We start from the raw sequence: 111521 nt of genomic DNA on the forward strand, positions 1-111521 counted from the left end.
TATTTGAGGTAAGGAGACTGTGAGCCAGGTCATGAAGTTGATAAACTGATTTGACTAGAGAAGGTGTAGGAGACAATTCTAGGTTGTGCAAAGTCTTAAGAGCTAAGTAGGAGGAAATATCACCTTTAAAGCTGGGCCTTCAAAAATACTATTTTCCAATCTGTTGAAGTTCTTTGCTTTAGTTTCTCTGGTGACTGTTCCAAGATTTTCATTCCGGGTCCCCAAATTGTCCTACTCACTCTAAGCAGATGACCTTGCCTTCTACCTTACTAAAAATCATTCTACATTAGCTTCTATTCACTTCAAATTATCTCTCATTGTCCATTCCTGACTCCGAGAAGATGTTTTTCTTCTTTTCTTATCTAGTTTTTCAGTGTCTCCCCTCTGCAATGTTCCCTCAATCTTGCCAAAATCTTGAGCCCCACTTTTTCCCTTTAGGGAGATGCCATACTTCTCATAAGAGTAGCCTATGCTCCCTGCCTACTCGCTCTTATTAATCACTGCCCCCTTGTTGACTTCTAATCTGTTTCCTATCCACCCTTCTACCTACACACCTCTCTGAGGCATGACCTTATCTCCAAATCCAAAATTTCTTTAACTCATTTCCTATGGTTTCTCTGCAGCCTTTGACACTATCAATTACTTTCTTTCTGAAACTCTCTTTTTCTTTGGCTTCCATTACTCTAAACTTTCCTGATTCCCCTGTCTTACTAATTGTTCTTTCTCAGTTGTTGTCATCTCCTCTTCTTCTATCTCATTCCTAAATATACATACTTCCCATGGCCCTCTTTTTTATTTTTCATTTTTCTCTTCTAAACTGCAGTTACCTTACCTACTCTCTTGACTCTAGTAATTCTCTATAAGAGGATTATCCCGTAACCACAGCTTTTGCTCTGATTACTCTCTTACACTCAAGATTTAATTTCTTTGTCACACATTGAACATCTCACAAGTATCTGCCAGTTGGCATATTCAAAAGGAATTTCTCATTTCCTGCCCAGAAGTTTCACCTTCTGATCCCAATACTAATCCAGATTCCCAGGAAAATAATTTCAGATTCACCTTTGAATCCCTCCTCTCCCTCACCCTCTAATGTTCAATCAGTTGGCAAGTTGTTTTGATTTTAGTTTTGCAATTCTTCTCATGTCTGCTGCTTCTTTTCCATGTCCCCTGTTATCACAAGAGTACAGTTCATCATTCTCTTTTGTGTGGACTATGGCAGTAGCCCTTTCATTGGTTTCTCTGTCTCAATTCTTCCCTACTTCAGCCTATACTATATACTACGTGAGAGAAATCTTCCTCTATGTTTTTTCCTTATTATTTCCTTGTTAGAGAGGCTTCCATATCTGCTCACGGCCTACAAAATGAAGTTAAAATTCTTTACCATGCCATTCAAAACCCTCCATAAACTGACTTTAATTTGTCTTTTCAATCTTTCCTCCTACCACTCCCCATACTTCCTCCAGACTATGTGCTATTCCCTAAACATGCCTCTGTGCAGATCTTTTTAATTTATTATTAAAAATTCATTTAAAAACATTGAAGAACTTTAAAAGAATAAACAACTATAATTTCACCATTCAAAGACAACTGTTTTCATTGTGGCTACATTGCTCAGTTGTTTTCCACGAGAAGAAAGGTTTTACATAAATGCAATTATAAGTACTTGGTATTCTGTGATCCATTTTCACTTAAGGTTATATATTTAAGACTTTTTTCCTTCTTCATAGTTATCACTGTGCCAGGCTGAATTATATCTTATATATTATAATCTATTTTAAATTTTCCTGATTGGATACTTCAAATGCTCACAAGATCATACTAGTTTATATAATACAGCCAATAATATAATGAGTAGCCTCAAATTAAAATCATTTTGCTCCAGTTAGATTAATCCTGAGAATAGATTTACTTGGTTAAAAAGCTTATGATTGTCATACTCCATTTCTTAAACATCTCCTTCTCCTACAAAGTTCTCCTCCCTAACCTTTGTCTATGATCCTCCTCTCATGTGAACTCCCCTGCACACTGTTCTCTGGTTATTTCATTCTAACCATCCTGAAATAATGTTATATGCAGACATGTCTTGTGACTATTCTCTTGAAAGCACAGTCCATTTCTTATTCTCCTTTGTAACTTCACCTAGAGATCTTCTGTTCAAGCTATTTATGTACTTTGGTTATATTCTATCCAGAATTCTGTGTGTTTCATATGAGGGTCAGGGTGAGAGATGGGGGAAGTTTTCCATGTCAGCTCAGTATGCCTTCTTGATAGAAATCTTTAGAATTCTTCACTTATAGAAGGAGGAGAAAAAACATATTCACAATGTGTTGTGCCATCTCACGTCTACCATTTCAGGGCTGGGTTTCAGCTAGAAGGTAATAAGCAACATTATCACTGACGATTTGGAAATTTGATTTCAAAAACAGGATGTGGGGGAGACCCAGGAGAGAGTTTGGGTCCTAATTCTACTTTTGTCTTCATCAGTCATTTTAAGGATATAACTGATATGATCCTACTTTCTCAGAATGAGAGGTAAATTTTTGCCTCAGAAGTTCTGCCTAATTTTTTGCCTCATAATTTGTGCCTCATATTAATACGAGACACAGTCTTAGCTGAATCCAAGCTTCCTCATTCTCTTTACAAACAGGAAATAAACCCTCCTCTACCATTAGTGCGTGGCAGATTCTGGTCTTAACCAGACAGCCATATTTAATCTTTCCACATTCTGAATGCAACCACACCCGTGAGCATGCGCACACACACAGTGCGTCATTCAACTGCAGCTGTTTCTGTGACGCTACATTTCAGCACAATGAGAGATAAATCTGAAACCAATTTCAGAACCAAGAGGAAAGTTCATTCACAGGTTATTTCTGTCACCAGACCTGCTCAACTAAAATGTTGGGCAACATTTTTGCCTTCAATCCAGCTTTCTTCATCTCCAGAGAATATTTTAACACCTCCATTGTTAGTACACTTTCCTTTAATCTTGGCATAATGTTCCCTGTGGCTTTGCAAAGGTTTTTACTCTCCTGAAAGAAAAAATTTTAAAAGTTATGAATTAAGAACCGAAAACCAGCTATATACTCTGAAGCCAGGGAGTAGCAATTCGGTCCCTGAATGGGGGCCCAGAACCAGGGCAGATTAAATAGGGATTTGAATCTTCAACATGATGAATCATTTAAATTTTCAGTCTTAAATGTACTTATTAACATTACCTCAGCAATAAATATAAACCAAAAATCTCAATGGAAAATGACCTGTTCAGTGTCCTGTGGGGTGTAGAAGAATTTCAGACTTTTCACAAGAGTTCTTCCAGGTCTCAGGCATTGAGTGTATGTACTGCTCTCTGTAGAGCACATAAGGAAAAACCCAGATGCTACAATAGGAGCTTGCAAGGCAATCATGATGATGGTGAGTGGGCAAGTCCATCTATAAAAACGTGAGTTAATGTAATAGTCTATGAGCCCCATTCTGTAGTCAGATCAAGGCCAACTTATTCCAAAACGTTATTCCAAATTGAACTGATATTTACTGAGCATGAGCCAGGAATGATACCAGGCCCTGGAGCTACAGCTGGGAATAAGACACAAACCCACGACTTACAAGTGCCTCCTCAAGCTCAGTTTATGGAGCTGGTTTGGGAACTTCCCTGATCTCCTCACAAACCGAAAGCGCACTGCTCCATTCCCCATCAATGCACTGCTGTGCTGGGTGTTCACTGAGTGATATCTGAATGGAAATTAGAATGGCCACAACACTTAACCTTCCTGCCTGATGAACTGGGCAACTGAGGCTGGTTTTGTTTAATTGAACTTTACACTGTGATAGAAACCACCCACCCGTCTCTGAGCCTTAATATGTGTGTTAAGTTATCTCAGTATTACAAAACCATTATAAAGTAAAAAATCACTTGGGGGTGGGGAGTAGGGGACGGTATACAAGTGATGAGTCAACCTCTAAAACACAGAGAAGACAAAAATTTTGAATCTGTGGGTTAAAGTTTTTTGAGTGGGAAGGGTAAGAGAAGAAGCATGTGTCATCTATGCTCTAAAAAGGAACTGAAAGTTAGATACATCCCTCAAATCTTAGTGTACAGGCTAAAAGAAAGCTATAGCTTTTAATCAGAAAAACATGAGCATATACTGCAAAGTCAATTCGAGGTAGATAATGAAATTGACATGCCAGTAAAGCCACATGCCTCTGAGTTAGCAAGGGAAGGAAAATCCTAGGTTATCCATAAGCTGGATGACCTGGCATCTAAATTAAGGCTAGATTTTAATTATGATGCTTTAAAAATCCGTACTCTAAATCTTTGTTTCTGCACTGCCATGTGTTCTGTTTTTGCTGAGATTTTTGTACTGTGGTTCTTTAGAAAAATACACATTTTTAAATACTTTATCTTGTCTAAATTAAGAGAAAAAAGTGATATTTTAATTTGTATAAATAGAGGAATACGTATGTGTCCTAGGGAATGGAGAGAGTTAGCAGTGGGCTAAAGCATCTGAAACTCAAAATGAGCTCAGAATTCTGAAATAGTCAGAAATCAGGGAACTAGGTTGAGAAGGACTGCGTTATTTCACAAAAACAATGCTACTAGCCAATGGGAAAGATCTCATATTTGAATGTCTACATGCACTTACCCCTGTTCACAGTAATAAGTAATACAGATCCTGAGTTTAAAACTTTTCCTGCAAAATAGTCTTGAGCTGGGTTCCCAGGAGGACCACCATCACCTGAGAAATAAGAGTACAGAAAGTGACTAAATTGTGAAGGCCAGTTAAATGTAATCAACAGCTCCCCCTATGTCCAGCTGTGGACACATGGAACCTGGGGACGTGTTCTCCATTCATTTCCTTCTGGTCACAATCATATTTGTCCACGTGAAAGATGACTTCCTCACTCATCCCCTGAATTTTTAGGGATTTGGGAGTACTTTCTGACAAGCAGGAGCTCAAGTAAAGGTATTGCTAATTGTTAACATGCCAGAAAAGAGAAAAAAAAAAGACATTGGTGGAAGTGGAAAAAGTAACTCTGAGGCAAGAGATCAACAGGCTGAGGTCAGGAAGGAAGTTGACATCCCCTGTGAGATAGAGTTGTGAAATATGAAACCTCCCAAAGAAAGGGAGAACAGAGCTGCAAGGCAAAAGGATGGTCTGTAGAAATGTGGAAAAGAAAGTTGGTTGAGTGCCAGGAGCTGTGAGTTTTGATTCTAGCTCTTCCACTAACTGTGGCATTAAAGAAGCCATTTCATCCCTCTGGGCTTCCTTCCTAAACTATAAAACGAGCAAATTAAATTGTGTAGTCTCTAAGATCCCTTTTGGCTCTTAGACTATAGGAGCCTAACATGTTGAACAAGATTAAAGGTTAAATTGAGAACAGTTATGATTTATTGAAACATAAAGCTCTACAAAATAAGTAGCTGAGTAAACACAGCAAATCATAAAACAGCTTGTATAAGATAACACTATTTTTGTAAAGCGCATGCACACTCAAACATATATGCACAGAAAAAAAAAAAAAAAGCCTGGAAAGTTCTGCATCCAAGTACTCATAACTAATCCTTCGCTGGTAAATTTGTGGGTAATTAAATGTTTTCTTATTCTATTTTCTGTATTTTTCTGCAGAAGATGTATTACTTGAGAATTCATCTGTAATTTTTAAAAGATCAAAGAATTAGTTCAAAAGATAAAAAGGGGAAAGGAAGAATAATTTTTATGAGTTGATTAATTTTGAACTGAAGGAGTGGATTAGGATCTCGGGTCTATATGGAAAAGAATCTGCTCTTTTCAGGGATCCAGGAAGCTCCCCTAGATTTGGATGATGAAAAGACAGGAATCCTATGTTTGGGCGCTAGAATAGGAACTGCTGGATTAAAGAAGAGTGAAACAGAAAAGGCCCAGAAAAAATGAACAAGCTAGTGTTGTAAACATATGCTTGCAATTTAACTGTATGGATTATGTATGCATGTGTTAAGTAACTCCACATTGCCTCATATGAGCATATACAGTTTATTTTAACAGTATATTAATTTTAGTACTTACAATTTGTCATTTTAATACTGTTTTGCTTCTAGTAGCTTTATGGTATATTTTACTATCTGATGAGGCAAGTGTTTCCTCACCTTTGATTATCATTTTCCATAAATAAATTGTAATGTTCAGATACGTATCCTTCCAACTGATATTTAAAATTAATTTGTTGTTTCACATTTTTTAAAAATCTAAGATTCTGACAGGGATTTCATTGACATTTTTGGATTAGTAAGTATGCCAAGCCAGGATCATGATATGTCTTTTTTTACTTAAGTTTTGTTTTATGTCTTTCAGTAAAGTTTCATATAAATCTTTTGAAGGGGATTATTGTTACATTTCAATAATAAACTAATAATTATTAATAGAGAGTAAAAGTATTGCTTTCCAATATTTATTTTGTAGCCAATTATGTATTAAAGTTTTAGTAGAATTTCTTGGATCTTCTAAGTATATTCTGCAAATGAAGATATGCTATGACCCAGCAATCAATCCTTTGGAAACTATCCTGTAGAAAGAGTATAGATATTATATAGAAATAGTATATGATGGCAATCATTTCAGCATTGATTGTAACAGCAAAAAATATGGAAAGAAAATAAACGACCATCAGTATGAGAGATGTAGAACAAACTATGGCATATCCGTATTCATTCATTAAAAAGCAGGAGATAGAGCTATATGTACTCCTCTGGAAAAGATACTCATGTATGTTGTTATAAGAAAAAAAGCAATTTAAAAAATACGTATAGCAAGTTCCTATCTTTGCAGGTATGTATGTGTGTAGATGTATGTGTTGTGTGTATACATGCATGCTAATTTAAAAGGTCTACATAAACAAAATAAAAAGTCATGAAAAAAAAATCAAACCGATTACTTCTGAAAGGTGTGAATTACAGTGAAACAAAGGAATTTTCACCTCTTATTTTATATAATTTTGTGATGGGTGAGTTATTGGTCCTTTTTTTCTGTTCTTGTACATTTGTCAAATGAAATTTTCAACTCGATACCTTGAAATTTAAACAAAACAAAACAAACAAACATGGTCTGATGTTCCAAACTGCCCTGCATTGGATTTAGTGGGACAGGCATACTAACTGAGAAAAGAAAGAGGTACTGTTTGGATGCTGTTCATTGCATTGGACTTTAACACTGGAATTGAGGTTTGGCTCTGTGAACTTTATTTGTTTCTTGACTACCTGCTAGATCTTAAATCCTTCCCAGATACAAAAGAGGAGAAACATCTCGGATACGGTGAATGCCTAGGATCTCATTGATACTAATCGGTATCTTTGGGATTCACAGTTGTTTCTCTGTACCACTTTGCAGATGGGAAAGGGAGGTGCCCAGATGTGGTCCTCTAGGCACTGAGTCCAACTGCCTCCCATGAGCATTGATTGCACTTAAATGTGATTTTGTCACTCACATTCACAGGCCCCAAGGAACTGAACTCACTGTCAGAACAGGGTCAGGACAGGCCCACTAAAGAAGAAAACAGGTAGTGATCTGAAAGTGCTAGGTTAAAGCCTCCCAAAGCAAAGGCCAGACTTCCTCGAGATTGAATAAGAAAACAGGAAAATAGAGCTGAAACTGCATTTTTAAAATAGGGAGCAAACCATATCAATGCAGTATGAGAAAAGACTAGGTTGGCATAAGTATGGCAGAAAAGTCTTAGCCACGCACAAGAATGGCATGAATTGGCAATTGAATTTATTAAAAGTAATTAAGCATATAACTGGAAATTACCAATAGCATGCTCACTATTCTACTATGTTAAAAAGTGCTCAAAATTCTTGAGTCCTATGTTCTGTTTTATTTTATTCTGTTTTTCCATGTGCCGGAAATACAGGTGAGAAGGCTGAGGGATATGAATTTGGTCATATGAAAAAAGGATAAAAATATTGTGCCTCAATCTAGGAAAGAGAAGGAATAAAGGAGAACTAATCCAGTCATTCTTAAAAACAGTAATAATAAAGAGGATACTGATAGTTATTCTCCATCTCTACAGCTTATACCACAAACGTGTTTTGTGACCTTGAGCAAGTCACTTGGGTCTCATTTATCACATTTGTAAATTGAGAATATAAACGTTCACAGCTCAAAAGTTATATGATGGGTGAAATCAGATGATATGATATATTTACTTCAAAATAAGAAATGATGGTATGGATGAAACATGATTAGTCATGTGCTGATAATTGTTGAAACTGAGTGATTAATACATAAGTTAATTTTACTCTTCTATTTTTGTATAGGTTTGAAGTTTTCCACAATATAAAAACATTTAAAGCTATACGAAATTAAACAATATTGAATTAAGTTTAAATTACAGCCAAAGAAAATAGTTGAAATTTGTAGATAAATTATTTCCTTCCCATAAGGGTTGTTGATTCTAATTTAATTCAACTAAATTAATACTGATCGACAGCTGATCATGCACCTCCTAAGAGAAGTTCTACCACCAGAGTGAGTGCTTTAAATATGGAATTCCAGAAATTGAGAATGAAGTTTTCATATAAAGTTTTAACATGGCCTACTGAAGGTAGGACATGAAAGAATATAGTGGCATGACAAATGGATAAAGCAGTGGGAAGATCAAACTTACAGTGCTGCTTAGAAGTATTGCAAAAAAGAGTTTCCTTTCCTACCAAATGGTAGTCCTCAACTCAAAAGTAAGCCCCCACAATCTGTTCTTCTACCACTTTGCTATTGTTCACTGGGGGAAGTTCTGGGCAGCTCTCTCTTTGAAGGAGTAAAAAAACAGATTCACTTGGCATATCAGTGCTGAGAGGAAGCACTTGTTTGTTAGATTCCCCCATCCAAGTGTCTTTTTTTTATTATTATTTGCCGGATAATTGATTCTGATTCCTTCTTTTACTCTTCCATTTCCATGTATATACACATACCTCCCTTTCCAAGGATTTCCAAAGTTTTATATCCAAAAGGATTATAGGAATCTCGCTCAAATTCAGCCACAAGTTATCCTTTCCAAAACAAATGATCCCCTTCCCAAATAGCAGTAATAGAGTTTATAACAGGTAAGACCTCTCAGGATTTTGAAATCGGTACTTTTTTTTGCTCCCAGAACTCAAGGAGAAAGCATAGACCATCATTAAATATTTATGAAGCCCCTATCGAGTACAGAGCATTAGGCCAAGTAATCTGAGATTTTTCAATAAATATGATTAAATAATTTTATTAAAAACCTTAGCCAAAATGCCTCATAATCCACAAATTGCTATCAAACGCCTTGCAAGCTGAGCTTAAAAACCGTATACATACTATCTGAGGCAGAAATCAGCCAAACAACCACAAAACAGCACGGAAATTAAAAAAAACATCAGGTCATCAATGACTTCACCCAGACTGGAATTAACCCAGCATAGATACCTCCTTTGAATCAAAATAGATCTGACACCACTTCAAGCCAAACCAACCACCTTCCTCCTAGAGTAGGGGTTGTATTGATTTCCCTTCCCTAGAGAGTGGAAAAAAAAAAAAACCTCCCAAAAAAGCCATCAGTAGGAAATAAGAACAGCAATAAGGAAGTTGGTACAGGGGGAATTGGCAAAAATACAAAGGATTGGTAAAAGAGCCACAAGTTTTAAAACTCAGTTTCAGAAATTGCTCAGTTTGGGGAAATGCATATCCAGTTGATAAGCCCCTTTAAACTACAGGCTTATCCTTCCACAACAGAGCAGAACCAAATGATCTTGCCATGACATTGACTTCTGTCAATGTTTGCCAGTGTTTACAGTCCACCTTCTGCAACTCTCTCCAGTAATGGGGATGGAGGAAGGGGTGCCAGCCAGTCCCTGGTGCTTTCCCAGATGAAACTGAAATCTGAGCGCTATCTTCTCCCCCTTTATCAAATACCAGATAACCTAGGTTGTAAACAGCACTGAAAATCAAAAGCTCAAGGAAGTAACTAACTTTAACCTATTAAACTAAATTAAACTGTCCCTCCAGATCTATGGCTTCCCAGCAAGGAGCTGATCCTGTTTGATTACAAACTTGAAAAGAACTCCAAAGTCCTGCAGTGACACATTGTCGTCATTTGCCAGACCCGGGCCAGGCTTGCAAATCTGTGGCTCTTTGTGGGGCAGAATTTGGCTTGAGTCGGGATTCAAAGCTTTGGGATCAAGAATTAAAGCATGTAAAATTGCCTTGGGGTATCATAGCATCTTGTTCGTGACTATTATAGCAATTAGTTGATTCATTATTTGATTGTAAAATTGGGGTGACAATTCCTACAAAATTCTAGGTTTCAGGAGATTGAATTCCAGCATGATAGCGTGAATTGCTCTGCTAACCTGGTGAAAATTATTAAAAGAAAAAAAAAATTCAAAGCCTCCAGAAATAGTCCTAAGGGTAAACACTGTAAGAAAGGAATAAGTTTCGTTTTCACATAGAGACAGCATGGAATAAGGGAAATGGAGGCAAAACCAGTTTAAACAAGCCCCAGACAAAGAGAAGAGAGAATCTGCCTGATGTAAAGAGACATGAGGTAGTATCAGAGGCGGGAACTCACAGCAAAAAATTAAAAATTTGGGGGGGGATTGGCTAATCAGTTCAAAATCTTAATAATGAGCTAGTTGGCTCTCTGGGATTGGCTGTACAAATTAAAATCTCAAAAGATGAATTAGTTAGTGTTCTCGGATAGGCTGTAACCTCTGTAGTACCCAGTCAATGGGGAAACAGGGGAGGGACTTGCGAATTAGGAGTAGGAGATTTAAACATCGCCATTCTCTTCCTCGGGCGCGCCAGCCTTCCTTCCATGTGTTTGGCTGGACGCCCTATCTTGCAAGATAGTAAATAAATTCTTTTCTCCTCCAGAACCGAGAGAGCGTTTATTCCCTTACAGGTACCACTTTATTTCCGACAAACACCAAATGAAGAAATACCTATTCAAGAAAATCTACAAAAATTTGGTAAGAAAGGTGAGAGTCTGTAATAGATGAACCAAGACTACTCCCTCCCCAGTTCAGTGAGGTGGAGACTCCGCTCCAGACTCTAGACCCCTGCAGCAAAGTATACAGGGCTCCCTCTCCCTTCAGCTTCCAGTCAGAGGACTTTCTTCCCAGGAGTTTCTCATCCTGCTCCCAGCTATCTGTTGCTGAGACTAAGTCCCACTCAAGTGTGGTAGGGGCTCCCTTCTTCCATCCAACCCACATTCATGGAATGGAGGATCTACCTTGAGTGTGGCACACTGAGAATACCGGGACTCTAATAGCCTTGCCCTGGCTCCTAAGGTGGTGGTTCTATGCACGGCTGTCAAGACAACCTCAGGCTGCTGCCCCTCCCCCTCCTCTGAGTGCTCAGCTCCTAGAGCAGGGGTATCACTCAGAGAGAAGCTTGCCAATGTCCCTCTCCCCAGCTCCAGAGCCCTGGCTCAGAGAATAAAAATATTCTTCTAGCATATTTTCTTCTCCTTTTTCTCTCTCCTCTCCTTCTGGTACACCCTTTATTTTGGTGGTATCCTTAATTGCATCCCACATTTCTCTGAGACCCTCTTCATTTTTTTTCATTCTGTTTTCTATCTGTTCTTTGGCTTGCATATTGTCTATAGATCTATGTCCAAGATCATTAATTCTTACTTCTGACAGTTTAAATCTACTATTGAGACCTCCAAGTGAATTTTTAATTTCAGTTATACTTTTCAACTCCAGAATTTCCATTTTGTTCTTTAATTTCTATCTCCTTTTTTTTTTTTAAATGTCATCATATCTTATTTTACTTCTTTGATCATGTTAAAAATGTTCTAAAATTCACTGTGGTGATGGTCACACATATCTGTAGATATGGTAAAAACCACTGAATTTTACACTTTAACAGGTGAATTGTGTGGTATGTGAGTTAAATCTCAGTAAGGCTGTCAAAAAAAATCATAGGCTTCAATAAAATAGTAAACGTAAATTATCCAGGCACATGGTAAGATCTCAAATATTATTCTCATTCTCTCTCATTATCATTGACTTGTAATGACTTATTTTTTCTCCCACACTAGACTAGTAATAACTCTAGAAAAAGATTGTGACTCATTTGTGTTTGAATTACCTTTTTTTGCATCCCATGATGCAAAGCAGAGTTGTCTGCTACATTAATTAAAGCAATGAAAAGAACACAATCAAAATCCTACCACTGTCCTCAAAATCCATGATTAATTTGTCATTTATTGTTTACTATCTGTATTTTTTTTCATATTTTTGCTTAACTAATATTTGAGCTCCTAGAGTGCAAGCACCTTCCAAAGTATAACTTTCAAAGTGTTAAAAACATGACACTCATGATACATTAAAGGGAATACATGTTAAAGATTTAATTCAACTCATCAATTAATGAGGGAACCATTAAGATGTGAAGACTGATTCACAGGAGAATTCAAGGTGCAGACATTTATATAGTCAGTCAGTGACATTCTGAAATGACTTTTCCAATAGATGCAAAACTGGTTAATATTCTACAGAGCAAACTATAGCATTCGGAATTAGTTTTTCTACTGATAGAATTAATTGCATCTCTATTGACAGAGTTACAAAATTCATTTGCTTTGCTATGACCAGGAATCATCTGCATTGTTCTTAATTTGTTTTTGCTGTTTTCCACAAATCAATCTCTTGCTCCTAGTGCTGTAAAATAGCCTAGCTAATGGAAAATCCATCAAAGTTGCACACCCCTATGGAACTGATAATTCCAGAAAGTCTGCTAGCCATGCCCAATAATTTACTGAAAAATTACTCCAGTAATCTCCTTTTGACTAGTTCCAAGTTTTGAATAATTTTTGTTAACACATCACCTGTTCCACTTCTTCAGGAATACATGTTCGTCACAGCACTTTATAGAGAGGTATGTACATAATGTTTGTACAATAAATAATAGATGAATAGAAATTTAGTGATACATATATGTATGTATGTAAGTATGTATAAAGAAAATGTAGTTTAGTCCTATAAAAAATCCAGTTTCGTCCTACTGAAACGGAGCATGGGGAAACAGCACTCTGCAGCTGAGGCGCTTTGTGTAGAGGGGCCGCAGCAGCCCGGGAGCGAGGCGTCTTGGTACCCACACGACCACCTGCTGCTCTCCTGCCACGCTCTGGAGGCGTATCCAGGGGAACTGCCTGGCAGCCAGACAGAAAGATGGGAGTTAGGTCAGCGAAGAGGCCACTGCAACGTTTAAGGAATAAAAGGCGAAAGTGGACTCGCGTCGTCGCGCTGGCATGGAGTCCTCCTCGTATTCCTCCGCGGTAGGTTTGGGCTTCGTGGACCCGCAGTTGCAGCATTTCATCGAGGTGGAGACGCAGAAGCAGCGCTTTTAGAGCTGGCAAACCAGATGACTGAACTTTGTTGGGAGAAGTGCATAGACAAGCCTGGGCCAAAGCTGGACAATCGATGAGGCCTGTTTTGTGGACTGCACTGAGCGTTTCATTGATACAAGCCAATTCATCTTGAATCGACTGGAACAGATACGGAAATCCAAGCCAGTCTTCTCAGAACGCCTTTCTGACTGATCTCAGCATTACTCTTTGGAAAAGGAAGTATTTCAAGAAATGAAGAGCTGGTGATGGGAGGGTTAAAGAAAAGGCTACAGGGAGGTTGGCTCCTGTCTTTTAACACTCTTGGGAAATCCTGTCATCTGAGCATGAACAGAGACCAATTATTTTTGTGTGGGGTTTGAAGATCATAAATGTATTTGATTGTGTTTTTTAAGGTAAATCTTGTGAAAATAATTGACAGATTTATGGAAAACTCTATTAGATGCATATTACTGTATGTGGGACTGTGCTTTTCTCAAAGTCCCATTAACTGCTTCCTGTAATTTGACAGTGGGATTACATAGGTAATGTCTGCCATTTGTGTGGATTCATTTCAGATTCTCAGGAGATTGGCATACATCTTTGTGTGCATCACAAAGGGCAGCAGTGGGGGAGAGTAATTCGGTACTGTAACTAATGGCCTCCTTATCTAGTGTTTGCCTATCAGTGCTGGAAAAAAAAAATCTATGGAGTGTTCAAACTGTATACTTCAGCTTTCTAGATTATCTCCTCTCTTATACTATGATTTACTTAAAAACCTATGTAAAGAATGGTCTCTGGAAGCAGTTCAGGCAGCCTGTGAGTCTAGAGGCCTTTAGTTAATAAGGAATGTAGCCAGTAAACATAATTCTCATTACTAGACTGCCACTGGAAGAAGTTAACTTACTCTCTATTTCAGGGTACAAAAAATTCAAAGATGTGCTTAAATTAGTTGTGAAGATTTAGGCCAGTCAAACTAACAGTGGTTTCAGGTAGAGGTGCATACCTAATGTTAATCACTATAGATTCCATTTACTGCTTTCTTTTCATCCCTGAAATAAAAGCTTCCATAAGAGTCAAAAAAAAAAAAAAAAAAAAGAAAGAAAGAAAGAAAGAAAGAAAAGAAAAAGAAATAAACACTGAGCCTATGTGTGCTTCTATATACATAGAAGGATATACATCAAACACTTAAATAGTGGTATTTCTGGGAAGTATCAGGATGCCTTTGAACTATACATTTTTTTATGTACAATGAAAATGTGTGTGTTTGTAATTTTGTTTTTATGAAACTGTAGTGTACATAGCTGAAGAGTCAAATAGTTATATGAAGCTTATGATGAAAAACTGCAGTCCCTTGTGCTAATCCCTTCCTACTCCAGAACCCTCCTTCTCAAAGGTCTACATTTTTTAAGTTTTTAACCTGTTTCTGTGCTAGTATGTCCCTCCATATTTCTAAATAACAAGCTTATACTGATTCTTGATTTTTCTATTTTAGGTATCTTTTGACTTTCTACTTATGAAGATGAAGCTTTGGCTCTCAAACTACTCCATGCATATTTTTCCTCACTCTTCAACCTTTCAACAGAATTATATAAAAAATTATGCTTTGATCAGTATTCAGGGGCGATTATGATCCTGAAACTATTATTCTTAGCTGAGTCATGTCATATACTGGAATTACATTTCCTTTCTTGTATAGTTTGTTTTTTCCTTTGAATAATAAATTTCCTAGTTTTTTTTTTTCTTTAGTTTTCTTGCATCCATCATTAATCCATCACAAACTCTCCACTAGAAGTTTCACTCTCCTCTTTGGACTGTTATCAGTCTTTTCCATGGAGAGCTTACTTCCTATAACCTGTGTCCTCTGACTCCCACTTGGAATTACTCTCCAAGTCTGCAGCACAGCTTTTTTCTTGGGGTCTCCCTTCACCATCATCTAGGAGATTCTCTTCCTCTCTATGTTGTGTCTGTTGGTTCCTGAAGCCTTTGATTCTTTCTGGTTTATACCTGGTTTTGGTGAAGCACATTCTTCAGTGGATTTCTGAAAAAAAAAATGGGTACATGGGAGATAATTTTTTGAGATATTGTATGTCCAATATTGAGTTTAAAAAAAATGAAAGAAAAGAAAAAGAAAAAACAACCCTCCTAAATAAAATGGGAATGGGGAAAGCCCAAATATACCAACGTTCCTATCTTCAAAGGAATTATACAGAGTAAAACTAATCTTAAATCCTTGAAGAACATGCTCTTTATAATCCAGCAGGTTCCCAATGTTCTCTAATTTAGAACACAAGGAGAAAAGTTAAGCATATGGGTCCCTCTCAGGAGTGTAAGGCAATGTGGGACATGACTCCCAGGGATGAGGCTGGCCCTGGCATCATGGGGTTGAGAATGCCTTCTTGACCAAAAGGGGGAAAAGAAATGAAACAAAGTTTCAGTGGCTGAGAGATATTGTATTAGTTAGGGTTCTCTAGGGAAACAGAATCAATGAGAGTTATCTATGAATATAAGATAAAAGTGACTCATGCAGAGAACCAAAGGTGGCAGCTAGGTGAGACAGGGCAAAAAAACACCTCCATGAAAAATACTAGGTAAAAGCCAGAAAGTGACCCAGAACACCAGTTCCAGCGATGCACCAGCTGGACAAGTTCTGCCAAACCACAGGGACCGTGCATTTGGTGAAACTGGGAGTCTGCATTCTGAAACGAGTGAGTGAGCCAGCTGAAAGTTCACTGGCCATGCTGCGGTGTGGGGAAATGGTGGGTTGGTGTTTGGAGATGGACTAGTTCTTTTTAAAAAAAAAAAAAACAAAAAAGCCAGGGAGCAGCTGTGGATACAGTGACAAGAACCATGCAGTGAAGCACAGCAGGAGTGGGCCTTGCGAACACCTCAGTATCTGGCGTGTAAGATAGCCCTTCCTGCACCCACTGCTAATTGTCTTGGAGCCAAGAAGGCAGAGGGGAGCCAAAAGGAGAAGGAAACCATGCCCCTTGCAGCCATCTTCCTGGTAGGCTGGGGACTCTCCTGCCCAGGGCCAGAGCCACAACCCAGAGCCGCGCCAAGGGTCCCACTGTGACAGAGAGTGCTTCCCGCAACACACGACATGCCATAATATTGGCTGTGGACAGTGGCCTTTAGTGCACCCACAGCTAATTGTCCCAGAGCTGGGAAGGTGGAGCTGTGTGAAATGGGGGAAATTAACATGCCCCAGTCAGCCATCTTTACAGTAGGCTAGGAATGCCCCTGCATGGCCCGGTGGCCCAGGGCTTCCCTGGAGGGCTGGTACGCACTTGTGACATGGCACAGCCTTCCTTCAGCAGAGTCCTGGAAGAGCATGGCTGGGAAGGGGGACCCGCTTGGAAATCTCAGGGACCCTACGCCCATACTAAGGACTTGTGGGTCAGTGGCAGAGACAATCAGTGGTGAGACTGAAATGCAGGTTTAGACTCTTACAGCAGCCTTAAATCTCTGGGAACACCTGGGAGGTTTGATTATTAAAGCTGCCCTGCCTCCCTAACCACTCAGGCAGATATGCCCTACATTCAGGGTGGACATCACCAACAACACACCCAAACTTGGTGCACCAATTGAACCCCACAAGGATCAGACCCCCACACACCACAAAGACAAAGTTGGGGAGAACTGACTTGAGAGGAATAGGTGACTCGCGGACGTCATCTGCTGGTTAGTTAGAGAAAGTGTACACCACCAAGCTGTAGATCTGACAAATCAGAGATTGGTGTTTTTCATATCCTGAACGAACCCTATCAAGTAAAGCAAATGCCAAGAGGCCAAAAACAACAGAAAATTTTAAAGCATATGATAAAACCAGACGATATGGAGAACCCAAACCCAAACACCCAAATCAAAAGATCAGAGGAGACACAGTACTTGGAGCAATTAATCAAAGAACTAAAGATAAACAATGAGACCATGGCACAGGATATAAAGGACATGAAGAAGACCCTGGAAGAGCATAAAGAAGAACTTGCAAGAGTAAATAAAAAATAGATGATCTTACAGAAATAAAAGAAACTGTTGGCCAAATTAAAAATATTCTGGATACTCATAGTACAAGACTAGAGGAAGCTGAACAAAAACTCTGCATCCTTGAGGACCACAGAATGGAAAATGAAAGAACAAAACAAAGAATGGGGAAAAAATTGAAAAAATTGAAATGGATCTCAGGGATATGATAGATAAAATAAAACATCCAAATTTAAGACTCATTGGTGTCCCAGAAGGGGAAGAGAAGGCTAAAAGTCTAGAAAGAGTATTCAAAGAAATTGTTAGGGAAAACTTCCCAAACCTTCTACACAATATAAATACACAAAGCATAAATGCCCAGCAAACTCCAAATAGAATAAATCCAAATAAACCCACTCCAAGACATATTCTGATCAGTGTGTCAAATACTGAAGAGAAGGAGCAAGTTCTGAAAGCAGCAAGAGAAAACCAATTCACCACATACAAAGGAAACAACACAAGACTAAGTAGTGACTATTCAGCAGCCACCGTGGAGGCAAGAAGGCAGTGGCATGACATATTTAAAATTCTGAGAGAGAAAAATTGCCAACCAAGGATGCTTTATCCAGCAAAACTCTCCTTCAAATTTGAGGAAGAGCTTAAATTTTTCACAGACAAACAAATGCTGAGAGATTTTGCTAATAAAAGACTTGCCCTACTTCAGATACTAAAGAGAGACCTACCGACAGAGAAACAAAGGAGAGAAAGGGAGATAGAGAAATTTAACAGACAAATACAGAACATTACATCCCAAATCACCAGGACACGCATTCTTCCCTAGTGTTCATGGATCTTTCTCCAGAATAGATCATAGGCTGGGACATAAAACAAGCCTCAATAAATTTAAAAAAATTGAATTTATTCAAAGCACATTCTCTGACCACAATGGAATATAAATAGAAGTCAATAACCATCAGAGACTTAGAAAATTCACAAATACTGGGAGGTTAAAAATGAGGGGGAGATGAAAACATTCCCGGATAATCAAAAGCTGAGGGACTTCATCACCAGTAGATCAGTCCTATAAGAAATGCTAAAGAGAATTGTGCAGGCTGAAAGGAAGGGACACTGAACAATTGACTGAAACCACATGAAGAAATAAAGATTTCCAGTAAAGGTCACATGGTAAATATAAATACCAATACTACTGTATTTTTGATTTGTAACTCCACTATTTACTTCCTACAGGATCTAAAATACATAAACTGTAATGATAAATCAGTGGTTTTGGACTCAATGTAAAATATGCAATTTTTGACAAGAACTACATAAAGATGGGGGAATGGAAGAGCATAGGAACATAGTTTATGTGTCCTATTGAAGTTAAGTTGGTATCAAAGAAAAACTAGATTGTTATAGATTTAAGATGTTAAATTTAAGTCCCACAGTAAACACAAAGAAAGTATCAGAGAATATGACCATAGAAAATGAAAAGTAGAGTATGGGTTATGAAAAGTGGAGGAAGGGGCAATAGGGATTTAAGAAATGAGTGTAGGGTTTCTGTTTGGGGTGAAGGGAAATTTCTAGTAATGGATGGTGGGAAGGTGATAGCATTACAACATTCTGAATGTGATTAATCCCACTAATGGAATGCTAGGAAGGGGTTAGAATGGGAAGATTTAGCCTGTATATATGTTTCCACATTTGAAAAAAGAAAGACAGTCTAAATAGATAATGACAATTAAATGCCAAGGATGATCCTGGATGGGATCTGAGGATGGAAGAGAGGAGGCTCAAAGGGACACAGTTAGGACATAAGAAAAAAAAGGAAATATAGAATGTAAGCTTTGTATCAGTGTTTAATTTCTTGAACTTCTTAGCTGTGCTTAATGTGATTGCATAAAAGAATGTTCTTGTTCATGGAAAATGTATGTGTGAATTATATTGTTTGCTCAAGGATGTGTGCAACTTGCTCTCATATGTTCAGAAGACAGAGAAATAGATTATGGATGATAGGAAGGGAGGGAGGGAAAGAAAGAAATGGTAGTGTGACAGGATGTTAAAGCTGGTGGATTGGGGTATTGGGGGAGGGGGGGTCGGGGTATGCTAGAGTTCTGTGTATGGGGTTTGTGTTGTTTTTGCAACTGTTCCTAAAAGTTTGAATTTATTTCAAAATAAAATTTTTTAAAAAAAGTGACTCATGCAACTGTGGGTATGCACGAGTCCAAATTCTGTAGGGCAGTCAGCAAACTGTCAACTCCAAGGAAGATGTCTGATGAACTCCTCAGGAAACGAGCCAGCAACGTCAATGAACTCCTCAGGAAAAGCTTCGCTGGGCAGCCGAAGAAGTGAAGGGCCTCTATCTGTCCTGCTTATAAGTCTTCAACTGATAAATTGGATTAAATCTAGCCAATTGCATTCTCTCATTGTGGAAGACACGCCCTTTGGTGAGTCATCAGTCACAGCTGCAGCCAATTGACTGATAATTTAATAAGCCAGCCTGTTGGTTTATTAACCAGCCACAAACACCTTGCAGCAATTGTTAGGCCAGTGCTTGCTTGACCAGACAGCTGAGTACTATCACCTGGCCAAGTTGACACATGAACCTAACCATCACAGATATCAAATAGAGTCAAGAAGTCATTCTGGAGATTATTTTTATGCATTATATAGATATCCCTTTTGGTTTCTAGTGTATTTGAGTAGCTAGAGGAAAATACCTGAAACAGATGAACTGTAATCCAGTAGACTGGAATCTTGATGATTATATGGCTATATAGCATTTATGTGTGATCATGTGACTGTGACAACCTTGTTACTGACACTCCCTTTATCTTGTGTGTGGGCAGATAATTAATAACATAAAGACAAAAAATAAATAAATAATGAGGGGTAGGGAAGATAAGGGGTATGGGATGTTTTGGGTGTTCTTTTTCATTTTTATTTTTAAAAACTAAAACCTAAAACTCAGAGGCAACAGCCTCTTTAAGAACATCTACCAGATGCAGCCCCCTTTCCCATAATGTCAACACCCCTTTTTAATATGAACAAGTTAGGGTGGTCATTGCCTAGACACCTCTGAAGATTGAGAAAGTGATTAAATGAGAGGAAGGGGTAGCAACAGACAAGATAGGATTTAACAAAGAATTACAAATATTGAATCCTATGTAAATATATATAGATATGTATATACATTTTTTTAAATGCTAGGGTATTAGAATAGCTAGAAGGAAATAACTGAAATGGTAGAACTGTAACCCATAACATTCTCTGAAATTACCTGTATAACTACTTGTTAAATCGTCCTTTGAAAGTTATCACCTTTCTGTATATATGTCATACATCACAATAAGGAAATAACTGAAATTGTAGATATGTAACCCATAACATTCTCTGAAATTTGCTCTCTAACTACTTGTTAAATCATACTTTGAAAATTATCACTGTTCTGTATATATGTTAAATATCACAAAAAATGTATATAAAAAAAGCTGGGTAAGGGGATAAAAAATGACAAAAAATATTGGGGGGTATGGGATATTTGGGGTGTTCTTGTTTACTTTTTATTTTTATTTTTTTTCTTGGAGTAATGAAAATATTCTAAAATTGATTATGTTGATGAATGCACAACTATATGATGATACTGTGAGCCACTGATTATATACTTTGGGTGGATTATTTGGTGCATGACTATATCTCAATAAAATTGCATTAAAAAAACAGAACATGTATTACACGAAATAATCACAAAAAAATTCTTTATCTCAATGGATTACTTCAGTTTCAGAATTGTTAGGACACCAGAAAGGTACTAGGTTGCTTTTACAATAGTCTTACTATTTCTCCATGAAATGTATGAATATTCACACTAAGTGAGATATATGGAGAAAGACAATAATTATCCTCACAAATTCAGGCCAGGTTTTGCTGTCAAATGAGTTAGAAAATTTTGTCAGTGTCTTGAACGTAAGGACAATTTGAACTATTCCAGGTTGTTTCCTGGAGAACTAGGGTAATAGGTGGGGTGAAGAAATAAATTGTTCTCAGACTGGTATGACTGTTTTACTGGAATATACAGACAGTAATTAGCAGAAGAAATCAGGATGTGAGAGGGGAGGGGTAGAAATACAAAATTCAGCAATATCTGGGCTGGGGGAAGAATTGTGGGAAGTTACACAAAGGGCAACTGTGAGATTTTAAGAGAATTAAGGGAAGATGATTTTAAGAAGTTCTATGGTGTGTTGTGAATGGATTCCCTTCAGTCTTTTGCAAGAGAATTCAGAAAAGATTTAAATTTCTTTTCCAAATTTTTTAACATTGAGTTGATGTTTCTTGAATGTCCCACCAAGAAAAATTTGGGCCAGAAGAGTAGCCTTTATGTAGCTTACATGAGAATAAAGCTAATATAAAAATTTTAAAGGGCAAACTGCTCATAAAACAGTGCATAATAAATGCTAATTATGAGCCAAGACAGATAGACACTATGGCAAGATCAGAGTTGATGAACGAAAAATACTTGCCCCTTAAATCATGGCAGCATCAGTTACAAATCCTACTACTAGAAATATTTAGTGCCACTATATTTCTTCAAACTTGCTACAAAGTCCCAATTACCTACAGAGGCAGGTTGCTGATCGATCCTGAATATCCACATCATCCTTTTTCTTTGATGATTCAATCCCAATTATAGCTGGCAAATGACCACACAGAATTGATAAATCAAAACCACAAACATTTTCTGGTCTCTCTAGAAGTTGTATGTGGCCATTGATTAAGATTTGGTCAACGTGAGGTAAGCGTGTCATGTACAACATTTAGGAAGAAATCCTTGAAGGAAGTTGGTGTTCTTTCCTGGCTTTCCTCTTTCCTGCTGGCTGGAATACAGGCATGATTCTTGTACCCTGAGTAGCTACTTTGTACTACGAGGTAGAAATCAACATGTTTTGAGGATGATGAGTTAATGTGACAGAACGGACCTATGCCCCTGATGACTGTGGAGCCCCCATATGATTCCTAGCCAGCTTACCTCCAAACTTCCTTGTAGGTGAGAGTAAATTCTGTCTTCTATAAGCCACTGTTACTTTGGGTTTGCTGACACCTTCAGCTGAACCCAGCTGTAATCTGAAACACCAATAAATGTAAGAAAATCAACGTCAAACAGTTTGAATGAAATGACACAGTGGTTTAAATTCAGAAAAGAATGTTTAATAGACAGTTAATCATGCCCTGGTACTCTTCCCCATCCATCCATAAATTCTAAAAAGGCAGTGGATGAAAGAAGAGAGAACTGTTACAGGACCAAGGCAGTGGATTCTTTGCCTGAAGTACCCAAATGACCAATTCGTGAGACACCAGGGTTTCAAAGAGAGAGAGCTTTATTGCTAGGCGTGAAGCAGGAGGGGAGATGGTCTATCAGCCCAAAATCTGTCTCCCCAAATTACAGTAATTCTGACAGTTTCATAGTATCAAAACCTTTTAGGATAATGAGCATAATGGCCCCAGATGATGTAATTAGAGGTGATCTAATTATTGAGCATGTACAGATTGCTTACATGCTTAGAGAATGTATGTAAGAAAATGGTGGCCTTAATATGATGATGTGCATGATTTTTAGTATTATAATGAGGTACAGGTCACTTATAGTTTAAAGTCTAAGCTACTGAGCATGTCAGACGGGCCCATTTTGGTTAGTTCCAGCTTCAATTATCAAGATAACTTTGGACTTGAGGTTAGTTCTGGGCTGACTCAAGACCCTTCATTAATAAACATTAGGAGCTGTCTTTAGTGATCATAAGACTTTAAAGTTGTATAAATGGGTACAAGTGAAGGTTAGTCACAAGGTTTTTACAACCTCAAGGGCACAAGATGAAGGCTATACAATCATTATCAGCGATCAAGGCAGCTGGGTTACAGTTCAGAGATTTCAGATATTTCCCTCTGTCCACTCTAATATACCAGAAAGTAAAAAGGAGTATCTATATAAGATTTGGTAATCAAATCAGCCCTTAAATTCTAACTTCTCAGTTACAGAAAAAAGGAAATAAAAACTGACTGTAAACAATGAGGCAAACTGGTCACTAATGAAGAAGACATAATTGGATTAAAAAGCTATTCTCTGAAAGGTGGTTGAATGCTTGATGAAGGGTATTCAACTTTTTGAGGCTAGGCCCTAGTAGATCTGGAATGCTACTTCCCAAGTGTGTCTATGCCTCTGAAATTATTTCTTTTAATTGCAAGGAGAAACTCACCTATAAAATCTCACTGTTTTTCACAGGTTAGGTGTTGCATATGACCAAAAAGGGTATTCAAATGCCTTTGAGAACTCAGAAGGGAGTAGTTGTTCTGCTGATAAAATGGTTGAAGTAATGCAGCTGACATTGACTTAAGAAAAAAAGAAAAAAGATTTAATGTGTCTTTAAGTTTTTAAGAAAAGGAAGGTATTTACTCTACATGGCTATAGTAATACTATCTCATTGAAATCCATTCAAATTTTTAAACATTTCACAGCATCTAGTAAAAACAAGTGAGCATTTTTAATATCACGTACATTCTCTTCTGCCTAAAGAAGTTAATGTCAAATGTATATCACATTAGTTTTTTCTATTACATGTCAAAGGAGGAGAATAGAGAAGGGGGTAATGGAGACTATTATCTAGCTCCTGGGTTCCTACCATCCCTGGGGTCCAGGGATGGGTTTCAGGAGGTCATGATCCCCTTAAAACTGTATGCAAAATTTACATGTAGGTAACTTTTTTTGGTAGTGGGGGGGTGGGAGGAGAAGGTCCTTGGCTTTTGCCAAATTCTCAAAAGAGTTCAAGATAATGAATGTAGTCTGGATGATGCAGTACACTTGTGGAGACCTCAAAGCATGGTGAGGGTCTATTGTTAGGCTACCACAGGAAGCGCCAGTGGGGTTGTCACATGCAAGGGCCAGCTAGTGGACCTGAAGACTGACCCTCCTTACAGCAGGTCCCAAGTGAAGACCTCAGAGGTTTAAGATAGGATATATAATTAAGGCTAGAGAAGAAAAGCAAACAATGACCATTACCTAACACTGGAGCGTTCTCTCAATAGTCGTTTTCTAATCCTGATAGTTCTGTTAGGTGGCCAGAGGCATTTAAAAATAGTATAGTGTGTGTTTGTTGGGTCCTCATGGTTACAAATCTTAGCATTTACTTTGTTCTGAGGTACTGGATTTGAAAATAACTGTGGCGGTGTTGAGGTATGTCACTTAGAATACTTAATAAGGGTCTTATATCTGTAAAGCCGGTGAGAATAATCCCAGACACGCCCAGCACTCTATAAATGATGCCTTGAGGGCTAAATAACACTGGCAAAAGTGCTCTGAGATCTTTTGAAGGAAATTATATCCTTGACTCTCTCGATATTATCACTCTAGAAATATTGCTAAAGCTCAGTACATTTTTCAGCACTTATACCATTATCTCTCATTTATTTCAAAGTCAGAAAATTCACAAATCATCTTCACCCTATCAGAGCCTTTGAATTTATAGAATTTGGAAATGCTCTATTGCACCATTTACATTTCCTTTTATCCCAATTGGTATGGACCCTAAGGAGAATGCTCCAAGTTTCTTTGTCATACACATTTACACACCTATTATCTAATAATGGCTTTGGTCAAGGTCATTCATGAAGTAGAAGGTAACCACCGTAGGGGGTGAGGAGTTACAGACCTGCTGTTAACCTTCTCCTTTCCAATAATAAACTCTAGAAAGAGGGCAAGGACTCTGTTTTATTCATTGCCTGGCAACCAACAGGTGGCCTTAAATACTTGTTAAATTAATAAAACTCTAGAATGTGGTCAATGCAAGGAAGTAATGCTCCCAGTGATACCATTTTGAAATGCTAATGGAACTTGATAAGGGCAGGATTCACCAGTTAAACCAAAGAATAACTAATTGGAAACACACATTCTAATAATTTGAGCATCATTTTAAAGAAGCTAGTTTCAAACAGGTTTTGGACAATGTTTTAATATTTTGTGTATGCATAATGTACCAAATGTTCTTTTCTTTTGCATGTGATTTAAAAAGTTAATTACAATTTAATTAAAAATAACTTTTATTGTATTTTCTTATTACAAAAGGAATACATATTATTTTCATTTTCGAGCATGACTTTATTATATCCAGGAGATAAACTTTAATCCAGAGAAATGCATTTCTTAGTTTATTCTTAAAGTAAAAATCAATGAGGAAAAAACATATTCAAAAGAAATCTTTTGTAGAAGACAGGTATCTATATTCTAGAAATTTAACTTAAGGTAATACTATTGTAATTAAACATAGAAACTCAAACTATCTAAATTCTACTCCAAAACTGACAACACAAATTACATTACATTGTAATTAAATACATGCAAACACTAATATGGGAACCTTAAAAAAAATGCCTTTCACAGATGGAATAAATAGCTAGACAAAAATATTTTCTGATAATCAAAAGACAGTGTATTTACATGCAGAAAGAAACCCACATCACAAGAAAAAACAAAATCATTACAGTACAGCATGGTACAAGCAGCTAGATGAAAATCACCTGCCACAGAACAAAGTAAGGCGCCTTTTGAAGGCTGCTTTGTGCGTACAAAATAAGCTCATAGTTACCAGTTGCCGAACTGCCTGCAGCCCAGCACATCACATCTCAGATACAGGGCTTACAGAGCCCTATATGATCCACAGCGTAAGAGAACCATTTGGGGAAAGCTGTATTCCATTACTTTTCTTGCTACTCATTCTTTTGCCTGATAAATGGGCATCTAAGTGAGAGAGAAAACAATGATATTTTTTTAAAAACAAAAACTTATTATTCTTAAAAAAAAATTTTGCTTATAAGATATAATATCCTTTGGGGCTTGCACACCCTCCTTCAGGAGTAGTGACATATTAAAATCACATTTACAAAGACGTATTTGAACATCTGACAATCACTGATGTGAGATTAGTTATCTGGCTTCCCTATAAAGGAAATCAAATGTAATGCATTGAGGGCCTGGCTCTCCCCTATTACCCAAAAATTTTACACAAGAGGCCAGCTGACCACAACAGTGACAACTAACTGAGAGGCAGGCATTGCTCTTGAAGTCACAGCCACTGCTTTCTTAGAGACCACATCACAGTGACACACCCTGAAGCCAAAAGAAATCTCTGGTAGAGTTGATTCCCAAGGAACCTTCTTTACTTCTTCATGTGATATAAATGGCACCCTACTTTTCTCTCCAGCCCCCATGCCTAACCACGCAGAACTATGTTAGCCCTCTTGTGCACAACATCAGGTGGAAAATACAGTAGCTACAAATGAGAACTTAGAAAATGGGTACCCATTTGGGGGAGCCTTCTAGTCATATCTTGCCCTCTAGGGGCCTAGAGAAAGAAAAACTTTTCTAAATGAAAAGGCTGCTACTGCTACTGCTCTTCCATTGCATAGAGGAGAAGTTTTAGGGACTGAAACTCTCAGTTATCCACCTTTCACCTGGTGAATCTGTCTCTGGTTTCCAATATGGCAAAAGGTGACTGCTCCTGTAAGTGTTTTTGATTCTAGCCTGTTTGTCTAGAATGAATGCAGAGTAGAGACCAGCTCTTACCCCACAGAAAAGGCTTTCTGGAGTTTGGCCCTCTGACTTGGAAACCAATAAATGAGGTACATTTGTACTTTGCCAGCTGGGATGCAGACTGGTAGTATGGTAAACGTAAAAACCGACTAGATAGACCAACTTGAGCAAAACCCAGCAAAAAGATAATAAAAACTAACTGGTTCAGGCTACTAAAGGTTTTGAGGCACAGGGAGGTAAAGTTTTCTGGTGTCACTGATATTCCCATTAGGCATTTGGGGAAGAAATGTGGTAACTTTTTTCAGGCCCCAAATATCCAATCCCCCACTTAACTTCCCATTCTAGCCCCTGTGGTGCTGATGTCCCAACTTTTCAGTAGGTCCCAGTCCCCCGGAGAGGTCTGGCCTCAGCCTCCACATCATCAGCAATGCGGTGGGAAGGGCACTGAGGCGGAGTGCCTCTGCCTGGCCAGCCCAGCCTCTGCCTAGGAGCCAGAGAGGAAGAGAAACAAAGCCATCACACTACCGCCAAACGATGAATACAGAAAAGCAGAGCAGAATCCCTCCCCCCACCCTGCCACCACTCCCCCAGGGCCCCCACATCCCCATGTCCACACATATGCATGGACACACTTGTGTGCTTGTGCACACACATTTGCTCTGGTGAGTCAAACAAATTCTAATGAAAAACTCATGGGCTTCTTTTCCTGAAAAGCCAACCTGTTTGACCATACCGGACCAAGTACTCCTTTCAGATCCAGACCCCAAGCTACATACCCAGCATGAGGCAGAAACTGTAGGGATTCCTTTGGTAAGACAAGAGTGTGTATAGACTATATCAGCCAAAAGTGACACTGCAGTCAAGTACTACTTGGCTTCTGAGGTGGGTTCTCTATCGTTACAGTTATCCCAGTCCTTTCTGAAAGCAGGCATCATAGCTGAAATCAACTTCTTACCATAAGCTGGGATTTAATGCTTTACCTCATGAGAAATTCTTCTCCCTAAAACAGTGTTTCTCAAATATTAAATATACATAAGATTCACCTGGTGATTGTGTTAAAATAAGATTGTTTCAGAAGGTCTGGGATAGGGCCTGAGATTCTGAATTTTTAACAAGCTCCTGGTCTTGTGATCTTAGGGTAACAAGGAATAAGGAATGAGAATGATGCAACTATTCCACCTGTAATTCCTGTTCAAAAGAAGCAAAATGCCATTTTAGACATTTGGTTATAATCTCTTAAGAAATGAGCAGATAATTTTGTTAGAAGGAACAACGCACTAAATTCTAAGAGGTCTCCAGAGTTTTCCTGTACAATAGATAATTTGAGTTCCATGTTGCTACTGGGAGTTGTAGCACACTGTGGTCAAATGCAGTTTTTTGATACACAAAAACCCCTACAGAAGTTCACATGCCTTCCATCACGTCCTTCCCATCTTTTCCAGAAGGTGGTGGAAGAGAGCCATGCCTACAACAAGGACCTCAATCACACTGGGAAACATGCTTTGGCAGGATCCACCAACCACTGTGCTGCATGAGGCAGTTTTGGAGTAGGGGAGTAGGTGGGAAAAAATACAACCCAAAACAGAAAACAAAAAACCCAGAAGCCTTCTGATAGGTTCAAATTACTTAACAATTTTATTTACCCATTCCATACACACACACACAAAAAAAAAAAACACATTTCAAATACAGTTACAGACACTTTATGTGGATCTGAGTGGCATATTGTGTGAATGTTACCACATTAAATTAGAATGCTGTTAAAGACTCAACTTAGGTCCCTTCTTTCAACAGAGCTGTGCCTAGGAAATCTGCAGAACTCTCTTCCTTGGCTTCCCAACCCAGCTCATTCTCATTCAATCAAGTAGAGCTCAGCCCCACTCCCACTCCCCTCCCAACAGCACAGCTTGTGATCAGTCCTTTGCTTTTGCCACAGCAAAACCATCACTATATCAGAATAACTTGATCTTGTTACTTTGACACAATAAAAAAAAGTACACAAGGAATTCAGAAACAAAAATATTGAAGAGGTAAATATTTGTCACAGATCTCCGGTGAAAGGTATACTTTTGTTGCCTCTTAAAATCAATTTTTAATGCAAAATTGCCTTTGCATTTTTATTTATTAGATTAGGGATAAAAGCCAAATGCATGGCAGACTAAAAACAGCAGAATTATTTAATGGAACATAACATTCTATAACAGGGAAAGTTGAGGACATGGCAAGTTTGAAAACAGATAGTGAATGTGAAGTCCTGCCATGAAGCAGGGGATTGTATGAGAGGATTTCAAGAACAGGGAACAATTCCAGGTTTTGAACAGGCATTGCCTTAGCTGAGTTTACAAACTACCATATAAGCGATGTACAACTTTCTCCTTTTACAAAATGATGAGAATTTGGCCATTACTCTGAAAGAAATGCCTATTTAAAAATCTTAGTGTACATTATTTCCTCCTTTAAAAAAAACGTGGTGTGTTTAGTTTCTGTCTTTGTAGGACACATGCTACAGACAGAATTACAATAATGTGCACATATTACCAATCGGTACAACTGGAAAACAGGCAGACTGTCAGCACACAGATGCTACTAGAACCTGTAATCAATCAGCATATGGACCCTAGCAGAGTCAGTCAGCATGCAGGCACCACTAGAGACAGTCTTCTAGACATGATGAGTCTAAATTAAATTCCTAGACATATTTCTGATGTCTGTGTCACCTCTAAGGGAAGTCAGAGATCTACCCTGCCAATGTTGCAACCTGGCTCAGTTGTTATGTATTTTAAAAATAATATTTAAAAATAAAAACAAGTCAAAATGCATACTGGAAGAGTTGGGTAAAATTTATCAAATTTCCTGACAACACACAACTTGGCTTCTGAGCATGGTAAAGACCATGGAATGTGGATTAAGACATCATAACTCAGATATAGTTCTCTCAATTATTGGACACTTTTCCCCTTGTCCCTTGGCTACAAGGAGCATCGATGTGTTTCTCTGGAACTTAGATCTCCTGTTCACAGGAAAACCACAAGACAGATTTATTTCCAAACACCTATATCATATGATTCTTAAAAATGCCAGTGCTTTTACAGATCACATGTGGGTACAAAGAGGGATACCCAGAACCTCCAATGAAAAACTCAATCGTTCTGACTAGGGATACAACTATATTGAATCTCTAACTCTAACTTCTTGCCAAAAACAGATAAAAAAAAAAAAACAGAAACAGAAAAAAAAATACAATACTACAGTGCAGAACCCTCACAAAATGCATGTTCTTAAAAGACTTTCTTACACTGCTTTCTAACTTATCGTAAAAACAAAACAAAACCAAAGACAGTACAGTAAAATTAGAGATAAATTACAATTTGGGGTTTAGGAGATAGGAACAGAAGTGCATTCTCTAAATCTGCTTTAGATTTCTCTTTCAAGTCTGTCACAAAATTCCTCATTCAGCTTTGAAGCAAGGAAAAAAGGAAAATAATATACCCTTTCTCCATTTTATACCAGTGAATTAAATGCCAGAGTCTTCACCTATTTTTCTCAAAACAAAACTTACAGCTTCAGCAAAGGGTGTTCTGGAGTCCATCCTTTCTTTGTATGGGAAGTGATGTAGACACAATCATAGTAATATGTATATATTACCAATTGGTTCAAGAAGAAAAGGCAAGGAGGACAGTAAAGAAAAGATGGGAGATAAGACTTTTCTGGAATTTCTGGTAAGGGCTCTATTCCATGCTATATCCTCCTGGCTTCTTCCTGCTGAATCTTCTCTAGAGGGATCTCACTCTAAAAACTGAACGGTATTGAAATTCTTGTCAAGTTCCAATTTGTCAAGTCCTCTCCGAGGATAAGACTACTTAAGGCTCCTCTTTGGGGGGACTAGCACTGGGGAAGTGTGGAGAGTGAAGAAATAATCAGCATGCTGAAACAGAATCGACATTCCAGTGGCCTGTCTCTAAAACTGGAGTTTATAGCAGGGCAGCACAATGCTATTTCATACGAGAATTCCTCTCTCGCTGAGAAGATACAGCTCACATCCAAAATCCTTGGAGCAAAGTGCTCCCTCTTCTCTTCAATTAGCTCTTTGAATAATCCTCACCTCATATCAAGAGACAGGACTGAATGCCTATTTGTGACAAAGATGCCACCAGCCAAGCAAAGCTACATGAAGTGACCTTAAATGAAAGTGCCATCTATACCTCCTATACCACTTCTCATTCTCACATGGTCAGGGGCCATTCCCATCTCTCGCTCCTTTAGTCGCACAGCCAAAGGACAAGAGAAAAGTCAGGAGAATAAATCTGTTCTCCAACCCAGAGTCAACACTTACAGCCTCAGTGTGTTACCCTTTTGCAAATATTCATTTGTTATAGATTATAAGCCCTGCCTCTAAAATAACCTCCTTCAAGGCAAGGGTGTTTTCTTCTACTTCTTTGTATCATTTCCCCCACCACAACTCCCACCCCAGCCCAAAACCCTACAAAAAAGATACTAACTACGCATTGTGTAATGGCTAAGCAATAATATCCAGTTTCTTTAAGTCTTGGATACAATTTGGAGAAGAATCTACTCAATCTGACTTTGCAAATGGTCTGTGGTATTCTACTAAGGATGTAAGAATAAAGAACACAAGGTCAGGGATTGTTTGCCTGAACTGACAACCTTTATCATCCTACGGTTTTTACCCCAATAACCCTCTCCAGGGTGCTTAAATTCCCAGCTATTATCCAAGGGCATTTATTTAATTTAATGATTTGTTCCATAACACACTGCAACATGAAGGATTAAAGATGGACCTAGAACCTAGAATGACTCTCTAAAATACAGGAACCTGCCTTCTAAGGAGTTATTTCATTCAATACCATGATTTGCTCAGTCTAGCTCCAGAGAACTGTCCTTTCAGAACCAGGAGGAAGTCAGAATTCCTAGAGACAGCTCTGTCCAAGTACCTATGATCAATATTTTCAACACAACTTCATAAAATGATGTTCTTAACCTGGAGTATGATTCATAATCATCGGAGAAGTTATTTAAAGGCATACATCTCCAGATCCGACTCCCAACGAGTCTGAGTCAGTAAGCCTAAGTGGACCCAGGCATGTGTAGGTTTCAAAAATGCTATAGAGGATTCTAATAAACGCTCTTAGATGAGAACCACAACAAAACGTGTTCTGTTACCAAAACAAAGAAAGAAAACACCCTAGCAAATAGCTAACTTGTTCTCACTGGTTACCCCTAAAAGACTAGCCAGCTCATAACTGTATAGTGGGGAATCACCCCTCTCATAAAATCTCATAAGAACTCTAGACTTGCTCTCCAGAAAAATGTACATTTTGCATTCAAAATGGGGGTGGGGAGGGTAGGCTGAGTAATTATAAGACCACCCAGGGGTTAAGAATTCCTGCTATTAACATTTCCTATTTAATCCCACAGAGAAAGTAAAATAACATAGTGAATAGATAAGGGCCAAAAGAGAGGGAAATAAATATAAACAGTCAAGAGCCAGACCCCGCAGGGTCCAAAGGAGGAAATCTTGGACTGCTGTGGGGTATTTCTCCCAATAAGAGAGATCAAATTCATCACCGGGTTTTTCCATATTTGGGGAAAAAATTGTGCCTGCAAATTTATTTTATATTTTGACTTAAGAAGGAGAGTATGCTGAAAATTACTAGAAAATAATAAGCAGCTTTAGTGAACTCTTCTTTGCCTTTTGCCTGGAGCAACTGAAATGTCCGTGGTGACTCCTGAATCTAGCTCTGTCCTTCTAAACAGCACAGAGGTCACTGGCTTTGGCAGGAAATGGCTGTGGTTGGCAAAGAGTCTGGAAGCCACTGGAGAAGAAATCTAACTGCCTGACAAGAACCTTGCAAGAGCTAGAGACCAGCTTACCCTCCTAAACCACGTTCCACTGCAGCCAAAAGGCTCTTCAGGTTTTAAGAAAACAACTCAAGACATTTTCCACATACTCAGAGACAACTTCTCCCGGGACAAGGAAGACTTAGGATTGTTTCTCATGAAGGAGGTAAGAACTCTCAGGCTATGTCTACTTCCATGCCCCCAGAGCATTTTCTGAATGTTCTGTAGCCTGGGCCAGCTCTTGTAGGACCTAGCTTGAGAAGAAAGGAGAGAGAAAGGGAAGACTCTCCCTGAGTCCAGACCCATTTAGGCCCACTGCAGGGAGCAATAACGGAGCCTAGTCTTCTTTCTCGCCAACCTCCCCTTCCTTCCCAGACAGACACCACAATGCCATGCATTTCACTGGACAATCTAAAGGGAAGATGAAAGAGGGAGAAGAAAGTAGGCAAGTAAGGACTGGTAAGTAAGATAAAACATACATTACTGACAAGTAAGGTAAAACACACATTAAAAAGACAAAGGCAAAGGAACAATGGGCTGGTATGTGCCCCCTCTGCCCCACCTCCATTTTCACCCACACAAGGACATTAGTGATTCAACACCAGGGAACAGAAAGAAGAATCAAGGGTAAGTGTATGGGGCATGCTTAGCCTCAGCCCAGCTGTACCAATCACCCCAGGGGAGTGTGTCCCTTCTCATCCTCCAAACCACCCCCCATCTGCAGACCTGTCCTAAAAGACCCACTTGCCCCCAGGTGGGAAGATGTTTCAAAGGGAGAATAGCTAAAGCTGGTCTGGAAACATGGCGGCCTCATGTTCTGTGTTAAGATTAATGGCGGGGTGGGGTGGGGTGGGGTGGGGGCAGGTAGATTGGAAGTTAAATGATTCTTTGGTGATTAGTGACAAGGGCAGGAGGCCAGGGTTGGAAGGAAACACACAGTTACACCACCGGAATGCTGACTTGGGTCTTCGGCTGGTCAGCCCCTTCTTGCATATCCAGGGCACGGAGAGGGCTGAGGGGCTTGAGGGGCCGGCTCCCAACACTGTAATTTCTTGGACGCCTTATTGTATCCGAACTGGACAGAGGCGTAAAGCTGTTCCTTCTCATCCTTACAGGGGTTTGGTTCTTGGGGAAGTTGTTCTGATTAGAAATGGAGGGATACCACACAAATGAAAGCCAAGCCAAAAGCTTACTCATAAAGTGTAAATAATGTTTATAATGACAACTGCTTCCCTCACTCATGCTCCTCTGCAGATAGGGTTTCTCATAAGATATGGGACATGGCCTGGTCTCCTAGCCCCAGGAAGCTAAAAGGGTTGCAGAGGGAGAAGTTCATTGAGCATGATACTCCAAAGCAGGAAACAGGCCCAGAAAAAGGAAGGGGGTTATTTATGATCACAGAGAAGGGCTTAAATTTAAGTCATACAGATTACCAGGGCAGACCTAGGAATAAATGTAAACCTCTTGACTCTACTTTACAGGCTCCACTGGACCCTGCTTTCTAATGGGAGAGTTTCCAGGGTGGGGGTGGGGGTGGGGGGATGGGAACTGCATTTCACTTCAGTCAAATACTTTCCGTATTTCATTGGAATTGCAGGAGCCAACTTTCAAAGTTAAGACTCATGAAAGAGGTGCTAACTAAAAAACTAATAATTCCAATAGCTCTTCCTTTTGAAAGTAAGAAGACTACATAGGACATTAGTTGTGGATTTGTTTTCCTTCTGTACATAAAAGAACCCCCAGTCTCTTGATGACAAAGGTTCAAAAACTCAAGGTGCAGGGCAGCTGGCGTGTCCATCCGTGGTAAATACTTACGGTTGGCTTGTCACGATGAGTGTTCACAGCCTCCACATTGAGTTTAATTGTTTCTACTTTGCAACCTGAGAAAATAGAGGGAGGATAAGAGGGCTTTAGGAAAAAAGCCCAAGGAAAAATTCCTCAATTTTAGTATGGGAAAGCATACCATAAAACATATGGGGTGATGAAGTTGAACTTCTAGACAAACCAGAGAAAATTGAAATATCCTGACCTTCCTTAATTCCCACTTCCTGCCCAACTTCTAAGCTCATAGTTACCATAGGCCACAGGAGTAAGTTTGAAGATGGTATGGAGAGGGCACCTCAAGTATGGTAGCTCATCTGAAAGCAGAAGGACAAGGGGAGGGAAGTCTTTTAGTATTATGGAGTAAGGTCAAGTTAGTGGGAGAGACAATCTAAGGAGCTTATAATGAGTTTTCTTTACCCTGACCACCATATAGAATTGAACAACACCTCCCTCAACCACCAAACAATTAACAGAGCCACAAAGAAGCCACCCAAGCTACTGAGTGGCAAGGAAAGTAAATAAGTGAATTTTAGATCCTTCAAGCAATGAAAATAGGAATAAGGGCTATAGCCAGGGCTCCATGGGACTGAAAACTGTGGCCCACCTGGGTACAATAGAGATCAACTGCAGCCTTCCCAGCAGCTCAGATATGTCAAGAAGGGAAGGGAAGTAACAGGGAAGGCAGCAGCCCCTCCCCACTTCTCCACCCAGAAAAAAACACCCTGTTCTGAATCCAAAAGATGGAGGCACTTCTAAGATTTCACTCTTTTAGTGGCCAAAGTAACAAGCTGGGAATGTTCAACCACTTTCCTGATCCTGCCAGGAGTTCAACTCAATGCTAGTCCTATAGCGAAGCAGGACCAAGGAGCTCCAGCAGCAGCCACCCTCCATTGGGGCTTTTGTATCAGCAGAGCAAATTTGGCAAGTGCTTGACTCAGTGGCTACCGGGAGTCCTACACTGCTGCCTGAGAATGTACTCCAATTTGATTAGAAGAGGGGAAAGTCTGGTTGCCAAGGATCCTGGTGCTACCCCAAATCCAGCCCTCCCCCCATGGATGTGGACCCCTAGCCCCTTCCCTCAGTGGCACCTGCGCTCTTATCCAAGAAGTAGGCCAGAAGGCAGCGCATGACAGCCTGGTGGGAGATGACGAGGACATTGCCCTGGCGTTCCAGCTCCATGATGACAGGCTCCAGCCGCTGTACCAGGTCCTGGTATGACTGTGGGGGCAAGTGGGGAAGGCTGGTAGAAGACAAGGCTCCAGCCGGCAGCTGGGTTGGTGACTGTATCCCAGAGTTAACAGTCACTTCCCTTCCTCCCTAGCTGGCTTTCCTCCCGGAGGCTCAGGGACTTTGTGTCACCTGCTAAGTGCCTCCAACCCTGGCATCTCTTGAGAATACTCAGAACTTTCAACAGCAAGATTCAGATCAAGAAAACTACAAGTCAAGAAGAGGAGGTCTGTTTTTATTCTCCCACAGATTAATAGGCAGTGTGTAAGGCATCAAGAGGCTCCCAGGAGTTTCCCTGGACCTCTGCTATTTACTTTGGCCTTGCATATCCTTACAGTATGACACTACTTACACCAGAAAACAGCATAAAACAACAAAGATGGTAGGGAAATGATATTTACTCAGTGACTATACCTGCTTGGAGGGGTGGGTGGGATTGAGGGAGTGGAATGAAAAGAAGTGAAGATCATGTTGATTCTACAACATACTCAACACAGAGAAAATCTTCATTGAAACTTGACACTCCCTTTCCCTGGAGATCTTAACAAACTAATGAAGCATTTGACTGCCTAAGCCAAATTAAACACAGTAGGAGCCAAAGACAGAAGGATAAACTAAATGGCCCCAGACCACCCCTTTCTAGTCCCCCCAGATCTCATTCAATTCTTCCCCCAAATTAAAGCTAACTTGCAAGTAAAGGGCTGGGCAGCCATATACAGGGAGTCTCACCTCCCCACCAGGATACCGATACAGATATTTCTCTTGATCTCGAAGGGCAAACTCTTCTGGGTACTGCTTCTCAATCTCTGCGTAAGTCATCTCCTCGCACACACCCTGCAAGGAGCCACACTGGCTTGAAGAGGTAGACTGACCAACAGCCCCATCCCAAATAATGAAGATGACCTTGAAAAATACTAGTTCTTAGTATGTGACAGGCATGATGCTGAGTCTTTTTTCATATTGCAGTAGACTGGCCAGGGTGTGGGGCTTGTGGGGTGAAGGCCACTGCAGAGGGTGGGCAGCTTCTCTAGCTGAAGCTACCACTTTCTCCAACAACTGTGGGGAAACTTAAAGATCACAAAAAGTCAACAGCATGAAAAGAAAAGAAGGGGAAACTGGAGGGACTGGAGACTTCTTGCAGTAGGGAAATTAAAGGGGGTTCAGAGGAAGGAAGGAAAAAGGAAATGCCTTCTTTGGTACTCAAGGTCAGAGAAAGTCAAGAAAAATTTTGGAAAGGACTTTCCCAGAATAGCTGTCCAAATGATCTGAGCAGAAATTAAAGAAGTGAGTAGAGAGCTACTTCTGTTTCCCAGGAAGACAATCTACAAAGGAACAAAATGAGTCCTTGGCAGCCCCACTCTACCCAGGAGCTGAAGTGGCTAGCTGGCACAGGTGCTAGAGGCAAGCAGGAAGCCCTAACTGGGAGTACAATTATCCCCACTTCCTTCTCCCATCCCTGAACTGGCTATAGATTCAGCTTCCTCAAAATTTCAACTTTGTGGTTCTAGTTTTCTAGATAAAACTCCCAAACTGTGATTTTCATGAATTTCTGCCTGAACAGGAGACTCATCGGCTTTTTAGCCCTCAAAACTTCCTACTCACAGCATCAATCTCATTCAGAATCTTCCACTGTTCATAAGTCACCCCCAGGGATTCGGCAGTCTGGATAGTCCTCTTCAACTGGCTCGTCCACACTTTGAGGTCCACTATCTCTTGTTCCTCCAGAAACTTCCTTAGAGCTTGAGCAAACTGGGGTTTGAAAATAAAAATTAAAGAAGAAAGAAAACACACCTACGTACATACACACATGACTGTTAACTCTGCCTATAAAGGACAATGCGTGTGGCCATGGTCAAAAGGTAAAGTGCTACATAGTTATTATAAACCAAAGAGGAAATGATTCAACTGGAGCACCCTGTAATGGGCTAAGGATACAAGTAGTGCCCAATAAATATGTGATGGCTGAATGATCACAGCAGAAATGGTTCCAAATTATCCGGACTTCAGTAGAGTTAAAATCAGTAAGCAAGAAAGCATTTTTTTAAAAAACAGTTGCTTGAATATCTGAAACCAGTCTAAGCCCACATGGGATTGAAGAAACCAGGAAGGTGATAAGAGATGACCTCCACCATGCCAGGAACCCCAGCCCACTGACCAGCTACTCACCTGCTTTCCCCGCACTGAGAGTCCAGAGTCACCTCCAATCTTCCCCAAGATATTGAACTCGCTCTCTCCGTGCCGACAAAGGTAAATGGTGCGGGGCTGGACATGGATATTCATGAGGTAGTAGACTATCTTGCTCTGGATATAGTCTTGGACTCTGTTCACTAAAAATCGCTGACCCACATTTATCACTTTGATGAAAGAAAGATCCCTGGAACAGAGGAAGAAAACCAAATCCCTTAGATATGAAAATCTGAGGATAACAGTAGGAAAGGAAGGATTTCTATAATTACTTGCAGGCTTATAACAGCTTTTCCTCTCTCCTCTGTCACATCCCTGCTCACATTTATGGAATCAAATTATAAGAAATGAATTACCCTTCAGAACTAAGATCAAGTAAAAATTCCTAAACTTCTATCAGTCAGTACCATTTCCTGAATGCCTCCACTGTGACATGCAATTTAGATAAATATGATAAACAGAACTCAGGCTTCCAGGTAGGGACTAGATAAGATGACCTGAAGATTTTGATAGCCCCAAAATTTGGTGGGAAACACAATACCCATCTCAGGCGGTCAAGACCAGGCCAAAATATGGCACCACCAGTGATGCAGTAAGGGTAGGAGGCATGTGGTGGTTTAAGCTATATGTACCCAAGAAAAAGAATGTTCTTAAATCAATTCCTGTAGGAATAAACCCATTGTAAATAGGATCCTTCGATGAGGCTACTTCAGTTAGAGTGCAACCCAGCTCATTCAAGATGGGACTTAATCCTACTGCTGAAGTCCTTTACAAATGGAATGAATAAAGAGAGAAAGCCACAGAAGCTAGAAGCTGAAATCAACAAAACCCGAAAGAGAAGGGAGAGACCAGCAGACGCCACCAGGTGCCTTGCCATGTGGCAGAGGAGCCAAGGATTGCCAACAGCCAGTCTTCAGGAAGAAAGTGTTGCTTTGATGACGCCTTGATTTGGACATTTTCCTGGACTCAAACCATCAGCTAATGAATTCCTATTGCTTAAGCCCAACACATTTCATGGTATCTGTTTTAAGCAGCCTAAGAAACTAAAACAAGGTGGCAAAGCCATTCCATGCTCTCCCTGCATCTACTTCATCAAGCTTTTTCAAAGGCATCATTTAATTTTTCTCACTATAAAAGCAGTAAGTGCTTATTAACAAAAAATTCAGAAAAAAAAGGTAGACTGATACAAATAAAAACTACCCGTAACCCTACCATGGAGATAATATCTATATCTATCTATCTATCTATTTATCTATCTATCTATATGTATGTGTATATATATTCTTCTAGAATTTTTTTTTTTTAATGTAGGGCTTTGGGATAACTGAAGAATATACCATTATGCCATATCTAGGGCAATGGTTTTCAACCTCTGTTTTAAGGGAACATTCCCAAATAGTAGAATTCTGGGCAACCCACCTAAAGGAACTAAAAGACTCAAAACATAAAGCAAACCCCTGCAGCAGTCTTAACAGTGTGTCATGCACATTTGTCTTGTCATCCGCTTGTCCTTCAGGGCTGTATCTTTATTTGAAAAAAGCTGTTGACGGCCCCAACTATGCTTTCACAAGACCATGTTCTCACAGGTTTCCATGTGCACACCATCTTTCTTCGGCATGCACTTGACATTTTGCCATGGCTCTTATGCCTCACACATAACTAGTTAACCTGTATTCTATACCACCTTGCTGATAGACACTGCCATAGTGATGCTGGCTAGTATTTATTAGATTTCTCTGAGCCAGGCATGTTCCTTGACAGGTAGTGTATATTATATATGATATAGTATAAAACATTATAATTACATGTTATATGTAATAGCTCATATGTGTTATAATACATAATATATTACACATATATTAATACTTGTGTGTGTTATACAATAAACTTTAAATATTGGTCAAAACCTGGTGACACATCTCTGCAGAGTGTCCTGCAACACCTTAGTTTGGAACTACTTATCTAAAGCAGTGGTTCTCAACATTGGGGGTTAGGGGTAATTTTGTCCCCAGAGGACATTTGGCAATGTCTGGAGACATTTTTGGTTATCCCAAATGGAAGCTAATACTGGCATCTGGTGGGCAGAGGAGGGATGCTGCTAAACATCCTACAGTGCACAGGACAGCCCCCCACAACAACGAATTATCCAGCCCCAGATGTCAATAGTGCTGAGGTTGAGAAATCCTGCTGTAAAAGATAGAGGAAGAACTGATGATTAAAAAAACATTTCAGTGTTCAAGTATAATAAGCAACCCACATAAAAGCCACACAATCCCTATCTTTTTTCTCTTGAATGATGTAAACATTATAGGGCTGGACTGTCAGAAGGAAGTTTGGGGACAGAGGAAGAAATACGCTTTTCCCAGAGGAGACCCCTGCCCCCTCCAATCCTTCAAACCATGGTCTCAAACCTTACTTGTCATAATTGTCTGGGTCGAGGGGCTGATAGGTGACTTTGTAGCATTCGATTCTCTTCAGGAAGTCCTCCATCACATTCTCCCTATTCCTTTCAGGGTAGTCGGGGCTCGACACCTTTACCTCCTGAAATCATGGGAAGAGCAAGGGCCTAGTCAAGGTTGCCCTCAACAGCCCTCCCACAAATAGCCACTGCTAAAAAAAGAAAAATAAGAAGTCCACAAAGGTGGCCTTTCACTAGTGTTGGCCTTTCATTGAGCACTCCCTCTCTCGCCGCATGACCCTGGCAACCAAGAATGGAAAGGCAACTGGGAAGTCATGTGCCTGCTCCTGGCTGAAGGACAGAGGCAGTCACACAGCTGAAGCTGCTCTGGGACCTCAATTTCTTTGTGCATCTTCCCGAGAAAACAGAATGAGATACAGTTTTTCCCCCATTCCCATTCTAAATGGGGTACTTGAGCTGATACATTCCTGACTTGGACCACATGCCTCTTCCTTAGATGATCCCAAGTTCCTAAGTTGCTGGGAAAGCATCACCATGATACAATGCCCAGGGGTCTACACAGCACAGCAAAGCACATCAAACTGGGACTGTCTTATCCCATGACCCCGCAGGGCACAAGGAACTCAATGCAGAGAGTGCTGAGCAGATGACCTTCCTATAAGGCAGTCCTTAGAGATAAGGAAGATACTGATGTAGCCTAAGCCTCACTACCCAACTGCTGCCATATCACCCAGCCATGACTCCTACAATCCCAAATCCTGACATCTGCTCAACAGCTAATTCTTTACTTTATTCCTCAAAGACTCATTTTCCTCTCCCAAGGGAAAAGTGTGAAAGAACAAAATGGTGCTCTGGCAGATAGAAAAGATCACTTTGTGATGTTAGACATGTCTATCTCTTTCTTTCTTTACCCAGTTGACCCCACCACCAGCAGCACACACACACGCACACCCACACACACACACACACACAGCACAAACGATGAACAGGAGGTGATATACAGGCGGGGGCTAGGAGGTATCACCCACCAGGATGTTGGCAGCAATGACATCAGGATCATCACAGACAGATTCCACAAAGAATACCTGGCCAGGGAAGAGAGGGCAGTGACAAGTCAAATATGGCCAGGCTGCTAATTAAGAGCACATGCTCATACCTACCCCACCCCAGCCACCACATCTCCCAGGATTTTCTTCATGAAAGTGACTTTCAAGACCTACTCATTTCAAAATAGTTCTTACCACATCCCCAGGGCCTCAAACATACAGGCTAAGGGTCTGAGAAAGGACCTGAAAGAAAACACTCAAGATTGGGGGTATGCCCCAAAAGAAGAAAATCAGATAATCTGATCCCATCCTCACCCACCAGAGTCAAACAGATCCATCCCCTCTCCCATTCTTAACTCTCTACCTCTACTCATCGCTTTTCCCTCAACATGGGCGTCAGAGCCTACCTTAAAGGAATTATCCTTGGCAAAGTTCAAAATCATGTCCCTCCTCTCCCGGGTGGTGTTGGTGGCATCAAACACCTGGGAACATAGCATTCAAGGTAAATGAGTGGGGACAGAGATACGGAATCCCACCACAGCAAACCCAAGGTGGGTCTGAGCAGCCAGGCTGCTGAAAGTATGGGGACCAAGAAGGGGAAGAGGTAGGTAAGACTCACTGCAATCTGCCCACTCTCCTCAGTGAGATACGCCTTAACATCTTCCAGCGCCACCAGAGCACACTGTCTGCCATGAGAGCAAAGAGGAGTGGGGCAACACAAAGCTTGATTGTAATCAGAGACATGAACAGGTGGATTACTATAGGAGTCACATTCCTTCCCACTTAGTTTTTCCCACTGGTCATAATTTTTCCCAGACTGGACCTTCTAACTTCCCCACTAGAGGTTTTTACACCTTCCTATATGCCTCATCCTAACCCACTGCCCTGATGCACATGTCTTATCTCTCTTTAGGCTTAGCCTACAAGCATAAAACCATCTCCCTGAGCCCCATTCTTCTACCTGCCCACACCCCAAGTGACCAGCCCATCAGATAGCTTCCACTTAAAATCCCCACAAGATGTTTACTGAAACAAACAAACAAAAAACCAAAACTCTGCCACATCCAGTCTCACAATAGCGGAGAAAAAGTTGACCCAGAGGTCAGGCCTAAAGAAGATGACTCACTTGCGGATCTTCATGGCTTCCTCATTGTCATGCCGGAAGAAGTCATAGGACTTATAGGACTTGACTGCTTCACGCCGATACACTCCAAGATTGAACACTGCAGGAGACACCCAAACCCTTCAGCAGCAAAACAATACAACAGCCCCACAAGAGAGGATTTCTTGGCCTAATATCAGGGCGGCCAAGGGATTGAAATAAAAGCACCATGGTATGTTGGGAACAATATCAGACTGAGAGTCAAAGAATTGGGTTCCAGCCTCAATTTACTAGACCTTGGACTAGTCTTAAGCTATCTGACTTTCAATTTCCTTAGCCACTATGTCTATTTCACAGGGTTACTGCTAGGATCAGACAAAATGACACATAAATGCAAGTGCTTTGAAAATGTGAAACCCTATTCTCCTCCTATCAGAGGCATGCATAAATACTGGGCCAATCTGCCCAGGCCAGGAAGAAACAAGTCTGGGAAGAGGGAATAAATCCAACAAATCAGGAAGTAATCACTATTTCTGCCAGGAGAAACATGCAACCTTGGCGCCAGAGAGAACAAGTCTCCCTGAGGCCTATGAGGCCCAGAAACCAATCATTTCCCTTCCTAATGAGTGACTTGCACCTACCTTTGGTGGGTACCCCAATCCAGTTAAGGTAGCGTGTGAGTTTCTTGGACACATAGGTCTTGCCCCTGGCTGGCAAGCCAATCATAACGATGAGAGTCGGGGAGTTGGTCATGTACGAGGCCCATGCTAGAGGGAAATGAAACAGAACAGAACTAAATGATCAAGGGGTCTATGAAGGTTCATGCTCTGGGCTAGAAACTTCACAGTCATTATCTGGTTTAAACCTTATAAATCTGTAAGGAAAGGATCCAGGAAGACTGGGAAGGCAAACTGAGGAGGTGTCTGGTGGACCTTCTTGAAATAGAGTCAAAGGGACCTGCAGACTTCCAGAAAGTCTCTTTCCCACATGTCTAAGGTCTTCACAGAGGTCCCCAAGGTGGAAAGGGGGGGAAAAAGTGGTAATGATTAGAAAGAAACAAGGCACTTTCCTTAACACAAAAATGCCTAGCAACACAAGAATGAAATACCTATGAAGGAAGGATTTGTGCCTAGAGAGTCTACCAGTGCAGAACTGAGCTGACTCCTACAATAAGTCCAGCAGAGTTTCTATCCTGAGGATCCCATCCTTCCTTTCATAGCCACAGGCAAGAATTAGTTTGCCTCAAGCTGCTCTGGCCCTTGCACTCAGGCCACAAGTCCCTCCTTCAGTCAGAAGTCCTAAACCATAGTGACATTCAGACTGTGGCAAAGCCTACTTGCTGTAGGTTCTGAATAGACCTTAAGAAGCTTCATGGTAGAGTTGGTCATCATGGCCAGCCTGTCTCAGTGGTCCATATAAAGGTAAGATAATGCAATTTAGAAGCAGGAACAGTCATTACTCTGCCCTTCCTCACTAAACATATTTCAGGAATGCTCGGTGAGATGTACCTCACTGGACAGGTGAGCACACTAGATGCTCGGAGGTCAAGTGACTTGCCTAATGACACATAATGGGTCAAGGTTAGAGCTAGAACTCAGATCCAGATCTTGTGGCTTCCTCAGCAGCTTTTTTCCATAAAAATAGACTATAACTCCTTGTTTGCTTGTTCACAGGGCTGGTTCTTTCCTACCCATCCCGTCATAGGGTGGTGGTAGGAGAGGAATCCACACTGCTGCCAGCCACTTTTCTTGGGCCAAAACCCAAACTGAGATAATCTGGGAGGGCTCAGACTCTGCCTGGCAACTATGAACAAAGATCCTGCACAGGGATGGGAAAACGAAAGAAAGGCTTTTGCCTTCCGCTTCTCTGCACTACTGTTAGAGGTTGCCCTGCAAGTTACTGCTTTCCTCTGCCCTGGGACAAGGTGACCCTGTAAGACTAAGAGAGGCGATTCAGTAAGTTGGAGCATTGGCATGGAAAATTCATCTTTCATCTTTTGGGGAAGAAATGACAAAAAATCTCAATGGAGAAGTGGGCAGAAGGACCTGGTAGAGAATAAACATTGGGGGGAAGTTTCCTAAGGGTATTTAGTAAGAAGTACTTGGCAGCCAAAGAGAGTGGCCTTGGTGGTAAGGGAGGGGTGGATGCCCTAACTAGGGGTCAGAGGACTCGGCTTTTAGTCCTTTACCCACTATGCACATGAGAAATCCCTGGACCCAGGCAGGAGTACCTTTCAAGGTATGTATTCAGGGTGATTTTCATCCCTACCCAAATAGGGAACCCAAAGGCATAGCAAATACCATCTTGCAGCCTTAACTGGCATTAATCCCTGATCTCTGACCCTTCAGGGGCAGATATAACTGCATGGGATTAGCTGCCTCATTTGAGGTACTAAAATCCCCTGGGTCTTCACTTTTTCCAGCTCAGTGCCATGCTCCTCTCAATCTCCCATGTTGTGGCTCATTTACTTGTACCGCATCCAGACCTGCTTTGTCCACATCTTCCAACCAATTAGGTATTTCCTCCAAAGGACCTGTTACCCTCTCTAAAGCTTAAAATGAGCTGATCTTGGGAGGGAACCAGCTGTTCCATGTTTACCAAGCTGGACAGAGAGGGCTAAGAAGAAAAAAACAGCCACTAAGGGCCACCAAGGACTCCTCACAGTGCCCTCCAGCAAGCAGTTTACCTCCCACCTCTACCCTTAGCACACCCCTGCACACGCAACCAGCACTTCTCTTTTTCTGGAGTACAAAACAAAACCACACTTCCTATCTCCAATTGCCACATGGGCAAGACTAGGAACAGTCTGTCTTGCCTCTTAAAACAAAAAACAAAACCACCCCCACCACCTTAATTTATATAGTAAATACTTCACACTGATTAATTTCAGAAACAATGTAACACCTTCCTTGACACACAATGGAGAACTGTTTTCATTACCAAAGTCTTCTTCCATTATTTTTTCTAAATAGGAACTACATTTTGAAATATGCTGCCCATTAAAGTGCATTTCATTAGTAATTATCTTATTTTTATTCATTAGAAACCATAAAACTGCCAATTTTCTCCTGCGGCTTGATTGGCAGGCATGAAATTACCAAGTTCATGACTATAACCTAACACTATGAAAGCTGATGTTTCAGTTAAGCAGTACAGCTATAGTTGATAATGCCCAATTTTCATCAAGCATTTTGAAATATTAAAAACAGCTTATAATAAAGAACTTGTTTTGGAGGGCAAATTAGTAATACTGAGCAACATTCCCAATATGTTTATCCTTTGTCCTATTATTTCTGTAGGAAAAATCACCAGAACAAAAGTGCAAAGGTGTATGTGCAAGGATGCTCACTGTAGCATTGTTAGTGATGGTGGAAAATTGGAAGCAACTTAAACATCCATCAGTGGGAGGCTAGTAATAGCCATACAATGCAATACTATGCCAAATAACGTAAATCTGGATTTACCAAAATAGAAAAGATATCCACAATATAGTAAACTAGAAAAAAAGAAAAGAAAAAAGGAAATGGCACAGAACAGATATATACAGTACCAAGCTATTTTCATTAATAGAACACACCAGAATAAGATGTGTGAAAGAATAGAACAGAGATAGGAGAAATTGTGAGAGATTTTTTACTTTTCACTTGATTTCTTTCTGTATTGTTTCAATTTTTTTCATGAACATGTACCACTTTTGTAATTACAGAAAGGTACACATAGGAACTTGTCTGGTCCAGATTTACTCAAAATAGCAAAAAATAAAAGAAAGAGAGAAATTTCAACAGGAAAAAGCAAATAAGCAAATCATGTCGATAACCCCCTCCCACGCTACCCACTCCTGCATTTTCATAGAACCCTGAAACCAATCATCTGGGAACCTTAAAGGCGCCTCAGTCACTGGCTTCCCCCTACCCTCCCTCCCTGGAACAGCTGAAGTCCCCAGTAATGCTCTTTTGGCAGTTTTCAGCTCCCTGAAGTCATTTTTTTCAGCCTTGAAGTCCTGACACCCAGTCACTTCCCAGAGTTGAAGTTAGCCAACACAAGGCTAATTAGCAGCAAGGGAATACTGGCTGAGCTATTAATAAAGCAAATGCTGATGTGAACACTATGGAGCCTAGGGATCTGGCTCCAAGATAAAGGTAAATAATGAAAAAAAGAACATAAACTAATGCATATTCTTATAACTGCATTTTCTCCCTTGACTATGGCTACAACAGTGTCACAGTCCAAGCCATGAGGCGAGAAGAGAGTAGGTTAAATGAATGATGGACAACCAGATGCCTCCTGCCAGGGAGAAAAAGCTGGTTGAAGTAGAGGGTGGAGCTTGGAAAAAAGAAATCAGAGCCCAGAGCAGGGATTAGAGCTTCAGGGACAGGAACTAGACCAGGTATTACTGCTTACCTAAAAGACGGCAACTAATCAAATCCCTAAGGAAGAAAAACTTCAGGGAAGAGTTAGGAAGGAGTGGTAGGAGAGAGTCCTGGTGTGGAGAAAAAGCAGAGCTAGAAGAACTGACACTGGACATCCTTCAGGTCAGAGAACCTCCCACCCCCCATTCCCACAATTATCACAATTACTGATGCCACCCCCGTCCCCCCCAGCTGTCTGCTCCTTTGGAATCAGGCCTCCCAGTAACACTGGTGCACCCCCTTTAAGAGATGCATCCCATAACCCAAAATCTGGGTTACAATATTATCAAACAAGAAAAAAACATTCTTTATTGAAAAAATAATTGTTCATGGGGCTCTTTTAAATAGGGAACTTCCACCACAGCATTTAGAGTATAATTCAATTTATATACAATGTGTCTGGAATAAATACAACATGCAGATAAAGATACCTGTGAAAAATAACATATGGCAGTTAAATAACATGTTAGCTACGTACCCAACCTCTTCTAAGTGCTTTACTATATTTACTCATTTAATGCTTGCAGGTACTATTTGTATCTCCATTTGATAAAGGAGCAAACTGAGGCCTGGAGAGGATAAGCAACTTGTTCAAAGGCACACAGCTAAGAAGTTATGCCAGGATTCAAACCCAGGCAGTCTGACTCCAGAGGCTGCATTCAAACATCATGCTATAACAGTTATCTCCCATGGTATATTTTGTCCTCAGTACCTGGCTTCCTGCCTTGGCAGAGAAAGGAGCGCCTAATCATAGAGGTATACCAACACCAGTATCACATCCAAACCAGCTGTCTCTGCTGCAGTCCAAACTCCAGCAAGCCTCAGTGGTGCTAGGTGAAGGGAGATTATCATCATTAATTATGAGACTGACAAGGCTGTGATATCAAAATCGAGGCTCCAGGGAAGACTCTGAACATGAGACGATTCCCAGTCTCGTGCCGGTTGGCTGTTTCCACTTGCTGATATATATATATGAAATATTTATATATCTATAAAATCACTAAAGCAAGAAGAACTGACTCACAAGATTCCAAAGAGAGGGGCAATCTGGAAGCAGGGGCAAGAGTTAGCATTTCTTGTGGTTCCCCAAAGCAACATTCGGGGACCAGCTGCGAAGAACCTTTTGGATTGGGCTATGCAGCTTACTAGGATGATTAAAACTGCAGATGTATGGAGCCTAGGAAATGATGCTCCATCTCTCTGCAAAGAGTGCTGTCTAAAAGACCAGCATGAAAATGGTCACCTGAAACCTGTCCACAGAGAAGCGAACCCGGAAGGAAAATAGTTTGCAAAGAACAGAGCAAAACTTGTGAAAAAGCAAGGTCCCAAGATACCAGGGGAAGTCAAATGTCAGGGCTGATTCCCCTGAGGCCCTTAGGAGTGAGGCCAGCCAGGAAACACTGGCTCCTAACTGCAATTCTGCAGTGAGCAGCACATGTCCAAAATTTAGCTAAACAGATAAAGGGAAAGATAACATAGCACATGCCCTTGCCTGCACCCTGCTCCTCTGCCTTCCTCACTGTGTGTACAATAATGCTTGCCCTAACTTGCAAGGTCAAATGAGTATGCAGGTACTCCACCCCCACCCCCGGGAGATGGAAAGTTAAAGAAAGTAGCAAGAAATTGCTGGGCTACACCAACAGACTAGACCCAAGGACAGACACTTCACTGGGTCTACTTGTTTCAAACATGAAATTCCCCCCTGGAGATTTTGTTTTACATTTTCTTATCAAAAAATTATTTCTCACTCCCACCAAGCAGCAGAGTCTAAGATTATAACTATCTTCCCAAGATAAAATCCCAGGAAAGAGTAGACCCCCCTCTCTTTCCCAGAACTCACAACATTTCTTCTCTGAAGTTCGAAGATTTGGGGTTTTGATTTCATGACTATTGTTGTTCTGTTCTGAGGAAGAAGACATAGCAGCTCTTCAGGAGATGTCTGGAGGGGACAAAAGGAATGTAAGGGAGGGAAGGAAGAAGACAGCTATCTAAAAACTCAACAAAGAGAAACAGTGAGGTAAAAGTGAAAAAACCCTGAGCCAAGAGTCAAGGCCAGTCCTCTTTCTCCACGTAATAACTGAGTCCTTGGATAAGTCATGAACTTCCCAAGCTCTCTGTTTCCTTACCTGTAAGGAGAGTTGCGCTACAACCTGGCGCAGGATTTTATATTCACTTAAACTATTTCCTTCAAGCCTTCCCTCATTCAATCCAATAATAAGGCAGTTTTTGCTATCATTATTACTTCTGCTCATTTTAAAGACTGAAAAGCCGAGGCTGATCGACATTAAGTGGCTTGTCGAAGTTCCTTTCGGACCTCAGATTCTAAAGTAAGTACCTAAATAATCGGAACGAGTAGTGGAAGGGGGAGGGGAATAGTTCAAGCTCATTTATCAAGAACTAGCCCAATAAGTAGTCTTCATTCCAGCATTCCAACATTCTCTTCCAATAGTAGGAATAGCAGCCCAGGAAAAAAATGAGAGAAGTGAGGAAATCTCAAACTTGGTCCCTGCAGGAAAAACTGTAACCGGACCGTAAGATAGCTCTAGTCCATCACCATTTCTCTTCTGGTATTCTCATTCTCAAACCCGGCTCCGCAGCCTCTCGCCATCTATCCCTTGGGACACGCTTCATAGAAGGAACAGTGGGACGCAGAGAAGTGGTAAATGACTTCCCCAAGGTCACCTGCAGAATATTAAGTACTGACTTGAATGCCCCGGTGCATGCGAGCCTCGAACTCACTCACTAAACCCAGACATCAAGGGTTTCGTGCGGACAGAAGGTCCTGTTGCTTGAAGGACTTTGCGCTGTTCCTCCACTGACGATACAAATCCTTCAGCCCAAACAACAGCTGCAGTTGCCAGACCAGGAACGTCCCCACTCCCGGCAATGCCTCGGGTCCTGGGAGTTCCCGGAACAGCAAGGCATCATCGCCCCGCACCTCGCCCTGTGCACAGAAGCGGCCCGCAGCCGCCCAGGCCCCTTCCAGACGCTGCGCAGCTGCCGCTCACCAATAATCCCTCCAAAGATTCCTCCCGGTAGCGGCCCCGGCGCTTCCCCAGTAACGCAGCGGACCGGAGCGGACGGCTGTGGCCGGGGCCGGGCACAGAAATCCCTGACAAACCACTTTCCTCTGCCTGCCTCCACCCACCGCGCTGGTCCTCACCTGGAGAGAATCATTGACCAATCGTGCGCCTGGCAGGCTCTAGGGGGCGGGGCTCAAATTGGAATCGATGACGCTACTCCTGAAGGTGGATGGAACCGTGAAGGGGAACGATCACAAGTTCCCAGATTTCATTGCACTGTGGTTGCCTCGTTGCCTGGCAACTCTTAGCTCTGGGGGCGGAGTTGATAAAAAGCATTAATCAAAGTCTCGCGAGATAGAACTAATCTGTTACCGCCGAGATAGGCTGCAGGCTTTAGGTGACAGAAGAACGCTGTGAAGGTTTAACGCTTTCATTCCTGGATCCCTGCTGTACCTCGTTAGACCCATAAATTGTAACTTAAGCTTTAGAATGTGCTTTACTAGAGCAAGCCACCACAGCACTTGAGCTGATTACACCTTAGAGTGCTTTCCGACATACCAAGAATATCAACTACTCCGATCACTGAATCAGAAGCTTCCCTAGACCTATCCACATACTCCAAAGAACTTCTATCTCTAGCCGCTGCACCCCGCCACACACACACACACACACACACACACACACACACACACACACACACACACACACAGTATCTGGCGGTCATCTCACTTACGGTCAACTTGAACGACCAAGGAAGAAAAGTAGTTCAACAGAAACTTAGGTCTTGACAAGTGTGAAGATGCAAACGATTCACATAACTTGCTGAGAGAAGTGAAGGCTTTTACACAGAAGATTAGTTTGCAAATTCCAACCGAACTACAGATTTCATAGTTGCCCCAGGCCCATTTGATAATTGATTCTATTAATAAACCCACTCCAGGGAAAACGGGACTTGCTGATCTGAATCCAGGATAAAAAAATTAAATTAAATTAAATTAAATTAAATAAATACAATAAAATAAAATAAATAAAATAATAAAATAAAATAACGAGTATGGAGTTCTTGGAAAAGAGAGATAAACTCAGGATTGTCTTTATTCCTTCTTAACCTGAGAATTAAATTCATCCTTCAAACAGCTCAAACAGTATCTCCTCTTTGAAGCTTGTTATAACTCCCTGTATGTTACAGTTGCCTTCTTTGTGCTTATACAACTCTGACTATCCATTCAGTTAAGTATTTATTGGGTGCTTTTTATTTGCTAGGCACAGTCCTAGGTCCTAGAGATACAGAACTGGAAAATGGCCGTATAATCTAAAATGATTTTATCAGTTTTCTGAAATTCAGTGTTTATGTGCCTCTTTCACTCCATCCCGTTCCCCCCGATTACCACCAGTACTTGTTATACTAAAGACCAGAATGGAGTCTTCAGGTTGATATGCCCAGGGCTTAAACTGAAGCCTGGATGACACATGTTTGTTCCTATCCTCTTCCTCCCTCCTCCTTCTACTGCAACCACCTGAATGTAGTAATTACCCTAGGCCCAGATGTTGACTTCATACTGTGCTTTCTGAAGTGGCAAATCAACGTTTTCAAATCACTGTCCCACTGAAGCGGACAGGTCAGTCCTCCAGCACCCTTAACCTCAATGAGTCAATGTTTGTTGCAGCGACTCGAGTCCAGTCACGAGCATCTGGTCGTTCTTGACATTCCTTTGCGCTCTAAATTATGATTCTGTTCCTCGCGAGTTTGGAAGCCCTGATTTAATCATTTCCGACCTCACGCAGAGCACGATTACATTCCGACCTACTTGATTCAGAAACTCCTTCCCCGCCCTCTTCCCTTGAACATATATGCTGCCGACGCGGACATATGCTCACTAGCTCTACAGGCAACACCACCAGTGGTACTTTAACAATACGGACAAATCCTCAGCCTTTGTCTTATGAGGGCTGGAGCGCCGAAATTAAGCGACCCTTGAAGAAAGCTTGAGCATTTTAAAGAGCTAAGGCAAAAACGTACTAAAAATCGCGAGAACTGTAACCACCGGCAACTTCTCGCGATGTTTGGCCCGGCGAAAGGTGGCCATTTTGGGGTCCCCCCCGTGGCCTGTTGCCCCGGCGGCATCTCTCAACCTGCTGCCGGGACCAAAGGTGGTCCCGCGGGTTCCTGGCCCGTGGGCAGCCGGACCGACAAGATGTGGCGGCTCCGCTGCAAGGCCAAGGACGGCACCCATGTTTTGCAGGGGCTGTCCAATCGGACTCGGGTGCGAGAACTCCAGGGCCAAATTGCCGCAATCACCGGGATCGCTCCCGGCGGTCAGCGAATCCTCGTCGGATTCCCGCCGGAGTGCCTAGACCTCAGCAACGGGGATACCATTCTGGAGGACTTGCCCATCCAATCAGGTAAGGGGATCGGGGCTGTGCCAAGGAAAGTCTTGGGAGGTTGGAGAGGGGCGTGAGGGAGGAGAGAGAACCAGTCACGGCAAGTTGGCTCTGGGTCAGCTGGGGGCTTTGAGAGCAAGGGTGAGGATAGGTTAAGGTACAAATAACTCAGGTGGAGGGGAAGGCAAGTGTCAAGCATCTCCTATTCTTTCGAAATGGTTGAAAAGACAAGAAGGGCCCAACCCGTATGAGAAGCCCAAAGCCTTGAAGTCCTTTTTCTCTATTCTCCTTTCTAGTCTATCTTTAAAATGTCTCAAATCATTTTGGTTTCGCTCTGCATCTACAAAAGTGTAAAAAAAAAAGTAGGACCTATTTTTTACTGTCCCGACTACACGATCGTTCTTTTTCCCTCTGTTACTGAATCAGCAGGCTGAAGGGTAAAAGATACTTTTCTTTTTTGCTTTCCTGGCTTGTTTGTGCAATCCTCTTCACATAAACTCATTTTCACAGTTAGGCACACTGATTTTAGAGTTAGCATTTTAGACATCCATTAAAGACCCTTTCATGTTGAACCAACAACAGTTATTCCTATCTAGTATTCAAACTTGAACAACGACTTTGGTAATTAAAAGCTTTTCTCTCATATCAAGGACTCTGTCTCCATTAAACAGGATAGGTATGTTTAAATTTCAGGACAACCCCCTAGTGGCCTAATCTATGGTGAACACTTGTTGGAAGTTTGTGCTTTTAAAATGTGGTTAAAGAAACTTTGTTTTTGAAATGTTTTTTTAAAGTAAATAAATATAAAGGTGTATAACCCAAACCCCCTCACTAAATTGGGAAGCTGCGTGAAGCATTTTGCCCTTTGTTTTCATTTTTATGAGGATTCAGTGTTACTAGTAACTTATTTGCAAAGCTCTGTTCTCCTTAGTATCCCCACTTCATGCTTTCACTCTTTCTGTTTGTAATTTACAGGCTGGGCTAGTGAACACCCATTTCATCTATATTTTCTCTGCAGTTCTGGGTTTGTTTTATTTTTAACAGGCGACATGCTGATCGTTGAAGAAGACCAAACCAGGCTCAAAACTTCACCTGCATTTGCAAAACATGGTGCTCCTGGTTCCTTCAGGGAAACTTTGCCTGTGCTTGCCAGAATGGTGGTCCCAGCAGACAATTCTTGCCTCTTCACCAGTGTGTACTATGTTGTTGAAGGGGGAGTCTTGAATCCAGCTTGTGCCCCTGAGATGAGACGACTCATTGCACAAATTGTAGCAAGTGATCCAGACTTCTATAGTGAGGCAATACTGGGAAAAACAAATCAAGAGTACTGTGAATGGATCAAAAGGGATGATACTTGGGGAGGAGCTATTGAGATATCAATTTTGTCTAAGTTTTATCAATGTGAAATATGTGTAGTGGATACACAGACAGTAAGAATTGATCGTTTTGGGGAAGATGCCGGATATACCAAAAGGGTCTTGCTTATTTATGATGGCATCCACTATGATCCACTTCAGCGTGACTTCCCTGACCCAGACACCCCTCCTCTGACCATTTTCTCCTCTAATGATGATATTGTTCTTGTACAAGCTCTGGAATTAGCAGATGAAGCTAGAAGAAAAAGACAGTTTACTGATGTAAACCGCTTTACCCTGAGATGTATGGTGTGCCAGAAGGGATTGACTGGACAAGCAGAAGCAAGGGACCATGCCAAGGAAACAGGCCATACCAACTTTGGAGAAGTGTAATCTATGCATGATGAGGGTTGGAGCCTACTTACTACCTCACAAATCCAGAAGGCTCTGGGTTTTCCAATAAGCTAATCGTAATCCTAAAGAACAAAAGGACACAATGTTTGAACCACCCCTTTAACTTAAAACCACTAAGACACTGAAATTGTGAAGATTAAAATTAGTGTGCAGGTTTACAGATGTGTGTCTACAGTAGTGATACATGCCCTCTTTCTGCTGGAGTGACAGAATAGGTGGTGCTTTCCACCTGCTGACACTAACCTGAAGATTGAGTTTTAGTATTATAAACTAGCACCCAGAAGCATTAACTTGTAGAAGATGATGGTGTCACATTTTGGGTAATGTGGAAGGCCTCAGGTGAGGCTACAGGAAATATGTCGCAGAGTCTTCAGTAACTGAGTTCTTTTAATAACTCAGTGAGTTAATAGTTTCTAAATTATGAATTGATTCCTCAAATGAAGATACTCAATTGCCAAAACTGATTTTATATTACAATTTGATAGAACTTATACATGTGTACTTACTTAACTGATTAAAAGTACAAATCAAGCAATTTTTACAGGGATGGGTCTATTCCTTGAGAATGTTATCTAAAAGCACGAACTGATAGTACCCTGTTTAAGATTTCTAGTGTATAAAAGTAGAATGTATGAGGGGAAAGGTGCCTGAAGTAGCTGACTGAAGTTTTAAAAGACAGTTGACTTCATGTTTTAATGCGATTCATTTATTGGTCTTTGTCACATTGGATAAAATTTTTAAATTAAGCAGGATAGTTTCTTTTAATTGAAGTTCCTTGAAATTTGAGTGCTCAATTTTTGCTTTTTATGTAAAGATTTATCTGGAGGGATTTATTTTCCTCAGCTTTTTGTTAAGAGCACATCCTTCAACTTGTAGGAAAAAATTCTTTAAAGTGATAATGCTGTAATTTGGTTTGGTTTGTGCAAGGTCTTTTGCTTAAACAGTGTTTTCATGCTAGCCTTACCCTTACACTAACGCTTTTTTGAATAATTTCACATTTCTGCAAGTTAGCACTTCGCTTATCAGCAATCTTTTACTTTGCCTTTTGAAGAGTTTTAAAGTAATTGGGATGATAGTATTGAATGAATTTGTTTCACTTCCAAAATTGAGTTTTTAAATCCTTGCCTTATTCAACTCAGAATTTTGTTTCTTTGTGTAGTCATTTGCTTGGTGGGCTAATCTGCAAGAGACACCCTCTAAAATTTAGCTTTGCTATGAGATCTTCCAGCTAAAGTTTTCTACCTCTCTTCTTGATTCTTCTAAAGATCAGGGATGCTAAATTTAAAATTGTTATGTATTATCTCACATAATGTGAAGAGGCTTAATGTTGTGAAGTTTTGTTATCTTGATCTCATTTTTGCTTAAGTATCTCACTGAGAAAACTAATGGTATATTTAAAAGCACTTACATCTCTTTCAGCATCTCTCCTGGCAAATGTTTAAAGTTGAGATTTCAGTGCTTTCTCTTGGTGAAGGTGGCCAGGTAAAATTAAGAAACATGTAAGCAATTTTAAAAGTACCTTTAAAGAACATTCACAGAGTATGTTTGAAATCATTGGATGACATTTCTTGAGTACCTTTTGTGTATATAGGTGCTTTAGGCATTCATTATAAGTTACAAGGTCAATACAGTTTAGAAGTGTTTAATTGCCTGTCATACTGAGCCTTAAGACAGCACATGTAAGCTTACAATACTTAATGTTTGGCAATCATAATATGTACAAATGAATGTGGTTGAAAATCTCTCATTCCTCTCATCTGGCCCAGATAGCTTTTTCTATGTCTTTTATTTTCCCTAAAAAATATTACATTTAAAACTGTAAATTAAGTATATATCATTGAGTAGCATCCTTCAAATTGAGCTTTATGCATCATTATTCATAAAACTTACCTTCCTTTCCCAGTACTTCAGGAGCCAGTCTTAACATTTGCTTTACCAAAATTTTACATCTAGAAGTTAATTCATGCAACAAATATTTGTTTTTATGTTCCAGGCATGAATTGGTGTGTTTCACAACATAAATTTCTGTCACTTTAAGATTGAGACTATATTTTATCTGTAGTGGATTAATTTAATAAAGGAAAGAAATATTACTGATAAGTTTACAAAATTAAACCCCTCCATTTTAAGTGTTTTTGTTTACATATTTAAGCTTATACTTTTATAGGACATGTCAAATATTTATTCAGGGGATCTTTTTTTTCTATTTTACCTGTCATTTAGATTGTCCATTCACAAATTTAAGACTGATACTCAAATTGCTCTAAATAATGACTTTTTAATTAGTCATCTCCTGAAATTCAGCACTAGTACTTTCAAAGTAGCGTTCTGATGAAAATTCAATATGAGGCACTATTTGTAGACCATTTGATTTAATTATTGAGAATTTTAAAAACCTAAATTACTCATTCTAAACTCAAGCTTGTAAGCCTCACAGAATTTAAAGATTTTTTACTGTGCTTATTATTAAACTGTTTTGAAGTTAGTTATTAGTATAAGTAAATTCTAATCTTGAGAACTGTGAAAATCTTAAATATTTAGCACTTGCAGTGGGATTAAAGGAAACTCTTAAGTCTGCACTTGAGCAGAATGAGTCCCTTCTTCCTATTCATTCATTTTTTGACTGCCATACAAGAATATTCTTTTAATTAAAATGAGGACCATTTACATAGTGACCGAATGAATGAAGACCATGTTTTCCAACCCTCCCCCTTTCCCTTGCTCTTGGATTTAAAGATTAGGTATGCTCCTAGATAGGGTGATTTTAGAAGTTAAACTTAATATTACTGGGGATATTGTGAGGTGATAATCATGAAGACATCATTAGTATGTTACATCTTCTGTTGATGGTTAGTGGTTGATTTCTTAATTGTTTCCTATTAATAAGAAATGGGCATAGTCAAGTGGAGGCCTTGAAAGCATGGCTGCTGGTCAACTTGGCCCCGTTGGCAAGAACTAATGTAGTCATGCCACTTGATTTCTTCAGTGAACTCCCAGCAAAATAGTAATCAGGAATAAGTAACATTACATTATGTCTCCATGCATGTCCCTGAGTACTCATGCCTAGCTTGCTTATTCCTTGTATCCTTTTTATAGGGATTAAAATGTAGGTTGTCCTAGCTAAACGTAGTTTACTGTGTCTTTGAAAAATTTAGTATGGGGAGTATGCAAGATTAAGCAATAGAGTGTTTTTCTTTACAATTCAGGTGGCCTTTCTAAACTTGCATATAAGAATCATGTTCTGTCATGTGTTGAGACACATTTGTTATTATTTTCAGCACTTTAAAAAAATATATGAAATGAAAGTTTACATATCAGCCCTCTCCAGGGATCTTATGCTACAACATGGATGAAACTTGAAGACATCATGTTCAGTGAAATAAGCCAGATGCAAAAGGACAAATATTGTATTGTTTCTCTTATATGCAATAATAAGCAAATTCAGAGACAGAAAGCAGAATAGTGGTTTCCAGAATTGGCAGGAAGAGGGAATGGGGAGCTATTGCTAAATGAGTCAGAGTTTTGGTTTGGGATGATAAAAATAGTCTGGACATAGATAGTGGTGAAAGTATTGCCAATGCACTTAATGTCCAAGAGTTCATTTTTATGTTATGTATATTTTACCACAATTACAGATAAATAATTTTTTATAATGCTATTTGGAATAAATATGAAGTCTACCTGTGGAGACCAAATGTATATGAAAATTTTGTTAAAATTTCAAAAAAAAAAATTCTTGAGCTGCTCTCAGTCCACTCTTCTTAATCACTATTGCCATCAGTGTCTAGTGTATTCAGTGACACGCTTTCTGGTATTTTGATAACAGTAGAACTCACTTTCAGTAATTTAGGCACATGCTCTGTGCCCAAACATTCAAAATATTATTTATAACTTTGTACAGTGCAGTATTAAAATTTGTTTTCCTAGAACAAAGACTACTATAACAATTTATAAAATATTAGATTCTTACAACTCTCCATTTGTTTCTAAGCAAACTTAGATTGAGGGAGCTGATTTTTTTAGTCAGGCCTTGAAAGTATTGTACAGGTGACATCATTTTAAGTCTAAAGTGAAACACTTGATTTGAATAAGCTAGTTATTAATTAAAGATGTTTTCTTATAAAGTTCTATTTCAGCACATCTCATTCAACTTAGAATATGAGTTTTATTCTTCTTTCCCCCAAATTAGCTGACATTTTGTTTACAGTGCTTTGAACATTTGATTTAGAGAAAATTATAACACTGGTATTCAACATTTTGAGTGCTGATTTAGGTCTTGATTCATATGGATTTATAGGAGGTTGTTATTTTAGGGGTGAAGGAAAGGAGGAGCAGGAGGGCAAAGTACTACTGAAAAATTAAGAAGATATTCTCAAGTGGATACGTTCCTTACCATGAATTATGCTTTTTCGAAAATGTTTCAAGCAATGCCTTTGTGTCACCTCAAACCTCTGCCCCATTTCTTGGCATAGACTGTAGCAGGGCCATAAGTGAAACAGCTTGTCATTAAAGCATGAAACCATGAATGCAAGTATTTTGCTATGATGCCTTTTTATACTTAGGGTTTTAAAACTGCAAACTTAAACCTAGGAGTTTAGGGACAGTGAAGATAGGATTTGTTTAGTTTGTAGGATTAGTAGAAAAAAATTAAAAAGTTTAGAATTTCTACTAAGATTACATGAGCCTGATGTTAAAACTGGTATAGCATATGAAGTTAGTTATAGCCCATAAGTTACTTAAAGGACCAGGGGACCCAATTCTTGTCAATTTTCTAGTTCACCTTGGTGCCATTCAGGACTCAAGCTGTTTACAGGAAATAAATACTTAGCAAAGGGTATTTTTTTTCCCTTAAAAAAATGTTGAATTCAGCTTAAAATGCAGAAAATATATAAAACTTGTCAAAGAGATGATACGGTCCTATAGTTCCTGTATTATGCAGTAGAAGTGGAGTTTCCTAAAGCAAGAAAACCTAAGATAAAGGCTCAAAATTTAGAGCTTTAGAACATGAATTGAAAATGTAATAGGGAAGGGCAAAACAGAACAAAGTTCTGCTTTTCTTGGTATAAGAAAATATTTTTTCTTGATGGACAGTGTTTTCTTGTTTTAAAAATGATCTTTTGTCTATTTGCCGTCATTTTTTTCTAAGTTAATACACTTCTGCTGCCTGCAAGATGTCCAGTTTCATTTTGTACAACTCATGTGATTTTGCCATTGTCATTAAGATACGCTGATTCTATTTATGAGGTGTATGATTTTAAATAATTGCTGTGTGGAATGACTTGTTTTGAAGGAATAAATGAAGTGAAAACATTGTTTGAGCATATTTTGGGGTGAGGGCAGAGGGCTAGTGAGCAAGAAGTCTACTTAAGTTACATATTTATCATGAAAAGCTAATAGACCACAGCTTTGGCTTTAACACCAGACAACATTTGAAATTTCCCTTCACTGACTAAATTTGCTGACGTGCATTCAACTCCTGAACATTGTACATCTATTGCTGACAAATCGTAAACATGGGAAGGCTGGATGTTCCCTTTAGTTTATAATAGTCTGAGTTCTGTGTGAAGTTAACTCTAAAAACTGCAACAACCCTTTGGAAGAATTTATTTCATCTTTAACAATGTCAACATTTGAAACATTTATTTGAAATAACATTGGGTTTATTAGAATTAACCAGAGTTCAGCTTTCTCATGGAAAGCTTAAACATTGTGGAAATAGAACCATAATAACATGAGCTAATCAGTTTGTGCACTATGCAAAATGTCTCTCTGGAGGCCAGGATAAATCCAACATCATAAGTTAAACCAAACATATTAAAAGATCTGTAAGGAGCCTTAATCTCTCCAGGTGATTCTAATGCACATTAAAGTTTGAGAACCACTACTTTAAAGTTGCTTAAATGAATCATTATCAACATGGAGAGGATTTAGATGGTTTTTATCAGTGCTGTCTTTGGCCTCATGCAGTTCACTTTAAACAGATAATGTAAACCTAGAGAAGACTGATAGTACAATGAATGACAATTTTAAAAACCAACAAGCTGAGAAATACAGAATTTAAGATTTAATATGCATAAGTGTGGAGTCTGGCTATTAGTTCTAAAACAATCCACTGTGATTCCAGCACGGGGAAGACTTGGCTTTATAGTTCATTTAACAAAAAGCAAGAGTACTTGTAATTCTGAGTCCAGCAGAATGACAATTTGGGCTGCAGAAATAGCTGCATATAAATAGTTAAAAGATCTAGAAAAAGTAATAGTGTTAATGTACTCTGATTTAGTCACATTGCATTGGGGGTTTCATGCAGTTTTTACACATAAAAATTTAAATCTGACAAATGTCACTACATTCCAGTTCTATGAAGGAACAGGAGATATTTCACTGGAGAACAGAGAGAGATCTCAGGTTGACGTAATGGCTAACCATATTTTTGGAAGTGTGTAAAAGATGAATTACCTTTGTTCTCTGAGGAAAGAACTCAGATCAATAAGTGGGTAAATATTGGAAAGTAAAATTTACCTTAAAAACCTAACAAATGGTAAGAAATGCCTCTGCCATCTTGAAAACTTTGTTTCAAAAGCTTGTTACAAAATGGCTAAGAATTACCAAAGAACCTCCACCCCCATCCCTACCACCCCCCCCAAAAAAACATTTAGTTAATTTTTTTCTCCCATTTGCCATTCCATCCATGTTTGGAAAGGGAGTGGCTTGTATTCTTCAGTTATATGGTGGAGGCTGCAAAGCAGGACTTCCCTGTTTGGCAGAAGTGTATACTTAATGGGTAAAGATCTTTGCTCATCTGTCTATAAGCCTAAAATGAAAGATTAAAGAATGGTAAGGCAGGCATCTCAAATATTTTTCTATTTTGAAAGTCTGTTCTTTCTCAGATCATCTTTGTCTCTATGTATCTATCTGATGAAATCAAGTGCCAGGGTATCAAATGTATTTTCCTAAGCTCACTAAAACTTAAATGATTTCCTCGCATATGAGCTTAAAATAAAACAAGAATTCATGAGGAACTAGCTCTCAGAACATGACGAGCCCTGTCTCTGCTTTAATAGCTACCTTTCTAATTTTTTCTCTGCCTTTCCAACCTTCTAAGATTCTTTCTGTACAGAAAGAATTTTCTGATCGTCTCCCACAGCATTTCACTGTATTCAATTGGAGAGCTTTGTTAGTGAATCTTAAGATACTACAGCACGTATCACAGTGACTTGGCCATGTTCTAAAACCCCAAAGATGGCCCTCAAATAATTCCAGCAGGCTGAAAGCTATTATTTTGGAATTGCAGCTTACTCAGGATTCCAGTTCTAAATTAGTGCTCAAGTTAAGTACAAAATACAGTCAAAATTATTCCTGATCATCTCTTAACTGGCTCATAAAGTATAGTGTATACTTGATGTATATGGTTTATATATATAATACACACACATAGTATATAAACATACCATCCCTTCGTAAGTCCAACCCATCTCTCCCCCAGTGATGAAAAGTTCACCCTTACTCCTGGGGTGCAGCTCTTTCAGGTACCAATCTAAAGCAAGAGTGGGTCACTAGGGCCTAGCCATTGGTGGGGTCAGGACTCCCCTCTGTTGCCCTAGTTCTGTGAAGTTGTCAGAGCGCTGCTCAGCCTCTCAGCTTCTCACCATCCCTTCTGGAACAGACGTATCTCCAGAGGAAAAGTGTCTCCAAATGTTGAGCTTACTACATGAGTCTTCTATCCTCATCCTGATTCAGACCTGGTAATTCTTCAAATTCTTCACTCTTGTAGGCTCTCCAGTTGTTTAGTAGGAGGGTTTGTCTGAAATACCTAGTCCAACATTACTATAAATGGAAGCCCTCTGCAAAAGCTTTCTCATAATCAAGAAAACAACTACCATAACATTTGTTAAAAAAAAAAAAAAAAGATAAAATTTTGGAAATGGAATGTCAGGTAAGAGGTAAATGATTTAATAAATTAATGTTTGTGTCAACAATGGGGGAAATGTGAGGTTAGTAAGAAATTTGTCAGTGTTTACTTAGAACTGTCCAAAAAGAAAAGGCACTTTATCACTATGAATATTTCTAGCAGTTCATTTCAATCTTGTAGGGATGTTTGTATTGGATTAAATAAAAATTTGTACTTTTACCATGGAGTAGGAATAATTTTTTCCAGTCCATTTTGTGGGATATGTCACAAAATTATCCATCCTAATTATGAACAGAATTTTACAGCTGTTAGAATGCCAAACTTCTTCTCAACTATGACTTGATTTGGCATTTGGGTCAATAAATCTTTCTCTTTTGAGTTATATTGTATTGAATTACTTCTCCAAGAGCTTGAATATTATGGAGTAAATTTATCAAATCAAGTTTTTGAACCTACATAATTAGGGACTTGGAATTATGTTGATCTTCTGCCAAAGTGACCCTTCCCGTTAGATCCATCATTTAATGACCAGCCTTGATTTTCTTACTCAGACTGTAATGATGAGGACTGAGAAAGACTTAGCTAGGAGAAGCCAAAGTCCTAATTAATCTCAGATGAACTATTTAAGTAATAATTTTTCTCAGATAAACTATTAAAGTAATAATTTTTCTCATGTAAATTGTTCACAGATTCCTCTCATTTAACAAACCTTTATTGAACTACTTTTTGCAAAATATGATGTCAAATGCCTCATGGATTACAAAGATATTGATTCATTCAGTAAGCATTTTTGAACAATAATGTGCTGTGAATTGCCCTAGGTGTTGGGGGAGAAAGCTATAAAGGAATAAAAATTTAAAAAAGAAACAACAGGTGCTTCAAAGAGAATAATGGGGGGAGGAGTGTGAGGGGAAGAACCTATTTAAAATTGGTAAATATGGGAAAACCTTTTTGAAAGTGACATTTAAGTTGAAACATAAACATGAATAAGAATTAATCCATTGAAGAGTAAGAAAGAAGAGCCTTCCAAGTAGAGGGCAAAGCATTTACAAATACAATGTTGCAGGAAGAAATGAAGTAATTTCCAGGCAAGTCTGGCCAGAGTATGGTAAACAGGGTAAGACGGACATGAAATAAAGAATCCAGATTGAAGCATCTATAAGCTGTATTAAGTACCAATTCATATGTACCTTACTTTACTTGTTTGTTTAATTTATATTTGTGTATCCAACTAGTTGAGAAATTCCACAAGGGCAGAGACCAATTCTATCTTCTTTTATCTTTGTTTTCCCAGCATCCAATCAAGTGCTTACCGAAAACATAATAGACATACAATATATATTTGAATGAATGAACATATGAAAAAAGCAAAGTCAGTGTATGAAGGAATATGTTTATCCTAAGGTCATTGGGAGGACATTAAAGCATTTTAAGGAAGGTACCTGATTTATGTTTCTTAAAGTTTACTTTAAATGCTCTGTGGAAAACAGATTGAGGGGGGCAACAATGGAAGTGGGGGATCAGTTAGGAAGAGGCTATTGCTGTAGCCTATGTAAGTGATGCTGGTGATAATTATAATAGCATTTGTTGAGTGCTTACAATGTACTGAGCATTTTTCATGTATTATTTAATCTTCACAGTAACTTTATGGGAGAGGAACTATTATTGTCATCTCTATTTTATAAATGCAATTATTGAGGTATAGAGTGGCCATGTAATTTTCCCAAGGACTAGTGGTTAAAAGCTTAGACTAGGTAAATGTAAAGGGAAGAGGATTGATTCAGGATATTTTGGAGATAGGGTTTGTAGGACTTGGTGATGTGGGGAGTAATAGAGAGGGAAGAGTCTAGGATGTCTCTCAGGTTTATTGCTCAAGCAGCTGGTGGATGGAAGTGACATTTACTTGGAAGGAACAGAGAAAGGAGTTTAGACATGGTGTTAAATTTGAGATATCTGTGAATCATCTAAAAGAAGATGTCGTGTTGGCAATTATATTGACAGACCTGAAGTTCACTATACTTGTCTAAGATATAGATATAAGTGTTTAACTATATATAGTTAAAAGCTGTGTGGATGGATGAGATCAACTAGAGAGATTGTGTAAAGGGAAGAATATTCAGCACAAAACCCATTAGAAACTTCAGTATTTAGGAGTCAGGTTAAGGAGTAAGAGCCAGAAGAGTCAACTGAGAGAGTTCAGAAGAGATCAGTGATGCAGGAGTATTGAAACCCAAGTGAAGATTTTTTTTTTTTTAAGAAACAAAGTAACCAATTACTTTGGAGTTATGGAAAGATCAAGTTACAGGAGAAGTTCCATTGAATTTGGCAATCACTATATCATTGATGACCTTAACAAGAGCTGTTTTCAGGAGACTAGTGGGGGAAAAAAAAAAGCCAGATGGAAGTGGACTGAATATTAAATAGGGATGTCTGGTTAAAGATAGACCAAGTGTATTTATTAGCCTACATGCTCCCAAAACTGCACTAAAATGATACCAAAAGGATTTTAAAAGGCATAAACCTTTGAGGAAAAAGAGAACGTGGGGTAAATAACAGCAACAAAATTTTGGAAGATAAGCAGATAGATAGCTGGTAACTGACTCAGCAGATTCAAAAAAGCTGAATCTGAGCTAGCAAGCCTATTTATTCCATGATGCCTCACCCCAAAAAGTTCAAGAATTGATGGTGCTAGTACCTCTGGAAATGGGGTAAAAATCAGGAAGATTGGTAGGAAGTCTGATTAAAAAGCAGTTTGACCCTTTATATCTCCTCTCCTACTCTGAGCAACTAAGAGCTTATCACATCTCCTCTCTGAAGAGGGCTATAAAACAGAGGGTCTCTGTAATAAAACCAAAGTGAAAATGAACATTTATATACTGGCTGCCAGAATTAGGCCCTTCTGGCAGGAATCCAACTAGGCCAACAAAAAAGACTGAAGATACTGACGTTAAAGATTTTCCAACCAGATCACTCTACAGTGAAGTCCCAGTCGACCAGTCCCACCCATGCCCACAGAATTTTCAGTCACCTTTTTGTTGCCACATTCTTAAATTTCAGTGAACAGCTGAGAATCATCAGGTTGATGTCTTCAACATTTGAAGAAATCCTTTAATAAGAAAGACAAAGACCAAAACAAACAAAAAAAGTTGCTTAGAGAAAACAGACAGTGGGAGAAGAGTAACACTATATATATTTTAATATCCTTAAAGCAGTAAGAGAAGATTTTGCATCAATGAAAGCAGAACAGAATGCAATAAAAATATTTCAGAGAACAAACTATAATTTTTGGAATAAAAAATGCAAGAACAGAAAGAAAAATGCATCAGAAGGGTTGTAGGTATATTTGAAAAAATCTCTCAATAGCAAAGCAAAGAGAAAGAGATGGAGGTCCATGAAGTCAAACATCCAAATAATAGGAAGTTCCAAAAAGAAAGAACACAGAAAATGGAGGGTAGGTGTTCCGGTTTGCTAATGCTGCCATTTTGCGAAACACCAGAAATGGATTGGCTTTTATAAAGGGTGTTTATTTGGTTACAAAGTTACAATTTTAAGGCCATAAAGTGTCCAAGGTAAGACATCAACAACAGGGTACCTTCACTGAAGGATGGCTGATGGCGTCCGGAAACCTCTGTTAGGTGGGAAGGCATGTGGCTGGCATCTGCTTGCTCCCAAGTTGCGTTTCGAAATAGCGTTCTCCAAAATGTCAGTGTCAGCTTCCAATGGCTGACTTCAAAATGTGTGTCTCAGCTGCAGCTTCTCTGAAGTCCTTCTGTTTCTGAGCTTTTATAAGGCTCCAGGAGTTAAATCAAGACCCAAGCTGAATGGGCAGGGCCACACCTGCATGGAAACAGTCCCATCAACAGGTCACACTCTATTCAAAGGTGTTACTAGTCACATCTCCATGGAAACAATCAAAAAGGTTCTAACCTAATCAACACTAATATAACTGACCCCACAAGATTGCATCAAAGAACATGATGTTTTGGGGAACATACTACATCCAAACCAGCACAGAAGGAAATCATCAAATAAATAATTCAAGAAAATAGCACAAAACCGAAGATCATGAGTTCCCAGTTTGAAAGAATTCACAGAGTACCCAATGCTGTACATAGATCCACACCAAAAAACATCATTATAAAAATTTCAGGATACTGATGATAAAAAGAAGATATTGAAAGTTAGAATCAGAAAAGTTTTTTTTGTTTTTCTACAGCAACACTGGAAACTAGAAGATATTAATCTAAAATTCTACACTCAGCTAATATCAAATATGAAGATAGAATGGAAATATTTTCAGACACACAAGATCTCATGTACTCTTTCTGAGGAAATTACTGGAGAATGTGTTCTGCCAAAATGAGAAAACTAACCCAAGAAAGAGAAAGTATGGGATCCAGGGAATCTGGCAAAGGGGTTTTTGAAGACTGATGATGATGAAGACTGATATCAAAATGACAGCCATGCAACAGGCTAGAGAGCAACATGTCCAAATGGAAGCAGATCAGAACACTGTGGAAAAGATCTCTTCAGGATGAAATTGATGAAATACCTAATACATTTGAATGTGTTGAAAGGCGATTTACACAATAGGTAGGGGGGCCAAAAAGATAGAAAAGAAAGAATGACTGTAGTATATTTCATGGTATACTATTGTCAGTAACATTTATGTAATCATAAAGGGAAACACTGAAAAATTAATCTTACTAGAATTACAATTTAACTGTATTGGGAGGATAGGGGAAAGGAAGTATGTGGGTGAGAGTGTGGGTGTAGATGTGATAGGGACAGACAGTTGTTACTACATAAAAGAGAGAAAAATCCTCATCTTGCATAGTAGAAAGTCAGGAGAAAATGTCTGAAACTGGAAAATACAGGCACAGCAATATAAAAGTGTTACATAGAAATGCATACCAAAAGAATCTGGAAAGCAGGAAATGATGTATTTGTGTGTATCAGATATAGCTGATTTATAACAAGTCTTGTTTTTGCTGTTTATGCGTAAGCAAAACTTTGATGAATATCCTAATAAAAATTTTTAAAAGATTGAATGGAATGTAAGGAAATGGATTCACCATATGTAGACAACTTAAGAAATGTCTCCGTGACGGGGAGCCAGGGAACATGAAGAGAAACAGAGGGGACGTGGATTCAAGGAAAGGTTTTTCAAAGATTTTAATTACCAGCAACTCATACATGCTGAGTGCCTTTCTGAGTGCTTTACATGTATTAGCAGTATCACCAATTCAATTTTATAGATAGGGTAACTGAGGCTTCAAAAGGTTACATAACCAAGGCCTTGCAGCCAGAAAGTGGAGAAGCAGGGAATCAAATCATGCAGTTTGACTCCAGAGAGAGTACACCATAGTTTGGTATATCTGAATTCTAATTAAAAAAAAAGGGTTATTTTAGTAGAAAGGTCAAAATGATCATGTAACATAGAGTGGAATATTATTCAGCTGCAAGAAGGAATGAAGTTCTGAGACATGCGTTAATATGGATGAACCTCAGAGACATCATGTTGAGTGAGATAAGCCAGACATAAAAGGATAACTACTGTATAATCAGTTTCACTGCTATGAAATATCTAGACATAGCTAATTCACAAAGACAATAAGTATAGATTAATAGGGGATAGAGGAAGGGGGAGTGGTGTAACTGTTGCTTGGAGGATATAGAGTTTCTGTAAATTTTGGAAATTTAAAAGTAAAGTTAATAATTAAAAAACGGTCATGTAGGAAAGAGAATGTTGAAGGGGCACATATGGATAGGACTTTAGAGAAAGAATATTTTCTTTGTTGTAACAAATGGTAAGGAGAAGATCGGTGCAAAGAAAGGTAGGCTGGTAAATTTGATGATGGGAAGATGGAGTTCCTTCCACTTGGCTGCTTCGTTTTCTCACTGAATTCTCTGGCAAAGACTATCTGAAAATGAAGGGAGGAAAAAAGGGGTAGAAAGCTTGCGGAGAGAGAAGAAAGAGAGGTCTGTAAAAAAGGAACGCCAGCTTTCTAGAGAAATCTGGTAATTGCCTGGCAAAGTGGAGTGCTCATTTGAGGTTGTTATTCATGAATTTATAGTGGTCCAATCTGCCCATTGTAAATTCTGCCCAACGTGGAGATGACACTGGTTTGAAGGAACCCAATGACATCAAGTCAAGAACAGAAAATGTGGATAAGTGGAAAAGAAAGTTACAGTTGATGTGTTGAGAACTTGGACACTAGCAGGTAGGAGAGAAGCAGTACCATGTAATCAAGCAGCCTTGCTGATAGCTGTTGCCATGTTATAAGTGTGCCTTGCGTGGTTCCATCTGCTAACAGAACAGCAGATGAGTCATTCTAGCAAATAAAATAAATATTATTAAATTTATATACCTAATATACTTATGCAAGTTGTGTGAGGGTTGTAAAAAGAAATAAGTTTTGGAAGCAAAATAAATCTTTAAATTTGGCAATTTAGCTCAGTGTAGAGATGTTAACCTTGTTAGGAGATTCAAATGTTATGCTATTTGAATGCTCTCCAATACTCTTCATTGTTATCTTCCAGTATTTGAGTGTTCACTAGAAGCTACAATTCTTTGTAAATTGGTATTTGTTATTTATTAAACAATTTTTAGATATTCATAATAATGAGTAAAATTACAAAGAATGTTGGAAGTATTTTAAGAAAGAGAAAGAAACCAGTCAACTCATAGCCAGATATATTTTAAACCATTGCAATGCAAAGCATCATCAACTAGTAGCCTTCATAGGCAGCTCAGTCTCAAACATATTCATGTCATGAAAAGGTCAAAAATGTCTGAAAATAATCCTGATGAGCCAACATCTATTACTTCTGTGAATTATGTCAAAGGACAAGATTTGGAAAAACATGGTAAGTGAACTTTCTATCTACTGACCCGCCTCAAAAACTGAATTTTTTAGGGCAAATTTCTTTAGCAAAGGACTACAGTTGCCAAAAAGCCCATCATCAGTTTTGGCATTGATATATAACCATTATAGTAGAAGAACTGTACATTGAAAAATTTGGTGCCCCTTACGACTCCAAAATTTATGGGAAAGACAGAGAACAGTTACATCCAAGTGGGCTAAACCTAGAAATTTGTACATTGTCTGAAAAGACTGCAGTGAGGCACTACCTAATATCCTATTCCAAAAGAAGATGGTGCCTGAACTGAAACTTGGAGGAAGTGTAAGACTAAGTCAGGAGGACAAGGAACAGAAGGGGTCCAAGCAAAGGGATGTGCAAAGGTCCAGAAACAGAAAAAAAAATGGATTTGGCTGCAGAACATAGATGAAAATGTGATGGGAGAACCATGTAGGACCAGTGCAGGAAAGTCTTTTTATTTTCACTCTAAATGCTCTGAAGGTCCATCAAAGTAGCTTACAGAGAAGAATGACAATTGGGATATGCATCTATAAAATGGAAGCTGTGTAATGAGTAATTTCTGTAGTCTCTTCCATCTCCAATAGTCAATGATACAGCACATAGTGAAGTTCTGAACCAGGGTATTTAGGATGAAGAAATGGAAGCAGATATATGAGCTATCTCACAGGAGATCTGGGAGGATTGCTATGAGAATTAAGGCTGAGTGAGAGAAGGTCTAGTGGTGCAATTAGCTAGGCTAAGGATGGAGAAGAGGCGACAGATTTAAAGGGCATGATCAAGATGAACATGTTGGGATTTGATGTCCTTTACAAAAAGCTCTCTAATGCTAATAGATGATCTCACCCTTCAAACTTTCCTTAGCACTGGGAGGAAAAGGACTGCTAAATCCTCCAAATTTCCATGGTAGGTGGGGCAGGGTGGTGGCTAGGGCAGGAATGCTCCCAAAACAGAAAAAAATAAAGAGAAAACTACTTAATGACTAAATAATTTCAGAACTCCTTCATCCAAATCCACTTAATTATACTCTATAGCTCACAACTAATTATTATAGGCTTAACAGTAATATCACTTTGGTGAGAAGTTGGTGATTTATTTGATGTTCTAATCTGGCCTATCAATTCCCTGGTTTATAGCCAAATTATAATTGCCCTAAGTCTTAATCCCTAGCTGGGTTCTCTTCAAAGCAAGCTCTTGGTTCCCTAGTCCATACTTGAAGAATAAAATCTTTCCTCCTCCCGATATTTTAGAGGACACACTCAGAGCCTTAACATCTAGTATCAAGCCCAATATCATGATGCTCATGGCACTCAGTGTTTGCTAGGGCTGGTGATAATATATGTTCAAACTAACTGAACTTCTCCTTTGGAAAGGAGAGGGTGAAGAAAGACTCTGGTAACTGTAATGTGAGTGAATAAGTGCCTGGAATGGTTATAACAAAGGTCCACAACTATCTTATGGAGAGTCCAACTTCAGAAGAAACCCAGAGAGGACGGGCTGACCAATAACCATCCTAAGACATATATTATGGTTTCAAAGTGGTGTGTGTGTGTGCGTGTGTGCGTGTGTGTGTATATACATGTGAGCACGCACGTGTTTGGGTAGGGGAAGTGAGGCGCCACAGTGGAGAGACTGTACTAAGAGAGGAAACAGTAAACTAGTCTCTGCACCACCCAGCATGGAAGGATGGAGAAGGAGTGAGGAAGTAGGTGAGTCAGATAAGCCTGGACCATAATTAGATTGCACAGAGTTGGTCATCAAACAGGAATTCACACACAATGAGCAAAGACACGCACTGCCCCTCAAATGATAACCTACATCAACCATGAGGCTTCATTCTTTTAGGTATTCGGATTAGAGAAGTCCTCTCTTTTCTCTAGGCCAGGCCTCCTTCTCAATTCCCTTCGAACCTTAGAGATTTGGTGTTTGTCCAGATGCAAAGCAAAAACAAGAAAGATCTTAGGGAAAATGAAGACATGGAGATTAAGAAACACCAAATTCAGGATAGTGATTTATTACGGCTGAAGTGTATGTGTCCTCTAGGGGTGAGGGTGGGGCCTTGTAGGGAACCTCACCTGTAATGTTAATGTTTTATTTCTTAAGCTGGTGTTAGTTACAGTAGTGTTTGTTAAGCTGGTATATCTTAAATATTTCATAATTTTCAAAAGCAGAGGTCTGAAAGGAAAAAGAAGAACAGACCGATTTTGTTTAGCTCTCTTAGCTCTCTGCTTGTATCTGGAAAAGATAGTAACCCCCACCCCAGATTATTCTAATTTTCTTTAAAACTGAAAAACTGTGTCTGTTCACAAATAAGACCATGCCTACTATCACTTTTAAGGTGAATGCTCTTAAGTCAATTCATTTTTTTTTAGCAAGTGTTCAAATCACACAACCAGAAGTTGAATCAAATGTATTGTCTCCATCCATTGACGTAACTAGTTGCACTGATGTTTGGAGATGATTTGGAGATGCCTTTCCTGTTTTGTTAGTATTAGGACATTACACATGTTTGAGTGACACATCAGGAAGAAAAGTCATTGCCCTGAAATGCTCAGTCAGCTCTACTATTCATATGCTACTGATAAGGGACTGGGTTGTCCCAGGCTTCCTCAAACCTCCATTCTCCTCACTCTCCTCTCTCTTGGCCCAGGATCAGTGCACTTCTTACTTCCTACTCAACTATGATCACAGAAAAGATGGAAGTCATGTGTCATCTTGTTATAAAACATGTGTGTGGCTACAAGTAAGAAGTGAGATGGAGAAGGATGACTCTGTTACAATTAGACCTGTGAAGTATCTGTGTATTCCATGTTTCCCACTTGGAATCTTCTCCAAAATAGAGGCAGATTGGCATTGTGCTGAAGCATGGCAAGCTTGGTGCCAGATTGTCTGAATGAAATTGCTGCGCTGTCACTTTCTAGCCATGTGATCTTAGCCAAGTAATTTAACATCTCTGTCCTCCATTTCCTCACCTATAAAATTTAGAAATTAATAGTGTCTACTTTTTAAAGTTGATATAAGCAGTAAATGAAATGATGCATGAAAATGCTTAACACAATACCTAGCATATAGTATTCAGGCTAGAGCTTAATAAACGTCTATAATTGTTATGTGCATCAATTTTAATTTTTCTTCCTGTCATTTTTATGCTAGTAAGTGAAGTTCCTTCAAAGTTGATAGGTATCAAGGATAGGATGCATCCAGGAAAAAACAGGTTCCAGGCAAAAATCATACCTGGTACGAATGGCCGATATCTGGAGCAGTGGAGGGTGGTGGGGTTTTGTTCCTCAAAGCATGCGCTCTTCTATCCCAAGCAGACTGAGATTCTCTTTACTCCCTTTAGGTGTTTTCACTACAGGTGCCAAAAATCTGCCATGTAAGGAGACAAGAGTTGCTAAACAGGTTGGTAGCTTATTTTGTTTTTATGTAAAATTCTTTACCACCTTCCATAAACATTTGAAAGAGAGCAGAGACCCAAATGACAGAGTGTATGTTCCCTCATATAGGACTGCTCAGTCACTTTCTCATCAGGACAGGGACCTCTTGGTGGAAACAAATGGCTTCATTTTCCCCAGAAATAAATGAAGCCAAAAAGGTCACTGGCCAGAGGTGGGGAAAGGTGTCTCAGCTAAAGGCATCCCCAACCTTAAGACACCCTCCTCAGTGGTCTTGAGTTGAGTTGCTAAAATTATGAGCTTCTAGGCTTGGGGATGAAAGTGATTCTGGAGGACTAGGAAAGCTAGTAGCAAAAACTAGCCACAAAGGAATTTAACTTGGGAATTCAGAGGAATTCTTAGCTCCAGGTAGAAGCCGGTGGTTCTAGAAGAGAAATCAAGTTTCAAAGAGAACCATAGAAAAGTATGCTGCCCCGTGGGCTTTCTATGCTTCTTCAGATCAAGATTTAAAAATAATAAGTACTATCTTTTGCTTCCTTTCTTACAGTCTCGTGTCAACAGCACCTCCTCCTTCCTTCCAGCTCTCTTTTTTTTTTTTTTTTTTTTTGGTAAGGCTTTCTGTTGACTCTAAGGGGGGGCAAGAGCTGATTGGTTAGGTGAGAGCAGTACCGCCCTGCCCATTTCCTTCCCACGCCCTCCAGGGAGAAACAGCTGGAATGAGAAGTAGGGAGGGGAGGCTGGGATTGGCTGAGAGTCAGTGGCAGGCTGGGGTGGGGCAGCACATATGAAGCATTTACCTGTCTAGGTAAGTCAGGAGAAGGTCAAAAGAAGAAAACAGGAGGCTGGGGAAGCAGTCTCTCTCTCTCATCTTTGCCCTCTGAAATAAAAGGGCTATTCCTTTTCTCTCTTCAGCCCCCTACCCAGCGAAGGTGAGTTAATCACTAACCAGCTGTTACTTATTCTGTAGTAAGAGGAGGGGTTCCGGATAAAGTCAGAGCTACTGGGTTGCAGGGGTCCCTCTACTCTATATCCCAGCCAGGGGGACTTTCCTGTCTGTTCCTCACTTCTCTTAGTCCAGCCTGTGGTCAGGGTAGATTGGTAGCTTCTTGAGATTGGAGTATTTTTTTCCGGAGACTAGGTTGGGATGCACCTTCTGTCTCATTTGGCTTTTTAGGTTGGATACACATATTGTGCAGACAAGGAAAAAAGAATAAAAGTTTGTTTTGGAAATTTCCATCTCTGAGAAGTTAAAATTGGTTTGTGACTTTGGAAGAGAATAGTTACAATGGAGGCAATCAAAGTAGGGGGTTGCCTCTTTGGTCCTGCATTGCATTTATACCAGGAAATTCTTTCATGCCTTTATCAACTAGATGTCTATTTTTATTTAAATTACGGATGCAGCATGTGTGTGTTGGGTTATGGTAGTGTGATAATGAAGTGCTCTGTGGACAGATGTGTAAGGTATGAGCCATGTTAGGTTGTTTGTAAGGGGATGTGATGTTTGGGCACATTGGGGAAAAACTCCAGTTCAGGCCACCAGCTCATCTTTGGAAATCCCATGGATAATCTAGTTGCAAAGTCAAGTTTATTTGGATTGAACTCAGTTAATTTTCTAACTTTGCCTATTAATACATATGGAGACCAGCAAACAGAAAGCTACTTGGCTGTGCTGAGGCCTCACCCACATTAATATTTCATGACAGCATGTCAGTCTGGCTGGAGTTCTAAGTGGGGCCAGGTTAAAGTATTGTGGCAGAGTACACAGAAAGGAGAACCAGACCAGTTTAGGTTTTACTTTGTCTTCCTTCAGCTGTCCCAGTTGGCACATGGTGGCCAGTTTACCTCCCAAGGAAGCTAGATGTAAAAGTTGGGTCAGTAGAAAGCTCTCTGTTACCCACCTTGGGGGTTAACACTCTGGTCCCTAGCTTTGACTATTTTCCTCCTGCTGCAGGGAAGAGGGAAGCAGGAGGACAAGTTCCAAGTGAATATATCACATTTCCACTCCTGGCGACTGGAGCTTTAGGCTTTAGCTTACTCTACACCACAGAACCAGCCTACCACACTCACTGACCGAGCACTGAATTTGTCATAGATTGTGAACTTGTCAGCAGTCAAGATAATCTGCAGCATCTAACAAAGTCCTCTGTGCAAAGAGTACTTCTACCTACTCTTTCCCTTAAGCCCACTGGTGAAAGAGATTATTTGGTTGCCTAAACACATGCAGAAACTTGCCCATATGTGCATGAAGAGGGATATGCACACAGTGCAACTTTTAGTCTTCCTGGTGTTTTTCATAGGATGTTTCCAACCTGAGGCACATTTCTGGGCAGTCAGAAAAAAAAAGCAGAGATACCTGGTGTGAGAAAAGTAGGAAACCTCTTTGTCTTTGACCAATAGACTGAGCTCTTGGAAGATACAGGGGTGGGCTTGTGGGAGGAGGGTGCTAAGGGGGGCTTGGGTCTATTTAGAAGGTATGGAGAAGCCAAACTGGAATGGGATTGGAGCCTTTCCCCATCCCACCCCCTCCAGATGCCAAAACCTCACATGCTGAGTATTTATTTACTCTCCTCCAAGCCTTGGCTAGTTTCAGTAGAGTAGTTAATGTTTAATGTGTCTTCGGATGGGCGGCCCTAACTATATAGGCTGTGATATTTTTTAACCCATTCCCTTCACCCCATAAGCCCCTTAAAGAGGGCAAGGGTTAAAAGATACCAAATTCTCACCTTGAGTGTTTTGCTTGTTTCTCAGGCTTCTTATCAGGCAGAAATACCTCAGGTTTCGATGGCTGCCCAGAATTAGCCTTCAAGTTTCAAGGTTGTAAAGTTAGTCGAAGGAAATGAAGCATTAAGGTGAAGCCAAGTTGTAATGGAGGGTAGAAGGTGGGGTAAAAACCTTTTTACAGTCAAAACCCTTTGGGTCAGAAAAGTAGGTGTGAAGATGAGGTGCAAGTTCCTTAGGGCTCATCCAGCTTTGGTTTCAGGTTCAAATTAACCTCTGCAGTGATTACGACAGCATGATCTTCAGTGGCACTTGGTGTCATTTCTAGACTCTTTGGAAATATCCATCTGTTTGGGGGGCATTAAGCGGGCCTAAAGCTGAACCAGATAGTTTACAGAGTTTAAGGTATGAAGTAAAAGGAGAAGGATGTCCCTAGGGTTTAGTATTTATTCAGGGGTAGCCAATGACCCTTCTTTGGTAGGGGCTACTCTTGCATCTGGAAAATCCCTGGGATGCCCTCTGAGGGGCCTGGAATCCATTAGCTCTCTTATGTATGTAGATGTAGGTTAGGAAGTGGTAGTGAGAAGAGACCTAGGTTTCTCACCTGTAAAATGAAGAAAATGTCATTTCCTATTTATGTTATGAGTTCATTCTTAAGATGTAATGAGGATATCTGAAAGCACTTTGTAAACTGTAAGGTGGTGCTATTTCTGTTGTTTTTAATCTCTTCTAGTTGCTTCTGGCAATCCTAGAGGGGTTTCCTAAAGTGATAGAGTGATAGGCTTCTCTGGGAGGAAAGAGAGGCTAGCAAACCACTATAAAGTACCAAGAACAAGGGTAGTAATTTTCTTTGAAAGGAAGAGGCAGCATCTGTTCACCCATTCACAGCAAATATTATATTAATTAAAAAAGTCACTCTAAATATTCACTGCCCCAATTTTACAGGTTAGAAAACTAGGGCTGAAAACATGACCCTTGGATCTATGCTTGCTTCTCGAAGACAAGGCTTTTGTGTTATTCAGTTTTGTACCTCCAGTGACTGTTAGATGCTCATAAATATTAGTTTAACTGAAAACATTGCTCAAATCCCACTGAGCCATATATTCTCTGGGAAATAAAATATTTAAGAAAAAGCAGGAAATGGTAATTTAGAAGTCAAGAAGAAGCCTTCCAACAGCTCAACCCAGTAGACATTAGAACAGATGACAAGTTCATTCATCCAGCATTTTCTGAGTGTCTTCTGTATGCCCAGGCCTATGAGACATGGATTCCCATGGCTATAATGGCCTTAACCCTAGAGAATGTTAGAAATGGGTTAGTACTCTCTGAGCCTGGATAGTCGTTAATGGAGTAGATAGCTGAGATGACAGAATTTCATCCACGTGACCTCTCCTGTTCCTGTTTCTTTGGGTTTCTGGGTATTGGGGAACTAACCTCATGAAAGAACCCTAACAGCTGTCTCACCTAATGTTGATTTATCACTGGGCTTCTTTGATTTCTCTGCACCCTCTGATTTCCTCCTTATCGCCTAATAGGCTCTAGACCCTCATGAACCGCATGTGTCTGGCTCGTTAGGGATCTTCCCTCTTCCTCTCCTGTGTCCTGCCCCTCCCCATCTGCCCCACTTGAAGGACTCCTCCCAAACAGGAAAGGAGCTCCATGAGTCTTTATTCTTGGCAGCTCTGTATGATCGGCAGGCTGACTCACCCAACCCAGCCCAAACCTGACTTTGGTACTGGAAGCAATTGTTGGCAGAGGCCAAGAGGATACCTGCCCTGGCATCCAAACCCCAAGCCCCAAGATCTCAAAGAGAACACATTTTCTAGGACATTTTACCTACTTTTGGGAAGATTAGAGAGATGGTAAAACATAACATGGCATTGGGGAGAAAACATGGATTCAGAGTCAGGCAAACTATGTTCTGATTCTAGCTCTCCCCCAACTCGTTTTGACATTGGTAATGCCTCTTAATCTTAATTCTTTTCGAGTTTCACTTTAACATAAGAAAGTCACCCCTGGCCTGCCCAACTCTGGTGGAATGTTTCCACAAACAGGCATATGAAAATGCTTGGGACTTTCAGAAGGAAGAAGGCACTGCCTTCTTCTGCTACTACTATTGTCACAGTGAACTTGAAACTTTTTCCCTCGGAGCTGGAGTTGGGAGGAGATCACAAGGGGCATTTCTTTTGCTCATTTGACACAGGCTAGCGACCCTCTTTGCAACAACAGAGGAGGAGATGATGCACAAGAGGGAAATTGGGTTTGCTCAACCACTGCAGGTGCTATTCACATGTTTCCCAGGCTAGGGAGATGATGGTGATGGTGGTGGTGATGGTGGTGGTTGTGATGATGTAGATGATGTTGACCATAATAGCAGCTAACAATTACTGGGCCATGCACTGTGCAAAGTAATTTACATGGAGTATTTCACTGTATCCTCAAGACAACCCTATGATGCAGACACTATAAAGGGCCCTATTCCTTCTCTTTAGCCTATAGTCTCTGGTTTAGCCATAACCCCTCTTTTCTATGCTCTTGTTTCCTTTGCTTCGATTTAGTTTGATCCTAGATAGATGCTGTCTTTTTATTGTTACAAGAACAGATGTAGTTATTTATTAGGTATATGAGTATTTAATACAAACTGAACTGTCCTAAGTGTTCTCTCTTTTAATCCTTTCAATAGCCCTATTTAATGAAGAAAAAGAGACTCAAGGAGGAATTTGCCTAAAGTCACGTAACTGTAAATGGCTGAATTCGAATTTGAACACAGATCCAACTACCTCCAAAACCCAAACAATTAACTCCAATAATATTTCTTGTTTACGATAATGAAAATGTAGGTTCAGCTCCCTGGTTCAGAGAAGCAAGTGATTAAGAGAAGTAATGGAATCTCCTTTCTCACTAGACTGCTTCCTCACCACCTGAGTCTTCCCTTCGCATGTGTTTAAGCCAGCTTATGTGTCCTTCCATGCAGGCCGCGGGTTCAGGTAATGGCTGTCCATGGCCCCCCTTCTAGCTCTCTGCTTGCTTGGTGTCCCTGCCGCCATGCTGCTCCAGAGCCTGGGCAGAGCCTTGCGGGAGCCTCGGCTCACTCATGGCTTTGTTCTTCTCTTTTCAGGCCCAGCCTGGGACATTCTTGGCTTCCCTTCGCTTCCCCTCTGGGAGCCCCTTTCGCCGCTCCTGCACCTTGCTTCGGGCGATGCCCGAGAGGGAGCTGTGGCCAGCCGGGCCTGGCTCAGAACCCGTGACCCGCCTCGGCAGCTGTGACAGCATGATGAGCACCACCTCCACCCACTCTGGATCTGTACGTACTCTGTCCTGCCAGCTTGCCTGCGCTCTGTGCCCCTGTCCTGCCCTGCCCTGCTCTACCACCCATCCTTGCTCACTGTACCTTCTTTTTCATCTTCCTTGTCAGAGAGTGGATCAACATCAATTGGTGCTTTCTTCCTCTGAGTCACTCCTGGTTCTACAGAGAAAAAGGAGGGACCACCTTGGAGGGCTACGGGATTTTTTTTTTTTTTTTACCAATTTCCATTAGGTTGCGCGGTGAGATGCAGCAGGTATTGAGTCAAGGCAAGGGGACGGGCCAGTGACCTGAAGTCATGGTGGAAAATGGAATATAGATCCTTGTAACACACAGATGCCTGCAGTTTCCTGCAATGAGCAGATTCAAAGATCAGAGAATGGAGTAATTAAGAGCCTGGGTTCTGGAGCCAAAAGTCTCTGGGTTCTCTACTTATAAGCTATATGACCGTGGGCAAATTGCTTAATTTCTCTAAGTTTCAGTCTCCTTGGTTTTAAAATGGGGATAATATCAATATCCAATTCATGGGATTCTTGGGGGAGTAAATGAGATGCATAAAAAGCACTTAGCACCTGCCTCATTATGCAGAAAATAAATAGCCTATGAGCTGACATTGAAAGTCTTCCAAAGTCCCTATGTTTAACTCTTTGTAAGTGACATGCAATGAATTCTAATTTTCCTGTGCAAGAATTTGAATCTCAGATGTTCTGCAACAAAACATTATTTTGTTGTTCATACTTGTCACATACATAATAATCCTTGAGAATTTATACTTTATTGCTTTATATTCTATAGCAATATTTGAAATTTTAAGGATTATAAAGGTCTCTACTGAATGTCAAGGGTGTGTAATATAGTCAGTGAGTTTTGATCTGTAAACCTGGAGTAGAAAAAGCCAGCACAAAAAGAAAATACCAAGAGCAGACCATCTGTCTATAATTTCTTCTTGACCCTGGGTGCTGGGGCCACAGAGACATCTTCCTGTTTCTACTAGGCTGAAACCACATCTGAATAATGACATATGGTTAGGACACAGAGTGTGACAGGGGTTAAAGGTTTTTAAAGTGAATCATCCACTAGGGAGAAATTCAGAGTTGGCTTATCTGTGGTAAGGCTCTTTTGGGGGGAAGAGGGCAGTTCAAAGACCTTCACTCAGGGAACCCCTGAATGGAGCCGGCTTCAGGGATTCCTTGGGCCTCAGTCAGTCAATGAGCACGTGTCTCCCCAAGGCTATTCCAGCAGCTCCCCTCCCCACTCCCAGGTTATTTTTAGGGCTGTCTCAAAATCTTCCCTGGCCATCTGAGTGTGTCCAAAGAAGATACAGGTCCAAAGTGTCCCGAATATTAGGAAGAAGGGTGGAGATGGCAGGAGGGGACTCAGGCCAAATTTCTTACATTTGCCCTCTTGGGTTTCCTTTCCTCCTTCTCCTTTGGAGAGTAGTTATTCCGTGGATCCTCCTGGCCTGGTGGAGCATGGGCAGTAACCATCTGTAATGGCTATGGCCTTTTGTCCCAAATATCCCTGTATGCGTTCTCACAATGAAATGATCTATTTGGGTATTATATATATATATATATATATATATATATATGCATTTTTTAACACTAGGTTGCTTTCCCCTCCTGCTCCATATCCATCTCGTTTCCCCATACTCCCCCATAAGTTAATATTTGCTTAAAAAATGCATGCTTATTTGAATTTTAGCCAGAGCCAAATGCCATCAAGAAAGTAAATATACAAGGAGAAAAATCCTGTATGGGATGCATTTCAAAGTCAAGTGTAAATTATTTAGTAAATTTATCTGTGACTAATCATACTGCTGCTCCCACTGGTCTGGCAGTCAGTAGCTGGCTGCATTGCCTGTTTGTCTTCCTATTGTCCTTGACACGCCAGATCAAGTATGCACAGGTACCAAGAAAAGTTAAAATTTTTAATTTTCATGTCTAAGGTCGAATTATTATGGTGCCCATATATTTCGGAGCTAAACAGAGATACACCAAGTAAAAGACTTTACAAAGGTCACAGAGAAATTGGGATCAGAACCTGGAGTGCTTCCAATCTTTACCCCTAACCATTACACCCAAAAGAAAGGTTATTTGCTATCTGCCTGCCCAGCTACCATAGCTGGGTGCTAGTGGGACAGCCCTGCCTAGTGTTTACAGTTTCAGGAACCAACTCCAGCAGGTTTGCAGAGTAGCACTGTGGGGAGGTTTCCAGCTCTTCAGCATTCCTTCTCTTCAGCAGGGTGGTTTGCAGGCCCCACTGGTTTCTGTGAGAAGCCACTGGCTCCCTCTCACAGCTCCCTCTCCTTCTTTTTCTTCCTCTCCCCATTGATTGCAGAGTGACAGCAGCTATGACTTCCTGTCTGCTGAAGAGAAGGAGTGTCTTCTCTTCCTAGAGGAGACCATTGGCTCACTGGACACTGAGGCTGACAGTGGACTGTCCACTGATGAGTCAGAGCCGGCCACAACCCCCCGAGGTCCACAAGCACCGCCCATAACCCAGCCTGCTCCCCAGGGTAAGAGAGACTGTCTGGGCTGGCACCTCTGGCCAAATCCAGAAAATCAGTACACCACATTCTGCCTCACCTGCCCTCTGCTCCAAGGGTCACAGGTGGAACAACCACAGTCTTTACCATTATCCTGGCTAAAATACAGCCTTGTCCTTGGAAGGATGGAGGAAGTGCTGACACGTAGCTTCCTGTGTCTTTCTATGAAGTATCAGAGGCTGGGGTGGGAAAGGGGTTTGACCAACTCCCATCCCCTCAGGGAGAGATTCTAAGGACCTAGGACTGCAGAGGTGGGAAAGGGAGGCGGGAAAGGGTGTGTGGTTGGCTCTGGAGAGACTGAGTCAGTCTGGAGAGCTAATCTGGGAGACCCAGGGGAGGAGGAGACTGCAGGAGATAAGAAGAGGGAAGGGCTCCCTTAAGTGCACCGGGTAGCGCCTTGAGGCCCTGTGAGAAAGATTATGGGGAGCCAGTGGAGTTCAGGCTCAGTAGAGGGGAACCTTCTAGATTATTTATTCATTTAGCAAATATTTGTTGACAATGTGCCAGACCCTCCTTGGGGATAGAGCAGTAAATGGGGACATGGGGCTTCACTGCCCCTTGAGGCCATGTCTCTGCCCCAGCAAGCCCGAAGTGCCTGCCCAGCTTACTGGGAGGAAGAGCCCATGTTACTCTCTGGAGCAGGGACAGCTGTGGCCTTTCAGAATCATCGAGGTGCTTAAAGAGAGTGAAGGTGGAAGAATCAAGAACAAATCACCTGTTCATATATTTCCACTGGACTCAGTTACCTGGGAGCCTTGAGGTAGCTGGAGGGAACTTCCCCATCTATCCACAACCCTGGTGCATCTGTAGCACATTGGGGAGAGACTGAGTCAAGAATGTGGAGTAGTCTGCAGCTGCTCTCTCCCCAACCATCGTGAAAAATCAATCCTTGAGTGAAGGGAATCTGTTATTTTCAGTCTATTGGTCTAAATGATAGCTAGAAAAGACTGCTACCCCTTTAAGAGCAAAGAAAAAAGAATCATCCATTGCTAGTTGGAGATCAGAGTTCAGGGAGTATTTGCTTTCCCTTATCAACCGGGCTCTCACCTCTGTCCACTATTATTTGCCTGTTCTCCCTGACCCTCACAGGACATCCAAAGGAGACCATCATTCAGCAAGGACCAGAGCCAAGGAGAGTGACTCCATCCAGCTCATCCTATCCCACAGAGCCCCAAGGCCTGAGCCTCAGGTCTGGCTCCCACAGCCTCCCCAGAAATATCCAGATTGGCAGAAACCAGAACCTCAGGAAAAGCACCACCCAGACTAACAGCCACGTTCCTGGAGAATCTGAAGGGCTTGTACCAGAGCCTGAGAAAAAAAGGGTCAGCCGGAGCAGTGAGCCCAGCCAGGCACCAGCCGGCCCCCAGGAAGCTGCGCCTGACTTGGACGTGGTGCTCATCCCTCCACCAGAGGCTTTCCGGGACACCCAGCCGGAGCGCCCTGGGGAAGGCAGCCGGCCTGTGGGGCCAAGGGAGCAAGGTCGCACACCCCAGCTGCACGCGTCGCTCAGTCCCCAGAAGAGACAAACCTTTTCAGAAGCCATGTCCCGAAAAGCCAGTGAGAAAGCCTCGGAGGAGGTCCCAGGACAGCCACGGCCTCCTGCCTTGTCTCCTCAGATCCCTAGAGCTGAAGGTGCTCCCCGCCCATCGGGGGAGGATCCAAATTCCCAACCAGCTCCCCTCACAGCTCCTAAGCCCCGGAAGCTGCCACCCAATATTGTTCTGAAGAGCAGCCGAAGCAGTTTCCACAGTGATCCCCAGAATTGGCTGTCCCGCCACTCGGAGACCACCCCCGGAGACTCTGGCCCAGTCTCTTCCTCACTACAGGAGCAGCGGAAAGCCCGCAGAGAAGCCCTGGAGAAGCTGGGGCTACCCCAGGACCAAGATGAGCCAAGTCTCCACTTAAGCAAGCCCAGCAGCTCTATCAGACTCAAGGAGACTCCTGCTCAGGCCCCATCCTCGGCTCTAGCACCCGCCCTGGCTCAGCCTGCAGTTCCACCTCAGGTCTCAGCAGCTGTCCCTGCTCCAGCTCCAGCTCCAGCTCTGGGACCTTCTCCAGGGAAGGCTCTGTTTCCAGCTCTAGTTCAGGGATCCTCTCCAGGGAAGGTTTCGATTCCCGCCCAGGAACCCCTTCCAGGGAAGGCTGCAGCTACCAAATCCATGCCAATTCCTATCCCTAAGGCCCCGAAGGTAAATAGTCCCCAGACTCAACCAAAGCCAGACTCAGGGCTGGCTCTCCAGAAGAGCGACATCTCTGGCCTGAGACAGATGAGCTTCAAGTCCAACACTCTGGAACGCTCAGGCGTGGGGCTGAGCAGCTACCTCTCAGCTGAGAAAGACCCCAGCCCCAAAACCAGCACCTCTCTGGGAAAGGACTCCTTCTTGGACAAGATCTCTCCCAGTGTTCTGCGTAATTCCAGGCCCCGCCCTGCCTCCTTGGGCACAGGGAAGGATTTTGCAGGTATCCAGGTGGGCAAGCTGGCTGACCTGGAGCAGGAGCAGAGCTCCAAGCGCCTCTCTTACCCAGGACAGAGTCGTGACAAGCTGCCTCGGCCCGCCTGCGTCAGCGTCAAGATATCCCCAAAAGGCGCCCCTGATGAGCACAGAAGGGAGGCTCTGAAGAAGCTGGGACTGCTGAAGGAGTAGACACCAACCACCAGCACCCCTGGCACTACCCTCTGTGCACTACACGAGAAGGGCTCAGGGCTCCACTCAGGAGCCTTTCCCACCTCACAACCTAGGGGCTGGGCAGGGCTAGGCTTCTCTCAGATGTTCTTTTCTCTCTGGGTTGTTGGGGAGAGATTTGAGTCCAAGCATATTTTGTTTATGTTCAGAGAGGTTGTGCTAATGAGTACCCACATGAATTCATCCTGAAGATGATTTCCACAAGTGTGTGTATGTGTGTGTGTGTGTGTATTATAGGCTGTATATATCACTGAAGCTATTTATATAACACAAGGAGTCATTGCTCCAAATTCTGCTCTTGTTGGAGATTCTCTTACATCAGGTAGAGTTCAGTCTGGCCAGAACTGAGTGGGGAGGGGTGGCTAATTGAGGAGGAGAATCAAACGAGACTGAATGTGCCCATGACTTGGAAGAAGCAGCGTTAAGGTTGCTTGAAGCGAGGGTCTCTCAGTTCAGGCCTTCTGGACAGGGGCATGTGACCAAGAGGAATTGGTTTGCCACCTCTTCATCCACTGCCCTCTCACTGTGTCTAGTCCCAAGGATTTAACTAAACTCCCCACCACCCCTGTGGTTGAATGATTGCAGAACAGCTCTTGTTGGTCTGAGAAGGCAGGATAATTGACCACATATGCACACTTCCAGTTCCACTCGGGAGACTTCTGGGCTTAATACAGCCAATGATAAAATGTGCTGCAGTCCCTGACTAATTTTCCTGTTCTTCCTGCTCCCCGGCCCCCCATCGCACTGACTCCAGTGGCGACTCCAGGCTGGGACAACACTGAGATGGGAGCCCCAGCCCAGAGACTATAAATACTAAAGAACTGGTTTGAGCCTTCTCCACTAGGTGGTTTTAAAAACATCCCCAGCCCCTACAAGGGAAAATCAACACAATATATTCTCTGCTAGTTATTCATAGAATACCAGAGCTGAGAGGGACCTTAGATAAGCTCCTATTCAACCCTGTCGGGGAAGAGAAGTGACTCATCCACAGTCACTCTGTCATTTAGGGCAGAACTGGGGCTAGAACCTGGGGCTCCCAGCTCCCACTCTTGGCTGCATCTGCTGCCTCCCCTTAACCAGTGTTTTGTAACATCCACAATGCACCCCAAGGATCAAGGGTCGTCATCAAAAACCCAATCTGAAGACCCTTCAAGATCCTAAAATATCTTCTGAAATATCAGAGATTAAATATTGTTCAGGATAACATGTAGTGTTGTGTTTTTAATTCAGTCTTTGAAAAGGAGCAACATCATGACTCATTATTAACCAGAATACCCCTCCTCCAAATTCCGCGACCAAGTTCTGCAACTTGAGAAAATGCCCAGAGGTGGGTAATATGGGTAGGTGGTGTGGACTTGTGAACACAAGCTTGAGGATCAGGCATGGCTAGACATGACCTCTGCCTCCCCTTAGGAAATAAGTCTTATTCATGGTTGTGACTTGGTTTGAGTCCAGGATCCCCAGATGTGAGGGGCAGATAAAGGGAATGAAAGTTGGAAGGTGCCCTTTGGTTCTGCTAAGCATTTGTGTGCCATATCATTAGGGACCCAGTACCGTCAAACTCATTTCTGAAAGCCATGAGAAGGTTAAGGTAAGGACAACCCATGCCCCCACCCTGCTATGGTATGTAGGGTGTGGGTGTGACAGTTTCTGTGTACGCTGTCTCACACACACTCACACCCAAAAGCCTGATGCCTTATACCTGCCCCTTGGGTGAGGACTTCTGTCACAACTGGTGGAGACTTCCACAACTGGTCAAGCTATATGTTAAACTCCAAGAGAGAAGGACCTTCTGGAAAGTTGATGCGACGTGCTGTTTTCAGTTGAGCTATTTCGTGTGTATATTTAAAGACACAATCTGAGGAATAAACACTTTATTCTTTTTCCTTTTTCATTAATTTCCCTGATTAATGGAGAAACCTGGGACTAACTCTAAAGTAAGACTTGGCAGGACTCTGAGCCCTGGCATCCACGCAAGACCTGTGAAGGGCAGGAGTAACTCTCACTTACCCCCACCACCTGGCAAAGGTAGCTTCTCTCCCAGCCTAAATAGCCTGTCCCTTCCCACTCTGCATCTTCATCCCTGTGAAGTGCCCATTTCCCCAATTCTTCTAAACTGAAACTCTCTTTCCTTGTTATTAAAAAATATCCTGCTTCCCCATGTCCTCATCTTCAGATAATGAGCATCTTCTGCTCTGAGGATGGTCTCTGGGATCCAAAAATAGAACAGTAGAACCAATCCTGGTCATCCTTGTTTTAAAGAGGAGCAAGGGGTCCCAGTGAGGACGCCCACCTTCCTGAAGGTGATACTAGACTCACCCTAGGAAATTTTTTCTATCTTCTTGAAGCCACCTAGCACTGACCTTCATTCAGCTTGCTCTGATTGAATGGGAAGTAGAAGGGGGGCCAGGTTGCTGTTATCCCATCTTGAAAGATTTGGGGTGGTAGTTTGTGAAGGCCATTCAATTCATTTTAAAAACCAAAGAGACAACTCTATTTCCACTTGGCCTTGGATCTCTGTTATACCTGCCTTAGTTTTGCTGCCCCTGGGCACAGGCCATCTGCCAATTGCAGGAGCTGGCCTCTCCCCAGCCTGGCACAAGTGGGGTCTGTGTCCTCAGACGTGTTGACAGCTGCTGCTCTGAATCACCACGCATGTGCTCCCTGGAGTTCTGCACTCAGACTCCACGGGGCAGGCCCATGTGCTCTCCTTCACAGAGGCCAGACTGCTTCTCTCCATAGTTGGGGAGTGTGGTCTGACAGAGGTCACCCTATAACCTGGGGGTGGGTAGGTGGGCAAAAGTTATTGTTATGTTCCATGGAAAGAAAGCAGCTGAAGGACTGGAGAACAGGCCCTATTTGGTGTTGTGGGTTAGAGCTAGAAGTAAAGACTTAAAAAAGTCTATAGTATGTGGAAGTGTGTGAGAGGAAGCACTCCACTCTTTGGAGGTGTCCATGATTGTGTGTATACGCAGAGAAGGATCAAACAGTCAGGATATGAAGCTGTAGGAGGTGGAGACTATGGGGATGGACAGAAATCATGTCCCTCTCAATCAAAATCCAAGGGAGCATGCAAAGAGAATGCTCCAAGCCCTTTCCCTCACAAATGTGAGTGCTTCTGGAGACATATTGATCTGGCTCCAAATTCAACTTCTGTCACTTTATCCACCAGGGAATCCTAGGGTGTCACTTTAACTTTCTGAACCTCAGTTTTTTCATCTGTAAAATGAGGATAATAATACCATCCTTTTAAGATGTGGGGAATGAAAAGGTGTTATAAAATACGTAAAGCTCACTGATTGACACTGTGTTGGTACTCAGTAAATGATAGTACTGTTATCTTCCAGGTCTTAATCCTTCCCTCTCAAAGGGGCAGAATATAGAGAGGGATGCAAACCAAGAGCTCATCCAATTCAGCTCTGAGAGGAAATGGGAGAGATTCTTGCTGCAAATAAAAGTCCAAAGTAACAAATATGCTTTGGCACACCTTCTAGATGACTCAACTTCACCCATGTCACGTTTCCTGGAATCTGAAAAGAAAGGTGTCAGCATGAATATCATTTTTGTGTCTTGGTGAAGGCTGAACCAGCTATTTCTAGCTTCTGTATCCCCAAACCCAGCTTCATCAATTTCTTGCTGCCCATGACCACATAGTTTACTTCTTTTTGCTCCTTTTAACTTTTTTTTTTTTTTGCTCTGTGTTATAGGAAACTACATGCTGTATTACAGTATATTTATTTTTTAAAATAATGAACTTAGATTATGATAGGAAGGAACCCTGGCTAAAATCAGGAAGAGATGGAGGCTAGGAAAGTTTTCAACAGTCCTGGGACATTTTTAAAAAATGAAGTAGGAATCTCTCTGGAATGAATCAGGCATTTGTTATCATGAGGCAAGAATGTATGTTGGATGATCTCTCCACGTCTCTTCTGGTACAAAGGCCTTATAAATTGCAGAACTCATCACCATCATCATCATCATCATCATCAAGGACTCTTAGCATGCAAGTGAGATAAAAGCAGGTGACATTCTAATTCGAGGCCATCATTTCCTCTTGCTCGTGACCTGGCTACATCATTGTCCTTATTCACCACTTGCTGTGCATGCAGAGTTCATAATAGTACTGAAGCAGGATGGTACCTGGAAAAGGTCTGGGCCAGGTGAGATTTAGGGATTTGGACTGGACAGTCTTGTAGATCCATGCCAGATCTAAAATATGCTTCAGTAAGTGCAAGCAATCTAATTAGGAAGATCAGCACCCTGCCAAAAATAACCAAACTGTATTCTAAGGTTAACTATAACTCATAAATCCTAAGAGCCAGAAGGAAATGTTTAGATGATCTAATCCAGCCTCCCACCTAAAGAGGAATTTGTCTGTAAGTGGATATAGATACAGTCCAAAAGATGGAGGGAAGGGGGGGCAGGACAAGAGAGGACAGAGATTGAGAACACATAAAGGCCAAAAACACAGGCTCAGAAGTCAAGCAGCCAGGATCCCTATGCCTCAGTTTCCTTCTCAGTTTACTTTTTGTTTCCTTTAACTTCCTTTTTCATGTGGTTCAGGGAACTATATGCCATCCTAGAGTTACTAAACTTAGCTTATAGTAGAAGGGAACCCTGTAGAGTAGGGACAATAATAATACTTATCTCTTACAGCTATTACGAGAATAGAACCAAATGAGATACATATAAAACATATAAAACTCTTAGCACATTGCTCAATAAATGGTATCCATTAGTATCATAAACATAGGTAATTCAGGTGCCAACTGGGCTCCCCTTGAGAATTGGACTAATGTTAGCCTGTACCTACATTCCTCAGTCTGAGACAGTCAAAAGTCCTTCTCCAATTTCTGCAACTTCCTGCAGCCAACCTCCTCACAATTCTGTGTTCCACATCTGCGTGTGCCTCCCACCCCACACATCCTCTGTCCCTGCTCTCTACCCCACATACCTGCCTTCCCCACTTCACCCTCAGCAAGCCCCCTCACTATCAGTCCAGGCTCAAAACCCAGTCCTTTGACTGATTCCCATTAGAAGTTAAGTTCCTTTAAGCACTTCGTTGCTTTCTGAATATTTTACTGAAGATCAGTGAAGGAAGGGGATGACGAGAGGGAGCTAGCTCGGTGAACACAGCCTGCCACCATCTCCCTTGCCACACTCATTTCCCCTCCCAACTTGTAGCACAACCAGGAAACCCTTCTGTTTCTGCCCACACTCAGGGGCCCTCATGATCCTAGTGTTTGCCTCAAGAGACTTTTCAAAAAATTCCTCACACATGAATAACATTCTCTCCTTGAAATGAGCTCTGGCAAATACAGTGTTTGCTACTTCCTCACATTCACCACTGAAAATGGGGAGGAGGATACAAAACAAGATTACTTGTGGCATCTGCACCTCCTCCCAGACCTGTGACCCCACTGCACTCTTCAGAAGGGGTTAGGCAGGGCTCCGCCGGGGCCCCCTTTGAATTGCTTCTCTACTCCGACTGATTGACTGGTTGCTTGGACGTGGGGAGAGGTTTCCTCGTGACCTCTCAGAGAGACTCCCCCATCCCCTGCGTCAGCAAAGGCCTCTGGTAGGTCTTGCTGGGTTGTGGAGTTGTCATTCAGTTGCAGTTAGTTTGAATATGGCATCATTCAGATTTTAGCGTGTCTTGAAAACAGGCATAATTCCCAGTCATCTACCATCCCTCCCCCACAGGAACCATCCTGTGCCTCTGACCCATCCCACTGGGAAGGAGCATCACCCGGTTCTCTTCAGGTTCCCAGCCTCCTGCAAGCGGTTGGCATGACTATCAAGATTTTGTTTTTGTTTTTCCTCATGGGGCTGGAAGAGCTCCCCATATTTGCTGTGTTTCTCATTCTCTTCTTGAGAAATTTCTCTTCAGAACTCTCCTCTGTGTTCTATGTCTCAATTACCCACTACCTCTCCACTTAAATGCCTCAAAGGCACCTCAAACTCAACATGTCCTCTGCAAATCTGTTATCTCTGACTGGCGCTAGCATCCACCCAATCACTAAAGCCAGAGACCAAAATATCACCCATGACATCACCCTCTCCCTCACCCTCAATAATCAGTTCATCAAATCATGTCAATGCTACCTCCAGACAGCTTTAAAACCTGCCCTCTGTTCTTTCCAGCTGCTGCCACAGCCGGACAATTTCCCCATCACCTCGCTCCTGCGCTACAGCAGTGGCTCTCTAATTGTTCTCTCTGTCTCCACTCCAGCCTTCCTCCAGCTACCAGAATGGTCTTTTATGTAATACACAGTACTGTACTACAGTACTATACACCAGAAAATCCACACATCTCTGCACAATTGTGCAAAATGAAATACAGGGAGGATAAACAGAAAACTAAGGTGGGTGATTAATTACCTACACTGGGTAGGTGGGAAAGCAATGAAAAGAAAGGGGAAATGAGAACAGGACAGAGGCATGGGGAGAATGACACTTAACTGAGCACCTTTTGGTCTTGTTTAGATTTTAAAACCATAGTATTATTTCACTTACCCAGAAAACAAATAAATAAAAAAGCAAAGAAAGAAATAGCAACCAGGGTGGGTGTGGTGATGGTGGTATGGTCCAAATGGAATGCAAATATTAACAAATTAATCTAATTTTATTAAAAATGAATAACACAACCACACTGAAGGCAGATGGGGGAAGAAAATAGCTAATCTAAGTAATTTTGGACTAACTGTACTTTGACTGTATGTTGGAAGGCGAGTCAGTAAATGTTTTTGGTTAAATGTTTATGGGTTACTAATTATGAAACTACTTTATGTGTATTAAAGGATTGAGCAAATAAGTAACTGTATTATGGATAAAGAGAGCCAAATTTCTTACTGTCAGAGAAGGGAGTTATAAAAAAGAAAATTGGGAAGATTAGAATGAACCCTGCGATCCTGGATTAGAGTTGGAGGTATCAGTCTAAACCCCTGATTTTTAATATATATGCAGATAGATGAATGAATATTGAAAAATATATAGATACGTGGGCAGGTACTGACATCTATTGCCTGCTTCTGTACACTGAGAGGGCCTAGAAGCGATGACACCCCAGTAGCAACAAACACATCTGGCACCCAGATCTTGGTTTCTAAATAACATTTTAGGAATTAGGTATTAGGAAAGGAATTAGGGCTCCTTGGAGAATTCCAGCACTAGGGCAGGGAAAGGACAAGATGGCCTTGAAACAACTGTGGTATCAGAAAGTAAGTATTCAAAATATGATGGGGTCATGTTGAAAAGACAGGATGTATGTCTTATACTGCCCCAAGGTAAAGGAGTTCTCAGTGGCCAAATATGGAAGAAATTGAGCAACAAAATTAATAATAGTCATGGGTTCTAACTCAAAGGATAAAATAAACATCCATGATTCCACATGTACATAAATAAATAATTGAATAAATAATTAAATGGGGGAGAAGGGGCAGCTCTTCCTTACAGTAAAATGTCATTTAATAAATGTAGTAAGAATGATGGTAATAGAAAAACCACAATCTGGCAAGCACCACAATAATAATCATTGCAGGCAAGAACTTAAAATCACTGGAAGAGAGGATGATGAGAAATAGGATATTTGCATAGTCTCAAAGCCACAAATGACTATTTTCATTACAAAGGGAAAAATGGTAACTTTGTAATGCAGAAAACTGGCAGACACAACTTTAACCAAGGGATCCAAGTTAACATCACCAATTGTGTCATATCTCCCCATCATGTACCTCCTATTACAGCACACTGGGAAGGGACATCGCTTCCACGATGTTCTTCCAGGAATGCACAAACTGAACTGACTTAACATGAGGAAACATCAGAAACACACATTAAGAGACGTTCTGGAAAATAATTGGCCAGTGCTCTTCAAAAGCTCCATGGTCTTGAAAGATAAAAAAAAAAAAGAGAGAGAGAAAGAGAGAGAGAGAGAGAGAGAGAGAGAGAGAGAGAGAGAGAGAGAGAGAGAGAGAGAGAGAGAGAGAAACGTGGTCACATATTGGAGGAGTTGAAAGAAACATGACAAATAAATACAAGGTGGGATTCTAGGTTGGATCTTGCACCAGAAAAAAAGGACAATGTGATTTGGTTTTGATAAGTGTACTGTGTAAAATGTTCACATTAGAGAAGCTGGGTGAAGGGTATGTAGGAACTCTTAATTTTTGAAACCTTTTGTAAGTTATTGCAAAATAGAAAGTTAAAAAAGAAAAGATTTTTTTTTTTTTCAAAATACAAAGCCGAAGTAGTCATGACTTTGGCTTCTCGCTGTTCTTACGATGCAGACCAAGATCTTTAACATGGACTCCAAGCCCTCTAAGCTCCAGCATAAAGTCTCTGTCTACCCCCCAGCTTCCACCCCCTCCCTCTCTGAGCTGCAGTCACTCTTCCAGTTCACGGAGCATTTGCTTGTCCCTGTTTCATTAATGTCTGCTCCCCGACATGACTAAACTGCAGAAGTTCAGAGACCAGTTTGGTTTTAGGTCACCATTGTATGCCTCACACATTGCCCAGTGCAGAGTTAGCCATGAATATTTATTGAATGAATGATTGAATAGGATACAATGTGCTATAAAAGTGCATCATTGCTACAGCTTAGACAAAAGGTAGGACAATTCTGATCCACCAAGTCTCAGATGTGCTTCTTTTTTTTCTTTTTTTTCTTCTTAATATGCCCTGTTTGTACTGGGCCTTGCCAGGTACCTGGGGGCTGTTAACCAGGTGTCCCCATGATCCTCTGGCTATTAGGCATTCTACATTGCAAGCAAAGGCTCAAACACTGTCTCCACCCAGCAGCTGGAATTGTACTCAGGATCCTCCAGTCAGAGATGGGGCACCTGCTCATCCCAGCTCCCCAGGACCATGTTCATGTGTCTTGAGAGGCAGCAGAGCACAGGTTACGAGTCCTGGGGTTGGTCTTGAAAAGTGTAATGATAGGTAACATTTACTGATAGTTAAAATATACTAGACACAGGGCTAGACATTTCACACATATTGTCCTGTCTAACCCTTACAGCAACCACAGGGTAGTATTATTGCCATTTTATAGAAGAGGAAGCTGAGGCCTAAAGAGGTAACAGTGGCATGGCTATCAAACGGTGCAGTCAGGCTCTAACTCTGGCTGTCATATGAACTCTCTCAAATTGTCCCTTCTCTGTCATCCTCTCAATGAGGTGACAATTTTCCAACCTCTATTGATGTTCTCATGGGAAAGGCTTTTTAAGAGACCACTTCAGTGTCCTCTCTGCTCTAACTGCATCTCTTATCAAGAGATGATTGTGCATTTTGAACAGTGTATGAGTGCATCATCCCCACCACTGAGGTTATCCAGTAAGTGACTGCATGCTAGGAATTTGGGGACAGGAAGAGTGGGAGGTTTTTCCTTCTCCCAGAAGGACAGAACTTTCTGGGTGGGCTCCTGAATTGCATGAGTGGCAGGCAGCCTGCCCCATCTTTGGGTCCAGTCCCTTTCCTGGGCCTTGGCTCAAAGAAAAGATTGCCATCTGCTCATGGTTTGGGGCTGGTCTTGGAAGAACAGGTCTTCTATCTCCTTGGTTTCCTGCTCACTTGCACTGGGGATATTTTCCATGAGACCCCAAAGGGCTGCCCTCCATCCCTGCAGCCCTTAGCCTTGCCCCTGGTAGCATGGCTTTAACATAAGCAGGAGGTGTCCTCACTCCTCAGGAGCTCGAGCTTTCCAATCCTCCTCTTTTATCCTCTCTCATCCCCCTCAAGTCCTGGGAGAAGGGAAGCAGGGAAAGACCACAGAGCATGGAGTTTTAAGACTAGGTTCTCTCCCAGGTGGCAGCTGTGTGCCCACGAGCAAGTCACTTGGCATTGCTAATGCCTTTCCTGCTTCACAGAGTTGTTTTGGGACTTAAATGAGACAGATGTTAACGGAAATACCAGGAGATCTTTTCAATGTTGTGCAGATGCTAGCAACTTTTCTTATTCTTCCAGCCTAGGGACAGACACCCAGAGCAGCCCAGCATGGAATTGCTGGTGTGGCAGCTGCAGTCTGCACAGTGAGAGGAGGCAGGTGGAGCTCTTTGGCATTGGCTACCCAGCAGCATTTGAACTGCAGCTTTTCTCCAAGAACCAGACATCCCAGGTGTGATCCCACCACAGGTTGGATACCTCCTCTCTCCACCTCTACTTAGAAGAACATTTAGTTAACCCCTTGTAATGGGCCAGGAATTCTTGCATATAGTATTTCATTTAATCCTTTTAACAACCCCACAAATTTATATACAACCTCCTGTCAATTAGGGAACCAAGGCCCAGAGAGTTTACTTAACTTGTCCAAGTTCTTCAGTTAGTAATTAGTAGAACCATGGATGTGAGCCTGGGTCTGTCCGTCACCAAGGCCAGTGCCGTTTCTGCCTTTACAAAACTGCAACTTACCAATAATTTCATCTGAACTTCCAACAGCCCTGTGATCTAGAGAAAGACAGAAACATTATCCTTATTTCACATATGAGGAAAATGAGTTTCAGAGAGCTCTTGGGGCTATGCTAAAAAAAAAACTCAGGATAGAATCCAGGCCCAGGTTTAGTGTGCTGACTCATTCATTCATTCATTTCACAATTTCCTGAGTTTCAGCCCTCTACGCAATATTGGAGAAATAAAGACGGATAAAAAGTACAGATCCTTGAGGAGCTCATAGTCTAATGAGTGGAAGAGATAATACAATGTGATTATAATAAAGATAAAAAGGATATAGAATCATACAAGATGGAACTGCCTAAGAAAGGGAGGAGATGGAGAGAAGAGGGGATTCCAGACAGAGGAAACAACATGTGCAAATAAAACATGAAAGAGCCTGGTATATTTGGAGAACCGTCTGTGATTTACAGTGCCAAAGAGATGAGGCTGGAGAAGCAGGCAGGCTTGTGTGCCCTGCAAAGAAGTCTGAACTTTCTTCTGTAGGCAGTGAAGAGTCAATGGAGAATTTAAAACAGGGAAATAGCAAGATCAAATTTGCATATTATAAAGGTCTCTCTGGCCAAGGCTGTGGAGAATGGGACACATAGAAGTGAAACTGGAGCAAGAAACCAGTTAAGACACTCAATCAGTAAAGAATGCTTTGGGCTGAAAGTTACAGAATCACTGTGACTAAAATTAAAAAGGAGGCTTATTTTTCTCCCCTAATGGGAAATCTGGAGGTAGGTGGCTACTGGCATTGGTCAGACTGAAGGCACTGTGATTCTCTTTGCCTTCCTTCAGTGATTGCAGGTCATGTTGTCAGCATCCAAAGGAGGAAGAAAGAGAAGAAAGTTATCTAGCTATGTCTGTCTTTTTCTCTGGAAAGCAAAGTCTTTCCCACAAACTCTTTAGGCAACTTCCTTCTAGACCTCATGGGTTAGAACTGTGCCAGGAGCCTCCTCCAGCTGTAAGGAAGGCTTCCCCGTGATTTCTAGCAGAGGCCAGCCTGAGCAAGGGGGGTGGTGTGAGTATTCTGTTAGCTAACCCACCAAGTGTTGCCCGGAAGTTGGGAGCTGACTTTCTCCACCTTCTCTTCTAACTTTCCTTCCTTTCTCTGATTAAAAGTCTCCTCCACACAATTATCCTTGGGAGAGGTGTGGTTAGGGATTAGTATTTAACAAATATTTAAAGAACAGAATGTGTCGTTCTTTGAGTTGGACAAAAGGGATCTCCCAGTCTAGTGGGGAGGGAAGGCATACATTTGCCCTCAGGAAGCATTCTAATGTGGGAGGTGGGGCGGACAGGTGAAAAGTGCTACAGAGAGATGAGGGCAAATGAACATAATACAGATGGGGTATATAACTGCTGAGGGAGTGTGGAATAAAGAGTGTTGATGGGGCTGATCAAAGGAAGCTGTTGAAAGGAATGCGTGCTCAACTCCATTTTTGAAGGATGAAGTGCATAACCTTAGAAGCAAAGGGGAAAGCATTCTTTAACAGGCTTGAGTTTAGAAGAGGGGAAGGAAAAAGGTGTAGAAATCCTTCTTCCTGAAGAAAGGTGACTGTACCCAGTTGTCCAGCTGAAACCCTGCCATCCCTGGAAGCCCTGGGCGTAAGGGTCACATCAGCCTGTCCTAGGGTTTTCTCTTGCCTAGAGCTGGCCCCTCACTTCTGTCAGCACATTGCATTTGTAGACCAGAAAGGAAGTTTCCCCCGGAAGGGTCCAGGCTGGGAGGTAACAATGGGCCATTGTTTGGCTCAAGAGACAAAAGGTCCTTTGATACCACCCTGCTCTTGGCAGATTCTTCCTCTCTGCAAATAAGCTTGGATTCTATTCAGGGAAAGCAGGTACAGGAAGCAGTGGTTAGTAAGGAACCCCTTGTCCTTTCAGACATGTGTGGCTGTAGAATGAGGAGGTGGACTTTGGACGATGGGCTGATTATCAAACTTCTGTTAATCCCCTCTGATAAGGCCTTCTTCACACCCAGGGGTTATGTATTGGACTCTTACAGAAATGGGGCTGGGCCTAGATAACCCTTAGGGGAGAGAAGAAGGACTTGTTTTGCCCCTGGGGATCCCAAAGCATGTACAGACATACCCCATTTTACTGCACTTCACTTTATCGCATTGCACAGATATTGTGTTTTTTACAAAATAAAAGTTTGTGGCAAGTATACGGCACCATTTTCCCCACAACATGTTCTCACTTCATGTGTCTGTGTCATATTTTGATAATTCTCACAATGTATCAAATTTTCTTATTATATCTGGTAATGTGATCTGTGGGCATTGATCTTTGATGTTACTGCTGTAATCGTTTGGGGGCACCACCAACCATGCCCATATAAGACAGAGAACTTAGTCAATAAATGTCGTGTGTGTTCTGACTGCTCCACTGACTGGCCGTTTCTCCTCTCTCTCCCACTCCTCTGGCCTCCCTATTTCCTGAGATATAACAATATTGAAATTAGGCCAATTAATAACCCTACAATGGCCTCTAAGTGTTCTAGTGAAAGGAAGAGTCGCAAGCTTCACGCTTTAAATCAAAAGCTGGAAATGATTAAGTTTAGTGAGGAATGCATGTTGAAAGCTGACATAAACCAAAAGCTAGGCCTCCTGTGCCAGTCAGCCAGGTTGTGAGAGCAAAGGAAAATTTCTTGGAGGAAATTAAAAGTGCTACTCCAGTGAACACATGAATGATAAGAAGGTAAAACAGCCTTTTGGCTGATATGGAGAAAGATTTAGTGATTTGGATAGAAGATCAAACCAGCCACAACATTCCCTTAAGCCAAAGCCTAATCCAGAGAAAGGCCCTGACTCTCTTCAATTATCTGAAGGCTGAGAGAGGTTAGGAAGCTACAGAAGAAAAGTGTGAAGCTAGCAGAGGTTGGTTCATGAGGTTTAAGGAAAGAAGCCATCTCCATAACATGGAAGTACAAGGTGAAGCAGCAAGAGCTAATGTAGAAGCTATGACAAGTTATCCAGAAGATCTAGCTAAGATCATTGATGAAGGTGACTACACTAAACAACAGTTTTTCAATGTAGATGAAACAGCCTTATATTAGAAGAAGATGCCATCCAGGACCTTACTAGCTAGAGAGGAAAAGTCAATGCTTGGCTTCAGAGCCTCAAAGGACAGACTGACTCTCTTGTTAGGGGCTAGTGCAGTTGGTGATTTTAAGTTGAAACCAATGCACATTCAGCATTCTGAAAATCCTAGGGCCCTTAAGAATTAGGCTAAATCTGCTCTGTTTGTGCTCTGTAAATGGAACACAAAGCCTGGGTTACAGCACATGCGTTTACAACATGGTTTACTGAATATTATAAGTCCAATGCTGAGACCTACTGCTCAGAAAAAAAGATTGCTTTCAAAATATTACTGCCTACTGACAATGCAACTGGTTACCCAAGAGCTCTGATGGAGATGCACAACTAGTCGAGCGTTGTTTTCATGCCTGCTAACACAGCATCCATTTTACAGCTCATACATGGATCAAGGGGCCATTTTGACTTTCAAATCTTATTATTTAAGAAATATATTTCATAAGGCTATATCTGCTATCGATAGTGATTCCTCTGAGGATCTAGGCAAAGTAAATTGAAAACCTTCTGGAAAGGATTCACCATTCTAGATGCCATTAAGAACATTCATGATTCATGGGAGGAGTTCAAAATGTCAATATTAACAGATGTTTGAAAGAAGTTGATTTGAAACCCCATGGATGATCTTGAGGAGTTTAAGGCCTCAGTGGAGGAAGTAACTTCAGATATGGTAGAAATAGCAAGAGAACTAGAATTAGAAGTGGAACCTGAAGATATGACTAGATTGCTGCAATCTTATGATAAAACTTTAACAGATAAGGAGTTGCTTCTTATACATGAGCAAAGAAAGTGAAAGAAAAGAAAGTCATTTCTTGAGATGGAAACTACTCCTGGTGAAGATGCTGTAAGCATTGTTGAAATGACAACAAAGGATTTAGAATATTACATAAACTTAATTAATAAAGCAGCAGCAGGGTTTGAGAGGATTGACTCAATTTTGAAAGAAGTTCTAATACGGATAAAATGCTATAAGACAGTGTATGCATATGCTATTGAAAGAATGGATAAATAAAATGTGGTATATACACACAATGGGATATTATTCAGCCATAATAATAATGTCCTGATACATGTGACAACATGAAGACATCTTGTTGAGTGTAATAAGCCATATACAAAAGGACAAATATTGTATGATCTCACTGATATGAAATAATTAAACAAAATCATAGGGTCAGAACCTAGAATACAGGTTACCAGCAGACAGGGTGGGTGTAGGGAATAGGGAGTTAAGGCTTAAAATGTGCAGAGTTTCTCTTCAGGTCAATGGAAACATTTTGGTAAAGGAGAGTGGTGATAGTAGCATAACATTGTGAACATAATTAATGGCACTGAATTATATATTTGAATGTGGTTAAAAGGGAAATTTTAGGTTGTATATCTGTCACTAGAATTAAACATTTTTTAAAAAATCCATGAACTGCACAGCACAAACTATGCCCCTAAATTAAACCATGGACAATAGTTAATACTACAATTATTAAAATATTCTTTCATCAGTGGTAACAATTGTACCACACTAAGGCAATGTGTTAATAGTAGTGTGGTATATGGGTACCCTATATTTTATGCATGGTTGTTCTGTAAACCCACAACTTCTCTAAAAAAGAAAATGAAAAGAATAAAACAGAATGATTCTTAGACGAGGGAGGAACTGTGCTTGCAGACTAGCAGCCATTATCTGGGCAAATTGGGCTTTATCGAGTGGGGTAGAAAGGAGCAGTTAGGGGCTAAAGTGCAGAACAGGTCAGGGAGCAACAGCTGCTGGGGACAAGGACATCAGAGGGCCAGAGTGGAAAATTCTCAGTTTTTTGGTTTCTCTCACACCATTAAAAGTGAATATGTGATGTTGGAAGCAATGTAGTTATTTTAGATTATTTGTTTTTCTTACTCCTCTGTTTGGACATGGTTTATTAATTTTCTTGGGGTATGGTAGGAACATATTGGAAGCAAAGTAGTTATTTTAGGTTATTTGTTTTCCTTAATCCATTGCTTTGTTTGAAATGTTGTGGGGTTTTTTTGGTTGTTGTTTGCCTGTTTGTTTTTAATTTTTTGATAAACAAAGTTAAAAAATTGAAAAAAAATCAGTAGAAAAATGGGAGTAAAAACTAAATGACAAATAGGGTGGGATGGGGGGATGGTTTGGGTATTCTCTTTTCACTTTTATTTTTTATTCTTATTCTGATTCTTTCTGATGTAAGGAAAATGTTCAGAAATAGATTGTGGTGATGAACGCATAACTATATGATCATACTGTGAACAGTTGATTGTATACCATGGATGACTGTATGGTTTGTAAATATATTTCAATAAAACTGAATTAAAAAAAAAAAAAAAGTCCATAGGCATCTCAGCTGAAAAAAAAAAAAAAAAAGTGAATATGTGAACAAATAAATGTGCTCCTCTCTCTGCCCCTTTGGTACCAGCTCCCCAACTTTGCTCCAGTGCTGCCCCGTGCCCAGCCTCCCTGCGGAACTGGAGGAATCAGGACTCAGCTGGGTCTGGCACTGTGGGCATTGGAGGAAGGGCAGTAAGACCTGGGCTCTGGGGGAGAGGAGAAGAAGATAGAAGAACCAGCTGAACTAGGAGGAGGGATTCTTGTCATTTTCTTCCCTGGCTGAGGAGGGAAGGAGTCGGAGAGCAAGTGGGGTACGCTGTGGAGGGGATAAAGAGAGGCCCCAGAAGTTTGGTTGCTCTCCTCCTCATGAGTGAAAAGTGGGGGCCACTTTGTCTCCTCCATGCTTTCGGCAGGATTTGAAGTCCTGCTGCTTGGCCCCCTGTCCTATAGGGATGAGTGTAAGTGGCAGGACATGGTAAGTTGCTTGCAGGAAGATGGAATTTGAAGGGGAAAGAGAAGGAATCAGGGGAGTGGGCAGACTGAGCTGGGTGCTGTGCATACACATGCCGATCCCAGATGAGAGAGGATATAGGAGAACCTCGTGCTGTCTGGATGAGGAATGACCTCCTAAAAGCTCGAGGGTCCTTGCTGGTCACTCAGCATTGTGTCATGACTGGTTCTAGCCCTCTGGGCTGGGGCCAGCCATTGGCCAAAGCAACCCGAGACTTGAAGGTGCAAAACCCAGGCAATGTCGGGAAAAAAAAACCCAGGTGAGGAAAGGTCAGCACCCCAACCCCTTGCCTGACCACTGTCCTGGTCTGCGAGCTGGGCCTCAGTATCCCACGCCTGGCCCCTGCCCCATCCTCCCCTCCAGGGGCCCCAGGCGGGGGTAGACTATTTCCATTTCCTCCTTGGTTTAGTTGAGACAAGCCTGGAATGATTCCCAAGGGATTTTATAGAATAAGAAAGGCAAAGCCTCTAAATGAGAAAATGTGGGAGCCGTGAAATAGAAGAGTCTTCAGAACCCAGATTCCGTATTCAAGTCCAGCCACATATCAACTTGGCTGGCAGGAGACCTAGTTGTCACATCTGTGGCTTTGTCACAGATGACTGGGGGATGGGGTTCTGTTCATCTCTGTATCCCCAGCTCCTAGCATGTGCCTGGCCTCTTACAGGAGCTCAATAAACGTGTTTTGAATCAATAAATGAATGAATTCATAGCACATAAGAGTAAGGAGTTGCTTTACTCACCGACCAGAGTCCAGTGCCGGGTTACCCCTGGATGAACCTAGTTTTCTCCCACCTCCCTCAACCCCCGTCCTCAGGAAGCAGAGAAGATCCCAAACAAATTGTTCATAACAGAATGGGGCTAAAGTGAAGGAAAAGATCCAAGGGTATTTGGAATGCTCCCCTAAAGTAGGTTTCCTTTTTGGTGAAGTGAAGAACTCTCCTCTCGGGGCCCAAGGGCATTGTTTAGCCTCCTTTTGGGCTGTTCTTTCCATGGGTGCTTCTACTCTCCCAGCCTTTCCACTGGTCCTCGTTGATTCAGCCCCTCTGCCTCCTGTTCCTGTGTTTCTCTGTGTTATGGGTCTGATCTTGTAATTAGGACCTTCCCCAGACTGGCCTCTCTGGTCCTATTCTGCAGAGGGGCCCCCATCCCCTTCACTGTGTTCAGGGCTAAAAAGATGTGCACAGGAAAAAGGCAACAAGCCAGAAGGTGGGAGCACCCCCAGCAAGCATTTCTGTAGGGAAATGTGCCCCCTGTAGCAGATCTCTCATCTGCTTTGCATAGAGTTAGCTTTTTTTTTAAAAAAAAAAAAGCATCATCGTTGTGCTGAGAACTCAAAGTATACGAAGTATCTTTAGTTCTATCTAGAATATGGTCTATCACACCTGATTCTCTCTTCAGCCCGTAATTCAGATCCCAAAGAAGTATTTGGTCTTTAAGAACCTCTGTTTCTAGGTAATCCACTGCCTTCTACAACTGGCTTTAATTTTGAGTGTCTCTGTAAATAAAGAGATTTTTCATTTCTTGGCTGCCTGGTATCATTTCAAGGTAGATGTTTTGGTTGATTATTATCTCTTATTCCATTTTGATCAGTATTCTACAATTTCCTTAAGCCACTGGGGTGGATTTGGTATATGTAGACATTTTACAATTGCTTTGTTTTTTAAGAATGGCAAAAGGTCTCAAGTAAGAAGTCTCCCCCCCAGCCCCACCCCAGTGCTCCACCTCCCCTGGCCTAAACAGCTACCATGGCCAAGATTCCCAGCATGGAGTTGTCCCTGGCAGGTTGTTATCTTTCAGATGAAAGCACTGAAGCTTGCACAAGTTCTGAGGAAGTCAGTATAAATGACATCATCCTGATTGCTCTCAATACGTATCTAAGAACAATTGGCAAGAAATTCCTCCCCAGTGACATCAATGGTAGAAAGATAGGAAAGCTTGAAGGTCCACGTGTTCTGCAGATTCAAAAGTTTTGCAATGCTGCTGCACCAAAGGATGACAAAGAATCTCAGACTGCATCAAGAATGCAGTTTGCAGATGACTGATGGTCATATAAGTTGCACAACAGTAGAATTTATTTGTATGTCTAAAATATACCTGAACACACCACTTGAAATGTAAATTAAGCTCTCAGGCATTGTTGACATAAAAAATGAATTCCTACTCTTAAATGACTCTAGCAACACGGTTCTTGGCAGCAAAGTAGAGCACCTTATTGAGAAAAAGGAATTGCAGAGAAGTTTGTCAAAATACAATAGAAGCAATATTGAAACCAAAGGTGGACTACCTCCTTTGGGCCTTTTGAAGTGTGTATCTCGTGTCCAATAGATTAGCAGAGAACTTGATCAAAGAAAGACATTGCAAGTTAGTTTGCCTTCAAATCTATAAATGATGAATTTGAGAAGCAAAGGACTGCTGCTATTGCAGGAGTTGCAAAGAGTAAAGAAACCAAGCCATTTGGAGGAGATGGTGGTAGCGTTAGAAGCAATCTCAATGTGGGTGTTGACGGTAAGTGAAATAGGGAAGTAGAAGGAAAAGCCAACTAAATCTGAGAGAACTGTTTGATGAGAAAGTTCTGAAGCACGTAAGAGCAATGGGCTTTGGTAAGGAAGCTCCAGGCAAACTCTTGTGGATAATGGCAACAACTTGGAAGCAGCCTTGAATGGGCTTCTTAATAGCAGTAAACAGAAACCTGTTGTGGTTCTGCCTCTGAGAGGTAAAGGAAAAGGTCAGGGGTGGGTATGATCTGAAGATGAAGAGGACCTCGGAAATGCAAATCCACAAGTACCAAGCATGTAATTTGTATTTTGCCATTTAAAACGGGAACTTCGAATGTGGAAGAACCTAAATCTCAGTCATAGCAGAATCATCAAGGAAAACATAGATTGTAGAATGCTGATCAAAATGGAGTAAAAGATAATAATCAACCAAAACATCTACCTTGAAATGATACCAGGCAGCCAAGAAATGAAAAACCTCTTTATTTACAGAGACAATCAAAATTAAAGCCAGTTGTAGAAGGCAGTGGATTACCTAGAAACAGAGGTTCTTAAAGACCAAGTACTTCTTCAGGATCTGAATTATGGGCTGAAGAGAGAATCAGGTGTGATAGACCATATTCTAGATAGAACTGAAGATACTTCGTACACTTTCAGCCCAGTGACGACACATTTTTAAAAAAGAGCTAACTCTGTGCAAAGCAGACCAGGAAAAAGTCCATCTACTTGTAGAGGCAAAGAAAATTTTCCTCTTCTAGAATCCATAGATAATAATAATCAAAAATGTAGGAAGACATAAATAACCTGATTGCAGTATACTGGGAGGAACACTATATAATTCCCTGTAATAAATTTCAGATGACCTTCAGCATTGGTGTATGAAAGCATAGATCAGAGTAGGAATAAGTCCAAAATCAGAAAACTGGATAGGAAAGACATTATCAGTAGGAGGAAACTCTAGGGAAACTCTATGACATAATTATTTGTAGAATAATTACTCAGTGGATAAATGTGTGAAATTCTTTAGTTACAGAGCAATGTGTGGAATATATGTGAGGTTTCACATTTTATAAAATAATCTCTGTGTATGTATAGAATGAAAAAAAGTATTTGGTGGCTTTGCATTTATTCCTCAATGTTTAGTTTCCCATACTTAGGAAATGTCAACACTAAAATCAAATCAAAAAGTGTTCAGGTGGAGTTCACATCAGGAGTATCAGACTGGGAGAAACATCTAAAAAGAATGCTTTACAACTCGATTCAACCATGAATTCAGAGTTCTGCCTAGCAAATATTCATGAGAAACAAACTAAAACATAGGATTTTGAAACAAATTAAAACATAGGATTTTGAAGTCACCTGGGAGTACTGAATGCAGAATTTTGTAATGAGTTGTAGACAAGGAAATCAATTTTTTTCTCAATGCTCTTGCAAATACTTATGAAGTAAAAGCTGTACCTGAAAATTCTATAGTTGTTCAGCTTCTATTTTTTCACAGAAATCTAAGCATAAATATGATGACTGTTAAACCAGAGAACTTTGAATGTTAACAGAAGAAAGTACAGACCAAGATTATGTTTCATGAATGTTATATAATCTTAACAGGCATGAATACAGCAATAATGAACAGAATATAAATAAATAGATAATTTTGGGTTCAAAAAAAAAAAAAAAAAATGTAGGAAGAGAGAAACCCAAACAGCAAATCCGGATCATTTTTTATGACAGGAAATCGCAAACAATAAGTAATGAAGCTTTCAGTGGTAAAAAAAAAAAAAAAAAAAAAAAAATTGGAAAACCACTTTAATCTAAACAATGATTACCAGAATCCTGTTAGAACAGTTTCACTGATGTTCCAAATGAAGAGACAGAAATAGCAATGAAGGGGAATAGAGTAGAAACTATTAAGTCAGCAGGACCCATCACAGCCAACCCTATGAGGATAAAATACTTAATGACAGTGGGCCCGAAAGAAGATCTGGGTCAATTAAACCAGAAGAAGTATTTGTGTCATCCATTCCTACAGAATATGCAAAAATGTAGAAACCTGGAGATGAATGTTTTGCACTGTGTTGGGAAGACAAGTTTTACTCAGCAGACATTGAAGCTCTCCATTCTTTGGGTGTGACCAAAGTACATTGATTATGGAAACTATGAAGAAGTGCTACTAAGCAACATCAGGCCAATTCAAACAGGGGCATGGGAGAAAGACGGTTCCTATGTTCAACTCTCACAGTCTGCAGAGGAGGTGATGACCAGCCAAGATGATCAGCTCCACCAACCCAGCAGTTTAACAACCTCCCTGGGCTCAGCGCTGACACGAAAGGAGCCATTGACTGAAACAGCCTGGTCAAAACCTGTAGCTAGACCTTCCACTTTCCCTTCAGAATAAGATGCAGCCATGGTGGATATTACTATTTGGAGAAAGAAAAAGCAGATTTTGTAAAGAAAGAAAGAAAAAAGGGTGTGACCCATACAAAGAATGGGAAAAAATACTGAGTTAAATAAAGCAAATAACTTTTACAAATGAAAGGAGGAATTTTTTCTTCTGCCATCAATAAAACCAATGAACCCTTAAACAAAAAGAAAGAAAAGAAAAGAAATGGCACAGTTAAGCAATATATTGGTACTTCTATTTTTCTTTAGAGGCTTTGGCATGAATAAATGAAAAATACCTATCCCCATGAATGCTTTTTCTACACAAAGGAAATTCACAAGCCATTGTGTCGGCCAAAGCATCTGCTCTCTTCTCCACAACATATAAAATGAACTGCATCTTCATCTTAAAGTAATTTGAACAGAGAATAAAAATATATATGCAGGCTCCCCCTGAGGAGCTGGGGGAAAATGCAGAGGTGTTGGACTTACTCACCTGCATTGTTGCTGATGTTCTCACAAACATTGAGGACTGGTGGTTTGGTGTGCCGAGCCCTCTATCTTGGGGCTTGCCTTATGAAGCTAATTACTGCAAAGGAGAAGCTAAACCTGCTTATAATTGTGCCTAAGAGTCTCCCCCTGGGAACTTTGTTGCTCAGATGTGGCCCCCTCTCTAGCTAAGCCACCTTGACGGGTGATCTCACTGCCCTCCCCGCTACGTGGGACCTGACTCCCAGGGGTGTAAATCTCCCTGGCAACGCAGGATATGACTCCCAGGGGTGAATCTGGATGTGGCATCATGGGATTGGGAACATCTTCTTGACCAAAAGGGGGATGTGAAATGAAACAAAATAAAGTTTCACTAGCTGAGAGACTTCAGATGGAGTCAAGGGGTCACTCTTGTGGAAATTCTATGCACTATATAGAAAACACTTTTTAGGTTTTAATGTACTGGAATAGCTAGAAGTAAATACCTGAGACTATCAAACTCCAACCCTGTAGCCTTGACTCTTGAAGACAATTGTCTAACAATGTAGCTTACAAGAGGTGATAGTGTGATTGTGAAAACCCTGTGGGTCACACTCCCTTTATCCAGTGTATGGATGGATGAGTAGAAAAATGGGGACAAAAACTAAATGAAAAATAGGGTGGGGGGGGGTGATTTGGGTGTTCTTTTTTATTTTTATTTTTTTATTCTTATTCTTATTCTTTCTGGTGTAAGGAAAATATTCAGAATAGATTGGGGTGATGAATGCACAACTATATGATGGTACTATGAACAGTTGATTGGAGACCATGGACGATTGTATGGTATGTGAATATATCTCAGTAAAACTGAATTTAATATATAAAAAAATGAACTATCTTAAAGTTAACCAATAATAAGTAATGAACTATTTTTTTTTCTTTTTCTTCTTTCTACAAACTGAAATTGATGAACTATACCTGTAATGTATAACACAAATGTGCCATAGATGGTGAATTCAATGGAGAAGGTATTGAATTCCTCATTCCTGAAAAAAATGAGAGTCATTTTAATACATCTTGACATCTGACTATAAGCAATTCACTTTTTACCAAAGGCATAATGGATTTATCTGACTACCTGTTTTGAAACAAAGTGAGGATGAAATGTAAAAGGAAGGGTGTTAGGGGTATTGGGACAAGAATTGCTTGCCATGATAACTTAAATAGAGTGGGTTCTCAGCAGGTGAATTTACTGCCCTTCCCCCTAAGTGGTATGTGATTCCCAGGGGTGTAAATCCCCCTGGCAACACTGGAAATGACTCCTAGGGATGAGCCTGGACCCAGCATCATGGGATTGAGAATATCTTCTTGACCGAAAGGGGGAAGAGAGATGAAATAAAATAAGGTTCCAGTGGCTGAGAGATTTCAAATGGAGCTGAGGGGTCACTCTGGAGGGTATTCTTATGCACTGTATAGATATTACTTTTTAGTCTTCAGTGTGTTGGAATGGCTAGAGGGAAATACCTGAAGCTGTCAAACTGCAACCCAGTGACCTTGATTCTTGAAGACGACTGTATAACTATGTAGCTTGCACAGTGTGACCGTGTGATTGTGAAAACTTTGTGGCTCGCACTCCCTTTCTCCAGTGTATGGACAGATGAGTGGAAAAATGGGGACAAAAATTAGATGTAGAATAGAGTAGGACAAAGGGGATAGAAAGTTTTGGGTGTTCTTTTTTGCTTTTATTTTTATTTTGGAGTGAGGAAAAGGTTCAAAAATTGATTCTGGTGATGAATGCACAACTGTATGATGGTGCTGTGAATAATCGATTGTACACTGTGGATAACTGCAGGTGTGTGAATATATCTCAAAACTGTATTAAAAAAAACAAAAAAAGAGAGTGGGTTCTTAAATGTGCAATGAATTGATTGGAACTGATTAAAGTAGAAGAGAGAAACAGTTGATGACACACACCTAGTGCAGGGCACCAGCTCAATGAGAGCACCCATCAAATCACAGATTAGGAAAAAACACATTGCCTGCCCTCTGCCCCTCCTCCAGACCCAGGGCCTGCCTTCCCCATCATCAGCCTGGTTTCTCGTCCACCAGCCCAATGCTTCTCCATTCACAAAACATGTCCACAGCCAGTCACAGTCTTATTTGGATCTGAAGATACAAAAGTTGAGAAAGTAGGGATTTTTAATTTTGTTTTACAAATGAGGAAGCTGAGGCTCAAAAAAAGTTGTAACTGATGCAGGATCCTACAGTGGTTCTTCCAGGACCAGAACCCGGTGATCTTGATTCCCAGCCCAGGCCATTTTCCCAGCTCTGACTGCATCTCCCGAGACTTTGCTTTGGGTTCCACTTTCTGTGTGGCTCCACACTAGATGCTCCTTCCAGAACTGGCCCTTCACTGCTCCTGACCTCATTGCTAGGCTTGTTTGAGTGGATCCCACCTCAGCACACCTGCTATGATGCTTTTAGAGCTGGGCCCCAAAGCTAGGCCCATTCATTTTAGCTCAGAAAGTCTCTTTCACCAAAGCTGCCACCCTATGACCTCCTTGCCACCCCAATAACCACCTAACTGGACTCCCTGCCAGATGCACCCTGCAATATAGTGGAGACGTTGCTGGACTTGGAGGCAAAGACCCAAGTTTTAGTTCTGGTTGCTATCTGGCCAAGTAATCCTGGGCTAGTTACTTGACTCTTTAAACTCTGGCTTTTTGATCTGCAAAACAAGGATACTAATGTAGAGTACTCAGTGTTGCTGAGAGGATTAAATGAGATATCTTTTATAAAGGCCTACAAGGTGCTCAACAAATGTTACTTCCCCCCACCCCATTTTTACCCTTCTTCCCTTCCTCCCTCCTCCCCTGCCTCCCTTTCTTCTTTCCTCTTTCCTACAGTTTATCCCACCAATACTCCAAGACAGACCTTCCCTTAACTCCATTCACATCAGGCCACTCCCTGGATCACAGCTCTTGAATGACTCCCCATTGCCAGGTCCAGTTGCCTCTCCCTGGGTGTCATGCAGGATTCCCAGATATGAGCACACCTTTCCTCTCCTGTCTTCATCTCCTGCTACTCGGGAACATGGAGGTCTTGTTGTGGTGTTCCCGTTCATGCTGATTTGTTCCTCTCTGCCCTTGCTTCTGTTGTCTCACCCTCCTGGAATGCCCTGGCCCACTGTGCCATCCCTGGAGGCTTATCTTACTACCCAATGGTCTCTTCTTCTCTGGTTTCCAATTTCACTTATTGTCCGTATCACTTTGCTTGGCACAAAATCACAGAGGCCACCTAGGTCTTCAGGTGGCTTCATGTGCATCTGTGTCTTGTCTTATCAACTGTGCACTGTGTTCCTTGAGGGCAGACCCGGTCTTTTTCCTCTTTGTATTCCCTACTGGGCCTAACAGCACGGAGGGGAACATGAATGAGCTCTGGGCTCCTGTCTCCAGGACTGAGTCCAAATCTCAGACCTAGAAATTACTAGCTATGTGGTTTGGGGAATCTTGTTTTTCTTGGCTGTGAATTGAATAATTTAACATCTTCATCAGAATGTTGTTTTTCATGTAATGGTCACTGAATAATTATTTATTGAGCACCTACTATGTGCCAGGACTGTGCTTTCCCACACATATTAGCTCATCTAATCCTCGTAACTGCAATGGAGTAACCTCAGCTCTGGAACCCCAAACCCTAGTGCAAAGTTCACAAAGATTAAATAAATTAATGAAGGATGTGTAAGAAGGTCTGTCATGCTTGACGGAAAGTACTGAAGATATCGCAGTGAATAGAACAAATAGTTTCCCTGTTCTCATGAAACCTTCAGTCCAGCAAAGGATGAGATCAACATTAAATCAATAACTACAATCGTTTTTAATTACACTTAGGGTAAGTGCAATAAACTAAAAGTATGGAGTAGTATGAGAGCATGTAATGGGGACTTAACATGGGGTAGACGTCTCTAAAGAAGAGACTCTGAGCTAAGATCTGAAGGATCTGAAGAATACAAATTGAAGTAGAGCAGGGAAAGAAAGGGCTTGGAGGTGGGGGCAATGGGTATTCCTGGCAGTGGAAATAGCAGGTCCAGAGGTCTTGAGGCAGGAAAGCACAGGGCCCTTTCCAGGAACTCGAGCTTAGCTGGGTGAGCAGCAGGGAGAGTGTGGCAAGGTGGGGCTGAAGGGGAGTCGCTCCAGAGCCTTGCTGAGGAATTTGGACTTAAAGCTGAATGGGAGGCCACTGAGGGTTTTAAGCTGGGGGTGTGGGAGGTGGGGGGTAAAAATGACATGATCAGATTTGTGTGTTTGGAAGCTCACTCTGCCTGCTGCATAAAGAATGGCTGAAAGGACCAGGGTGGATTCAGGAAAACAGAACTGAGTTAAGGAAACACATCTAGATCACTCCCAATAAAGACCCCCAAATGTCTGTTGGCCTGAAAGCTGACTTCCGAAGGGCAGAATCAACCTCTAGTCCTAGCACCACTTGGCCCAACCCATTGCCTCTTGTGTTGCCCACTCCCTTTTTTCTCAATGGTTTTGGGTGGAGATGGGAAAACAGAATTGCAGTCACCACCCCATTCTGTAGTGTAGTCTAAGCCACAAACTGGTTTGAACCTGTCAGTTCAGAGCTGGCTCCAAGGCAAAGACCCACCTGGCCTGGCTCAGACTGGCCTGTACACATTCTTGGGCCCACACTCACCCTTGGCAAGGCCATCCTCCACCCCTGCCTGCCCAGACAGCAAGCAGTGGCCTGGCCTCCACTTCTGTAACCAGGGCCCAGGGCATTTCTCCATTCTCCTGTTTGGGGCTTGGTGTTTTCTGGAGACAGGACTAATAGGTAGGTTCTGGGTTGGAGGTGTGGAAATAAGAACCAGTTTCCAGTTCCTATAGCCACGCATAAGACCCAGTTGTTTAAACTTTGGGCACATCGACAGCTCAAACACCCCAGGCTCAGGTGGAGCCCTCCAACACTCACTGTTCAATGTGCTTCTCTTCAGATGTGGATGTTGGAGTGAGCTGGCTGGGGTCAGGAGACTTGGGTTTTCAACCACTGCTCTATCACCAACCTAGGCAAGTCACTGAACTTCTCTGGGTTTTAGTTCCCTTGACTGTGAAATGGGGGGAAGATCACATCTGCTGGGAGAAAGAAGACCAGTGTGAAGGTGCTTAGAAAGGTTAAAATATGAGACCAATTGGAAAATGCATTAATATCAATATCAATAATAATCTTCCAATTCTTCTTCCTCCTCTTCCTCCTCCTCCCCTTTTTCCTGTCCTCTTCTTCCTTCTTCCTTTGACCATAGGGACTCATCTACGCTGCTAGAGCACTCAGAATCCTTTAACTAGACCTCAGAAAATCTATCAAGCAGGATTGATGTTTCCCACTCCCAATTTGCCCTCCTGCCCCTAACCCCAACATGGTCAAGCCTGGGTCAGAGGCCCAGCCCCTCTCACAGTTACGCTGCACTAGGTTTGAGGAGCTTCCGACATTGCACTGCTTATCATGAGGCTCCATCTAACTAAAGCTGAAGTTACTTCCTAGGGAAGGGGGTGGAGATAGTTAATCAGCTCGGAAATGGCAGCTGCGCCTGCCCCTGGGAGGATTGAAACCACTGCCTAAAATTAAGAAGATTCCTGGAAGGATTTGATGCCCAGAGACCAGACAAAAGAAGGCCAACCAGAGGACAAAATAGTAAAGTAGCTACATGTACCTTCCAAGTTCCAACCTCTCTATTCCCCAAGGACTCCCCTCTCTCCCACGGTTTTCATAAGGAACCTCCATGTCTGACCCCTCTCAGGTCTCTGGCACTGAAAGAAAGGTCATGCTCTTAAGCCAAATAAATGAATCTCAAAGAAAACACTCCCTATGTTAAAGTCTAATCAGCCAAAGACCACAAACATGGAGTACAACAAAATCATATTTACTGACTCAGTGCAGCAAAGGAGAGGTTATTCTATGAAAAGGTAGAAAGACACACAACAAGAATGATGGAGATGTTTTGGTAATGGATGGTGATGATGGTAGCACAACATTATAAATGTGATCAACAGGACTGAGATATATATCTGAATGTGACTGAAAAGGGAAATGTTGGAATGAAGTTGTTTTTTTTTAAATCTATGGAACTAACTATACTACACAAACATGGACTTTAGTTAATAGTGCAATTTTTAAAATGTGCCATTATCAATTGTAGCAAATGTTCCACAGCATTGCAAGGTGTTGGTGGTGGGCTGGTGTATGGGAATGCTGTA

At 41.1% G+C, this 111521-nt stretch overlaps 4 protein-coding genes, 2 long non-coding RNA genes and 2 pseudogenes across 25 annotated transcripts; 4 read left to right on the forward strand and 4 right to left on the reverse strand.

The window, feature by feature from the left end:
- Positions 1 to 2879: 2879 nt before the first annotated feature.
- C4BPB (complement component 4 binding protein beta) lies at positions 2880 to 7790 on the reverse strand. Its single transcript, XM_037806068.1, is given in 9 exon segments — positions 2880 to 3042; positions 3605 to 3710; positions 3713 to 3735; positions 4647 to 4671; positions 4674 to 4739; positions 7339 to 7428; positions 7431 to 7493; positions 7496 to 7517; positions 7782 to 7790. Coding segments are annotated over 9 exon segments (567 nt in total).
- Positions 7791 to 13254: 5464 nt separating this feature from the next.
- On the forward strand, positions 13255 to 13545 carry LOC119515673 (annotated as a pseudogene).
- Positions 13546 to 15016: 1471 nt separating this feature from the next.
- On the reverse strand, positions 15017 to 50239 carry PFKFB2 (6-phosphofructo-2-kinase/fructose-2,6-biphosphatase 2). 15 transcript variants are annotated; one of them, XR_005215091.1, is made up of 19 exons: positions 49948 to 50080; positions 48780 to 48878; positions 43172 to 43297; positions 42555 to 42651; positions 42048 to 42114; positions 41836 to 41910; positions 41411 to 41467; positions 40380 to 40504; positions 37946 to 38153; positions 37382 to 37528; positions 36509 to 36613; positions 35641 to 35770; positions 34804 to 34866; positions 34544 to 34608; positions 33689 to 33868; positions 25926 to 26077; positions 23544 to 23676; positions 22322 to 22416; positions 15017 to 15370 (listed from the first exon to the last, which is right to left on the reverse strand). XR_005215091.1 is itself a non-coding variant. In XM_037824844.1 (16 exons), the coding sequence occupies exons 2-16, from the start codon at positions 48856 to 48858 to the stop codon at positions 27291 to 27293; spliced, it is 1587 nt and encodes a 528-aa protein (XP_037680772.1). In that variant the 5' UTR covers positions 48859 to 48878; positions 50103 to 50239; the 3' UTR covers positions 25431 to 27290. The 15 variants fall into 15 exon arrangements, 12 of the variants coding, with proteins under 12 accessions (XP_037680777.1, XP_037680775.1, XP_037680772.1 ...); XR_005215090.1 differs by lacking the exons at positions 15017 to 15370; positions 22322 to 22416; positions 23544 to 23676 and adding an exon at positions 27202 to 27353 and having other exon boundaries at positions 25435 to 26077; XR_005215089.1 differs by lacking the exons at positions 15017 to 15370; positions 22322 to 22416; positions 23544 to 23676 and adding an exon at positions 27207 to 27353 and having other exon boundaries at positions 25436 to 26077.
- A 1780-nt stretch (positions 50240 to 52019) lies between these two features.
- Positions 52020 to 59424, forward strand: YOD1 (YOD1 deubiquitinase). Of its 2 annotated transcripts, none has more exons than XM_037824857.1 (2): positions 52020 to 52365; positions 53320 to 59424. In XM_037824857.1, the coding sequence occupies exons 1-2, from the start codon at positions 52023 to 52025 to the stop codon at positions 54090 to 54092; spliced, it is 1116 nt and encodes a 371-aa protein (XP_037680785.1). In that variant the 5' UTR covers positions 52020 to 52022; the 3' UTR covers positions 54093 to 59424. The 2 variants fall into 2 exon arrangements, with proteins under 2 accessions (XP_037680785.1, XP_037680786.1); XM_037824858.1 differs by having other exon boundaries at positions 53389 to 59424.
- LOC119526058 lies at positions 53361 to 65667 on the reverse strand. The gene is made up of 3 exons (XR_005215093.1): positions 65615 to 65667; positions 65051 to 65128; positions 53361 to 53648 (listed from the first exon to the last, which is right to left on the reverse strand). It is a non-coding gene; the product is annotated as an uncharacterized LOC119526058 (long non-coding RNA).
- A 132-nt stretch (positions 65668 to 65799) lies between these two features.
- Positions 65800 to 82487, reverse strand: LOC119526057. Its single transcript, XR_005215092.1, has 3 exons — positions 82398 to 82487; positions 72139 to 72273; positions 65800 to 65859 (listed from the first exon to the last, which is right to left on the reverse strand). It is a non-coding gene; the product is annotated as an uncharacterized LOC119526057 (long non-coding RNA).
- On the forward strand, positions 73081 to 85447 carry C2H1orf116 (chromosome 2 C1orf116 homolog). 5 transcript variants are annotated; one of them, XM_037824853.1, is made up of 4 exons: positions 73081 to 73228; positions 77701 to 78321; positions 80662 to 80839; positions 81959 to 85447. In XM_037824853.1, the coding sequence occupies exons 2-4, from the start codon at positions 78112 to 78114 to the stop codon at positions 83512 to 83514; spliced, it is 1944 nt and encodes a 647-aa protein (XP_037680781.1). In that variant the 5' UTR covers positions 73081 to 73228; positions 77701 to 78111; the 3' UTR covers positions 83515 to 85447. The 5 variants fall into 5 exon arrangements, with proteins under 5 accessions (XP_037680781.1, XP_037680782.1, XP_037680784.1 ...); XM_037824854.1 differs by having other exon boundaries at positions 77923 to 78321; XM_037824856.1 differs by having other exon boundaries at positions 78136 to 78321.
- A 16473-nt stretch (positions 85448 to 101920) lies between these two features.
- LOC119511591 lies at positions 101921 to 104763 on the forward strand (annotated as a pseudogene).
- Positions 104764 to 111521: the final 6758 nt, after the last annotated feature.

Source organism: Choloepus didactylus, chromosome 2, assembly GCF_015220235.1.
Source record: "Choloepus didactylus isolate mChoDid1 chromosome 2, mChoDid1.pri, whole genome shotgun sequence".
NCBI lineage: Eukaryota > Metazoa > Chordata > Mammalia > Pilosa > Megalonychidae > Choloepus > Choloepus didactylus.

Excerpts from the sequence above, each read along its gene's own strand:
- PFKFB2 (XM_037824844.1), bottom strand. The coding sequence starts at position 48,858 with ATGTCTTCTTCCTCAGAACAGAACAACAATAGTCATGAAATCAAAACC. Across the intron at positions 40,505-41,410 it reads TCATTGCTGCCAACATCCTG|GAGGTAAAGGTGTCGAGCCC; the intron begins GTGGGTGATACC and ends CCATGATTTCAG. Across the intron at positions 35,771-36,508 it reads ATCGGTATCCTGGTGGGGAG|TCATACCAGGACCTGGTACA; the intron begins GTGAGACTCCCT and ends TTGCCCCCACAG.
- YOD1 (XM_037824857.1), top strand. The coding sequence starts at position 52,023 with ATGTTTGGCCCGGCGAAAGGTGGCCATTTTGGGGTCCCCCCCGTGGCC. Across the intron at positions 52,366-53,319 it reads GGACTTGCCCATCCAATCAG|GCTGGGCTAGTGAACACCCA; the intron begins GTAAGGGGATCG and ends TGTAATTTACAG.
- C2H1orf116 (XM_037824853.1), top strand. The coding sequence starts at position 78,112 with ATGGCTTTGTTCTTCTCTTTTCAGGCCCAGCCTGGGACATTCTTGGCT. Across the intron at positions 78,322-80,661 it reads CCTCCACCCACTCTGGATCT|AGTGACAGCAGCTATGACTT; the intron begins GTACGTACTCTG and ends CATTGATTGCAG. Across the intron at positions 80,840-81,958 it reads AACCCAGCCTGCTCCCCAGG|GACATCCAAAGGAGACCATC; the intron begins GTAAGAGAGACT and ends TGACCCTCACAG.